This window comes from Myxocyprinus asiaticus, chromosome 13 (assembly GCF_019703515.2).
Source record: "Myxocyprinus asiaticus isolate MX2 ecotype Aquarium Trade chromosome 13, UBuf_Myxa_2, whole genome shotgun sequence".
Lineage (NCBI taxonomy): Eukaryota > Metazoa > Chordata > Actinopteri > Cypriniformes > Catostomidae > Myxocyprinus > Myxocyprinus asiaticus.
The window spans coordinates 21,322,111-21,466,289 of record NC_059356.1 but is presented as its reverse complement, the minus strand read 5'-3'; the positions used below and the strand labels follow the sequence as shown (position 1 = coordinate 21,466,289).

At 39.3% G+C, this 144,179-nt stretch overlaps 1 protein-coding gene across 3 annotated transcripts; it reads left to right on the top strand.

The window, feature by feature from the left end:
• The first annotated feature begins 34,352 nt into the window (after nucleotides 1-34,352).
• On the top strand, nucleotides 34,353-131,777 carry LOC127450156 (trinucleotide repeat-containing gene 18 protein-like). 3 transcript variants are annotated; one of them, XM_051714001.1, is made up of 30 exons: nucleotides 34,353-34,518; nucleotides 35,804-36,139; nucleotides 64,666-64,821; nucleotides 75,201-75,305; nucleotides 76,632-78,383; nucleotides 86,644-86,746; nucleotides 88,776-88,981; nucleotides 89,569-89,715; nucleotides 89,991-90,175; nucleotides 90,680-91,106; nucleotides 92,160-93,137; nucleotides 94,201-94,352; nucleotides 95,439-95,572; nucleotides 96,180-96,323; nucleotides 96,408-96,582; nucleotides 97,082-97,454; nucleotides 98,994-99,257; nucleotides 106,722-106,952; nucleotides 108,114-108,517; nucleotides 108,913-109,038; nucleotides 111,187-111,328; nucleotides 112,915-113,032; nucleotides 122,471-122,546; nucleotides 123,015-123,123; nucleotides 124,110-124,226; nucleotides 125,025-125,183; nucleotides 125,531-126,831; nucleotides 126,958-127,194; nucleotides 127,354-127,428; nucleotides 127,520-131,777. In XM_051714001.1, exons 2-30 carry the CDS (start codon nucleotides 35,929-35,931, stop codon nucleotides 127,724-127,726), a joined length of 8,814 nt encoding a protein of 2,937 aa, XP_051569961.1. In that variant the 5' UTR covers nucleotides 34,353-34,518; nucleotides 35,804-35,928; the 3' UTR covers nucleotides 127,727-131,777. The 3 variants fall into 3 exon arrangements, with proteins under 3 accessions (XP_051569961.1, XP_051569959.1, XP_051569960.1); XM_051713999.1 differs by having other exon boundaries at nucleotides 108,910-109,038; XM_051714000.1 differs by lacking the exon at nucleotides 34,353-34,518 and adding an exon at nucleotides 35,491-35,537 and having other exon boundaries at nucleotides 108,910-109,038.
• The last annotated feature ends 12,402 nt before the right edge of the window (nucleotides 131,778-144,179 follow it).

The window sequence follows — 144,179 nt, the reverse complement described above, 5'->3', positions numbered from 1 at the left end:
ACCTGGTAAAGTATAGTAGATATACTTCACACCTCCCTTGTGATTATAAACATGAACATTGACATAGGCTTGTTTTTAACACTGAACACAAGCTTTTATAGTGCATTTATTCTGAAAAGAGTCCCAGCTATATGCGAGTGGTGGTTCTTTTACAGAGCATATTCCGTAAGCCCTTCATTTTCAGTGAAACAAATGCAGAATCATGGTTTATAATCTAAAAGATTTATTTCGGTATATAAATGTCTGAGAAATTAATGAAAAATCACATAGACTTCCATTGAAAAGGTCTGTACACTTATATAGGAATCAGGATATAATAGAGATTTGGGGATGGTCTCTTTTGACTTGGGCTAGTAAGCAACCATCTTGCAAACATTTTGTAATGCACTAGTAACCCAAAACACACTGATATTGCATTAATATAAACAAGTATCATCAAAATGTAATACCATTTTTGTACTTATTCATTTATTCATTGTTGTAGAGAATCCAAAGCCATTTTAACCAAATGCAAGATTAAGGTTAGTTTTATTTACTCTTTTTTTAATAGTTCAAAAAAGATTCTAACATATCAGGAGCATTAATTCGTTTGTTTACTCAGAGATATTCTAGTGATTTACCCTGCGTTCATGTTTGCTGTATCTCACAGTGACTGAGGTAAACAGGACACACACTAGAGACATCATGCTGGTTCAGTTGCTCTTTCTTTTTTCCTCATTTTTTCTCACAAACCGTTACATCCTGCCTATCTACTTTTGGATTAGGAGATAAGCACAGACAAATGGTCCACTTTAAGCAGCAAATGCAGTCAGGATTATAATTGTGTTGTATGGCCCTGCATACAAATCAAGTGTCATGTGATTAAAAAAGTCCCATTCATGAATTTTGAAGCTAAACCTCTTGATGGGCTAAATGGTACAACCTTCAATTAGGATATCATTTATGGAATCTTTTTTGAAACACACAAGGCATTAGCTGCAGTTTACAGGATTTTGGTGAAAACCCAGGCTGATGTGGGATTATACATTTACTTTTGTAGGGCTCCAGTGGCAGGTTATGGATTGGATTATGATTTGACTGGAGGAGACAGAGTTACATATTAGAATGACCTACATTTTCACTCACACATGCACTCAATATGGGATTGAATTTCAGATCAGGTTGAGAGAGGATTGTGTTACGCTGGGGAGCTTTGGATATTTTTTTTTTTTTTTTTTTTTTGTAATCTGGGTCTGGGAGTGTCTGACGATGTTGAATGAAGGTACTTTTTTATCCACTATTAGCCTTTTTCATTTTTAAGAAATTTTTTTACAGATTTGTTTGTAGAGCCAGAACTACATGAAACATGTTCCCTAAAGAAGAAGAAAATTGGTTTCCCATCCGTTCTCAATATATGGCCGCTGGTATCCATTTTACAGCAACCCAGCACGGCTACACTGAAATGGCTGCTGGTAAAATTACTGCATTGTGTAGAAAAAGAGAGTGCATATAAACCTTGTGACGTCACCTTCAGTAAGCCAGCATTCATTGAAAGTAATTTGATGAATTGAAGCTGTGCTGTAACTCTTCTTGTGCCAGGCAGTTGAGCTCAAGAGTATTTTATTGTTCTATAAACCTGGTTTGTCAGGAAGACCACTGTTCTCCTCTCCCACTCACGTCTTTCACACTGCTAATGGTTTGAAACAACCTGCAACATTTATTGAAGGAAAACTCATGTTTAATTTCTATGGAATGTGTCAGTGAATTACTTCAGCAGCTGAAGTAACAATGAGCCAGTATTATTGTTAGAAAACGAAATTATTCTCAATACAAGAGGAAAGTGATCTGGTTTCTCTGAAATATTTGGAAAGTAATTTAAACACATACACTATATTGCCAAAAGTATTCGCTCATCTGCCTTTAGACGCATATGAACTTAAGTGACATCCCATTCTTAATCCATAGGGTTTAATATGACGTCGGCCCACCCTTTGCAGCTATAATAGCTTCAACTCTTCTGGGAAGGCTTTCCACAAGGTTTAGGAGTGTGTTTATGGGAATTTTTGACCATTCTTCCAGAAGCGCATTTGTAAGGTCAGACACTGATGTTGGACGAGAAGGCCTGGCTCGCAGTCTTCGCTCTAATTCATCCCAAAGGTGCTCTATCGGGTTGAGGTCAGGACTCTGTGCAGGCCAGTCAAGTTCTTCCACACCAAACTCGCTCATCCATGTCTTTATGGACTTTGCTTTGTGCACTGGTGCGCAGTCATGTTGGAACAGGAAGGGGCCATCCCCAAACTGTTCCCACAATGTTGGGAGCATGGAATTGTCCAAAATCTCTTGGTATGCTGAAGCATTCAGAGTTCCTTTCACTGGAACTAAGGGGCCAAGCCCAGCTCCTGAAAAACAACCCCACACCATAATCCCCCCACCACCAAACTTCACAGTTGGCACAATGCAGTCAGACAAGTACCGTTCTCCTGGCAACTGCCAAACCCAGACTCGTCCATCAGATTGCCAGATGGAGAAGAGTGATTCGTCACTCCAGAGAACATGTCTCCACTGCTCTAGAGCCGGCGTGCTTTACACAACTGCATCCGACGCTTTGCATTGCACTTGGTGATGTATGGCTTGGATGCAGCTGCTCGGCCATGGAAACCCATTCCATGTAGCTCTCTACGCACTGTTCTTGAGCTAATCTGAAGGCCACATGAACTTTGGAGGTCTGTAGCGATTGACTCTGCAGAAAGTTGGCGACCTCTGCGCACTATGCGCCTCAGCATCCGCTGACCCCGCTCTGTCATTTTACGTGGCCTACCACTTCATGGCTGAGTTGCTGTCATTCCCAATCAATTCCACTTTGTTATAATACCACTGACAGTTGACTGTGGAATATTTAGTAGCGAGGAAATTTCACGACTGGACTTGTTGCACAGGTGGCATCCTATCACAGTACCACGCTGGAATTCACTGAGCTCCTGAGAGCGGCCCATTCTTTCACAAATGTTTGTAGAAGCAGTCTGCATGCCTAGGTGCTTCATTTTATACACCTGTGGCCATGGAAGTGATTGGAACACCTGAATTCAATTATTTGGATGGGTGAGCGAATACTTTTGGCAATATAGTGTAGGTCTTAGAAAAAAATATGGTTCTGTTCCAAAACCCAGGAAGCTGCCTATACCAAAAAGTATTGATAAATAAATAGGCCATTCTAATTAAATTGAAAGCATGTTGTGCGAGCAACCTACAAGACAATGGTTGTGGTCCCATGGGAACTTTGGGTTATGGTTGTAACCTCAGTTCTCTGAGAGACATCTCACTATGGAACACGCCTCTTGCGTGGTCATTCATGAAGCCCTATGCAATCACACCTAACAGCAAGTGCATAACAGGGAAGCCCGACCCTTTCCTGTAGCACTGGCCCAAAATGACGTACGTTACAGCTCTTCCGAGCGGATGAATAATGGGCCCTCTGGTGAGATGTCTCACTTATCTCCTTCAGAGAACCGAGGTTACAACCATAACCCAAAGTTCTCTTTTGGTCGACTTATAGACCAACTCACGAATGTGTGCGGGGAAGCCCAATCAGCTGCCGCACAAACATCCTCTTTGGAGATTCCCTTGAATAAAGCCCAGCTGAATTATTTCCGTTGTCCATGGCCTCCCTGGCCATAATGGAACAATTAAAAGGATCATCCCCCTCTGTGATCTGATTTTGGACAGAGTGGAGAGGATCAGACTGACTGGTGGGAAAGCATACAGCAGAGTCTCTGGCCAGGGATGTGCCAGTGCATCTACACCAAATGGAGCATCCTGTACCTTCAGTGAGAAGAACAGTGGACAATGTGCATTTTCCCTTGAGGCTAACAGATCTATGGCCGCCTGGCCATATCTGTCCCATATCTGCTGTACCATGTCTGGATGGAGCCTCCATTCTTCTGGGTGAGGGTTTCTCCTTGACAACAGATCTTCCCCCGAAATTCAACAGGCCTGGATCATGTGTCGCTCTGAGAGATAGCAGGTGTTTCTTGTTCCATAAAAGCAATTTTTTTCACCAGGGCATGTAGATGCCTCGAGTGAGCGCCTCCCTGCCTGTTTATATACTGTATGCGACTACTGTGATCAACACATGACCTCGTATTTGTGGAAGGAAATGTCTAAGGGCCAAGGACACAGCAAGGAGTTCCAGACAGTTTATATGAATCAGTCTGACCGACCTCCTCCATATTCCATTCACAGAATGTCCCTCCAGGACTGCTCCCCAGCCATGGGAGGATGCGCTGGTGGTGACAACTTTGCGATCTGATATCATGCCCATTGTCACCCCCTCTTTCAGAAGGTTCTTGACTCGCCAGACGCGCAGTGCACTGAGACACTGGGCTGATAAACACCCTCATGTGTAGATGTCTGGTGGGATTCAATTTCAGAGAAGTCACCCATCTCTGAAAATCCCTCATGAACAACAGTCCCAATGGCACTACTGCTATAACAGATGCCATAAGACCTAACAGTCAGACACAGGTGAAAAGAAACTATTTTTCCCAGATGAAACTGACCCACAAAGTTTCACAGACTTACTCTTCTCTGTTCGGACAGGGGTGCCTGTTAAGTTACAGAGTTTAGATTCAACCCCAGGAACACAATCGACTGTACCAGGGTTAACAAGCTCTTCTGGTTCACCATGAAATGTGGCAATACGGTCGTCGTGTGCACTTCTGCCATTTCTCTCAACCTGGCACGAATTAACCAATCGTCGAGATAGGCTAAAATTCTCATGCCTTGTTGTCTTAATGGTGTTAGGGCTGCTTCCACACATTTTGTAAAAATGCAGGAAGCTAGAGAAAGGCCAAACGGAAGATCTTTGAACTCGTAAGTCGTGTCTTCGAATGCAAACCTCAGAAATAGTCTGTTTTGGTGATGGATCTGGATGTGAAAATATGCATACTTTAGATCGATTAAGGTGAACCAATCTTCACTCTGTACAGAATGAAGCAGGGATTTGTGTGTCAGCATTCTGAATCTGTACATCCTCAGGTATATGTTTAAAAATCTGAGGTCTAGACAGGGGGCCTGGGTAGCTCAGTGGTAAAGATGCAAATTCACATGGGGTAACCTCCTCATGATCGCTATAATGTGGTTCGTTCTCGGTGGGGCGCGTGGTGAGTTGAGCGTGGATGCCGTGGTGGATGGCATGAAGCCTCCACACGTGCTATGTCTCCGTGGCAACGCGCTCAACAAGCCATGTGATAAGATGCGCGGGTTGACGATCTCAGACGTGGAGGCAACTGGGATTCATCCTCCTCCGTCATCATCCACCCGGACTGAGGCGAATCACTACGAGTGACCACGAGGACTTAAAAGCACATTGGGAATTGGCCATTCCAAATTGGGAGAAAAAGGGGGAAAAAATCTAATAAAAAAAGAAATAATCTGAGGTCTAAAATAGGGCGAATACCTCCCCCTCTTGGGAATGAGAAAGTACCAGCTGAAAAAACTTTCTGTGTTTCCTCTGTCAGTACTACTCAAATAGCCTTTTTAAGGAATTTATTTGTTCTCTCAAAATGTTGGCATTTTCCCTCTGAACAGGTGTCTGCTTTATTCCGGAGAAATGCAGGGGTTTTCTCGCGAATTGCAGTCTGTACCACTTTTGTATTGTGTTGAAAACCCACTGGGAGTCTGTACACTTTGCCAGTTGTGCAGATGTGCTGAAAAATTACTTAGCTCACTCATTCGTAGACTTAGAGAGACCTCTAGTGGCGATAATTGGGAATATGCAGGGTTTTAACTGTATTTTGGGGGTTTTAGATGGATTTTTGTTCAAAATATTTTTACAGGGTGCTTGTGTATAACTGTAACACAGACTCCGAAGAACTGGCGTTTAGATCCATGTGCAGTTTATTAAGAAAGGTGCAAATCGTAAACAGACAGGCAGGGTAAATCTCCAGCAATAGAACAGCATAGACAGATGAGAGACGTGGTCATAAACAGGCAAGGTTCAGGGCAGGCAGCAAACAAAGTATAAATCCAGGTGAACAAGACATAATCAAAAGGCAGGGAGCAGAGAATCAAACGGTGGGTAAACAGGCAGAAGTCAAATACAGGCAGGCAATATCAACAGTATAAACGCTCAGAAATGTTAGCAATGGCAAAACAAGACTTCGCATAGACTCTAGTTAGAGTAGCGCTTAAATAGTCCTTGAAATTGGGAACAGGTATGAGTGTAATCAGTCCAGGTAGGCATGCTGAGAATTGTAGTTTATTTTTCCGGATGAGTCTTGTGGAACTCAGTGGTGAGTGTGGGGTCAAGAATATCACCTGCTTTGACCCAGGACCGCTCTTCTGGGCCATACCCCTCCCAGTCGACCAAGTACTGAAGAGAGTGTCCCCGACGTCTGGAGTCTAGAAGTTCTCGGACCAGATAAGCCTCCTCGCCATCCACGATTATGGGTGGGGGGTTTGGATCATCGTTCTCCCCCTCCTCCCTCAAGCCACCAGCGGGTTTGAGTAGTGAAACATGAAAGGTGGGAGAAATGCGATAGAAGGTAAATGAAGGCGATAAGATACCGGAGTGATTTGTCTTAGAATCTTGAAAGGTCCCACATACCTGGGGCTGAGTTTCTTGCATGGCAGACGGAGGCGTAGGCCACATGTGGAGAGTCAAACCCATTGACCTGGTGTGTAGTCGGGACTGGGGTGTCGATGACAATCGGCCTGTTCCCTCTGTCTCCTAATTGCCCTTTGGAGATGCACATCAGCTTGGTCCCACACTTCTTCGCTCCGCCGTAGCCAGTCGTTGATTGCCGGTAGCTCTGTGGGTTCTCCTGACCAGGGGAATAGAGGGGATTGAAATCCCAGCACACATTGAAAGGGGGTCATGCCTGTGGATGACTTCAGAAGGGAATTTTGAGCATACTCTGCCCACAGCAGGTACCGGATCCAGTCAGCTTGGTTCTGGTGACAGTACATTCTAAGAAAGCGTGTGATCTCCTGGTTTAAGCGTTCGGTCTGGCATTCATTTGTGGATGGTATCCTGAAGTGAGGCTTATGTTAACGTTGTGTTGTTGAAAGAACGCCTTCCAGACCCGAGATGTAAACTGTGGACCCCTGTCAGAGACAATGTCATCAGGTAGTCCATGGAAGCGAAATACCTGATGCAGCAGATATTCAGCAGTCTCGAAGGCTGTGGGCAGCTTGGGCAGAGGGAATAGTCGACATGCTTTGGAGAACCAATCAATAATAGTTAGAATAATCGTATTACCTTGGGAGACAGGGAGATCTGTGATAAAGTCGATGGCGATATGAGACCAAGGTCGATAAGGAATAGGCAAAGGTTGGAGGAGTCCTGCGGGAAGTTGCTTGGAGGACCTGTTTGCTGCACAGGTACGACAGTTGTTGACGTAAGATATGGTTTCAGCTTGCATAATGTTCCACCAGAAACGGTTCAACTGAGCAGTTGAAGTGTGGCTGCGATGTACCTGGGTGTCTGTAACTGGTAGAGGTATGGACCCATTGTAAGGTCTTTTCCCGAAGTAGCCGTGGTACGAAGGTCTTATCAGGAGGGCAGTCAAGGGGAGTTGGGTCCTGAATCTGAGCTTGGGCGATTTTGGTCATGATGTTCCATTGGACTGGAGCCAAGATTAATGACGTGGGAATGATGGGTTCCAATGTCTGGTTTTGGGTGTCAGACTCAAACTGACAAGAGAGTGCATCGGCTTTGGAATTCTTTGTACCAGGACGATATGTAATGGTGAAATTGAAATGGGTAAAGAACAAAGCCTACCTTGCCTGCCTCGGATTCAGTCTTTTAGCTGAGCATAAATATTCGATGGTCTGTTAGCATGAGGAAAGGATGTCTTGCCTCCTCCAGTCAATGTTGCCATTCCTAGAGAGCTGCTTTCATTGCCAGTAATTCTCGGTTGCCCACATCATAGTTTCGCCCTGCAGGAGATAGCTTTCGAGAGAAATAAGCGCAATGGTAGAGTTTCAGAGGTATACTATGTCATTGTGAAAGTACGGCTCCGATTCCCATGTTGGAGGCGTCTACTTCAACTGTGAATGGGGTATTAGGGTCAGGATGGTGCAGAATGGGGGTGGAGGTGAAATGGGACTTCAAGTTCTTGAAGGCCTGGAGGGTTGTTGTAGACCAACACAGTTTGGTGCCCCCTCCCCTTAACATAGATGTCAGTGGAGCACCGAATGAACTGAAACTCCTGATAAACCACCTGTAGAAATTGGCGAACCCCAGGAAGCATTGCAACTCCTTCACAGATGTGGGTTGAGGCCAGTTTAGTACTGCACGTACCTTGCTGTTGTCCATGGCACCCCCTTCTGAGCTGATGACGTAGCCTAGGAATGACACAAAAGTCTGATGGAATTAACATTTCTCTGCTTTAGCGTAGAGTTGGTGGTGGATTAAACGCTGAAGGACTGTTCTGACATGGATGATGTGTTCTTCCAGGGAGTTCGAGTAAATGAGGATATCGACGATTTATACAATTACCCACCGGTTTAGCATATCTCGGAATACATCATTTATGAATGACTGGAACACTGAAGGACTATTATCCAATCCGAAGGGCATGACCAGCTATTCGTAGTGGCCACTGCTGGTGGAGAATCCTGTCTTCCATTCGTCCCCCTCCCGGATGCGTATGAGATTGTATGCACTGCGAAGGTCAAATTTGGTGAAGTATTGTGTGGTACGTAACTGTTCAAGTACAGCTGGAACCAGAGGTAATGGGTAACGGAACTTTACTGTTATGTCATTGAGAGCACGGTAATCGATGCAAGGACGGAGTCCGCCATCCTTTTGCCAACGAAGAAGAACCCGGCTGCCGCGGGTGAGGTGGATGGTCGAATGAAATCTTTGACAGTTCCTCCTCAATGTAATTTCTCATAGCTTCAGCCTCAGGTTCAGACAAAGGAAAAATCCTCCCTTGTGGTAGTGTAGTGCCGGGCAAAAGTTCAATGGCACAGTCAACAGAATGGTGAGGAGGGAGTTGAGATGCTTTGGCCTTCCTAAAGGCTTCGACGAGGTCATCATACTCAGAGGGTAGGTTGAGCACTGATGTGAAGTCCTCCATGACAGTAGTGGTTTTGTCCTTCACAGCAAGAAATTTGAGGGTTGTGTTGTTGAAGCCACGGTAATTCAAGTATTACTGGGTTGTGTAGTGAATGAATAACATAGAGGCATGTTCTTTCTGTGTGAATCATGCCAACTTGGAGAGTGATGTCTGTAGTGGTGTAATGAACGTGGCCGGTCCCCAGAGGGCGTCCATCTAACGCTGCCACTGCCAAAGGAGATTCACAGGGTATTAGTGGTGTCTCAAACCTTTTAGCTAAAGCCTCATCAATAAAATTGCCTGCGGAACCTGAATTGATCATGGCTTGAGTGGTGATTATGTTCTGAAAACCAGTTATAGTGACAGGCATTTTAATACAGGAAGAAGTGAACAGTGGAATCATGACATTACTCACCGCCGGTTTAGATGATTGGGCTGGCCATAAGGGACAGGTTGCTTGTAGATGTCCGGCCTGACCGCAGTATAAACACAGACACGCGGCGTTCTCTCTCCTCTGTCATCAGATGAGCGTGCTCAATCTGGATAGGTTCTGTTTCACCTGTGCTGAATGTGGTTTGCGATGTGACCGTAGGGAAGTAGACTGGTCTTCGTGAGTGGATGAGATTATCTAGGCGAATGGCTAGGTCAATAAACTGGTCCAGGGTTCTCCCTTCATTGCGGCATGCCAGCTCAGATTGTAGATCCAGATTGAGTCCCCTTTGGAAAAGTAGTTTGAGTGTGTCCTCTACCCACACTGTCTGAGCGGCGAGAGTACGGAATGAGAGCGCATACCCGGCAGCGGAGTCTTTCCCCTGACCCAGTGAGAGTAACAGTTCACCAGCGTTCTTTCCTCCCTCGGGATGCTCGAACACTTCTCAGAAATGCTGGAGAAAATTATTGAAAGTGGTGAACCTTGACCCCTCATTAGACCATATAGTAGTTGCCCAGTCCAGAGACCTTCCAGTTAATAAGGAGCAAACAAAAGAGATGCGAATGTCCTCAGATGGATATAGCGTGGGTTGTTGATTCACAAACATTGAACACTGCATCAAAAATCCCTTGCACTTAGATGATGTTCCATCAAAATTCTCTGGGAAAGTAAGTCATGGGTTGGCAGTGAAGGTGTTTGGAGAGGGAGGGTTATTTACTGGAATGGGTTGAGATACCTGTGTTGGTTGCCCCGATGCAGGAATGAGGAGGTTTTTTAAGGTCTTTACTAATTCCTCCGTTAAAGCAGTCAGCCGAGTGAGTTGTTGTTGATGAACAACCAACACATTAGCTTGAGCGGAAACCTCTGTTGACAATTGAAGGAGCGCCGCTGGATCTGTAGTTGGCAAAGTCTTCTGTAACACAGACTCCGATGAACTGGGGTTTAGATCCATGTGCGGTTTATTAGGAAAGGTGCAAATCGTAAACAGACAGGCAGGGTAAATCTCCAGCAATAGAACAGTGTAGACAGATGGGAGACGTGGTCATAAACATGCAAGGTTCAGAGAAGGCAGCAAACAATCAAAGTATAAATCCAGGTGAACAAGACGTAATGAAAAGGCAGGCAGCAGAGAATCAAATGGTGGGTAAACAGCTAGAAGTCAACACAGGCAGGCAATATCAACAGTATAAACGCTCAGAAATGTTAGCAATGGCAAAACAATACTTTGCATAGACTCTAGTTAGAGCAGCGCTTAAATAGTCCTTGAAAATGGGAACAGTTGTGAGTGTAATCAGTCCAGGTAGGCATGCTGGAAATTGTAGTTCACAAGCTCTTAGAATTTGGGCGAGGGAGACCTCTGGTGGTGAGCAGGAGAAGTTCTTGAGTTCGTGACAATAACCATATTGTGAGGGAAAAAATCGTCTTTTATGGGAAGGATGAAAGAATTGTCTGGATTCAGAGAGGGGATTATGCAATGTATGTATGTGGAAACACTCTGTTTTATTTGACTTATCAACACAGGGGAAATAAGTGTTTGACAGTGTTTTGTGACTTTTTCTGATCAACTCCAGGGTATGCGTGGAGACTGATGCATAATTCTGTATCTCAGCATTGCTCTCCGGGGGATTTGCAGAGGCAAAGTGAGGTAAACATCGGCACATACTAAACCACATGCTTCTTTCTTCTACCCCCCCACCATAAGGGGAGGAGGGGGAGGGCCCACTGCCGCCTGAGCAAAAGACTTTCGCTGCCAGGAAAAAGGTTGTTTTCCCTGATCATGAGGAACCCTTTTCCGAGAGGATGAGTTAGCCATTCTTGGTCCCTGACACAAAGTTTGACCTCTAGCCAGCCCTGCCTGGGTAAAGGTGGGATGGCACATTACCTTTTGCTGCATCGGCATGGGAGCTCTGCGGGCATGAATGTCTTGAAAGCCTCTTGTTCCCTCCTTTTTGCTTTGAACCATTGTTGCATCGCTGCCACAGCCGGTCCAAACAGGCCCTTAGGGTCCACTGGCTGATCGAGAATATGTCCTTTATCTTTTTCGGCTATTGTGGACAAATTCAGCCATAGACTTCTCTGGCCCACCACCGCCAAACCCAGAGGGTTCAGGACTGAGCCAGGCAGTGTGAAGAATGCAAAATAAGGTCCGTTACTGTGAGAATTTCTTTCCAGAGCTCTGTGACATCTTTTCCCTGCATCAAAACTATAGACATATCCTCCTTTAACTCTGCAATGTAGGCCAAGAGCAGAGTGATTGAATTGGTAGCACTCCCCATCTGAGCTGCAGATTTGTAAATCTTTTCAAAATCAAGGCTGAGAAGTGCTCAGATCACACCTGGACTCTAGATGAAAGTGGTCTCTACCAATACTTCATCAGATCCTCCATGGAGTCCTGGAAAGGTGGGAGTGTCTGATGAGCTAACGGGGTGGTGGGAAGGAGGAATTTTCCATCTAGTCTTGAGCGTTTTGTGGCGGGGAGAGCCATTGGCCAGTCAACACCCAGTCTAATCACTGCCCATCGGCAAACATCATTCAGAGTTGCATACCCTTCTGCCAATGGTTGTTCCTCCGACCCTGTAAGGTATCCAGCTGAATTGGCTTGGGAGACAAACGGATCGTCCTTGCCATCACAATCGTCCTCATTTGACAGCCCTCCTGAAGCAGTGATGGAAATCATCATCCAGTAGGTCTTCCAGAAACGGTTCGATCTCCATTTCAACATTAGGTGCACTGAAAAAGGGCTCGTAGTTTGGGTGCCATGAGTAAAGAAATGTAGGATGCCATTTTAGGCCAGTGCTACTGATTATATAGGGAAGGGGCGGGGCTTCCCTGGTGCCCAGCAGCCTGTTAGGCGTGATTGCATAGGGCTTCATGGGTGAGCTCGCAAGAGGCGTGTCCCATAGTGAGATGTCGAACGAGTTGACCAAAAGAGAACCCGGAAGTAATTGCGTTTACAAAACAATGGTGAGTGTGATTCGGAGGTTGTATTTTTGCTCTAAAATAAAAGATTTTACTCCACTAATGGTAGGTTTAGGGTTGAGGTTTGGGTTAGGGAGTTAAAATACTTTTACATACTGTTCCCAAATTCAGAGTGTGATCAGACTGGCTAGAGCATTCTTAAGACGGCATCTCACTAGCCAATTTTTCCAATGATTTTCAGGTTTTAGCTTCATTAACATAATTGCCGACCAGGGAGAGGAAGACAGAGCGCATATTAGCATCTCAATGTGGGAGGTGTTAATCTTTTGACTGTCAAGACTGCCTAATGAGGTAATGGCTTCAAAGACTGTAAAAACACATCCGTTTTGTTTGAAAAAATAATTCGGTCACTGTGCTTTAATATACTTTTGAATAGTTCACTTTCTACCAAATGCCCAGCTTTTTGAACAATGTGACAATAAATGTGTGAAAGCTGTGAAAGTGTTCTCAAAGGACATGTCTTTAACAAACAACCAAACATGGCAGATGCTGCTGAAAATATATTGAAAAATACCTGTGTATTCAAAAGCTTCATGTTGTTTGGCTGTGAAAATGGGGCGTGTCAGTGAAGCGTTGAGAAAAGTCAAAGCAGTCTTTAAGTGTGACACCTTCCCTCTGTTTTTAATCGGTAAGTGTGACAGGCTCACCAACTAGGAAGGAATTATCAGCAAAACAGTAACTAAATGTGACACCCCCCACCCAAATCGAGTTGTTCTGAATCTGCTAGTGTAAAGCCAGCTTAATATAGTCTCTTAAGGGCTTACGTTTTAGTTAGGATACTGCCTTAGAAGGCAGCTCACTAGCTTTTGGAACAGAGACATTATCTTTACAGTGCTCTAGACTGATTTTGTTATATTTTAAACTATTTACATTAGCTACATTATCAAACCTTCTATTGCAAACAAGGATTGTAACACTAGCCAGGACTTGCAAATAAGGCCAGAATCCCTTAAATATTTACAAACACTGTGCAAAGGCCAGTTCAAAAGAAGACAGCCAAGACATTGGATTATTCAGATAATGCTGTTTTACTGAAAACAGCTATGAAACATGGCTTCACTGAGCAAATTGGAAAGATCTTGTCATGTGAAATTCAGGGTCCGTTTCAATATCCAAGCCACATTTACTGTCACTATAAAGCACCCCCAAGGATGTCTGGGTTGCCTGTAAAAAAATTGCATCCAGCAATGCATCCACTCAAGCAATCACAAATCCGGAAAAGTGGTTTGACAGCAAGGACATGGCACAGGTTTTTGTAATAAAACTTATTGATTGCATCTGTTCAAATGTATAAAAAAAAAATGTGTGCAAAATATTTTAAGGTCTTGCAGAAGATGGGATGGATTCAGTTCACCATGCTCACTGGGTTGTGCTCTGTTAAAGGCCATGAGGGCTGGGCTACTATGACCCAGATTTGCAGACAGCTGTTTCTATACACTGGACACACCCCAGAGAGCACAGGGAGATGGAGCTATTAGAAATGAAAGGGAAATAAAGTGTGATCATCAGCCTTGGGCTAAAATATCATACGTGTTTTACTACACTTCTCTGCACCAATCCTTATTTAGGTTTATCAGTAAACTCTCCAAACAGCTGGGTATATCTCGTTTTACATCAAGAATGCTGGTACAGTTTATTCGGTCTGAGAAAAAAAGCTCATAAGGCAACATGAGTAATGAAGGTTTCCGCCCACGCGGTTTGACTACTAACATTTTAGAGACATTACGTCCTGGCAGAAATAACACTATATGTATTATTCAGAGCACTGCATACATCTTTTTAAAGGGATAGTTCACCCAAGATAATTTACTGCCCCTCTTGTTGTTCTAAATCTGTATAACTTTCTTTCTTCTGTGGAACACAAAAGGAGATTTCAGGCAGAATGTTAGCCTCAGTCACTATGTACTGTCATTGTATGGAAAATAATTAGGACTATCAAATCAAATCAAATTAATTGCATATATGAATATTTGCTGAGAAAGACCCCCAAATAGAGATAATTCAATATTAATAATACATAAATAAATGTATATATACTGTATATGTATATATACTGTAATATATATATATATATACACTGCGTGCACAATTATTAGGCAAATTGTATTCCTCAGGATTAATTTTATTGTTGAACAAACACAATGCTCTCAGTCAATCCAAAATGTTATTGAACCTCAAACCTGAATGTTTAACAAAGGAAAAGTGAGTTTTGTGTTTCTCAGGGGAATATATATAAATTTGCACAATTATTAGGCAACTATTAGTGTGCACAATTATTAGCCAACTCAATTGTTTATTCTCAATTTTTTGAGTAAGTGCAACAAATAAGTAACACAAAATGACAATTAAATAACATTTTTGGCCTAAAAATATTCAGTGACCTATATAGCCACCCTTCTTTTCAATAACTGCCATGAGCCTTCCATCCATGGAGTCTGTCAGTTTCTTGATCTGTTCACCATCAACTTTCGCTGAAGCAGCAACCACAGCCTCCAAAATGCTGTCCAAAGAGGTGTATTGTCTTCCCTCACTGTAAATTTCACATTTGAGAAGGGCCCACAAGTTCTCAGTAGGATTTAAGTCAGGTGAGGAAGGGGGCCAAGTCATTATTTGGGCAACTTTGAGGCCCTTGCTGGCTAGCCAAGCAGTGGATTACTTGGATGCATGTGATGGAGCATTGTCCTGCATAAAGATCATGGCCTTCTTGAATGCTGAGGACTTCTTCCTGTACCACTGCTTGAAGAAAGTACTTTCCAAAAACTTTAAGTAGGTTTGAGAGTTGAGTTTCAGTCCATCTTCAACTCGAAAAGGTCCAACTACCTCATCCTTAATGATAGCAGCCCATACCAGTGCCCCTCCTCCACCTTTCTGGCACCTGACTCGAAGTGGTGCCCTGTATCCATTAGTGATCCAGCCACGGGCCCATCCATCTGGTCCATCAAGAGTCACTCTCATTTCATCTGTCCATAAAACCTTCATGTAAAAAGTCTTCATGTATTTCTTTTCCCAATTTTGACACTTCAACTTGTGAATCTTATTCAGTGGTGGTCGTGTTTCAGCCTTCTTGACCTTGGCCATGTCTCTGAGCACTTGACACCTTGTACTTCTGGACACTCCAGGTAGGTTGCAGTTCTGGAATATGGTGGCACTGGAGGATAATGGGTTCCTGGTAGCTTCATGTTTAATTCTTCTCAAGTCTTTTGCAGTTAATTTGCGCCTTTCTTCTCCATGCGTTTTTTGCGCCCCAGTTGACTATTCCCAACAAAATGTTTGACTGTCCGGTGGTCACGCATCAATAGCTTAGCTATTTCAAGAGTGTTGCATCTGTCTGAAAGGCATTTTACAATTTTTGACTTTTCAGTGCCCGTTAAATCTCTTTTTTGGCCCATTTTACATGAGGTAATGAAGCTGCCTAATAATTATGCACACCTTGATATAAGGTGTTAGTCACTTTTGCCACACCCTCCCTCATTACACAAATATATACCACCTGAAAATTATTGAATCCAATTAGCATTCAAGTTTATATGGTTTGGAGTTGGAAAATTTGCATGGAAATAATGATAAGATCAGAATACTCAATTGCCTAATAATTGTGCACACTGTGTGTGTGTGTGTGTGTATATATATATATATATATATATATATATATATATATATATATATATATATATATATATATATATATATATATATATACGCTACGGGTCAAAAGTTTTGAAACACTCATTCTTTATTATAATTTATAATTTTTTTTCACATTTTAGAATAATAGTAAAGCCATCTAAACTATGGAATAACATAAATGGAACTATGGGAATTATGTTGTGACTAAACAAAATCCAAAATTAATCAAAACTGTGTTATATTTTAGCATCTTCAGAGTAGTCACCCTTTGCCTAGAATTTGCAGACATGTACTCTTGACATTTTCTCAACCAGCTTCTTGAGGTTTCACCCTGGGATGCTTTTTAAACAGTATTGAAGGAGTTCCCATCTATGTTGGGCACTTATTGGTTGCTTTTCTTTATTATTTGGTCCAAATCATCAATTTAAAAAAAATAAAAATGTATTATTAAATTGTAGTTTTTACTACAATTATATTTTTGTCTACAAAACTAATTTCAAACATTTAAGCATACGCCTTTAGATCAAAAGATTTTTAAAGAATTGGAAAAGAAAGTCTTTCTATTCAACACTGGCACAACCTCATTATAGATTACATTCACTTAGAAAAAATTAACACATTCGACACACCCTCTGAACACCTCGATATCTGGGACCCCATTCTAGAGTATTTCAATATAAAATCTTCTTAAAAAACTGTTTATTCAAATATGTCATTGCACTACAGCTGATTAATGTATATAATGCTTTTCTCTCTTTCTCTTTCTCTCCTTCTTTCTCTCCTTCCTTCCCCTTTTTTTTCTCTCCCTCTCCTATCTAAAGTACAACCCCGATTCCTAAAAAGTTGGGACAGTATGATAAATGCTAATAAAAAAAAAAAAAAGAGTGATTTGTAAATTATATTCACCCTTTGCTATATTGAAAACACTACAACTACACACAATATGATGTTTTACCTTGTGAATTTCATTGGGGTTTTTTTATTTTTGTGAAAATGTACAGTAATTTCAAATCAGATGATTTCAATACGCTCCAAAAAAAAGTTGGGACAGTCAAGTGTTTACCACTGTGAAACATCACCATTTGTTCTAATAACACTTATTAAGCATTTGGGCACTGAAGTTTAAGTTTAGAAAGTTGAATTTCCCCCATTCATCCATTATGCAGGTTTTCAGCTGCACAATTGTACGGGGTCTTCGTTGCCGTATGGTGTGCTTCATAATGCACCACACATTCTCAATTGGAGACAGGTCAGAACTGCAGGCAGGCCAATCTAGCACCCACACTCTCTGCTTACACAGCCATGCACTTGTAATCTGGGCAGTATGTGGTTTGAAGTTGTCCTGCTGGAAAATGCAGGGATGTCCCTGGAAAAGACGGTGCTGGATGGCATATTTTTCTCCAAAATTTGTACACAACCGGTCAAAAGTTTTGAAACACTTACTCATTCTTTATTATACTTTTTTTTTTTTTTTTCACATTTTAGAATAATAGTAAAGTCATCAAAACTATGGAATAACATAAATGGAACTATGGGAATTATGTTGTGACTAAACAAAATCCAAAATAAATCAAAACTGTGTTTTATTTTAGCATCTTCAGAGTAGTCACCCTTTGCCTAGAATTTGCAGACATGTACTCTTGACATTTTCTCAACCAGCTTCTTGAGGTATCACCCTGGGATGCTTTTTAAACAGTATTGAAGGAGTTCCCATCTATGTTGGACACTTATTGGTTGCTTTTCTTTATTATTTGGTCCAAGTCATCAGTTTCAAAAACTTTTTTTTTAAATTACATTTTAGTTTTAGAATGAAATAAATTAATATGGTGGCACAATTATATTTTTGTCTACAAAACTAATTTCAAACATTTAAGCATACGCCTTCAGATCAAAAGATTTTTAAGATCATGAGAAACATTTCAGTCAAGTGTTTCAAAACTTTTGTGTTTGTTGAGTGTACATATCTGTCTGCATTCATGGTGTTCTCACAGATGTGCGAGTTACCCATGCTATGGGCACTGACACACCCCTGGCCCATACAGACACTGGTTTTGGACCTGACACTAATAACCGCTTGGATGGCCCTTTTCCTCTTTGGCCCAGGGAACATGGCTGTGTTTTTCAAAAACTATTTGAAATGTGGACTCTTCGGACCAAAAAAACACAGTTCCACTGTTCTACTTGCCATCTAAGATGAGACCGAGCCCAGAGAAGTCGGCAGCACTTCTGGACAGTGTTGATGTAGGGTTTCTGCTTTGCATAGTAAAGTCTACTAAAGACTAAGTTTACTAAAGTTATCCCAAGCCCATGTTCATGATATCCATTACAGACGAATTATGTTTTTTAAGTCAGTGACGTCTGAGGGATCAGAGATCACACGCATTCGTCTTGCCCTTTACGCACCGAGATTTGACCAGATTCCTTGGACCTTTTAACTATATTGTGCACCGTAGAGGGTGAAATGCCCAAAATCCTTCCAATTTGTCTTTGGGGTACTTTTTAACTATAACGTCATGACTTCCTTTCTTCTGTGGAACACAAAAGGAGGTGTAAGAATGTAAATCTTTGTCACCATTCACTTTCATTGCACATTTCTTTCCATACAATGTAAGTGAATGGTGACTGAGGCTGTTATTCTGCCTAACATCTAATTTTGTGTTTTCCAGATGTCGGCCTAACATCTTTTCCAAGGAAGAAAGAAAGCCAAAGGGTTTTAGGAAAACATGATTATAACAAAATTATTACAGAATTTTCATTTTTTGGTGAACTCTGCCTGTAAAGTCTTGTTAGCAACATGAACACATTTCCTGCACGTTAGCCTGACATCATCAGCTGGATATACTGTAGATCATCAACAATGACAGTTTCATTAAAGTCTTTGAAGCATTGTCTCTCAGTCTTGTAATATGAAGTTGCTTTTGTGCCAAAGCGGCACAGCTTCTTTCATCTGCGTGCACTTGTCTGCTTTATAGAGTGACATGAGCAGCTGCATCTGGGCGCCTTTTCAGAGGAGGAAGCCGATACTTATGATGTCATGATTAAAAGAATTCTGCAAAGACAGAGGTATTGTGAGGTATTGTTTGGCATGATAAGTCTTGGTTCCTGGGGTGAGTGAGCTATGGTTTTCATGCTCAGAAATGGCATGCATATTGTGGTTGAGAAAGGCTGACACTCTCGTACTCTAGAGGCTTCAGATTCACCGACTACGACAACCACACACGGGTAGATGAAATGCTGTGAGGTGCATTCAGAGCAAGTGGGTGCATATTAACGGGAGTTTGTTTTTTGCCATGCTGAGCTATTTTTGCACAATAGCTCGCAAACTTCAAAGCCACTTCACGCCGGGTTTTTTGTACACCGGTTCAATGCTCGTAGATTTTTGATAACATTCTCATACAGAACACTTTATGGAATTTAAGACCTAAATTCAACATCGGTGAAACTTCAAAATGAATATATGATTATTGGGTGAACTACCCCTGAAGAATGTGCTTTAGTTATGAGTATCTCATTTGATCTTCTGTTTTAGTAGATTTTAGAGGATTTGCAGGGCAATATATTTGCTCTCCACTCTTGTATAAAGCTATCGTTGTCTTTATGTATGTATGTCAACACATGTACCAAAATAAACACACCAAAACAAAAAACAGTAGCCTCACTCATGGTCAGAAACAATTAAATACTGAACCCGTGTAACCATATATCCCTAATGCATGCACTTCATATTTTTCAAAATCATGCAGGTTTACAGAAATTTAGCCATCCATCATCCTGGTCATAGCTTCCAAGAGATCAATAATGCAAAATGACACTTTTTATTCAGGCTCAAATTGAGAGCCTTCCATTTTCTGTGTAATTTATTTCTGTGCCAGAAGCGGTCACCTTCCATCACCATAGCTTTTATCACTAAATATAAAGCTGGGCTATAAATCGCTAGCATCGTGGGTCATTGTATCACAATGCAGTGGCGCTCACGCTGTGCCACAGCAATCCTCCTCTTCATCTGACCTATTTATTCAAAGCATCAGTCTTTTATTTAACCCCAGAGAGGTCAGATGACCTTCCAGGGTAGGTGCGCCAGGGTTAATGGCAAACAGCTGAAGCACATCACATCGTATTTCCCAGAATTCATGGCGAGCTATACTTACCAGCCAGCTCTGAGTCACCTTCATGCACATAAAAGCTATTTAGACCATGTTTTAAGATAAGCATCATGGTAGCTTTAAATCAATGTAATGTTTGTGTTGCTTTGTGGGTTTATGTCCTAGTTATGTCCTAAAACATCTCTATGCACCCTTTTCCTACTAACTGTGATATATGATGGCACATTACTGCCTCATTTAGCAGCATAAATCTTATGTAAATCTAGTAAACTTTTAATATATATATATATATATATATATATATATATATATATATATATATATATATATATATTTTTATTATTTTTTATTTTTTTTATTATTATTATTATTTAGTGTAAATTTACAATATTATTCTTAGTGCTATTTTACCCTGGCATTAATTTAAAAAAACAAGTCAACACTGCTGTGATGGGGTTTCAAATACAGCTGCTGAGGGAGTGATCAACACAGTCTCATGACAACTCATAATAATTTGTATGAGATGGCAAAATCTGAAGATTTCAAATGACTTGGCTCGGACGAAAGTATGCGACTTTTATTCCCATAATGACTGACCAATCAATCAACAAAAATAATTTCAAATCAATACAATAAAGGCATCAAATTTAGCTAGCCTCCTATCCAACACTATATTTTATGAAAGGAGCTTACTCATTCAATATTTATTTATACAATATATATGACTCATATATGTCAATAAACTGTAATACACTTGCGTTGTCTTGTTCCAAACCTAATGTTTTCTTTCTTCCATGGTACACAAAAGTTAATATCCTATTAAAATCATGGTTAGGTTTATGGTTTTGGTTAGGGGTTAAACTTTATGGTTAGGTTTAGGTTTAGGTTAGGCTTTCCACTTAGGAAAAGTCATAAGAACGCTTAGAAGAACTTGTGGGAGTAAAAAATAGGTTTCTGTAAAAGCCAACTCACACGATTTCTTATGATTTCGCCATCTCCTACAATAGTAATGACTTCTCATGAGACGGGATTGGCATAGTTCACCCAAAAATTAAAATGTTCTCATCGTTTACTAACCCTTATGCTGTCTCAAACTCCTAGGACTTTCTTTCTTCTGCGAAATGTAAAGAAAGATTTATTGAAGAATGTATGAAGTGGTTTTGTCCATACAGTGCAAGTCAATAGAGTCGAAACCTTTCAAGTTCCAAAAGGACATAAAAGCAGCATAAAAGTAATCCATGCATAGAAACACCACAATTTAACTCCTTATTCACTATAAATCTTGACATCCACAGACTTCCTGGCACATTCATGTAAAACTTCCCCAATGCTGTACATAAACCAGACACAGTGTTGCCAGGTTTGTTTGTTTTCATGGATTGCATGAGGGAGTAATGACGAGAATTTTTTGGACAGGATAATTTATGAAATTAAGTTATTATTTTGTCTTGTGGAATAGTGGCCTACTTAAATATCTGTTATGAAGCCTCTGCAGGGCAGTATATAAAAAATATTATAAAATGTAATCACAGATTCTGCAAGGGGTGTGCAAATTTATAAGAAAAAAGGGGTATGTTATCTTATGAGCACAACTGTATACACTCTCTCACACTGACACGGGTGTGAGACAGCTGCATCCTCCACCCCATTCCCTGCATGGGGGGAAATAAGGCTGTCATGCTACATACAAGTCTGGCCGCAGTGTTCACACCACCCACTGTTTCAAGAGGCTGTGACTTACATGACCACTCATTATTCACAATATAACATGGTGCATTTGCTACAAATCACTTGGAGAGCAAAATTATGCTTTGATTTAAGCTCTGTGATCATAAACTTATCACGATTGTTTCGTTTTCTAAACAGTTTCTTTTTCTCAAGAGCATGCTTGAGTTCTGAAGCTTAATCATTAGATTAAATGTTCTCTTGCCCTAATGATGTTATTTATGCAAGTTTTTGTTTTGTATATGCAAATTATACTCTGATCTCATGCACATCAGAGCTGCGATTAAACCTTAATATCAAAAGAGTCACACAGCCTTTATTTCTTTATTTCTTTATTTAACAAACTCTACAGAAAGACAGGGTGATTACACGCTTACTGATGTGGGTTATAGTTTGTAGAGTATAATCAGTGCATCTCCTTGTCTCATTGGTTCTGATTTAAATCCCTTTTATGTTGAAATGTTAAAGGGATAGCTCACCCAAAAATGAAAATTCTCTCATCATTTACTCACCCTCATGCCATTCCTGATGTGTATGACTTTCTTTCTTCTGCAGAACGCAAATAATGATTTTTAAAAGAATATTTCAGCTCTGTAGGTCCTCACAATGCAAGTGAATGGGTGCCAACATTATGACGCTCCAAAAAGCACACAAAGACATCATAAAAGCAATCCATAGGACTCCAGTGGAAACTTCAGAAGTGATATGATAGGTGTGGGTGAGAAACAAATCAATATTTAAAGGGATAGTTCACCCAAAAATGAAAATTCTCTCATTATTTACTCTCATGATATCCCAGGTGTGTATGACTTTCTTTCCTCAGCAGAACACATTTGAAGAAAAATAGAAAAATATCTTTGCTCAGTTGGTCCTTAAAATGCAAGTGAATGGAGGTTTCTCTTTTGAATCTTCAAAAATCACAGACAGTCAGTATAAACGTCATCAATACAACTCCAACAGTTAAAGTAACGTCTTTTAAAGTGATATGATCACTTTTGGTGCGAAAAAAGATATTTAAGTACTTTTTAACTATAATCCAACATGAGGGTAAGGTTCACGATAGGGTGGATTTAAGTCCTTTTTAACTTTTTATTATAAATCTCCAATTTTACATTCTTCTTGTGTTTTTAGCGATTCACATTCTTAGTGCATATCGCTACCTACTGGTTGGGGAGGAGAATTTATAGTAAAAAAAGGACTTAAATGTCTGTTTCTCAACCACACCTATCATATCATATCACTTCTAAAAATATGGATTAAAACACTGGAGTTATATGGATTACTTTTATGCCTTCTTTATGTGATTTTTGTAGCTTCAAATTTCTGGCTACCATTCAATCACTTTGTGAGGACCTACAGAGCTGAGATATTCTTCTAAAAATCTTCATTTGTGTTCTGCAGAATAAAGGAAGTTACACACCTGGGATGGCATGAGGGTGAGTAAATTATGAGAGAATTTTCATTTTTGGGTGAACTATCCCTTTAAATAGTGCAGACATACAGTTTTGTTTTGTGGTTAAAACCTTTTGCCATTAAACAGTCGTAGGAACAACAGAACAGACAGCAGACACACAATTCTGAAGAAAGAGGACAATTTCAAGGAAAAACTAGCTGCCCACATGATTTATCCTCTTAATACTGTCTGCTTGTTCTCACAACAACATGAGGTTTGCAATGTCTTGTTTTGGTTGACATTATGAGTTACATGTTTCTTCACCTTCTAGACCAGCTACATTTTGCAGTTCAACAAGAATCACAGCACGTACTTAACCTAAAATATTCCCAAATGTCATTGTTTGGTAAATGTCTTCACACACTAAACATTACAGAACTTGTAACTGTACTTGGAAAGAAATGATTGGCAACGCTGTGGTTGAATAAGGGAATACAATGAAAGTAGACCCTTAAATAAGGAGCATGGGATGCAAAGAAAGTGTGAATCATATTATGGCCAGGGGTGTGAAAAGTACTCAGAAGTTATACTTTAGGGAAAGTATGGATGCTGAGTGAAAATTTTACTCAATTAAAAGACCAAGTATTAAGACAAAAAAATACTTCAGTGAAAGTAAAAAGTATTCACATAAAATTGTACTTAAGTATTAAAAAAGTAAAAAGCAACTTTTTTCGTAGATAGAAGATATGATTCTTGAAGAGCATGCAAGTCGACTCATGAGCTGAAAGTGTTATAGAAGCACCACAAAATTATGTGGTTGCTTCAGAAATTGTGTTTTTCATCTCACATTTGCTTTTTATGACACTATTGGTTAAGTTTAGTCTTAAGGTTTAGGGTAGGGAGGTTGGTTTTGTTGATTTAAATCTCGATAGAACATTAACCTTAAAAACCTCATCTGTTCAGGAGAACATTTCACTCACTTTTACACACAGTGGACATTTAACTTCAGAACTGCACTGAGACTTGTAATGAACCACAAAGAGCACTCAGCCCCTTGAGACAAAAATAATAATAATAATAATAATAAAAATAATAATAATAATAAATCAAAATAAGCTTTGAAGAAAGTTGGTAATGTTGTTGGTTTTATGAAATGTTTTCTGAGGTTTGTTACCAAACCTGGGTGTTGAACAGATGGATGAATTCAATCAAATTCATAATTAATATTTACTCAGATTCCATTATTTTTATTATCATTATCATCATTATCATTACTGGTTTTATGGTTATTATTACAATTAATACTGTAGTTGCCTAACAACAACAACAACAAAAACAACAAAAATTCAGCAAATAGGGAGTAGAAATTCATAGATATGATTTAAATATAGGCAAGTGTACAAATAAATGGCATGTACACATTTAATTGCAAAAGCCTTTTGTTTTGTATATATATTTCCAATGTGAATGATTATTTTTGACTTCATAACTGTCATATCTGTAGAAGTAGCAGGTGTTTTGAATGAATGCATCATATTAAGTCAGGTGGTCACATACGGTCTAGTCGCACAAATATTTCAACGGATCTGAAGCTCAAATCAGATCCGAAATTCCGCCTCTGCAGATAGTCAGAACTCCACACCACCGCCGTGCGACATTCCATTTGAAATGACTGACCTCTGGTTTTTATTTGAATTACGGGAGCTGTGACGAACAAGTGGTGGAACAAACCCTCCTCTGACATTTTTAGCTTTCATTGTATGTTTGTTGATCCGAAGAAGAGTGACAAATAACAGTGATTTTCTGCTTTGTTACTGGACTCCATCAGTATTGCTCATTTGCTCTCGTTTTGTCATCAATCACATACATTAGAAATCATTTTGTTTGTTGTATTTGCTTTTTGTGTCAACTTCTAGATGAATGCATTGCAGATGTGCTGAACCTCATGAGAATCATTGTGTACAGTCAATATTACAGCAGAATGCTGTCAGTAATAACCACTTTATGAAAAATGACTAATCATGTGACTCATAAAATGAATAATTATTAATACAGATGGTTATAAATGCTATGAAAGAGCAAAGAGTTCACTAAATGGCAGACCACAGCAAATTATTTTTGCATTCCCATTTGCTCCAACAGCAAGAGAAAAAATTTGAAGGATGCCAAATTTACTGTCACTCCAACCCGGTCTCATAACAAGTCATAATAAACATTTAAAGCCTAACCCACACCTAACCATGAAGTGTAACCCCTTACCCAAACCCTACTTTTGTGTACAACAGCATATTATGACGTACATCATTTGTCATTTGTATTGCATAAATACATTTGGAATGAGCAACCAAATTTGTTCACAGGCGTTTCCTTTCCTAAAATAGTGTTGAAAAAGAGGCTAGCTAAAATGTAATGCCTGTATTGTATCAATTTAAAATGATTTTTGTTGAATGGCTGCACTGACGTACACAGAACGGGGGCTATAGAACAGGGGCTGCAGGGGCGCAAATGTAAAGGTGTCCTTTTAAGCGGAGGTGCCTTTAAGAGCGCGAAGATTTTAAGCGGAGCCCCCGCTTACATTTTGTCTTGTGGAATGTATGTATATCTGTTATGTCAAATACTGTATGTGATTTCTCTTATGTTTTAGAGAATCATAAACATCTTGTCACGGTCCTGTCACTCTGTCAGTCGGGATTTTTGTCTGACAGGACCGTGGCATTACTGTCCCATGTCTGTCTTGTGTTTCGTTGTCTGTCTTTGTGTGAGCGCACGGTTTTGGTTGCATTCCCTGCCGTGTGCTCTTCGGTCTGTCTTGTTTCATGTCGGGAGCACAGTGTCTGGATCCTGACTTCCTGTTTGGTTCGGTTTTGGTTTGTGTCAGGATCTGGACACTCATGCTCCATGTCTGTCTGTTATTGACGTGGGTGCATCGTGTTTATGTCATCTTGGCAGCATGCTCTCACGTCAATAATTTGTCTGTCCCTCGTGAACACGGATACGCCTCGCGTCACGCTTGCGTTGTGCGCCCTGGTCGCGAGCTATCTTCGTGTTGTGCTGAGGTTTGGTCACTTCTCTGGTGAGAATGCGTGGCATCACTTTGTTTGCCGTTGCTACACATTCTCTCATCTTGTTTGTTGGTTGGCATGGCCGTATATTGCCTCATTGTTTGGCGATGTGCGCTCATGCCATTCGGGTGTTTTGTTGTCATGTGAGAGCACGTGGCTTTGTTTTGTTTCTGTATCGCCACATGTCTCTCTGTCTTATGTCATACCCATACTCCATGTTTGCTTATTATTAGTTCATTTACCTCACCTGCCCTGTCTTGTTAACCCATTTGATTTCTCTCCTTATTTTAGTCTCCTCGTGTTTGCTGTCCAGTGCCAGTTCGTCTTGTTTCCAGTCTTGTGTGTGATCCAGTCGGTCTTGTGTAGTTGGTCAGTCTTGTTTGTTCCTCATCCCATCCCTGTCCGGTCCGGTTTATCCTGGTTCCCCGTCTCCCTCTGCCCCAGCCCTGGATTGTTCGTTTTCCCCTACGGGGATGTTTACATTTGTTTTCCCCCTTGTGGGAGTTTTGGTTGAGTTTTTTTCCCTTTATTTTGTATTTAATAAATTCTTGTTTTTTCAACTCTGCATTTGGTTCCTGTCTCCTGCATCTCTGACACATCTTCTAGATTCTGTGAGGGGTATAAAAACTTATGAGCGGAACTGCCAAAGCTCTTGGGAAGACGATGGACTTAAATTCTGCTCTGGCAACAAAATACTTTTCAGGCTGACACTTGAGGACCAGAAGTCAGTAGAAGCTGGCTAAAAAAAGAGCGAGAAAGTCAAAGAAGGTCAAGTGTGCTGGGTTAATGGGGAAGAGCTGATGATATAGCTGTATCTGAGCTGCCAAGTTCTTTAATGACTAAAATGTCTGCATCTCGAATACTGCGGTACTCTGCTGGTTTGTGATGAACCCAGGGCTACTACAAAGCCAGAGTTAATTAAAAATGTAAAATGCTGCCCCACCCGCACCGAATACCCCTTTAATATAGGCCCTGATTTGAACTGCGTTTAATTCTTCATAAGAAATAAGTTTAATTTCCTGAAAGCTCTCCTCCCTCTGAGGCTGATAGAATCTTTGTGTTAAGTCCCTGATTGGATTTCACTGGAAATGTTTGAGCCACAATAACAATTTTTATTCACAGTGTGCCTTTCCAGAGGCAGATTCAAATTTTACAAATGGATTTACGGTAGTCTAAAAACTGGAAAGTGGAAACTAAGGAATATTTTGAAGAAATTATGAATGAATATCTTTTCAGATGAATATCTTTCTGCTCTTAAAGAGTATGTTAAATATTTCTTTACAATCTTCATACGTATATGATTCTCAATACTATTTCTTACAAATATGACTGGATTATATTCTAACAAATAAGGGTACTAAGATTTATTTGTCTTTAGATGATAAGAATATTGTCAAATCTAGGCTTTTTTCTTTTTAGTGCTACAATGAGCAGTCTAGTCTGACAATTGTTCTCTTGTCACTCCCAGACAAATGCAGCACAGGGGAGAGAGCAGCCTAACAAAAGGCAAACAAACTCATGAATAAAGGACCAATGAATATTTGTGACCTTGTAACGCAGGCTGGGACAACTTGGCCGAAATATGAATATCCCGTGGTACATTTGATTAAACGCCCACAGCAGACAGTGCATGATGAATGGTGCCTGGAGAGAATTAAACCTGTGATGAGAGAGGACCACCACACTGAGATTAAGCCCCAGTAGGGCTCATCATCCTGGGAAGGTCTCTAAGCTCAGTGGCAGGTTGTCTCACCTGCCTGCCAAGTGCTGAGTTGTCAGTGCCTGTAAGACTGAAAGTGTGGGCAGGCAGAAAGCTAGATTCCTTTGGGATTTTTTACCAAGGATCCCTCAGAAATGGAGGTCTGTAAAGCTCAATGCCACCAGTGCTATTTCACGCAAATGCTGAAGATAAAAATTTAGTGTATTTAAAAGACGAGATGATTTGTTTACTGTTTAGTGAAATAGAAAAGGATTGTCCTGTTTCAGAACAGATCTTTAAGTTCGTGATTTACCTTTTGATGCACTGACGTATTTTTATTCCAGAAAGCACAGTCATGTCTCCATAAATGGTAGATAGAGCAGTAAGCAGATTACATCTGCCCCAGGGGAACAATGTAAAGTGCTTGTGTGACTGAAATTACAGATATAGGAAAACCATTTGAATTGAAAAGGCACGACTGAACTTAAGAGGGTCATCTTACTTGTACATGGTGATGAAAATTGACTGCTTTTTTAGGTTATTGTGGGTTTTGCTCAGCCAGATAATCATTGCAAAAGTTCCCACTGGCACTCCCTGTGCACTGCATAAATCACCAGCCCAAAATCTTGCTCTGTTGTACAGCTGTCAGCAAATCTGATTAATACATTTTAAAGAGTGGATTTTCATCACACACATAGAAATCATTGCCAATAATTTAAATAATAGGTTGCAGATGACTTCCGCATAATAATGAATTTTTCTTTTTAGAATGATTTTTACACTATTTCATGGCTTTATGTATGCAATACCAATGTATTATAGTCATAACATGTCTAGACATAATGTCAGAGGCAGAAATTAACTTTTCCATAATGGGGATTCCAATATTTGCCCCCTGGATATGATTTTCAGTGGCATTTTAGACCTTTATAGGGCATTTCTTTCTTATACAAAAAATAAATGAAAAAAGGAGGTCATCTATATACGTCGAATACTTAAATTGAATCAGTCAATTCACATACATTCTTAATATGAATAACTAGATTGAGAATGTATTACTTTTAGCCAATTAAATCAACAATATCAACTCATACTTTATACAATAATATGTATATTTAGGCCTTAAAAGGGGAATTATTTATGAGGGCATTTTTTGCCCCCTATACAGTATATAAACTTTTTTTTTTTTTTTTTTTTACACAGTATTATATATATTTTTAACAATCAGAAGTCTTCATTCTACTGTATCCAATACTACTGAACCCCAAGTGTGTCATAGGTCTTATAAAGTTGGCTAATGAACAAATTATTTCAAAAATGTCATGCATTTTTATGGCATTCTGTAGACAGAGCAATAATACGTAAAACCAATCCTTGCAAATGGTGAAGGTAAACACAACACTTCTATGTCAGTCTGTGAACAGCACTGGGGTTGCTATGCCCTTAACTGTAAGTTACATCTGTTGATAAACAATAATCTTTATTGCTGATAGAGTAGAAAAGACCAATGCACTGAGCTGTTTTGTCCACGTGCAACCTTAGTAATGTGAGCATTCGAAGCAGATGCAGGTGCTCTGGTTTGTATTTAATTTTTTGTCACTTTTATGAGGAGGGGTCACACCATTACTGAAACAGAGGTGAATTTCCTCTGCAGTATTATATGAAAATTACAGGGGAGCACGCTTTTCAAAAAAGCTTAGCCAGCTGATTAAATATCAAGGTTACATGCAAGCATGTTAAATTGCATGGGATGCTAAGGTTAGTCCCCTCCCTGTTTTTGGACCTTGAGAAATGAGGTCCACAGACATTAACTTTTGTGTGACTTTAACCTTTAGAGGGCGTCATTTCTCACTACACTGTATGTTTTTTTGTTGTTCTTTAAACACCAAATCACTATCTTTTCCTAGATAACAGACAGGGCTTTCACATTTTACCCAAAGCAGTTAACCCATAGTTAAAAACAAAGTCTCAGGTACATTATTTGTAAAGTATACAAAATTGAAATGTTAATATGGAATAGCAAAAAGTGCAGTAACATGTTAGAAGTTAGAATGGGTGCAGAAAAAATACTATTAATTTCATTCAACTATAAAGGCTTTTATTCCAGACCATATTTCAAGTCAGCTAAAGGATGTTTAAAGTCAGATGTCTCCAGTCTCTGGTATTCAATACTACAGAGACAAAATTGAGCCCAGAATTGTTTGCTAATCTACAAATATATTTTAAAGAGGGAGAAACTTAATATTGTAAAATAAAGACAACAGCTTGTGACTTCAGCAAACTTCGATGCTTTAACCCCATCATGAATTTGCATTATAATTACAAAAACATCTTAACTACTGCACCTTCCATGTAAATGGCATAGGTAAAGAGGATTTTACTTGTACATGGGAAGTTCAAGCTAATATTTCTTACACATTTTTGAGGCATTATATAGCACATATTTGGACATTTCAGGAAAAAGGCCTGTAATGCACACCAAGCAAAATCTGGTGTATGTGGGATTACATCTGCACTTTGCCTATTCAATTATTTTGTTCCCTTTTGGCCTAAATAAATGTACATATTGCACAGTTTTAAAGATCTTTTTAAGGCCTACAATTCTGCTGTTATGTTTGAATGGTCCTATAACTGTGAATGAAACCAACATCTGTGTGCTATTTTAACATGCTGACTGAACCTCAGGGGATGATGAAAGAGGATGAAACAGACACAAACACATTTCCTCATATAATTTTTCACTTTATTTTTAAGTGCACTTTCATATAATATATTTATATTATAAGTTTTGAGGTACATGTCTGAAGCATTTCTAAGACCTAAACATTTTCTTAGTCATGCAGCGTGCAAGTTGCAATGGGATATTTTGCCCTTTGCAAAGAATGTGTTTAAGTTATTATCTTTTTCAAATTTGCAATTAATTTTCTTTATATGGACTTCACATTTATTTTTCTTATGGTGGATGTGTAACACATCAACCATAAAACATTTCTGTTTTATATTATGACTATATCTGTGTTGTGCATGTATTATGCCAGAAATAATATGTTATGTTTATTATTATTATTATTATTATTGTTTTTAATTACAAGCCGTTTTCAGCACAAACGTTTTGTAGAAAATGCTGTTAAATGAAGGCAGTGTTTGGGCATCCTATGTAGGCTATTTAAACGATTTTCCTAAATAAAAAATAAATAAAAAATTCGTACTATTCAGTGAACATGGATGAATAAATCTAGCGTAATAAAATCCGTTTTTTACTCTTAAATTCTTTAGATTATAAGTACTTGTTTTATTTCATCACATTAATTCCATAGGAAAAATGCCGGATGGTGTACGCCATTTATTTCAGTAAACCTGAGCAGATGGATCACAAACATATAGGCTCTAATAAATGCAAAATGTTTATTTCCATAAGACGCATTCAACACCCACCTTAACAACCGAGATGATGGGTCACCATGAACAATGGTCGGGAGAAAGTACATTTCCAAGCATGCATCAAAAAATCCATGCAGATTTTTATTGGCGCGTCGCTGTATGTTATAACCAACAAATCCAGTACGAAAATTTGTAGTTTATCATAGTGCATTTAAAAATGGGCAACATGAACAAACCCGAATGCATCATCCTCAGATAGCCATGCGCCTTTAGGACTGCACTGATGGCCATGCATCGTCTCGATGAACCGTTTCCACAGCAAATCAGCGCTACTGTCCTCGCGAGTACTTGGAGAGAATGGGCACTCCAAAGCTCGGGGAGTTTTTTCCCCCCACAAAAGTGTTGTAATTTTTTATTTTTTTATTCAGACATTTCCTTTTAAACCCTGAGAATTCACATAGGTCTTTTCCTCTTGTCAGACCCGTTTGCACTGTATTGTGTCTTCACGAGGATTTCTTGAAACCGCCTCATTGAGAGGCGCGCGACATGGGTGGTTTGAAACCGCACCAGATTTTTTTGTACTCTTCTCCCCCCCCAGTGTGAAGAGGTCTGGTGAACTGATCGATGGATCACCGAGTTTGTAGTTCAAGTTCAGTGAAAATTCACGAGGTCACGCTTCAATGACTGTCAAATGCATTTGAAGTGAATGGTTATTCAGAAAAGTTACCAAATTAACTATTTTTTTCTTCTTGACTGTCTCAGAACATAGTCTATTTAGCCTGGATTTAGTCTAATTTAAAAGAATATTCAGGGTTCATTACAAATTAAGCTCAATTAACAGCATTTATGGCTTAATGTTGGTTTCCACAAAAAATATATTGACTTGTCTCTCATTTATTATTAAAAAAGGGAAAATTGTGGTTACAGTAAGGCACTTACAATGAAAGTGAATGGGGCCAGTCCATAAATGCTAAAATAAACATAGTGGCTGTTTCCCAGAGACTATTTAGCAGAGACGGGCCACTTCTATTAAAATTAATGGGAGAAATTGGAATGCCCAACCAAGAAGCTCTAGCACCCAGTGGTCAATGGATGTAGAAAGGGAGTCCCACCTTACAGGTAAAAGAGCCAATCACCTTTTAGATACAGACATCGCCTGTCAATCAACTCGAGAACGCGCATGCACATTAGCTAGACAAGCTGGGAAAATTGAGTTTATTAGCATAATATGAGGTAAAGAAGCACAATTTATGATACCAGATTTTACTTAAGCTTAGCAAGAAGTTTTTGAGATTTTGGTGTTCCCCCATTCAAGTAGGTAGGAGCTTCACAGGCTCCCAGGAGCGTTCCAAAGAACATGGACTGACTTGCTAGAAAGACTTTGCTGTTTCTCAGTGTGCGTTCTTACGTTCTCATGAACTTGTTCGCCGTCATCATCCACCGCCGAAATACTCAAGACAAGAACGCAAGTACAGAGAATGCACAAAATCACCCGAAGGTGTTTTTGATCAGGCCGAATATCAAGGGTGCATCGGATGGTGACTTTTGAGCAAGAACCCATTTGAAGTCCCAGAAGTCATAGCGGCAATACACTGGCACACGAAGGACATTTGTCGTTCTGTTTTCCCTCAAGAGTTTCTTGATGTAAGCTCGCAAAAGCCTGATGGCTCTTGAGAGTCATCATATTCCGTCAACATTTGTTGGGTTTTGTTTTAATAAAGTAATAAACACATGGAGGAAACGAGTGTTAACAGACTTTTTTCTTTCAACATGTGACTAGTCCTTCAAAACCGGTAATAGTGGTATCACTGGTGTGTGATAATAGACCTTATTCACGCTAGCGCCATCTTTGATTTTTGACGGGAATGACAACAAGGCAGTTAGGGATAGATGTACAGTCTCTTTAATGGGCTGTGCTGCAGTTTAAAGTGTTTTTGGATATATCAGTGACAAAACATTAAAATAAAATATTTCCAAAAACATTAAGCAGACAAAAAAAAAAAAAAAAAAAAAAAAAAACTCCAGACAACATGAGATGTGGGAAATCAGATGTGATCTAGGAGCTTTATACCGTGGGTGCCATTGAAGTGATGGTAAATATATCCCTCACAGCCTCGTTTTCATTCCTGTTAAAAATCAAAGATGGCGTTAGCTTGAATAGGGTCTATTGTAAGTCCCTAACTGTAACCGAGTGTAAATGATTTGTTATGGTAATAAACATTATGCCACAAATACCTTGAATTTAGCTTCACAGAATATTCATTGAACTCCAGTAGTCTAGGCATATTTTCCAGTTTCCTTTTATCACTTTATGTATAATTTCAGATCAGAATGATCCTTTTTATTAAATTGTAAGAAGGCAACAGTATACAGACATTATAATTTTTTTTGTTTTTAATTTGAAAAAAAAAAAAAAAAAAAAAAAGACGTGCAAAACCATACAATACGGTTGAATTATTACCATCAAGAAATGAAAAGCCTTTTGGTCAAATGGGTTAGAGAATTATATATGTTAAATCGCCTTCTTCCATCATATGTTGTCCAGTTCACAGTAGCGTAGTCGGCCTACAAACACCATGCCATGTTTTAGACGACACCGTAACACGAGATTGGACTCCACACTTGCAGCCTGTTCATAAATCCGCATCCGTCTTTTTAAATGAGTCGAGTTTGAGCGGCCTTGAAACTGCCCTCCAAAAATTCTTTGCTTGTTTTGATCGTCGAAGTCTTGAAGGAAGGGGGGCTTGAAACAGTTCAACCTCCTTGTTCCATAATTGGTTTTATAGAGCTGGCGAGGGTCCAACGTGTTTACACGGACTTGATGGACACTCCGAGAGACCAATCGAATGCTTCGCTGCAGAACGTGTCCGTGTGGGCGGAGCTTGTTTAACAATGCTCGTTTCATTGCAGAAGAGTTTACCGAGGGCTACGGCGGTTTGAACGCAGGGCCTTCCCTGTATTTGCTTTCGCTGTGCGTAACTACGGATGGTTTGTAAATGGAGTCTAAGACATTTTGCACCACACGTCTCGCGGATTTCTCGGAGAAACTGGATTTTATCAACTGAATCGCCATTTCAAGTAAGACGCTGATAGCAGTTGCTCTGCATATGATCCGTTTCCAGTAACGTGTTGTTTACGAAGCAAAAGCAAAACCGGAGACTATTTTTTTTTTAAAGAATGCGCTGCTTTTGAGATAAAAATGGGGGGATTGTTTTGTAAACGAGGTTAGATTTAGTAGTGCGTTATCCGTAAGCCACTCAACACCGAGTTTGAACGTTGAACGTTTGGGCGGAAAAGTTTCAGTGCTGGAAATGAAAACGGGAAAGTTTGAAACGTGGCTGTCGGTCGGGCTGATGTTGCCGTCGTGAAGCATGGCTGGTAAAACATGCACGAAAACGTAAAACATTTGATTCGGCAATATTTCCCTCAGCGTTTGGGATCTAATCGCCGTAATCGTAACATTTTCATAGCAACATTCAAGCTAATGGATGTTTCGGCGCAAGCCCTTCTGATAAACACGCAATGCTGTGTTTAACTCCTGCAATATTAGCTTTGGGCGATCTTAAAACGTGATGATACGACCGAACAAATCTTAAAAAGGAACAAGAAGTAAAACATGAGCAAATGAAAGTACACTAGCATCTATTTGAAGCTAATAATGCCCAAAACAACAACGAGGCTGCTGTGACAACCCGTTCAAACTGCATGTATATCGGCGTGTTGAACCCGAACGATGAGGTAATTCGTTGGAGAGGATATTATCTTCATTATTTGCTTGTTTAGAGATTAAAACAGACGTATGAGGAGAATGATATGAATAAACCTTGTTTGTTTGAGCCCTTTAAAAGGCACGAGAAGCCCAAACATAGAATATTGTTTTCTAATCAACATGGTTGTTATAGCTTTATCTTTGCATCACATCAAAATGTGGCGTTTTAAATAGCAACTATAGGAGGTCCCTCGCCTTTTACTTGTAATTAAACAATATTACGAACAATTATAATTCTGCTCGTAATCCGTTTGCACGAACGGTCACTCATCGCGCGACTGCTCGGTCTCTCCACCGAAACGCAGCTGGATTGTCGCATTAACCAGAGGTATTACCACCGCTGTTTATCCTAAAACGGACTTGTAGTATAATTTTAACGTTTCGATGTCAGTTTGTAATATCGTCCCTCGTTTGCATCCTCAGCACTTGCTCTGGAGAAGATTACTCTCTTTTTCCAGCGACCTGTTTGGGATTAAAACTGCGTCATTACATGACAGCACTGTTTGTGTTCATCTCCGAAATGATTTCGGACTTAGTTTAGCAGTCATCCGCATCTATGCAAGACTATTTTCTTGTTCTGTTTTGTTTTTATAGGTCGGCAGAATGCCGGATAAGGACACGGATTTGCCTAGAAATCTAGGGACATTATAGCCAACAAGACTGGCTCATTCGGAATTACCCGATCGGACTGTTTCTTTGATCAACTTTGGTCATTGTGGATGATGGATGGCCGAGACTTCGGACCCGCCAGATCCGTGCACGTACCGCCGCCCCTGCTCTCGGGTTTGGCCATGGAATCACACCGACTCGGCGCGGCCGCTGCAGCCGGTAGAATACCACCGTCTCCCGGTCACCTGGGCGCGGGGCACCCGGCGGCTCTACACACTGGAAAATTTCTGTCGCCGGCCATGAACATGCATTCTCACCACAGTAAGTGCATTTTCTTTTTGAACATATATTTATTTATTATTTGTTTTTAATTTTAATTTCACTCATTTAAACGGAAGAAAAACAACATTAAAACGCAAGTGACTTTCGAACTTCTGCTGCCTGGCTTCTCTGTTATGTTATTTGCAGCGCTGTTTAGATCTTCACACTTTTGACATTTGGCAGCACTTTACATACAGGTGGAAATTAGGTTTAATTGCACTAGTATTTTTATATTCTTTAATGCATCATTTTAAGGCTTTACGGATGACGTTACTACACGCGCTTGTGTATAAAATACGAGAAAATGTAATAATGCTGTCTCTTAATACACAGTATTCACAGAGCGAGCCATGCGTTCAATTCTAATCATGAACACATTTATGCGAACAGTTGCCGTAATCGTGCAGTGGCGCGTGACAGAGCAGAACTCGCCCGCATTATGTTCGTCATTGCTCGCTTGCGAACACTTGCAGCCTGCCGCAGCATTCAAGGAAAATGCTTAAAACACGGAAAGTATTGCATGTTGGAATATTCATCTATTTAAGGTAAAACACGAAGTTTATTTTGGGCAAAAGTCTTAACATTTTCACCCACCATCTATTGAAATCGACAGTACTCTAATTTCATGACTGAAATCGCCGCATTTGTTTTCCATCACTCCCCGACCCCTCCACAGGGCTAAGAGTTAAACTATTGCCTTCCCTGTTACTCCGTTAAGGTGCAGTGTCTTATACTTATGTTTAGAGGTGTTCACAAACTCTCCACTTATAATATGCTGCATGTCAAGGGAAAATTATGCTCGTCAAGAAGTCGCATTTCTAAAAGCTTAATTACGTAAATGCTGGTGTTGTTATGACTAAGGCTTTACACGCAAATGCAGTGTATCCTCATATGCAGCTAAATAACTAAATGGCTCATTAATGTTGTATGACTGTCATTGCACTATATTTTTGTATCATGGAAAAAAGACACAAGCAAAATATACCACGTAAGATTACCAAAGTACAACCTGAGAATTATTTTTTAAGTTGAAATGTTCAGTCTCCGGAAAAGAGAGAAATCTAGGAAATTTCAGGAAAAATCCATGAACGCTGCTTTTGTGCTACATATAGCTAGTGGGCCATAATTTACTGCGTGTAATTGAATGTTGATGAGAACATTGTGTTTTGATGTCCCTCTTGACTTTCAAGAATGCCAGAAAAGCTTTGAGGATATTGAGTTTGGAGGTTAAAAAAACAAAAAACACTGTTAGTTTACTATGCTTCTCTGTATTCACCGAAGCAGTCAGTAGATTATAGTATCTTTTGCCATCTCGGTCAATTATTGGGAAATTGTGGTTTCTGTCATGTGCAATAAGTGAAATGAATGTGTAGCAGTTTGATTATGTACTCAATTATGGCAGTAGTTGTAGCACTATTGTTGGGAAAAATTGTTAAATCTAAGTCCGTATTGATATAATTACTGCTATTGTGCATGTCCTGGGGCTGGACCCAATGCAAATAATTTGTAACAGATGTAAAACAGAATGCCGTTTATATAATGGATATGACAACAATGCTAAGATCCTGTTAAAAATCAAGATTGCACCATTGTAATTATTTGAACAGTTACATTAAAATATAATATAAAAATCCCAGTAATATGATGAAACTGTGAACTTGAACTAGGGAATCTCAGGTTTGTCTTAGTTTTTTGAAGCTTGGAATATTCATAAAATGTTAGTATCACAGACATATTGTTGATTTATTTAAAAAAAAAAAAAGAAAAGTGTTTTGTAGTTATAAATAATGAAATTGTTTCAAGCATTCTTCTGTTCCCCCCCATTCAACTGGAAGCTGTAATGCAGATGTCAAAGAGAGCCTTAGATCTCTGAAGAAAGGAGATTTAACTGCACTGGGGCATTTAGGTGTCAGCAGTTGACTGTGGATATTTGCCCTCTAACTAAGAGCTTGATATTCATTGTAGTTGCTCTAAACCTGGACTGATGTGACTTTTTTACCGTGTTATTGGATGCTTTATACTAATTAGATTTCAGTAGTATAATAAATTGTCACTGCATTCTGGCACCAGCTTACCCGTATCGGGTGATTAACTTTGATTACTTTATGATTATTGCCCAGAGCTTTGAGTCATCTAGATCTTTAAAGAATAAAAAATGCATTTTTGTTTAGAGCGTGTGCACAGATCTAATTATTTTAGCTACTTTCATGCAATTTCTTGGGTATAAAAAGCTCTCAAGCTTATGTGTTCTCTAAAGTTTTATTTGAATTGAATTATTAATTCCAACAACATTATATGAGAGCTTTTATTTTAAAGTGTTCCCCTTCAAAGTGGTCATCACACTGACTTCATTCTCACTGGTGTGTTTGTTTGTACTTTGACTTAATTTGTCATAAATGGCCTCATACATGGTAGTGAGCGGATCATACGTTTATGGAATGATTTAGTTTCCTGGGAACTGCCTGAACATTCCATTCTTTCCAATAATAACTGTTCAATAGCCAAATTTCCTCTGTTAGAAAAGGAAACCAGATTTTGGTCTGTTATTCGGCTAGTTCGCTATCAGAATGACAAGATTCTACAGAATATGTTGTTTGTTGTTGTTGTTTTTGAAAGGATACATTAGTGGCCAAATGGAATGGATGTAGTGTGCACAGAGGGTTTTAAAGTGTTAAGAGCAACAAATAACTATGTGTTATAATTCTAATTGGCTCACCGTTCATGCATAATGGCGGGAAGTGAGGTTGTTAAATTGTATTTCCAAAGCTTTTTGTACGTGAACATAGTAAAGGAAACCTGTTTTTGAACCCCATGCTGTCTCAGTGCCAGGTTAGGAGAGATGTTGGCTTCAGTTTTTTTGGATTTAAACCAAGTCACATGGTGAAAGACTTGAGGGGCATGTGATCATAACATTATGCCTTAAATATTATTTGGAGTAACATATGAAAATGTGTAATTTGAGTCTTGAATTGACATGGCTTTTACAGAACTTGTGGGGGTAGAAAAGAAAACAATCTCATTTGGTGCCATATGTGTGCTTCCCTATGGATTCTAAAGTATTTATATTACATTGTCTTTCACCCAGCTGTTTGTCATAGTGGATTCTTTATGGCACCATTTCATACTGTAATACCTTGTAGATTTGTCCAAAAGCAAGAACTGACTGGGCAAGAAATCTGGAAGGGTTAGAACCTTAGAAATTGACTTTCAGGTATTGTTTGTCTTTTATACTTGACAAAAGTAGCTGTTTGTACAAGCTAAATGAAGCGCAAGTATTGCTGTTTTTGGAATAGGGTGGGTGTACCTTTTGTAGTTTTTGCACCAGCTTGTGAAGCAAACATGTACAACACTGAACAGTCGTTCCAAAAATTTCACGCATGAATCCAACTTGCCAGATGGCTGTTATTCTTGGATATCAAAGTGACAGCATTCTGTCCCTTAACTTTACATTGCTGTTATGGAAATGTTTTTCAATAAAATGTGTTTGCAGAGTATTTCTATTGAAAATCAATGTGTTTTTGAGAGGTTACAGATTTTTCTCTGTAATAGAAAAGGTAAGAACCTTCAACAGTGTATGAACAATATATTTACTCAACAGTATATTAGAACTACAGGGGTTTGTTAATTGGTAGTTTCATTTTAGATCTCAAAAATGTAGGTTTAAATATGTATTGAATGGTGTTTCTAATGTGTGTGTGTGGTGTTTTTTTTTTTTGTTTTTGTTTTTGCTTTCACTTATTTGGAAAATGTAATTTGTTTTTACCCCCCCTTTTAATATTCCTTGTAAAAGTCATGTATCCTTGAGTAATTGCTATCTCATTAGTACTCTTTACATCTTTGAACATTTCACATCTATTTTCTGACTTGATTTCTGCTCAGCACTACTAAAGGTCTTTGGATGCTCCTTGATATTTATAGCTGAGGCAGTGCAGGGTTGAGCAATTTGAAACAGACCCGTAAACACTCCAGAAATCACATGAATCATCACCCAAGGGGCCAAGGTTTTGGGAATCTAGTGGAAAATGGCAATGGATGTTGAGAGCTTAAAGAAAGGGTTTGAGAAACATGAATCGGGGGCATTTTATAGGTGCATATAACCTGCCCATCTGCTGGTTAACAGATTAATCCATTCTTCCCACTGAAAAAGGAATGTTTGTTCCGATGTGATGGGAGGGAATTGCCATGCTGTTCATGTTGCAAAGCATTACTCCTAAAAGTACGTCTCTACAACATTACTTTGGAGACTCCTTGATTTTTAACAGCAGGCTATAGCTTAAATGGAAATGTGATTTATGCATTTTAAAGTGGTGGCAAAGGCACAATGGATCTTAGTAGTATTTTGTGGCATGTGCTCACTTTTATGATACTGTAGATTAGGGACAGTGGCATTAGAATGGCATGTTTTTGGTTAGGTTAATGAAGGAGAGCAAGTATAAATTGTGTAATACACAATTTCTGGGTAATGGCTTACATGTTTAGCATCTGTTAAAGGACATTAATCTACCTGAAGATTTATATGGCTCTCTCACTAAATTAGTTTGTCCTGCATTGTCTGGTTGATGTTTTGCCTCTCTTTTTGGCTTTGTCAATGGTTGTCTATTGTTGTGACTGCACAAGTTTTGAACAAGACACCATTATTTTTGCTTCCTTGTCTTGCTTTAGCATTGCTGGCCTTGTTAATAGTAAAAGCCTTGCTAAAAGCAGGACATAATGTTTGCTGAACGCATTTAAGATGTAAAGCATGGAATATGGTGTTTTACTCCAAAGCACACTCGTTTCTGTGAAACTTTGATCTACCAAAGCATCATGGGAAAATGCAAATCGTTGCTTGATATGCCTTTTGAAGTGCAGTGCTTTTTAGAACTTATGATTGATCGATTTTCATATGGCGCATCAGAGGAACCTGGGGTTGCAGCACTGCTGGTGGTTTATGGGCTGTTTTTAATCGAGGACCCTGGTGTTTGGCCTCAAGATAGGACTGACTGCCTCCACATGGTTCACTCCCCTGTAGTATTTTTTTTTTTTTATTGATTCCATTTGAGTACCCTCTCTTTGCAAACCCTCAGTGTCAGCTCAGTTTTATGATCTTGTTCCTCTGAATATTTTTTTTTATTTTTTTCTGACTTGAGTATTGTTTGGCTGTAAAAGAGTCCAAGGGTTTCTAAGCTCATAGGAAGGCACGGTTCAGGGCTCCAATATCCCGTGTTGATTCCACTCTATGGTATGAATTGGTCGTAGTAGGAATGGTTGACTTATGTAGATTTTTATTTTTATGTTTGATTATTTTAGCGCCAGCGCTTTAATTAGCTTGTTTATGGCGTGCTGCACTTTTGGCTGTTGAGGATATGGTATACTTTTGTTTTTCAGTTTGCCGTTAAATCTTGAGCTTGTTCGAGCGATCAGCCTTTCAAAGTAAGTTTCTAAGTATGTTTACGGGACATGTTCAGTGCATGCACATTATGACTGCTTTGTGATATTCTTGTATAGTAAGCGGCAGGCGCATGTGCAGAAGATGCGCAAAGACGTGGATATTCTCTTCCAATCTTTTATGCTTCCATCTTGCTGTTTTTGAATAATAATAATAATAATAATAATAATAAAATAAAAAAAAGACAAGAACCAGGTCCTGTCTGGGTCACCCTAATAATACAGGGATTCTTATAGACTGATTAGTGAAAATGTTTTTAAGATGGAAGTTTTGTATATCTCTGCAATGCAGCATTTTCATGTTCAGAGCTTGGGAATGAAGGTTCTGCTATTACATTATTTCAGCTTTTTTTTTTCTTTTAAGAAGCTGTATATTATACCATGTTTTGATGGCTTCTCCAGAAGTGGCTGTATTGCCTTATCCGGTTTAACCCATCAGGAAGGGAACAAGCCCTCATTTATACCCTGAAGTGTGTTCGAGGGGGAAAACCGCTTGTAAAAAATGGCCTTTGCCATCCAGGTGTTATACTTCCTCGTCTCTGTATACTGAGGTTTCAAGGTTATAGGAACATTCCTAGAATGTAAAGTGCAGAGGGAGGAAGGTGCTAAACCAATGATTTGTTGCAGTTTATTTAGCAACAGGATGCGGCAAGAGCCCAATTAATTTGCACCCGTCCTCAGTGCTGTCTGGTTCCATCATGGAAGTGGAACTTTCTCTGTGATCTGCCCACAGCATGGGACAAGAGCTGGCTGTTATAGACAGTATGAGACCTGTCCCTTATTGTGATTTAGTGTGACAGGCGAGGAGCTTGGCTGAAAGGGTGAATGGTAAAATGAAGGAGTACACCCCCCGGTGGGAACCGGGGGGGAGGAAAAGTGTAAACGTCCTGCAGCCTTGACTTTCCTCTGAATTAAACAAAGTGTTTAGTGTCCTGGTGCGTACACCCATTTGCTCATCCTACATGGGTTATGCACTGTGCACATTTGAATTAAAATGCCCCGGCTGTTAGACACGTTCACATGAATGTGTTTTATGAGCATGGGTCTCACTGCAGGGCATTTGCAGCTTTCTTTTTCTGTTTTTAGTGGTCGGATGATTCACTGTTTTTATTGAAAAAGGGAGAGGATGTAAACAGGTTTTCTTCTCTTTTTTTTTTAAAGCTTTTCAGCTGTTTTTTCTCAGTGTTTTAGCCTCTCAAAAAATCCTAGAATTGCCATTTAACTAATTCTAAATTGCTTTTAAAATGATTCTGTTTTACTGCAAAGGTGGGGAAAGGGAACAAAAAATCCTTGATTCAACATCTGTTTGAAGTGGCAGTGGAAAAAACGTTATTAAAATGTAATTTGACGGTAAGTGATTGGAAGGCTGATTAGATCAGTTTTCTATGTTGTAGAGCCTCCTGGCCTAGAAAAAAACTGCAGCATTTCTGTGCTGTTTAATTTGGGTCCCAGTGCTAAAGGACAGAGCAGAAATAGCTTGCTGATTTATGCCACATTTACGTTTGTTAAATATATATATATATATTTTTTTTTTAGACGATAATTTTGTCTAATTTTGCACCTATTGTTTGGAGAAAAAAGGCAGGCTTCCAATGGCAATAAAGTCTGAAAATATCTGGTAATTTTAAATTGTCATGGAAATTAATAAAATCGTTAAAGGCTTGTAAGTAAATATATATACACATACATACATACTGATTAGCCACAACATTAAACCACCTGCCTAATATTGTGTAGGTCCCCCTCGTTGCCGGCAAAACAGCGCCAACCCGCATCTCAGAATAGCATTCTGAGACTATATTCTTCTCACCACAATTGTACAGAGCGGTTATCTGAGTTACCGTAGACATTGACCAGTCTGACCATTCACTGTTGATCTCTCTCATCAACAAGGTGTTTCCATCCGCAGAACTGCCCCTCACTGGATGTTTTTTTGTTTTCGGCACCATTCGGAGTAAATTCTAGAGACTGTTGTGTGTGAAAATCCCAGGAGATCAGCAGTTACAGAAATACTCAGACCGGCCCGTCTGGCACCAACAATCATCCATACGATTATCTAATCAGCCAATCATGTGGCAGCAGTGCTTAAAATCATGTAGATACTAGTCAGGAGCTTCAGTTAATGTTCACATCAACCATCAGAATAGGGAAAAAAATGTGGTCTCGGTGATTTAGACCATGGCATGATTGGTGCCAGATGGGATGGTTTGAGTATATCTGTAACTGCTGATCTCCTGGGATTTTCACGCACAACAGTCTTTAGAACAGGGGTCTCCAAAATTTTTTACTCTGAGCAACTTTCAAAAAAATAAAGGTGGCTGAGAGCTACTTGTGTAGTAATTTTTTTTTTTTGTATATATATATATAAAATTAGTTTTTTTGCATATATTTATAGCACGGGTCTGTTGAATGCTTGATTCTGATTGGTTCATGGACGTTCTAAGGTGTGCAGTTATTTTTCAAGGAAACGCACGGCTATGAAGTAGATCCAGGTCTTGACTGCGTAACGATTCCATATCACTTTGCCAAATTATTTCAGTTATTTCAAAGAGCCCTACAGGTTACCTCAACAAAATAACAAATTAAAACAAAGCCACTGGTTAAAGTAAATCGGTTAAGAATGTCAAAACTATGTCTAAAATATCCTACATTTATTCAATTTCGGTTAAAAAGAGAATGTCAGAACTGACATTGAACAGTTCAGCCATCTGCTCTGAAATCTCACTAATGCCTACTTCCATGAAAGGGTTTGCAATGAATGCCTCACAGAGCTCAAGTTTGTCAAAATCACTGAACCTTTCTTCAAACTCTTGCCCAAGCCTGGACAGGAGGTCACAATTCTTGTCTACATCCAAAACCTCAGTTGCATCAGCGTGGGTCTCTAACATCTTTGCCACTGAAGGGAAGTGTTGCAGTCTTTTGTTTTTCAATTGATGAAGGTAAAATAAAAGTTTTGCTTTAAATGCCTTCACAACACTGATCATATCACATACGGTTTTGTCTTTACCTTGTAACTGAATATTGCGCTGATTCAGTTTCTCTGTCACATCAGCCAAGAATGCGAGATCAAGCAGCCGCCCAGCGTCATACAACAGGGTAGTGTCCTCCCCCTTGATTCCAGAAAAGCCTTAATTTCACTCTGCAAGGAAAGAAAGCAGTGAAGTACTTTACCACTGCTCAGCCATCTGACCTTCGTGTGAAGGAGATCACCATAGTCTGCAGAAAGTTCATCAAGAAACACTTGAAAAAAACACTTTTTTTTTTAAACAGTAGTTCTTTAAAACATTGTAGATATTGACTCCTGTTTGTGGTTTTCAGAGGAAGCAATGTCAAAAACTCCTCTTTGGTGGAAAAGTGATCAAAAACCATCTGAATGAAAACAGGCAACTGAGCCATGTCACTTGCGTCAACTGATTCATCACATTTAATTGAAAACCACTTGCATGTTGCCATGTCCCCTTCTAGCTGTCCCATTGCATCAGAAGAAAGCAAGGACACTCTCCTTGCCACTGTGTTGGCACTGAGCTGGACATCGGCGATCGCTGACATAATCTCTGTCTTTTATGGTCCCTGAACAAAGTTTTAGCCGTTGCAGTCTCGCTTCTTTCACCATGGCGCCATCGGTGAACGATTTCTTGTTTCATCAATATGCGCACCACTTTAATTGATGCCTCAGTTACTGCATTTCCTTTTTTGACCGGTTTAGTGAATAAAGATTGCTGTCTTTGTAGGGTTGCTTTAAACTGGTTCACCTTTTCAGTTCGTAGCGCACTACTGGCAGGGAAGTCCTGTGCGAAGTTGCCGTGAACTTGAGTTTAATGTTGCTCGACATTGCATCTTTTCCCGACAGCAACGCTGGCACCGCAGATGAGGCACACACATCTTTTGCTTACATTTGTGAAGAAAAACTCACTCTCCCATTCTTCATTGAAATAGTATGTTTTCTACCTTTGGTTTGGTTGAACGGTGTGTTTATTCATCTTGAAGCAAGCTAAAATGATGCAAACTCAATTTCTGGACTCAACAGTAATGAGTCTCGTAGTCATTAGCGAGAAGACATGCTATATTTTGGCTGATATTGCAAATACTGCATTTTCATTGGAGGGGGCGGGATATTTGTATATTGGATTGTACCCTGATTGAATTAAATGAAAGTTTTCAGAATCCCTTGGCGAGCTACCTACAATCAGGTCTCAAGCTACTAGTAGCTTGCGAGTGACGTGTTGGAGACCCCTGCTCTATAATTTACTTCGAAAGATGCCAAAAACAAAAAAACATCCAGTGAGGGGCAGTTCTGTGGATGGAAACGCCTTGTTGATGAGTGAGGTCAACAGAGGATGGCCAAACTGGTTTGAACTGACAAAGTCTACGGTAATTCAGATAACTGCTCTGTAAAATTGTGGTGAGAAGAAGAACATCTCAGAATTCTGTGTGTGTGTATGTGTGTGTATATGTGTGTGTGTGTATATGTGTGTGTGTGTGTGTGTGTATATATATATATATATATATACTGTACATTTTCTAGTTATGCTCTGGTTTAAAATATTTCATTCTCTTGATATTGCTGTTGTGGAGAGTAAAACTGCTTGCAAACCAAGGTGACTACTTTCATTCAAACCAATTCACAAGTTGATCTAAGTCAGTCTGAATTTGAATCATTTTTAATAACTATTATCCAGTAATTATAAACACCTGGAAAGGTCATGGAAATTCACTGGTCAAATAGTGTCTGTGTCAACTGGACTCTTTTTACTTTTTCTTTTTAAGTGCTTAAAGTTGTTATTTAAAAACTGCTGATAATGACATTTTACAGTACACTGAGTCACTAGCAGTAATAATTAGTGTTCTCATCAGAAGTTGCTGTGCATGTGCATGTTCACACATGAGCCTGAAGGACGGGCCAAAGGGCAGTGAGGGAGGTGTCTGGACCGGCCCATGCGGGGGTGGGGTAGTTTGCGTCCGTGTCCACACAGGGGAGTGGTGACCTGACCTGGGATTAGGCCATGCCTCTGAAAAGCTAACAAAGGATTTGAAATGAAAGCCAGCACTGCAGTCCTGCTCTCATATCACTTACTCCTGTTACAGTGCCTGCAAAGTGATGAAGACACTAAGGCGATTTTAGCCTGCCCGGCTGTTCCAAACACTTTAACACGTGCATACTGTTTCCTTTAGTTTTGTTCACCTGGGATGTTAAAGAAATGTATTTGTTTGGTTTTGAGCAGATTTAGGTTAAGTAACTGCTATTAAACCAAGAGCAATCTTGGTAAAGCAATCCATTTATTGGAGTTGTCATAAACAAAATTGCTGTGTTTCTGAACAGCTGCCTTATGAAGTTCGAGAAGGGAAAAAGGAGTGCAGTTCGAATGTGTGCAGCTGCAGTTGGCAAACATGTTCTGTTTTCCATTTACTAATTTGGTGATAATGCTCATTTTATTTTTTAGACCTTATGAAGCTCACATGGATATTTTCTTTGTTCTTTTTTTATTTTTTATTACACGTTCCATATTGGCTTGATTGTACCCTTTAATATATGTACCCTTTAATTTTTTTGAAGTATATATTTTTTCTCCTTTTCTTTCTTATCCTGAGGCATTTGTCATCATGTGCTAATTTGTCTGAGGAAAGATGAAAGGTTGAGGTGAAATCACAGTTCCCTGTGTAATACTTGAAATGGTTGGGTCTTGAAGTTAGGCACAGAGGGTGGGTTGCACCAATAAGGATTAAATTAAGCAGAGTTTAAAGCTAATCCAGGGTTTGTTGGTACAACTTTTATTTAATTTGAGTTGTTGCACCACTTAATTTTAAATACAGTTTAACAAATCAGAGAATAAACCTTTACTCCTAATTAAAACGGTCACCTGCGATTAATTTTGTCCGCCATGATGGATTCTCAACTAAGCTGTAGATCGTTAGTATGCAGGGTTGATCAAGGAGGTTAAGAAAATATCGCAATAGCATGTACAATGTCACAAGCTTTAAAATATGGGATCATAATTTAAGAAAAAAAGGACCACACGGGTCTCGGATCGACCGCCTACCCTCGTCAGCGCCACTATTGTGGCCAGAAATGAACAGCCCATGCTGCCAACTGAAATGAGTATAGGAGAGGAGGGGACCAATAACGAACACCTGTCGCTTGTAACCGTTTTCGTTAAATGCTGAAATTTCACTGTCCAGTGTCTCCGCATGTAAAGGATGGGGAAGCGGGTAACTGCGCCGCCACCGAGACGAGCCGCCACACTTGCACACCGAATTTGAAAATACACATTGTGGCCAATGGCCCAACATTTCGGACCATAATAAACATAAATAATATGACAAATGTCTCGAAGTTCAAAGTCCACTGTTCATTTGCCTAGTCATTCATGTTTAACTGTAGGTCTGTTTTTTTTTTTTTTTTTTATTTAAATCACCTTAGCAGCAAGTTTAAAGTTAACCCCTAACTGAGATTTAAATAAGAGTTTAAAGTATTGGAGCAACAGGATTAAAGTAAATTCAGATTTACTGTAAAATTTTAATCAGGATCAAATCGATCGTTAAAATGTAACCCTGATTATTTTTAAATAAGGTTTAAAGTTTGTTGTAACAAAATAATCAGATAAACCTTGATTTAATCTAAATGTAAGATTAATACTTGTCAGTGCAACCCACCCAGATTCTTATTTTCCATGTCGCTGAAGTACAATGTTGTTCTTGTGTAATGAAAAGGTGATGAGCAGCTTTTATATTATGAGAAAGCTGTAGCATGCTACACATCTGCCAGCATGAGTTAATTTAGTGCAACATTATTAATATATCATTGTGGGCTATTAATTAAAAATAATTTGTTAAATTTGACTGGCTTGCTCATGTTGTTCCATGGCAACAAGGCTACAGCTATGGGCTTTCAGCACCTTAAAAAGACACCCTGTGAACAAATGCTACTTTTGTAAAATGAACAGTGTTCTGTCTTGTAAAGAAGGCTTGAATACGTGAACATGGTAACAGATGTGCTTGACCTTTCTAGTGCTGGCTCATGTTGTTGCCTCCTCTGGTAACTAGGGTCCTAATGAAATCAGTATTATTTTTTTTTCAGAATTTTGTTTTCAGTTTTATTTTTTCTAAATGTTTTGTTTTCTAAAGTTTAATTACATTTTAGAAAACTCAATTAAATCAGAAAAACTGTCTAATCAAATGAATTCATAAAACACAACATTGGAGTTATTTATTTGTGAGTACAAACTAGGGATGTGTCTTTTAATCGGAAGTTTTGTAACCGACTAGTCTAAAGAGAAACCAACCTTCAGAAAACAGTAAAAATAAATAAATAATAAAAAAAATGTTTTAATGCGACCCATTTAAAATACTTAATCTATTCCAAAGCCTGTTCTAAACGGAAATCACCAAGTAAAAGTTACTTAACATATTAAAACAGTCAGGACATTGTTGAAAATAATTAACAGGTAGACTAAGCCAAATCTATGAGAGAGAAAAAAAGTTGCAACGTGCAGTCGTGCATTAACCATTGATCTAATATGACAGCTGTTCGGTAAAGAACGTTAAACAATAACAGTTACGATGTAAAAAAAAAAAAAGTAGCTATAGGATAATAAGAAAATAAACTAATAAAAGATAGTTTAACCTGTTAAGCAGTCGGCACCTCGTTGAAAATAGCCTTCTTAATCAGCAGATTAAAAAAAATGGCATACCTAGTCTAAAACGGTTATTGTCTAGGCTACTTACTTAAAAGCATACTTTTTTTGATGAGTAAAATTAACACGTCTACATGGTCTGGTGAAAGACGGGACTTGACTCACCTGAGGTGGCTATCCTGTGCTTGAAAAAGCCCGCTCAGTGGAAAAATAACGTACAAGCATGCACAGATGTAAAGAAGACTCAAATGTGAAATTTTTTTTCAAACATTTGGAAAGCCGATTCCCGCACCACTGAAGTGATTTCATTACTTTGCTGAGTTTGCTTGTCTAGCTAGAGGACATTTTCCTGCGCGCGCTACGAATGAGAGCGAACACGCACGCGCAGCCTGAGGTGAAATGAAACTCTGTATCTGCTCCAGAAATCCTCTTTTTAAAATAATATTTGTATTATTAATTATATTTAAAATATGTAACATTAATATGACAGTAATTTAAGTGCAGCCTCTGTAAAAAAAAAAAATATAAAGCCAAAAGTAAATGTGTAACATTATTATCAGTTTAATGGGGGGAAATATTAACCTCGGACTAGTAATCCTAGTGTCAACTAGCAGCATCAGAACCGTTTATTTGACTAGTCGACTAGTCTCGCACATCCCTACTACAAACAACACCCTAGTATTAATGAAATAATTGATGTAAACTTTATTCAGTACAAAATTACCCTTGCTTGTGAGATATTGCTTAAATACAATGTAATTATTATTGATATACTTATTTATTACTAAATTTAATATTAAATTTTACTATTCATTAGAAATATATTTCTGTCGCAGTTTCTTGAATTTCATGTATCTATTTAAATTAAGCTTTTATTTTGGCGGAAAACCGAACAAAGCACATTTAGTTTGTATGTTTCGAACTTGCCTCCGGTTAAGCAGTTTGCTATATGCCTTAATGTGCTTATTAAACCGCCAAAGGCTGCAATTTGATTAAATTTATATTCTGCATGTGCTGCATGCTTCAAGGTTAATCAGCACTCTGCTTTCTGTTACCTACTAGGGTGTAACGATCCATAGATCTGGATCAATGCATCGATCCAGTGATATCGATACAACATGTAAATATCGATGTAGACATTTTTTTTTAAGATGTACCTTTATTTTAATACTCTCACCTCAGCCATGTCTGTACGCATTTCCGTCAGGCACTGAAGCAACCTTATTACATTCATTTGACTTTATGTATGCTAAATATGCTTTTCATGTGGGACACGGATGTGCGCGGGGTCTGTGAAGCCAAATTGTGCTCTGCTCTCTGTGCAGTGTGCGCACGCGTCAACCGGGCTTCCTGCGAAATGCGAGCTCCGTTGACACTATCCATGCGAGCACATCAACCAGGCACTCCTTAATATGTGAGCTCTCGTGACAAAAGCAGAGCCCATTTGAATTTTACATGAGAATTTTAAAGTACCATGGAGTAGTTCAACCATGTGAAACATTTTGACAACACCGACATTCTGAACAACACTAACAAGGGAAAGAGAAACACCTGCTGAGCTCCAGCATCAGTTATAAGACTTTAAACATCTACACATCAACACCCTTACTAACATTTATCCCAGTTAACTGTAACAGAATTTTTCATTACAACTGTGGAAGTTGTAGCCAAGAAAACCACGTCATGGGTATGTAATAGTGCCCGACCGATATATTGGTCAGCCGATATTAGCCTTTCACCGATATATCGGTATCGGCGTGTATTTTACCGATATGTGCCGATATGAAAACTTTTTTCAGAACATATAATGCAGAAAACAATGCTTTAGAATTGGTGTCATAGCGTAGTTTGTCCAGCAAAGCGTGCTCCGACTCCATTGTTTACAGAGTTGACTCTGAGCTGACGGTGGCTCTGCAGACAGGGCGGAGTTCAGCGGTGTCTTCTCTGTAAATTGCTAACTAGTTTGTGAAATACATACTGGAAAGTTAATAAAAAATGACCCCATCATTTTATATAACTAATGTAACGTTAACCCTGTCCCTGACAACCATGTCACTCATGTTTATCACATCTGTTTGCTGTTAGCCAGCTATAGTTTGTCAGAGCAGTCAGTAATGTAGCAGATTGAAAGGTAAACATCAGAGCATCTTTTTGCAGCTCAGCAGACAACGGTGCGGTGGTGGATTGTGTGCGGTGAGTGTTGATTTCACGCTTCGCTGTTACCTAGTTGGTGAGACACAATGCTGGAAAGTAAATAAAGTCCATCTTTTACTCTCCGTGGCAACGAGCTTATAGCTAACTAGCTAATCACATAGCTACTTTCATACCTTGTCAGCATGTAAATGTATTCACCAAACTGTTTTGTTCAGGATTCACAGTTTGGTACCCCCTTCAACTGAACAATTCCTGTCGTTGCATTTATAAAATGTAATATTTAAAAGTCTGGTTTTCCAGACATTAAAATAGGATACGTAATAAAAGTAGATTTAATAAATAGTATATTTGCCCTGTGTAAATAATAATATATAGGAACTGTATCTAAAATAAATGAGGGGTGATAAATACTAATACAACAGGCTGGTAAAATAGACATTTATTCATTTTAATATCATATATATATATATATATATATATATATATATATATATATATATATATATATATATAGAATGTGTTGAAACTTGACATTGGGCGACGCACCATAAAAACTGCACCGTTAGATCGGTTTCATGCTGAAGAGCCGCTTAAAAGTAATTTATTTTTTTTCCTTCTCTCTCGTAAATGTTAACGAGTGTAAATGACAACACCATCATATATGTCGAAAGGACTTATGCCTGTCAACAAAAACATGAGCTCATTGATGTCATTAAATGAGTCTGCTTTTTTATTCCATCAGTTACTCCTGGTCGGAGGCTGCCGTAAATATTTAGTTTATACGTAGGGTTACGTCCTACATAAATATAAAGGTGCAATGCTCAAATATTTAGTAGAGCGTAAATTGTGACTTAGTGCCCATTTACGCCACAACTAGGCTAAGTTGTAACGTATGTATAGCTGGTGCAACCGGCCCCTGATGTTTATTTAGCTATAAAATAAATAGCTAAATAAACATCAGTAGTACTGTTTAGTATCAGTCAGTTGCTGACCATTTAAATAAAGAATAAATAAAAATAAAATAAATTATTTATTCTTTATTTAAATAGTCAGCAACTGACTGATACTAAACAGTACTACTGATGTTTATTTAGCTATTTATTTTATTTGAATTTATTCTTTATTTTAATGGTCAGCATTTGACTGATACTAAACATACAGTACTGATGTTTATTTAGCTATTTATTGTATTTTTATTTATTTATTTAAATGGTCAGCAACTGACATACTAAACATACAGTACTGATTTTTATTTTATTCTTTATTTAAATGGTCAGCAATTGACTTATACTAACAGTACTGATGTTTATTAAGCTATTTATTGTGTTTTTATTTATTTTCTCAGTGTTCATTTCTAGAATTTGTTGACAATGTATAATAACAATATCAAATATTCTTTGATAAAAATATTTGTTTAAAAAGCAGCCTTCTGAGTACCTTTGCATAGTCATCGGTGCAAAATCGGTGTACAATCCACATAGAAAAGGTCTGTTTTCATTCCAGCTCAAAAATTAGCTATATCTGTCACCATATCGGTAATCGGTGAATTTCCCCCCTCTAAAATCGGTATCGGTCTCAAAAATCCCATATTGGTCGGGCTCTAGTATGGAAGTACTTTGAATTGAACAAAACTGAAAAATTAGCTGTCATTAAATGAGTGGTTCATTGTGACTATATTTTTTTATATTATTTATCTGTATAATTTTTTTCAGCATCTGAAGTACCTTATTTTGTTGTGGTTCCCAATGTTTATACAGAGAGCTGAATAAAATAATAAAATTATATTTTGGCGCATTTGAGAGCAAAAAAAATAAAATAAATTTAATTGTGTAAAATAGGCACATAATATCGGAATATCGATTGCAGGCCCCTGAATCGAATCGTACCACGGCAAACTTTGAAGTAACAGCAAATATTGGATCGCAGGCCATGAGAATCGATTCAAGATCGTATCATGATGAAACGTCTGATTTGCACCCCAATTACCTACTACACATGCGGTGATGAAGTGTTGTCTGTGTATCAGCGGCCGGCTTTACACAATCGCTGTGTCCGAAAATCCTTACTTCCCTACAATGTTGTGTGTGAAAAACAGTAGTATGTCAGAATCCTTAGTATTCAGAAGAGTAAGCTGAGAAATAGCTGTATAGCCTAGTATTTCCTTTCCGAAGATACCAAAATACAGATCGACTGGACACTTTACCTCGGTAGCTTTGGATAAAAAAAATAAAAATAAAAATAACGGCCAAAAACTACAAGTCGCACGGCTCTTCTCAACTGTAAGTGATATACTATATAAATCAAGAAAGTTCCTTGTGCTTAAATGGCAATTGTTTAACAAAACCAGAGTAGACTATTTTCGCTGTTGTTATCACAGCCTCGTGATGTGAATGTATAAATCTATTCATTCTAACATCCATACCTTAAGAATGTACTGATTTACCGGCTGAGAAGTGTGTCCTTAAAAACATTACATATTCTTGACTGTACACAATTTTGGACACGGCAAATAACTTTGAAGCACACAGTACATGCAGACTTTATAATTATATCGTAGCCTTTTGTGGTTAAATCATCACATTAGGACATATCAAGATTTTAATAAGATTTAATTTGCATTCATACATTTTATCCCAAATATGTGAAATTCTGTGACATGTAGGAGGGTTGGCACTCCTAAGAACATGTAAAATTGAATTTTTATTAATTGTTCTTTTCACATAAATGGGGGGGAAACCATTGTTACTGACATGACATCTCTTCGTTACGAATGTCACAGTTACATGTTGAGCCTCATGTATTCAGATAGAAGACAAAGGCAGGCGTAACAGTCGTAAAACCTAACTCAGGCCCCCACATACCAGGTCATAAATCTTACTGATAAAAACCGCACCAAAATCAAACAAAAGGAGTCCAAAACAGACTACAAATCCCATGAAGCCTTGCTCACTAAAGGATCGAACTCTCAACTCCTCTTGGATGAGGCACACGACACAACGCACCTCAACCATGACATCATCAGGAGTAGAAATACCTCTGAAATGCTTCTGGTATTTGCTTCCAGCAACTTTGCATCGCTCCTCTCAGGTGCAGCCTCGTGGCACAAGGAAGTAACGTCCGACTTGAAACTGTAGTCATACAATCTCCATCTCGCTGGACAAGTTGAGATTACTCTGTGTTCCACCGAACACTCTAACGGATCCGAAGGAGACTGCCGAGCAATCTGCATCTTCATCCATTTGCCTGCAGAAGTGAAGAGAAAAGATTTCTCTTCCCTCTTCAATCAAGTCAACGTCGCTGATTTCTCCACCAGCCCGCCGAGAATCAGCAGCCGTACCGACCACCGACAGAGTGAGGAAACGGCCTCCCGTCATCACCCAAGCCTCAAGGAACCGAGTCTGAGTTAAAGGACGGATGAACACACATTCTGCATCCTCATGCGATTCAAGTAAGAGGTTTACGTCTGGGCAGAGATAGAATATTATAGTGTGTTATTCTTGTGTATCAAGGTTATTGCTTGTACAGTTTACAGACTGCCATGTCTGCTCATTATTAATACTCGGTATTAATTATGAATTTGATTTGCTGTATTGTAGTCCAACCACATTGGGCTGTTGTGCATTTCCGCCATCGTGGGTGAGACCGGCAAACTGAGTTTATCCATTAAAGAATCAAAGAATGCGGGAAGGTTTACGAGCCGTCCACCGCGTCTCTGAGTGATTAACTAACAGCTGCTTTCTCTCCCACGATTGCGAAATCGGCTTTGGGGGCGTCACTTAATTCTCTCTCTCTCGTACTAAACGCACACACGCGCACGAGACCCCTTACAAACATTCTGGCACACATTTTTGGCTAGTAGATAGCTTCGTGATAAAGCTCAGCTTTGTCCCTAAGCTACCATTGACTGGTTTCTCTCCGCCCACATTCGCGGCCATATTCCCTGGCCGGAAGTCTCTCGTGACATACTCTCGACGAGAGTCACGTCCGCCATTTTGTGCACGTTCCTCCTTACACACACACACACTCTCACACACACACACACACCTTATGTGTTATAGGATTATTTTAGTTTCCATATCTAATATCACTGTTTAGTTTGTAGTTGTAAGTCGGAAGTTTATTGACTGCATTGTATTAATTATTAATTGATATCACTGCATAAATAAACTTTGTTATATTACAAAGAGAAGTGTTTTGGTTTGTTTTGCATACACCTGTGTCATGATGACGGGATGTCAGTGCTCCGATTCAAGCCTTCGTTCATTGTTTTTTTTCCCCGAAAATCGATATTCTTTGGGTGTCGATTTTCCTAAGAAAACAATCTAATATTGAGACTGTTATACTATCTGGTTATTAGTCCCTGATTCCAGGGTGGTGCCCCATCAGTGTTGATCCTTATTAATATTCTATTGATTTTTGATAATTGATAATTATCTCTGATGATTGTTGAATTTGAATGATCAATAAGCTAGTGTTCATTTTAATTAACGTTTCATCGATGTTAATGATTAGTGATTTATCTTTGATAATTGTTGATTTAAAGGATTAAAAAATGCTAACATTGATTCTCATCAATGTTCTATTGATTTTAATAATGATTTTTCTTTGATAATTATTGATTATTGCTAATAACCAAACTTGCTCCTAAACATAGCGCACTACATTTACTGGAGCCCCATATGAGGTTTTAATGAGTTAGATTCAATTAATTAATTTAAATATTAATAATGTGACTTTTAAATAATTATTAATTATTTCTGATAGTAACACTGATCTAAACAACCAGTAAAGCCCTACAAGGGGAAAACCATCCAAAATGCTAACACTTGTAGACTTTGAACTCTTGAGACATCTGTTTGATATACGTCTAGGTTGTCTAATAGATTGTAATAAGACTGAAATCGCAATATGGCTTTGCACTACTACTAAGTAGTCACGAGTCTTCGTGAGCAGCTGTAAACACTACTGTAACTATGGTAACAGTGCCATCGGTTTTTGCCGTACCAGCTCTAGCCTGAGTCCAATAATGAAAGTTTGGAAGAACAAGCTGATCGACATGAACCACATTCGCAAGCACGACTTGAGCAGGACGTTTCACAGTGGTAAGTTTTAATTTTGTAGCTTTCTTACAAGTACACTGTTGATTATTGTGAACCTAACAAAGCTTCAATTAAAAGACACGTAGTGCATCTAAGTTAAGTCATCTTTTGCTGGAATGGGTGTAGCTGAATTTTTTTTTTGCCCGAGATATGAACAGAGGCTTACTCCCGGTTGGACATTATTGGTATTAGAGAGTTAGTGAGCAAGTTATCTGAGCACTACCGATAGCGGCCGAAACATTACAGCTTGTAATTATATAAGACTCTTGAGATCGACCATTTTGTTACACAGTTTTAGGTAAAAGCCGGCCCACAGCTGAATAGGAAACCCTGATTGCAGATGTAAAATTACGTTTGTAAAAATAAATCCATTTCCACACTTGATCACTATTCATGATAGTAAGAACGACAAACAATCTGCATAATTCTACACAATTGTAGGTAAAAGTGGACCCGCAGTGGACCCGTGGCTGATTAGCAAAACTATTTCAACACAGTAACACACAGGTTGTGAGCCTGAAGCGCAGAAGAAACCGTCTTGAAAATCCGGCATTGGTTGAGGTTGTACTGCTGAATAATTAAAATAAATTTGAACCACTGATTCTTCAATTCATCTGCCTTTGGAAGTCCAAACAAAGAGGTTTTACTTTCGCAGTGAAGAAAACGGCATCCTCTTGACATGTCGACAACACTAACCCAACTCATCCTGGCCTTGGCTATAACTATGTTTGTTTGAGGGCGGGCCAAAGTAGCCCTTAGGTGGGCATTATGCAAATGTTTTACATAGTGACGTGGATACTTAACGGATGAAATGGCTGGACTACAAACAGCCCATTTCTTGTAGTTCTTGAGCAGTGTTGTCTGTGGGAGAGAATAACTCCCTTTTGCGTGGACTTTGTGCTTTGTAACTTTGCAGACCTTTTACATGCACAAACAGCTATATTACACACTAAAGGAAAGGTAAAATCCCAAAAAGCATAATAGGGCCTCTCTAAAATCTAGTCGCCATTGGCGACAGTCGGGTTGTGTGCGTTCATGTGCGGTTTCGTCAGATATCATCTTGTGAGTTATTGAATATATTTCTAGAACGCGCACAACCAGTGAGTCTCGCACCGCTTTTCACCCGTTCTGTTTCTGACGAGCTCGCTGCACCGCACGCAACAACAAACCCAGTGTGAGAGAGTTGTGAACAAATTACTCTTTTGAACCGGATCTTTTTCATGAATCACATGAAGAGCTGAGGGTTTGAACTCAGGAGCTCAGGTTAGCAGTTTGAATCAGATTCACTTTCTCAGTGAATCAGCCTTCAGTGAGCTCACAACTGGGAGCGCAGACATTTCAAAATAAGAGTCCCATATGTATTTCGGGCTTCTTTATAATTAAAAGTCCCGTGTTGTGTACCAATTCTTTTTCTTCTGGTAATTATTGATTGGGATTGGAGTAGCACAATAAACTGCATCTGGAATTTCATTCAAATTGTACTCTCTGCCTTCAAGCATTGGGTGGAGTGCAAAGGAAAAAGCTCTGACTGCAATAGAGCACATACCTTTTTTTAGATAACTTAGAGACTTTTTTAACTAAGTCCTGTTTAAATAAAAAATGGTACCTGTTGTTCCTCTCAATCATATTTACTGGCAAGTATTCTTCTGCTCAAACTAAAGGAAAAACTGCACGTTAAACTAAACATTCACTATAGTATGCTACAAAGGCCCATGTATAATCTTTGCCATTTTCTAGGCTGAATTGCAGCCCGGACAAATTGTTCCAAACAGTAGGCTTCATAGCTGAATAGGAAGCGGTGCCTAAACTTGACGCTTAGAAGCTTGTTTATTAGGCAAAGTTTGCCTCAGTGTGTTAGATTTACCACTATATGCAGCAATTATTTTGTCACTCAGAACATCTGAACAAAAGTTTCAGTTTGAGCCCTGCAGTGCTAGTGGGGAGCAGGAATTCAAGTTATTGTATTAGATTCTGGTTGACTTGTTAGAATTGGAACGTTCTGACATTTGTTTTTGTCTCTTTGCAGGTGAAACATTGAGCTGAGATAGATCCTAAAATTACTTGTTTTCCATTTGGCTTTAATACTAGCAAAAGTAAAAATGCTGAGATCTGCTGGCAGAACTTAATGGATAGGAATGGTTACCAAATTAACTTGGAGATTTGCAAAATTATAAAATTAAAATAAATGTATGTTATTCTCAATTGAATGTTGCTTTGCTCAACAAGGGTGGTGTTTAATTCTTAATGGTAGGCTTGCAGTAAAAGTAAAAGAACAGCTGTTTTCTGGCATAATCTTTGGGCTACCAGTAGTGCAAGTTAAAAGTAACTGGCACTAAAAGTATTCCTCTTAATGGTAGAAACTTGCTAAGAGAACTTTGCAGCTGGCTGAGCTGATTCTGTACAAGGTTTGTGAGATATGTTTCTCTTGCATATTTAGCTACAAGAAAATATGAGCAAAGAGATAATTCCCTGACTATGTGTAAAGGCAAAAGTATACTTTGGTTCTCTGTGTGCCGTTATGTCTTGCACACAGTTTGCGTAACTCAAACTTCATCATTAGTACAATGCATGTATAAAATGAGAAAAGAAACATTTCAATAGATGGTTCTTTGTTAACGTGGTGCTGCACAGTAGCCTATACCGGTGCTATTGTTCTGCCACGGACTCTTCATAAGGACTCGTCATAATAAGCTTCATAAGGGCTGTACCACAGTGTTTTTCATTTAATACAGTTATATGTATGTACTTATTGCTTATGCAGCGAGACGCTGATAAGAGAGTAGAGCATAGTCGAGAGGCAACCTTCAAAGACGTCCAACTCTGGGGGCCATTCACTCCAAACTTGTCTGCCTTTTTTTTTATATAATCAAGTGCTAGACGGACTACTTTGACTACTGCGTCATGGCTCATTGTTTTTTCAGCATCTCGTGCAGTAACGATGTAGACACTGTCATTTTCAAAGGAAATTCAACCTTTAAAACTCATCTGCAGTGCTTGGCACACATCCAAAATTCAAATGCTAATTTTAGCAGTCGAATGTGCATTTTTGGTGCATTTCTGAATGTACATTTGACAGCCTTACAAAGCAGTTATAGTCCATAGGGGCTCGTGGAAAAAAAAAAAAGAGTATCTTTTGACCAGACTGATACCTAAGATTTTGAACGTGCTGAACGCTTGACTGTGCACGATACGGAATAGCACGTGACAAAATTAAAAAATACCCTAGCCTTAAAAGAGGCTCTATTATGCTTTTTAGGATTTTACCTTTAGTGTGTAATATAGCTGTTTGTGCATGTAAAAGGTCTGCAAAGTTACAAAGCACAAAGTCCACGCCAAAGGGAGTTACTCTCTCCCACAGAAAACACTGCTCCTGAAATGCCTGGTTTACAGTCCAGCCATAACTTCCGTGACTTAGCTATGCCATTATGTAATACATTTGCATAATGCCCACCTAAGGGCTACTTCGGTTATTGTAAGGGGTTACATTTCCGACACATGCGCTAAGCGGTTGACCAATCACAACAGACTAGGCCAGCTGACCAGTCAGAGCAGACTGGGCTTTTTGGAAAGGGGGGCTTTAAAGAGACAGGAGCTAAAACAGAGCGTTTCAGACAGAGAGGGTGAAAAGAGGTGCTGCAGCAATGTACAGTTTGAGAAAAATGTGTTTTTTGAACATTAAAGCATGTAAACCTATTCTAGTAGACCCCCAAAATAAAATGATGAACCTGTAAATGAGCATAATATGGGCTCTTTAAGATGATATTATAAGATGACATCAGGGTTGAGCAGACTTGAAATATTTGTTAATTTACAATGTATTGCGTTCTTGTGTAATTCTGTCCTGCTCATTTACATTAAATGTAAATCTGCTGTGTTTTTTTTCCTTTTTATTTGTGAATTTGTCAGCTGAGCATGGGTTACGTCTGCACTGCATTGTAATGTCTATTATAATGCCACCTTTTGTTGTGTAGGAGTACTCTGTTTTCCAGAGCAGGTGGTGGGCTTTGAAGGACCAGTTAAGATTGCCTCCGAGTATTTTAATGGTCCCGGTTTCTTTGCCTCAGTTTAAGACATTATCTAATTAGTGTCTCTTTTCTCTAATTTACAAGAGTCTGTTCTGAATTGTTTTTAAGGGGCTGGCTTTAATTATAAGAGGTGTTGTTCTGGGAATTGCAAAAGCTCACCGCAAAGCCTTGGGTTCCAGCTGAGTTGAGCAACATGAACAATTACGAAATTCCTCTGTCCTGTTCAGTAGGGATGGACGATATGGCAAAAAAAATCAAATCTATCAAACTTTATCAAACTTAAATCAAATCACAATTTTTCAAATTTTCAGCTTTTAAATGTACTCCAACATGATTCAAATTGCATGTTCTTTATTAAAATGCAAGGCAATCTGGTTAGAGAAATTCGAGTTCTTCTCATTATAGGAAACAAAGGTGTGCAAGAAAAATTTACAAATGCACCACAGGGGGTTAGTTGTTAACAGAGTATAAATGTAAAATAAATGAAAATCTAATAAACCCAGATGTTCATAAATAATAGAATAAAATAAGAAAACTACAAAATACTACTTAGCCAGTGTAGGTATTAATTTGAGCTAAACCAAGTCTGTTTAGAAAGTTATCTAGAAATCAATATCTATAAATTATCACGTTTATCGAGAAAGTACTCATTGTATATCAAACAATTTGTGTGTATATCCATAAACCCCTGCAGATAGAGACGCACCTTCTAGCGGTTCACACTGAGCAGTGCAGCAATATGAAATAATTTAACATTACAATTCAACTCGCAAAGTTTGTCAAAATGATCGCTTGCCAAATGTTGGCTATAGAAGCAGTGTACTTGAAACACATCACAGAACAAAGCAATAATTAGTGATCTATCTGAATCATCATGGTAAAAGGAGTGGTGGATGTTTGATTCTCCCAAATATAGCCTATCTAAATTATTTGATAGTATTTTATACTTTTTATGGGTCAAAGAAAGGAGACCGTTCATCAACATGCACACTTCGAGGCAAGTTATGGTTTTAAGCCATTGTATACATGCATGATGGACAAAGTTGGGCTACAATCACACTGTGTACAATCGTACTGCGAATATTACCACTGTCTTTAATATCAGTCTCCGTGTTAACCTGTCATGTTCATTTGGGGCGTGCCACACACGTGCAGCTGATCAGATCGGGAGTGCCGTTAAGACAAGCGCTATGAATAATTTTTGTCTTCCTTATTCAGCCTTTGGTTGATTTACAACATATTTAACTACAGCGTTCGCAATGCAAAATCTTGATTTCTCGATTTCGGATCAAATTCGAATTAATTGGAAAAAACGGGAAAACCGCACAGCCCTACTGTTAAGCGTGTCTTTGACAGTGCCTTTTACATTGGAGGAGGAAATTATTCAACCCTTCTGAAAAGCCCTTATGTTAAGGAACTGAATTATTTGTGACCCACTGAACTGCATTTTCCCACATGCATCCAAAAGGACAACTGTGTTTGTTTAATGCTGAGTGATTGGAAACCATTAACATACCCTGCAAACTCTGGGTTCAGGTGAGATTGTATGGCAGTGATAAATGTTGTGCAGATGGGATAATGTGAAACAATTGACTTCTTGGACATACTCCTTGGTAAGCGTTAATCAAGGCAACAGTTTTTGGTTTCTGTTGAGTGCTGTGGTTCTCTCAAAGCTTTCTGAGTGCAGATGTAATGTTAGCTTTGAGGTTTTGATTTGTTTATTTGAAAAGAGCTCCTGCTTGCTTTCCATTCAGTGGAGCAGACATCCCTGTGGTACCTTTAGAGTGGAGCATTCAGCCTGCAGATATTGTAGAAGGATACAACTGCTGAAATGGTTTTGAGCTTTATTGATTCAGTAATGTGGAAGAATGTATACTACAAGACCAAGGTGTGGACAGAATTTCGGAATTGTCATTCATACAGTTCAGCTACACCCAGCACTAACATTTGTATAAATTTGAGTTCACAGCCATTGGCAAACATTGGCAGTAAATTGACCATATTAAGAAGCTTTGGGACGCACCTCTCTAAAAAGTTAGTTCATTAAATTTTTGTGGGTAATCATGATTCACCATCCAGAATAATGATCCATCTGAAACAGTTTTATATCATTTAACACCGTGTCCTAACCAGACACGACGCAGCGACATGCGATAAAAGGTATCTTTTCCATGTTAATCAGAGTTTTTGTCCTAATCAGCTGCAACACACAACGAGCGACAGTGACAGGGCTTTCTATGTTTGGAATGGTTTCTAATTCTCAATTCATAAAGATGTTCTATACTATTCTTAGCTTCCAACATTTTGACACAAGTTTAGGAAAGGCACTTCCCTGTTTTAATGTGACAATAGTTACATGCACAAACCAAGGCCAGCATGAAGCAAGGACAGTACAGAAATAGTAAATTAAGATGACTGACCTCCACAAAGCCTTGAACTCAACTACCCAATAGAAATGCCTGACTTTATTATTGGTGCTGAATGGAACCAAATCCCTCCAGCAATATTCTAACAACTAGTGAATAACAATCTCCCAGAGTATGGCCTTCCTGACTGCTATCTCTTTCCAATTCCAACCCATCCAGAGGTGTAATCTGTCCTGTGGTTAATGTTTAGATGTAGTCCAAAGGGTTCGCATCTGCCGTTAGCGATGTGGAATACAATGGCCCAATGGTTCATCAGCAGAGCAAGACTGCTTCCCTCCTAGGTTAATCGCATGCTAACCCCTGCTACAAAAGACTTATGTTGCCACTGATGCCTTGTTGTTCCTCCTCCTCTTGTCATGCTAATGCACTATTTACACATGCAAAAAATGGACCCATTGTGCTAAGGTGTCTGTGGCACAGAAGGAAGTGCTGTGTGTGTGTGTGTGTGTGTGTGTGTGTGTGTGTGTGTGTGTGTGTGTGTGTGTGTGTGTGTGTGTGTATCTGTGAAAGTGTGTCTGAGTCCATCTCTGGTTTGAGTAATAAGTGTGAAGCTCTCCTCCTACGCTGGATTGAGGAAAGACATGTGGGATCTGAGAAAGAGGTTGTATCGAAGGAACCGGGGGAAGGGCTCATTAATTTAGACTGTCTCCCCTGTTTTACATCATGCTTGAATAGATAGTGTGGCGTGTGGACCTGAGGGTTTATTTCACTGATTTAAATGCAAACAATGTGCTATAGTATAGTTGGACACTGACGGACGGATCTAGTAGGGGTTGGCGATGCAATATTACATCGATACCCGAGTAATGATAAGATCATATTATGATACTTTATGCGCTGTGTATTGTGACTTAAATATTCTGGGATTGCAGTCTTTATCATCTGTTTATCATTCATCTACATTGGACTTCTGTGTTTTGCGCAGTTATTTTCTTAGCTCGTTCTGAGTGTTGTAGTATGTTGCGCCTTCTCAAACACTTGCTCTGAATGATGCTCAATCTTTTGTTTTTCTTTTTTTTTTTTCTTTTCTTTTTTTTTTCTAAAACATTGCAGTGAGTTTAGTTAGAAAGCATTGTGAGGTAAAATATTGCAATACTTCCATTTGATTATAAGTTGCATTTAGCCTATACCAAATGTTTACCCCCATCTCTAGTCTCCAGTTTTGGGAAAACATGTTCTAATCAGTACAAGTGACCCATCCCACTTCTCTATGTACCCCACCAGCATTTGTAAACGTTTGTACCGATCACTGTGGATGAACTGCTTGTGCCATCAATGTTGTTTTTATCCATTAGACTTTAAAAGCTCTGGGGAGTCTGTGAACCGAATTCCATACACCTCTCTGCGTTGTCTGTAGCTCCAATGACAAAGCCGGCAAATGAAAACAGTTTTATTTAGACGTTCCTGCTCTAAGCTGCACATCTGGTGGCTATTGTAATGACAGTTAACATAACATTTAGGATGACTAATAATTATTCATGACATTTGTTTACAAGCAAAGGCTATTCGTGTTTGTGTTCTTTCTGTGCCTCTCGGTAAACATTTCTTCTTTAAAGGGAATTAAAAGCCTGTCTGGCTGTGGAAACAGGTTTGCGGCTGCGGTTGCTGAATTTCAAAAGGTTTAGAGTAATCATTCCATTTTTGCCAAGGCTATTCTTCTGAGTGGAATGTCATCATATCAGATGACCGTGCTTGTGGTCTTTATTTTTCATTTCATTCAGTCACTTCAAAAGCAAACGTTTGATCCTCTGCTCTTTTTCTCAGGTGATTCCTTCCCAGGTGCCTCAAGCCCATTCCTAAGCGGATACTCCTCCAGCGCTCATGGGGGGCCAAGCCCTCTGTCCTCGGATCCAGCCTTCCGAGCCCCCAACCCAGCCAGCCTACAAATGGCCCAGCTCTGGGCGTCTCACCCTCATGAAGGTAAGAACCATTGCCTTTCTATTTGCAGCAGAAAAGATCACGTCACTGTTTAAAACAAAGCGGGACCAGCCTTTGTGCAAGGCCGCTTGAACGTATTGAGTTTAACAATTAGGTTTGTTGGCAGATCAGTGAACTCAGACAAAAGCTGAGTGACTGGCAGGTCTGGGTGGACGGGCTAATGAAAAAAAAAAAAACCCCGCCCTCTATGGTACGACCCATGGGGACTTTTAGGCGGCTTTATATTTGAAGTTAATGGAAATTGACTTGGGATTGGAAGGGCAAGAATGTGGTGTGGGCTGTGCTTGAGCAGATAAAAGCGCAGCATTGTTTTTGATAAGCGAATGTGTGGCTGATTAAGGCTGCGGACTGGTGATGTGTAATATGCAGTCATGTCTGATGTCTGCGATGAATTACCCTCTCTCTATTTTGAAGTCAATTAACTAGATTCGTGTGAATGGTGTGCAATGGCTATAGAAAAGGCAATAAAAAATCTATTTCATCCCTGCAATCCTAATGTAGAATAGGCCTCATCTGACTGCTGCAATGTAATTTCAACCAATTCTTTTCATGAAATAGCTGGTGGTGTTGGTCAATAGTCAGTATCCGAGAGCTATGACAGAGGTTGAGAGATATCACTGCTGCAGTTCTTTGTATAACTGTACTACCTTTATAGCCTATGTTATATCACATTGCTGTCTTATCATGACGATATAGAGGCTCTCTTCCAAAACCTAGTGAGCTACCTAAGAAGGCAGCGTTTTAAAGTGGTAGATCACCCAAAAATGAAAATTCTTTCATTTACTCACCCTCATGCCATCCCAGATGTGTATGACTTTTTTTTTTTTTGCTGAACGCAAATGAAGATTTTTAGAACAATATTTCAGCTCTGTAGGTCCATTCAATGCAAGTGAATGGTGACCAAATCTTTGAAGCTCCAAAAAGGACATAATGGCAGCATACAGTAAAAGTAATCCATAAGGTTCCAGTGTGAAATCCATATATTCTGAAAGATAGATGTGGGTGAGAAAAAGATCAATATTCAAGTCCTTTTTTACTGTAAATCCACACTTTCACGTACACATTCTGGTGTGGAAGTGACGTTTACGTTCACATTCAGCCACCTACTGGTTGGGGCTGGTAAAAGGTGGTGAACTAGTGCTGCAACAACTAATTGATAAAATTGATAAATATCAGTAATGGAAATCATCGACAATGAATTTGTTTATCGATTAGTTGGGTATTTGCGGCAAGCTTGGAGAAGTTCTGTCAGTGATGTCACTTTTCAGCCCAGTGAAAATGTATTGCATGATGAGACTCGTTTGAAAAATGACTGCGACAAAGTGAAGCGGAAAAAAAAAAACATGACCTAAGTTGTCCAGCACATGAGAGCACTTTATAAACACTTCAGAGAAGATAATACACGCGTATTTCCATCTCGCTAAACTATTTGTCTTTACCACAAACGAGTCTCCATCAAACTTCACTGAGCAAGTGAGCGCATGCTTATCCATGTCAATCAAACTGATCGCAATGGAGAAAGGGAGCACAATCCTTTTGATTAATCTGTGCTTTGTGGTTTAGTCACCGTGCAACATCATTCCTCTATTTCCTTTTCGAAGTAATCAGTTGTGCTGCTTTCATGGATGTCTCTGAGGTCCAAGTGTGCCATCCACGTGAAAGCGCATGTAATACCTTGAGCTACGTTGAGACTTTTCAGCGCAAGAGTGAATCTGCACTGCATTACAGATTGTTACTGATATTACACTGTATATAGTGCTGAATATATTATATAATAATGCTAAGGGTCCTGATATTTTATAGTCCTGAATGTGCCAAATGTAATGTCTGATTTCACTAGTAAATGTATACTATGGCAAATATTATTTTACTGGATAAGCATACACTACCATTAAAAATTTATTTTTGAAAATAATACTTTAGAAACATGTAATCAGTGACAATACTATTTTTAAAACTTACAATATTAATTAAAATACTTCAAATGTAAATAATCAGTGACCGTACATGCATATTTTGTTAACAGTTATGTATTTATCTGGGCACAATTATTAATTCTATTGTGGTGTCACCAATGCCCTCTGCTGGGCAAATTTTTAGTCTTACTCCATCACCAATAGAAGTTTTCAAGTAAAGGAAAGGAGCTGTTTTCCATATGTCCTGAAAGTAATAATAAGAATAAAAACAATTAAACTTATCTTTTCATGATTCAGGCTTTTGCTTTGTTTTTTTATCCGATTAATCGAAGAACTAATCGAAGATTAATTGATTATCTAAATAATTGTTGGTTGCATTTCATCATCTGCACAGTACGCGCAAAGATTTTGCCTAAAAAAAAAACTTGCGCTTAACGTGGACAATCCGTGTCTTTTGCATGCCATTGAGACAGAATGGCATTTGAAAAACAGTATACCATAGACTTTAGAAGGCAGCTGCCTATTTAGACAGTAGGCAGCAAGGCACCTTGCAAGGTTTTGTAACCGCGATTAAATGTTTGCAAGCAGCAATAGAATTCTGAGATTCCATTTTGTGCTTAACAGATGCATTACATGTTTCCTTCCTATTCAAATTTTCATGTCTTATAGTGTGTAAAGTCAAGCCCTCATCTGCACTCCAACTTCAAACTTGTGTGCTTAAGCAAGATGATTCATTTGGCACTGAAGCCGTTCCAGCCCCTGCCATTTTGAGAAGATAGAGATTTCAGTTCTCAAAATGGTTCACGTGTGTACCAAACAACTGAAAGAAAAGCAATGTTAGCTCTGTAAAAGGGCATGGACGGATTATTAACAAGGTTTGTTGAAGGGTCTTGTTACCAATAAGGCCTTTGTTTCATGTCCCTGCAGAGAAAGTACAGATGAATTGTCTAAAAACTTGGCACAGATCATAGCACGCCTGCTTCACTCTGCCTGCTCAGAAATGTGATGAATAGCTGACATTGAAGTGTGTGAAACAATCAGGCATACTGCACTGGCTCCTCTGCGGATTGCAAGTAATCATAGGGAAAAACTGCTGCAGTACTGTTGGATTTAACTTTGAAGTGCAATTAATAAGCATAAATTGCAGCAAACTGTGAAACGTTTCAATTTTTTTTGCCGTGATTTTCTGCTATACGTGCAGTGTCTTCATGCAATAACTCCTAGAGCTGTGGTTAACTTTAAAATACACAATCTTTATGAATGCAGTAATGAGATTCTGCAAGGATGAGGCGTTCCACAACAATGGAGCCCTGTGCGGCTGGTGCATGCACTGATGACGATTTGAAACACATCGCTGTTTGTATTAGACAAGAATGCATCCCTGGAATGTGCCCTCCCAAGTCTTAATTCAAAGGTCGATGTGGCTTCACAGCTGTGGTGTGGGATTCTTTCATTTTGTCCTTAATTATGAGCATGTGTTGGTGCCTGTTATCTGCACTGGTCTGCGGTTCATCAGCACTGTAATCAGATGCGTGGCCGTTGAGGGCATCTCACCTTTGGACCATGCAGGAGATGATGGTGACTGCAGAGTGGTGCTCTGTGATTGATAGAGTTTCCATGCCTGCTGCTGCTGCTGCTGTCACACGTTGGACTACGCTCAGAGAGCAAGGCCCCTCTTTGGCTATGATGATGGATCTGCTGGCGCAGGTAGCGCTTTGATGTTTTGCTGTGCTTCCTGTGGCGTCCCCGGAGTCCAGATGATGGTTTTGAATACTAATGTGTTTGTGAAATTGGAGATGTATAATAAAGATAATGAAAAGAGGGAGAGCAGAGGTAGATGCCGATTGGGAGGTTGTGTCTTTCTGGCACAGATAAGGTGGCAACGGACAAGTCAGTTTTTATTTTTTTTCTGTTTTTCTTTTTTCATTTCTTTTTTTACCTTTCTCTGCCTAAAGGAAAGGGGTGGGTCAGGATGATCAACTAGTCCAAAAACTGACTAGTCGATCAATTCATTAGGTCGAGTAGTTTATTTAGGTGGTGTTTTTTTAGGTGGCACAAAGGACGAAAGTGCAAAAACACATTCTGTGTGAACAGCCCCTGTAGGCGGCTGATTTTTCCAATGATTTTCAGGTGTTAGCTTCATTGACGATCACTGGCCAGGCAGAGCGCGTATAAGCATCTCTCAGTGGGAAGTGTTAATCACTTAACTGTCGGGACTCCCTGCTGAGTTAATGGCTTCAAAGACTGAAAAAACACATCCGTTTTGTTTGAAAAAGTAATTCTGTCACTGAGGTGGGATCTTGTGTTCTCGTCAAGTGACCAATGAGGAGCTGCTTTTACTGAAGACGTCAAGCTGATGTGAATGTTTTCATCACACTCAGATTCTTTCACCAAGCTTTTTTCTTGCACTAAAATGAGCCACATCAGTCTGTTTTAATTGGATGCATTTCTTTACTCACTGAAAGCTTCATGTGGACATGCGTTCTACGACAAGCCTCGATTGGATAAATAAACAGTCACGCACTTTCACAAGGAAAAATTACTCCATCTTCACAATCACTTCTTTTGGATTGCGGCAGAACAGACACAGGAAGAGAGAGAATGAGCTCCGTGATAATGAGAACAGGTACTTTTCAATGCAGAAATAATGCAAAAGCAACTAATGACGGATATAAATAACCACAACGGAAATTTTCCAGTTTTGGTCCATTTTAAAATATAACCTTGCGAAAGCCGACCGAACCTGCATTTGGATGAGAAGCTTATTGCTCTTAATAGTCAACAAGTACTGTATGTTTGTATGACATATCTAATGTGTCATATCATGGCAGACTATTAAAAGAAAACATTTCTGCTGCCCAGATCTTTGCACAACATGACTATAAATGTGTAAAACCCTTTACATTTAATATTTGGGTCTTATATTATTTTAATACAAGTTATTAATAATTTATTATTTAAGATTACTGGTGTTTGTGTATGTGGTAATGTTGAATTATGTTGTAAATCTCATTACTGTGAACCACTTTGGTCAACTCTGTTGTTTTAAATGCTAAATAAAGATGAGTTGAGATTAAATCGCAAATGTTGTGATTTAATTAAATAAATATGCAGTTTACATGTACTGCGTGGTTCACAGTGGGTTGGTGTCCTGCTTTGTCATCTCCTATAACGTGAATGATTGTCAATGTCTGCGGAGTTTATAGTGGATGAGCGGTCGGGTTTAAAGTACGCAGCTCATCCAGAGTCAGATTGCAGCGTTTAGCGGTTTAATAAATCACACTAAGACGTCACAATGTTAATTTGATTCATTTTACACTGAAATGGACAAGGAGTAACAGAACACGTGTTTAAAATAAGCCTGTGAGCATTTTAAAGCAGTCGTGTGTCAGTCATACTGAGCACTGGTACCGGATAGAGTCGGTGCTCATTACTACCGGTACTGCAGAAACACTGGTATCGTTACATCTTTTTTATTTTAGTATCGACTTAGTACTGAAGTACCGGTACTTTTGACAACACTACTTTCTACCAAATGACACGTTTGTTGCCCAACTCTGTGTACAATGTGACAATAAATGTGTGAAAGAAAAGGATGCAATTTTTATTTATTTTTTTGCTATGTATTCTCAATTGGACATGTCTTTAACAAACAACCAAACATAGCAGATGATGCAGACTCATGGAGAAATATTGAAAAATACCAGTGTATTCAAAAGCTTCAAGTTGATTGGCTGTGAAAATGGGGTGTGACAGTGAAGCGTTGAGAATATTCAAATGAAAAATAATCTCCACAACACCTCACAAATAAGCCTGTGGATTATGCATAATAACAGGAACATTGATCACAGCAGAGGATTGGATGTCTGGCAGTGAACAAGCGGTGCTTTAATGGCTGTAGCAGTGGTGGGTTAAAGGGCTGAACCGTCCATCCTTCCTTCCTTCCGCATATTAAGCTAAACATTTTTTAATGAAATAAAAAATCTATTTTTCATCAGTTAGGCGATTTAAAATCGTTTGTCTCTAAAATCTCATAACAGAATTGCCCCTCACTCCTGCCTAATGCAGGCCTTGAATCGCCTCCTTTCTAGACACTTTGAAGCCCTTTTTATTACTTTTATACAGTACGTACCTCATGTCAGCAAGGGTATGCCATATTCGTTGCATCAATGCTTTTGAACATTAATGGCCTCCTTTTATTGACGTTCCATTTTGAGCCAAATTCCCCTCTACGTGTAGCCTATTTATACGTAACCTTCCACTGCCCTTATTAATAGAGCCCTGAAGAATGAGCCAGGTTAAATGATTCCTATGCTCCAAAAAAAACATATATCTTCAGTTTCATAATCACACTGGCCTAAACCTTAAAACTTTTGGGTGGATTACAATGTTTTTTTTCCCCCCTTCTCTCTCATTTTTAGTCTTGGGAGGTGCTCTATCTAACTGCCTGGCTAGTCAGGCAGTTCCTCTGCATAAGGCACATTGTGGTGCAGAATGGCAGCACTTCGGGAAAAAGCAGTAGCAGTCAAAACAAATAATCTTGCAAGATGTCATGGAGGCTGAGATTTGCTCACCGTTTCGCATTAACTGAAAGGAAGATTAAAGCTGATTTGATTTGGATCTCATTGAAAGCATGCTTGTCTCTGTCCTACCTCTGTTGAGGCATGCAGAAGAACACAGAAATAAATTGCTGCTGTTCTAGCCCTGTTGCTAAAAGCAGGATGTCTTCAGTGATCTCTTAGCATGGTGTCAGAATGCAATGTGCAGCATAGTACTGCCATCGTGTCACTTGAGGTGTACTAAATAAAGTGGCAGCCTTTGAACCACCAAACATTTTAGAGGGCTATTAGTAGTAGTGGTAGTAAGAGAGATAGAAGTGTATTTAAGTAACGTTTCCATCTAGGACTGGGTGAGATGGAATATTCACAAAATATATTCAGTATGGTTTTGCTGGCGATATAATAGTAAGCAGCATTGTAAATAGCTTAATTATTTTAATGTGCTAATTTTGTGGGGGCCTGGGTAGCTCAGCGAGTATTGACGCTGACTACCACCCCTGGAGTTGCGAGTTTGAATCCAGGGAGTGCTGAGGGACTCCAGCCAGGTCTCCTAAGCAACCAAATTGGCCTGGTTGCTAGGGAGGGTAGAGTCACATGGGGTAACCTCCTCATGGTCGCAATTTTAGTGGTTCTCGCTCTCAATGGGGCACGTGGTAAGTTGTGCGTAGATCGCGGAGAGTAGCATGAGTCTCCACATGCTGTGAGTCTCCGCAGTGTCATGCACAGTGAGCTACGTGATGAGATGCATGGATTGACGGTCTCAGAAGCAACTGAGGCAATTGAGACTTGTCCTCCGCTACCCGGATTGAGGTGAGTAACCGCGCCACAACGAGGACCTACTAAGTTGTGGGAATTGGGCATTCCAAACTGGGGAGAAAAGGGATAAAAAAAAAAAAAAAATTAATTTTTTTTTGCTAATTTTGTGATGATGAGAACGTTAAGACAAGATGATATTTTAAAGTTCAACATATTGGTAATTAAGCTGGCATGTTTCAGTTCAAACTATTAGTTTCAATAAATTTCAGATTCAGCTATTTGTTTGCACCATTACTAAAATGTTTAAAACTAGTAAAACTTTTGTAAAAATTTTGATATTGCTGTTTACGCCTATTACTATGGAATTTAATTTGTGCAAATAAATTAAAATGAATCAATATTCCTCCTTGTGCACATTTAATTAAAAACAGTATAAAAACATGCATTAATTATTTTAGGCTAGTTCTTAAACATTATGAATCTGCTTGACAGTGATTGTTTGGTTGAAATAAAAAAAAAAATAAAATAAAAAAAAAAACTTTTTAGCCATTTCAGACCAAATACATAAACATCAATGTATAGTTTGAATATGGTCAAAAGGCTGTAAAATGTTGAATTTGTTAGGATATTTTAGCGTTACTGCCCATCCTTTTTTTCCACACAGTATTTAAGTCAATACATGGCTGTGCAACTTCTAAATGAAGCAAGGTTGTGTGCACACATTTTTAGACATTTCTTTATTTTTTGACCTTTTATAACAATTAACGTGTACATGTCACATCACTAATTATGAAGACTTTGTTTTGACTGTGGAGCTGTGATTGTAGCTAAGTTTTGAGTAACCCTGGAGTTTTATGTTGAATGTTTTGTCACCGACTCCCAATTAAAATAAAAAAGCGAATGCAGTATTTCCTGTAAATGTGGCTGATAAAAATTTCTTGGTAATTTTGGAAAAGAAAAAGGCAGTTGAATTTCTTTGCCTCCAATACAGTACATAAACAGCTCAACCAATGCCATTTTGGAAGTCGTATGACTTAGTAATATTACCACACTTAGTATGTGGGCTGACTCAGTCCTTTATATAGCTCACTGTTGACAATAGAACATGTTTTAATCAGCATGGCCTGGTCTGACTGAGGAATTTAATCTACAGAATATAAGACTCAAAGTGAGATACGCAGAGAATGAAGACCATTTCATTCTCGGAGGCTTTGATACTGTTTCCATGTGGCTCCAATAAACCTTCGTTCAGAGCTCTGGCAACACTCATTGAAATGGGCTGACCTTTGACCCTGCCCCTCCAGGGCCCTGTATCTGCTATCTCTCTACACATTGTTTTGGAGAAGTGACTGCTCTGGGCATACATGAGTCAGTCCATAACAGTTGGTGTGACCTGATTTAATTGCTTTGGTGGTAAGAACTAACCCATTAAACGTAAGACACTCCTGCTATTGTTTATATACCAAAGTTGTCAATATTCACACTGAGGAGACTGGTTCGTTTGGACTGTTTAAACAGCAGCATGAATTTGAATGCCTAGTGTGAGATGCAGAGCTGGGCAATAGAGATCAAACAATATTGGTTTTTAATGACCGATATGATATACATTATTTTTGTGTTTAGGTCTCTGATTAAACCAAATGCATAACTGGTTTATATATATATATATATATATATATATATATTAGAATTAATTTGACTAATTTTAGTTGAAATATAAACTTGTTCAATGTCTGTCAATTAATATATAAAATGTGAAGTCATTTGTGTCCAACCTTATTGGTAAACCCGCTCAATCTCTACTAAATCAAGTTCTCAGGATAGATTTGTGATTTACTTGGCTGGTGATATAAATGAAAGGACCATAGTAAATATTGTGATTGATTTTATGTGCTTTCTTGCAGCCTCAGTGAGGAGTTTATGCATAGGCAGGCAGCCGTGTTGTAGATATTCCCTCTTAATCTCTGTTTATTAGAAAATGAGTTCTAACACCTTGTTCTCGGGTCGTCTTCACTTTCGATAATTTGTTGTAAAATCTTAAAAAGTGGTTCAGCAGCCCCTTTAACTTAGCTATATATCCAGTTTAATGCCTGCTTGACCTTTCTTTAGTAAACCCTGTCTGATTGTGTTGCAATTTTGCCATAGGGTAGGGAAAAGTGTACATTCCAGCATTATTTCACTCCATTCATTTGCTGCCGAGTCTAATCAAAGCTGCTCTCATCTCTTTACAGCAACTAGTGTTCAGCACGAGCACAACGTTTACTGTGAGCTCTTTGATTTAGTGGTTACTCATCTTTTCAGGATGTTCGTATGAGTCATCCTGACGCCTGCTGACCTCTCGCCAAACTGCCATGACTGTGTGATGCAGACGCTAGCGCGCTGAATAATTACATGCTCTAAGACGTGGCCGTCCGAAAACAAAAATTTCATTTGTCTCTCTACGTGCTGTTCCGAGATCTCATAGTCACTGTCAGATCAGCATGTGCCAGGGGCCAGGGTGGTACGAGCCTGCTCTGTATTGCCAAGTTGCTCCATAAAAGCTGCAACAGGTCTAGAATGTGCCTTGGGTGTCGCTGGCTTTAAATGCGAGCCTGCCCCACCCACAATGAACCTCTTGCAGTGGAGTGTCTGAGTGAAGGATCAGATTCACCCAATTAGAATTGATCTACTACAGCCAGGACCTTTATGACTCTATATTCTGGAGGATTATGCTCCAAGCATTTTGTCATCCTTTTTGAATGTCAAGTATGTCTGTCTTTAGAGAGCTTTTTGTTTTTAGCTCTTGACAACCCTTCTTGTCTTTTAATTTAACCTTTCTTCTTAAGGAGTAATGTTGTGTGTCAGCACTATTTGTGAGTGCTTTTTGTTCTTTATGGCTGTTTGTATTGTTTGAGGTTATGAATGTGCAATTATGTGTTTATGGACTTGTGTGTCTTTGTCCTTGGTGAAATCTTACATGAAATTTATTACTTTGCATGTGTTAATGGCCTCTCCCCAGTGACCAGATGTCAGACGTGAGAAAAATATTTTGTCCTTTGCTTTGGGTGCTCATAAGTCAGTTTTATGATTAGACACTCCCTTATTTTCTTGAATAATAAGACCTCTAAAATCTCTGTACTCTCTCTTACAGGTTTCCCTCACTTGCCAAGCAGTCTTTACCCCAGCCCTTACATTCCCTTGGGCCACCTTGAGCATCCCCAGTTCAGCCAGCATGCACTCTTTGACTCCCAAAAAGGTCTGTTTGTGTGTGATATCACATTTTAGCAGTATCACAATAATTTATTCAACTAGTAGTAAACATTTACATATTGGAGGGAATCTCACAAACTGTCAAATGTAAAAAGGTCATACAGTATTTGTATAATATTATAATATAATACTGTATACGGTATATTATTTAGAATTTTTTTGCATAAATAAATCCTATTTTTGGATTAAGAATTTTTCCATTGTTTATTTTTTTAAGTAGCATATTTTAATGTGAAAAAAATATTTATTATGCACCATTACAGTAGTTATTGTAGTGGAAAATAATTTAAAATGTATGGATGGGATGATTTTCATAACTATTACAGTAATTAGAATGGTATTTATTTATTTTATTTTTTTTCACTACAGTAATGGCAATTTGCATTGGTATTTTGTATAATTCAAAATGTAATTGATTATTTTACTTATTTTTTGGGTGAAATGTGTTTCAGATATTTATTTTTATGTTGTCCACCTATCAAAGTTGTCTATTTGAAAATATGAATCCGGCGTTACGTATGCTTTTATTTGTTTATTCTCATAGTATTAAAATGGTGTATAATACTATACTGTACTATAAATGGTGTATATATAATGTTATCAAATGAAAAACAGGACTAAAGTGTCTTTGGGGTAGTATGATGGATTGCTATGCTATATGTGTTGGATTACTTGGAGCAAAATTGTAATTTTTTTACCCGTACAATTTTTGCAATGGCTTTATATCCATAACCCAGTGTATTTGACCTGTGTCACAGTTAAATATTACATTGTAAAACTTTAGACCTTATTCTGCCTTAGCAGACCCAAGGCAAAAGGGCAGCACTTTATTTTTGTTAGCATTCACCCACTAGCGCTTGAACTTTTAAGAGTCATTTCTGCACTGCTGTACTCCAAGTTTTTTTTTTATTGATTTATTTATCCTTTATTTAGCCAGGAAAGTCCCATTGAGATACAAGATCTTTTCTTCCAGGGAGCCTGGTCAAGACGCCAGCACAAACAGTTTTACATAAAAAAACAATTTCACATGGTAGCACATACACAAAACATTAAAGCAACATAAGAGAAATAGTAAAAGAAAAAAGGCATACGGGCCATACCAGCAATATTCATAACACATTCCACATCAGGTCAATGATTATGTAAAACAGCAGCATGTTTCCTTCAGGACATTTGTAAAAGACCTTTAAGGGTATTCAAAGAAGATATTGCCTAATTTAAGTGTTTAACAAGTTAAATACATATGACCTATTTTTTTATATACTTTCTGCACTTTTACACCAGATTCTTTTTTTTTTTCTAATTCTCTCAGAGGGGTTTTACCTGCCAGGTTCAGTGCACTCCCAGTCTGCAATGGCTAGGAGCCCAGTGGCTCACATGCCTGGCTCCCTCTCCAGGGAAAAGGAGGCCCTACCTTCTCACAAAAGCTCTAAAGACTCAAGCAGGGAACTTGGTAAAGAGAAGCCCTGTAAAAGTGACCTAGGCCACTCCCTCCAGAGAAAGGAACGAGAGAGGCCAAAAGAGGAGTCACGGCCCCACAGTGTGGTGGACCTCACCCAGGATATCAAGGCAGAAGATGAACGCAGAGCAGGCAACACAGAAAGGCCTGCAAAGACTACAGAGCACACTCGGCCTTTCTTTCACCAGCACTCGCCTGCTCTGAGCACCACGGACACTAAACCCAAACAACCTCACCAGAACTTACTCGGTAACTGCGGGACCAGCAGCAGCATGCCAGATCGACACCCAAGTACAGAACAGGAGAGGAGGGACAGAGAACGGGATGAAGAAAACAGCCGAACAGGGGGCCAAGTTTTCACCGACAAACAGAAAAGATGTGATTCAGTTGCTACATCAGTTGGCACTCTGCATGTGTCGTATGGCAGTCCCTCTTCCCTGCAGTCCAACCAGTCCCATCTCCCGCCCAGGCTGGTGTCCTCTGGTACCTACCCTCCCCCTCACCACATGCCACCCAGCATGTACCCGCTCTACTCTACAACTAAAGAGCCAGGCAAAGAACACAGAGTGATAGCTCCTACTTATGTGCCTTCTGTTGAGGTTTACGACGAGCGAAAAGGGCCAATTCAAATTGCCTCCCAAGCTCGAGATAATAAAAATGACAAGAGCAGGGAGAGGGACTCGCACAGATCATCCCTGCTGTTGGGTAATGAGAGAACACATATGGACCATAGTCGGTCCTCTGTTAGAAGTGAGTCACCCCCTCACGGGGACGTCAAGAGAGATGTTTTACGAGAGGAAGGGTCGGTAATTAGGTCAAATGGTTTGGCCATGAAGAAGCCCCTGTATTTAGAAGGTTCCACAAATAAATCTGGAAACAGCCCAGATGCCAGGGACTTAACCAACACTACATCTAAACACATGATCCAATCGAGACTTGAGGCTGAATCCCGCAGCCAAGAGCGAGACAGGTTACAAAGGTCTGCCCATCCATTCTCTGGAATGGATCCAGGTGCACTTCATTCAGAGCAACGCCCGATGAGGGGCTTGGTTTCTGCTGAACCAAAATGGAAACCTTTCGAGATGGGGAATTATGCTACAAGCCACATTGCCGCATTGGCTGCCCAGCACACCCATGGCACTAGAGGTGAGGAAGAGGGCAAGCGGATGTACCTGGACACTACAGGCTTGCACAGGCCAGTGGGCAGCGGTGGAAGCCCTGAGGGACATGGGGAAGTGTCAGCAATGCAAAGCCTCATCAAGTACAGCGGCAACTTCTCTAGCGAGTCTGGCTCCAGGCATGGTTCTGACAGCCGCAGTCCATTTGGAGGGCTGGGCAGCATGAAACTGGAGGCCAGTTATCCCGGAGTGTCCAGAATTCAGCATCTTCTGCCCCAACAGCCTGGAAAACAGTTAAAGAAAGAACCTGAGAGACCAGAGAGTGCCAAATCCTTTGGCCGAGATGGAAGCTCTTCTCAGGGGGAAGCGGAGGTTCGGCATCCCCCAGTGGGCATCGCAGTGGCGGTTGCTCGTCAGAGGGACAACAGCAGCAAGCTCAGCTCTGTATCAGACAGGGACCGTCCTCTTCTTGGAGGAACCATCAAAGGTTAGCTGCTTTTTTTTAATTTTTTTTATCCATTCTCAGCATTGTTCTTAAAGGTGAAGTAAGTAATTTGTTTGTTAAAATACTTGCTCCTAATCCCAGTTTAACATGCATAGACAACCAAGAATGTTGTGAATGCCATGTTCTTATTTCTCTGAAAAGTGTAGACACAGTATATTTACATGCACTTTAAAAGTTCGATTTCAGTCTAAAACAATTTGTCTTTTTAAAATGTCATGTAAACACTTTAGTGAGCCCTAGATAATGCGATTGTACCTTGACTTCATCCAGCATCTATACGTTAATTAGACAACAGATGGCCTTAGAGTTCACGCCTGTATGCGCCGAAATTCAGGTGACTCATTTAACCAGCTGTGTTTGATGTCTTTCCTGCAAATATTAAATTTCACATTGTGTCATGTGTACTTGGATAGACACTTGAAGACTATAGCTCAAAAACCCACTGTATCACGATTATATTTGCGCATGTAAACGTAGTGACTGTGGTTCTGTCAAAACATTTGCTCTGTTTGAGCATCCTGACCAGCCCACCAGAGCAACCAATATGGGGTAGTGTTCTGGCATTATTTTTATAATCCCGTTTGATGACGCAAGTAGCAAATTAATTACTTCACCGGGAATGTAAATTGTTAATTTCCAGCCTCTTTTAGTACACATATTCACATTTTGGAACTGAAGATAAACATTTTGATATCATCTCACTTTGTCCCTGGTTTTAGCCCATTTATGTGGATGTGCTGTGTTTGGGAGGAGGGCTGGTGCACTTTCATTTCTTAAGCAGCATGAGCTTTGCAATTGCTTTGGTCCAGTGTTTTCCTGTTAGCAAAGGGTGTGTGTTAAACCTTTCACTCAGACATCACACGCTCGCCTGCATTATAAACATAATTTACAGAGCACAACTTAAGGTGGCAAACAAGCAGCGCATTCTAATATGACTTTAGGTTTGTTGCTTAGCAATCAAATCAGCCTTGGAAAGGGACAGAAAGAGAGGTGGGGAGAGTCATTAATTTATGTCCTCCTGTGAGCAAGAAAATTGCAGTAAAACATTAGTCCCCTCACACAGAAAGACTGTTTGAATTTACATTTAAAAAAGTGTTAGGGACAGAGCTTTGCTTGTCTAATTTGCCCTCTTTTTGATGCAAACGGATAGCATGTCGGACAGGCTTTTGGTAACCTTGGAAACAGACTGAAACCTTTTCCCTGGAGCATGACAGAGATCGTCCCCCTCCTCGGTTTAGAAGAAGACAATCTCTTTGCCACTGCCTGTCAATACTGAAAGGTTCAATACACTCCTAACTGAATCCCTCTCAGAAACATTATCTAGGTTTATCTTTTGGTAAAAAATGCTGTGCACCTTCATGTTTGTTATTTTGGTATTTTGAATACAAATTTGAAATCTTTTTAGTTTAGTTGCAATTGTGAAATGTTGTTTATGTCTGTAGCATCTCGTTTGTGGGTACATGAAAGAGCAGTATGACCTATGCATGATGCTGCTGTGGTGTTGAAACATTAAGTGGTTGATGGGTCTCAATAGGTTCTTGTAAAAGTGATATGCTAGTCCGCATAGGTTCTTTGTGGTTTTCCCTCTGCATAGTTTGTAAAGGGTCTGTCTGTAATCTCATACATGTGTTAAGACACTCCTTATGACTGGTGTGGAGTGTTAAGACTAATAAACACCCTTAGAGTTAGGGTTATTTCTGGAGCTGTGTATTTATAAAAGAGGTTCAGAAACTCGTAACACGAGTTTTTCCAGACTGGCAGACTCTTAAATCAATGCCTTTGCAAAGGGATATTTCACCAAAAATTAACATTCTGTCATGATTTACTCACCTTTTGTTGTTTCAAATCCGAATGAGTTCTGTGAAGCACAAAAGGAGCTGTTAAGCAAAATGTTAGCCTCAGTCAACATTCACAGTGAGTAAATTATGCAAATTGTAGTTTTTGGGTGGACTATCTTTTTAAGAGTGGCCGAGTAATGTATCGAGTGGTGAGCATTTTAAAGTTTCTGAGAGTTTTCAGAAATTTGAAATTATGAAAATTAAATGGGTCGAAGATGATGGATCGATCTATACACCGATCAGCCACAACATTAAAACCACCTGCCTATTATTGTGTAGGTCCCCCTCGTGCTGCCAAAACAGAGATCAGCAGTTACAGAAATACTCAAACCAGCCCATCTGGCACCAACAATCATCCATGCGATTATCTAATCAGCCAATCGTGTGTCAGCAGTGCATAAAATCATGCAGATTCAGGTAAGGAGCTTAAGTTAGTGTTCACATCAACCATCAGAATGGGGAAACATTTTTATCTCAGTGATTTGGACCGTGGCATGATTGTTGGTGCCAGATGGGCTTGTTTGAGTATTTCTGTAACTGCTGATGTCCTGGGATTTTCATACACAACAGTCTCTAGAATTTACTCAGAATGGTGCCAAAAACAAAAAACATCCATTGAACGGCAGTTCTGTGGATGGAAATGCCTTGAGAGATTGGCCAGACTGGTTTGAACTGACAAAGTCTACGATAACTCAGATAACCACTCTGTACAATTGTGGTGAGAAGAATATAATCTCAGAATGTTATTCTGAGATCCGGGTTGATGCTGTTTTGGTGGCATAAGGGGGACCTACACAATATTAGGCAGGTGGTTTTAATGTTGTGGCTGATCTGTGTGTGTGTGTGTGTGTGTGTGTGTGTGTGTGTGTGTGTGTGTGTGTGTGTATATATATATATAAAATTTATTTATTAGGGGTGTAATGGTTCGAATTTCTCACGGTTCGGTTTGTATCATGGTTTAAGGGTCACAGTTTCTGTACGGTTCAGTATTTGCTTTGTTCAGTTAAAAAAAAAATATATATATATATATTACTGCCAAATCCAAAGAATAATCTATTTGGTAAACACTTCAACAGGTTTTCCCTTAAAAAAAAAAATCATTGTTTTACAACAGTAACCATAGTTTAACCATGTGATTTTGTAGTAATATCATAGTAACCACAATATAAACATGGTTACTGTCATGGTTACTATATATTGTAAAATCATGTTTACTGTATAGAAACTGCAGTATTACTGTTATAAATCCATTGTTAATTGTATCAAAACCAGATACAATCTGCTCAGAAAACAGCGGTCATGGTTACTACAATATTACTATAGTAAAACCATGGTTAATTTTCGTCAGGGTCCTTAACTAAAAAAACATTTTCTTTAATTACTAAATCAACATTTTAACTTAAAGGTGCACTCAGTAATTCTAATCCAATACACTTTTTGTCAAATTCTAAAAATATCTCCTCACAATCTGCTAGCTGTCTGTTCTGTGGGTGGACTGAAAAAAAAAATCTAGTATTTGTACACGGCCTTGGCCCTGTAAATGGGACAAAAACAAAGTGGATAGGACCAATCCACACAACACTACTCCAGCCAATCAGCAACAGGGGGGTGGGGGCAGAGCGAGAGGGAAATTCATTAGAAGAGCGACGGCAAATCTGGCTGATGCAAACTTTCTAACCTCCAAGGAGGACAAATGGCTGAGAAACAGACCAAGAGAAAAAGGTCAGACAAATATAAGCTAAAAAAAAGGATTATGATAAGTCGAGAGCTAGGAGCTGTGTCAACATCGGCGAGGCTTTTCATCGGTGGAGAGACCTCCGAGAGGTAAAAGGCTTGAAGATGGATGCAGAAGTTAGGGGGCGGAGCTTCCAAAGGAGCACTGAAGGGAGGGGTGTGTTTCTTTTGGCAGTTGAGTTTGAATATCAACAGTGTTTCTCAGGAATCATAGAGTGCACCTTTAATACTTGCACTAATAGGCTACATGCATCAACATAAAGTGCACTTCAAACTCATCTAAACATATTCAATATTCGGAAGCTGTACATCATTTTAGAAAGAATAACCTTGCTATTAAAATGCATACGAGAAGGGAAGTTGTGATTAATGCTGCTTGAGTATGCTGCTGTAATAATATGTGGAAATCCCACATGAACACCCCAAGCGCTTTAGTTATTGTTTCATGTCTGTCCGAATTAGCACTGGAAGGGAGTGTGTTTCGGCTCACATGTGGCTCTTTCCCTGGGTGATATCGGTGTAAATTATTAATCATGTATCAATGTGTTACTATAAAGGCATCTTAATGCCATTAATCAAAGCACGTTATTGATGCTCACGATAAGATTACAGCCACGCGAGGAAACAAGAAGAACTTGTGTGCACTTTTTAAATAAACCCTTCACGTGCATTATTGACGTGTATTACCAGTATACAGCACTCATGTCGAGCGATGTCTGCAAACAGTGCCTGTTTTTTTTAAACACCTTTTGACCATTGCTGTTGTAATTGACTGCAAAAAGAAAATATTCCCAGAAAGGAGAAATGCAAGGGGCTTCTCTATCAGCGTTTTGTTTTCTCCACTTGCCATTTTCAACTACACACAACGCTTGCAGAACAGGGATGTCATCAAGTTGACCCACGTGAAACACAGGTGGAGCGTATCCATTTACAGATCCATTCAGGTGCATTAGCAGAGGTTGTAACTGTGCCTGTCTGTTTGACAATTTGTTTTCTTGACCAAAACTTGTGCTCCAGATGCGTCATTAAACTTGAGGTGAACTGACCGCTGTGCCAATGCTTCCCGAACCATGGGTGGCGAACCGTACGGTTAGAACTGTTACACCCCTTGTGTGTGTGGGTGGGTGGTGTGTGTGTGTGTGTGTGTGTGTGTATGTGTATATTTATATATATATATATATATATATATATATATATATATATATATATGTGTATATGTGTGTGTGTGTGTGTATATTTATATATACACTATATTGCCAAAAGTATTCGCTCACCCATCCAAATAATTGAATTCAGGTGTTCCAATCACTTCCATGGCCACAGGTGTATAAAATGAAGCACCTAGGCATGCAGACTGCTTCTACAAACATTTGTGAAAGAATGGGCCGCTCTCAGGAGCTCAGTGAATTCCAGCGTAGTACTGTGATAGGATGCCACCTGTGCAACAAGTCCAGTCATGAAATTTTCTCGCTACTAAATATTCCAAAGTCAACTGTCAGTGGTATTATAACAAAGTGGAAGTGATTGGGAATGACAGCAACTCAGCCACGAAGTGGTAGGCCACGTAAATGACAGAGCGGGGTCAGTGGATGCTGAGGTGCATAGTGCGCAGACGTCGCCAACTTTCTGCAGAGTCGATCACTACAGACCTCCAAAGTTCATGTGGCCTTCAGATTAGCTCAAGAACAGTACGTAGAGAGCTTCATGGAATGGGTTTCCATGGCCGAGCAGCTGCATCCAAGCCATACATCACCAAGTGCAATGCAAAGCGTCGGATGCAGTGGTGTAAAGCACGCCGCCACTGGACTCTAGAGCAGTGGAGACGCGTTCTCTGGAGTGACGAATCACGCTTCTCCATCTGGCAATCTGATGGACGAGTCTGTGTTTGGCGGTTGCCAGGAGAACGGTACTTGTCTGACTGCATTGTGCCAACTGTGAAGTTTGGTGGAGGGGGGATTATGGTGTGGGGTTGTTTTTCAGGAGCTGGGCTTGGCCCCTTAGTTCCAGTGAAAGGAACTCTGAATGCTTCAGCATACCAAGAGATTTTGGACAATTCCATGCTCCCAACTTTGTGGGAACAGTTTGGGGATGGCCCCTTCCTGTTCCAACATGACTGCGCACCAGTGCACAAAGCAAGGTCCATAAAGACATGGATGAGCGAGTTTGGTGTGGAAGAACTTGACTGGCCTGCACAGAGTCCTGACCTCAACCCGATAGAGCACCTTTGGGATGAATTAGAGCGAAGACTGCGAGCCAGGCCTTCTCGTCCAACATCAGTGTCTGACCTCACAAATGCGCTTCTGGAAGAATGGTCAAAAATTCCCATAAACACACTCCTAAACCTTGTGGAAAGCCTTCCCAGAAGAGTTGAAGCTGTTATAGCTGCAAAGGGTGGGCCGACGTCATATTAAACCCTATGGATTAAGAATGGGATGTCACTTAAGTTCATATGCGTCTAAAGGCAGATGAGCGAATACTTTTGGCAATATAGTGTATGTCTGTGTGTGTTATTTATATATATATATATATATATATATATATATATATAAAACACACACACATATACATTAGGGGTGTGTATATATATGTGTGTGTATATATACAGTTGTGTTCAAAAGTTTGCATACCCTTATAGAATTGGTAATATATGTACCATTTTTAAAGAAAACATGAGTGAGCAGGCAAAACACATTTCTTTTATTTCTTATGGGATTCATATTCAACTGTAGGTTATAACAGAATGGCACAATCATAAAACAAAACATGGCAACAAAGAAAAAAATGAAATGACCCCTGTTCAAAAGTCTGCATACCCTTAGTTCTTAATATTGTGTATTGCCCACTTTAGCATCAATGACAGCATGCAGTCTTTTGTAATAGTTGTCTATGAGGCCCCAAATTCTTGCAGGTGGTATAGCTGCCCATTCCTCTTGGCAAAATGCCTCCAGGTCATGCAAAGTCCTTGGTCGTCTTGCATGAACCACACGTTTGAGATCTCCCCAGAGTGGCTCGATAATATTAAGGTCAGGAGACTGTGATGGCCACTCTAGAACCTTCACCTTTTTCTGCTGTAACCACTGGAAGGTCAACTTGGCCTTGTGCTTAGGGTCATTGTCATGCTGGAAAGTCCAAGAGTGTCCCATGCGCAGCTTTCGTGCAGAAAAATCCAAATTGTCTGCCAGTATTTTCTGATAACATGCTGCATTCATCTTGCCATCAATTTTCACAAGATTCCCTGTGCCTTTAGAACTCACACACCCCCAAAACATCAGCGAGCCACCACCATGCTTCACAGTGGGGATGGTATTCTTTTCACTATAGGCCTTGTTGACCCCTCTCCAAACATAGTGCTTATGGTTGTGACCATAAAGCTCTATTTTGGTCTCGTCACTCCAAATTACAGTGTGCCAGAAGCTGTGAGGCGTGTCAAGGTGTTGTCGGGCATATTGTAACCAGGCTTTTTTGCGGCATTGGCGCAGTAAAGGCTTCTTTTTGGCAACTCGACCATGCAGCTCATTTTTGTTCAAATATCGTTGTATTGTGCTCCTTGAAACAACCACACCGTCTTTTTCCAGAACAGCCTGTATTTCTCCTGAGGTTACCTGTGAGTTTTTCTTTGTATCCTGAACAATTCTTCTGGCAGTTGTGGCTGAAATCTTTCTTGGTCTACCTGACCTTGGCTTGGTATCAAGAGATCCCCGAATTTTCCACTTCTTAAGTGATTGAACAGTACTGACTGGCATTTTCAAGGCTTTGGATATCTTTTTATACCCTTTTCCATCTTTATAAAGTTCCTTTTTACAGTTCTTTTCTGCTCCCCATGGCTCAGTATCTAGCCTGCTCAGTGCATCCACATGAGAGCTAACAAAGTCATTGACTATTTATACACAGACTCTAATTGCAATTTAAAAAGCCACAGGTGTGGGAAATTAACCTATAATTGCCATTTAAACCTGTGTGTGTCACCTTGTGTCTGTAACAAGGCCAAACATTCAAGGGTATGTAAACTTTTGATCAGGGCCATTTGGGTGATTTCTGTTATCATTATGATTTAAAAAGGAGCCAAACAACTATGTGATAATAAATGGCTTCATATGATCACTATCCTTAAATAAAAGACAGTTTTTTTGCATGATTGGTCATATTTTCAAAATCAATGTCAATTTCACAATTTCTGCCAGGGTATGCAAACTTTTGAGCACAACTGTGTGTATATGTGTGTGTGTGTGTGTATATTTGTATGTGTTTTTATGTATATATATATTTTTTTATTATTATTTTGGGGTAGAATCTCAGAATGTAAGGTATGTTGTATATCTTGGGTCCTGTGACTTAGGACCATTTCTTTTAAGTTTTTCACAGTTTTAATCACCTTTTTTGCCTTCACTAGTTCACTTCAAATGGTCCTCCAGTGTCACAAATGAATTTTAAAGACAAGTACAAATGTTCCATGTAGCCTTTCAGTTAATGGGGCCTTAAAATCTGCATGCATAATAATTATAAAATAATTAGCAAAATGCAGTCCAGCATGTCACACCGCAGGACATGTCAGCTTCCCAAAAATATTTCTTGTCAACTACCCATATGTCATTAGCAAAATAAAATTGACACTGAAAAAAATACATTGTAGAAATGTATACAACCTCTTTTGGTCTGTCTTAACCGTACAGGCCCAATTCATGTAGACGAGGAACAAGGAGACGAGAGGGTGCGTCACCGCAGCGAGCGTCTACTGTCGGGACGTGTGGAGCGAGAGCAGGAGAAAGTGTTAAGGTAAGATGAGAGTTCATAACTGCTGGAGCAAGCACTCAGAGAAGCCTAGAACTGAGAATAGGTTGTTTAGCTGCAAATTCAATCCTGAATTTTAGGGAGCCATTACCTCAGTAGTGTGAACACTGGAACTATCCCTTTTTTAGTTTTTCTACAGTTTTAGGTCATAATTCATTTCTTAGGTTAACTTGGGTTGCCAAGGGTTTGTGTTTCATTGGCTATATATTTTAACAGTGTGGTGACAGCTGCAAAGATGCTTTATAGGAGACCAGGGCCTTAAATCACATTGACTTTGGTCATTTGTGTGGTAAGCCAGACACTCAGACATGTGGAAAGTATGGCATATCTGAGATATTACTGGTCAAAAAGTACAAAAATTAACTTATGTTTTTTTTTATTTATTTTTTTTTTATTAAAAATTTGTAATTTAAAAAAAAAAAAATTAGGAGCTCCAGCATATCCATACATAAATGTACAATTGCATTTACAGTTATGCATTTGACACAGACACTTTTGTATAAAAGTGACTATTTGCATTTTATTAATGGTATACTATTTACCAGCATGTGAATTCCCTGGGAATCGAACCTATGACCATGCCATTTCTTGCACCATGGTCTAGCAGTTGAGCTACCGGAGCAGAACAGCAGAGTATGAAAGTAGTGCAAAGGGGCCGTGTTTGCCATCCAACACTGCAAAAAAAGTAGAAAAGGAAGCTTTTACAGTTTTCTCCAAAAAGCACAAAATTGAGCTTAGAGGCAAAAAAAAAAAAAAAAAGCGAGCTGGTGATGTATATAATTTTATTTATTTATTTATTTATTTATTTGCACCCTGATGTTCTGTGGAAGCTGGTGATATGGGCAACTGTTGCCATATCACCAGCCATAGGATAGATATGACAGCTTGAATGTGTGGGTCTTTAAAGATATGCTCTTTGTTGCTTGGGCTGAAGCTAGTTTGAAATCTCAGCAGACATTTTAGAGCTGAGTGATAATGTGTGCCAAAAAGGACATTTCTATATTCAAGTAGCCCTAAAAAGGTTTTAGAAGCCTGGATATAAGTCTGTTAATTAAAAGCACCCTTTTATTCAAATAATTTAGGTCTACTTTGTAGCACGGCTTTAGCATATCCAGAAAATTGATTTGTGTTTCTTTGATACTACCATTGGCGAAACGTAACAACATTTTACTCTCATTGGTCACACTCTCAGTGTGGTTTTCTAAGAGTGGATGGATTTATGGCAAAAGGTCTCAGCAAATACGAGCCTATTTTCGATGTGTGGCTCTCATTTCTAGGAACAGAAAACGCCAGTCTTCCCCACTGGGGAAATTGGTGCTTATAAAAGTGACTGGCACTCTCAGCAGGATTCTGCTCTCAGTGTCTGTCCTAAAGTGTAAAGGCAGAATAGAAGTTATAGACTGGTGATTTAGGGTCTCAATCAGCTAAATGGCTGACAGTCCTCCTATTGGACTTGAATAAGGAAGAATTTTGGAACGTAAAAGCATCTGACTTTTTATGACAATTGCCTGATTATACAATGTAGGCATCTGGACATTGAGCACTTGGCAGTCTTTTAAGGAATTTAATATATAGTATATCTATGATGCTACGTTTTGTCAGATAAAGCAATAATCTGGTATTTTGCTGAAAAGATTTTAAATTTATCTCAAAAAGGTCTCAAATCGCTTTTGTCAGCAATGTCCGTCATACGTATTTGTCCAAAAGTTATGATCATATGCAAGGCATATTGCAAGGCATATTAATCATGATGTTTAGACATGTTGAGATTGCCTGCTTTGTTTATTAACAGAAGTGATCAAATCTACTGACTTCCTTGTGAATGGAAAATTTACATTTCCTGTTTTCAAATGTTTTTGAAAGTAAATAATTGTTCATTTATTTCCAGCATTTTTTTTTTCATATATTGGTGTTATATTGAACTTTGGTTGCCATGCTTTCTAGATATTGGCACAGGCCATTGAAAAATCCGTATTGGTTTACCACTAACCTGAATGTCTCTTCTAATTCATAGAGAGAGCAAAGAGTTAGCTGACTATACCCAGTTGCATCCACCAATGGTGTCTGCTAGCGGACTGAACCCCAACCTAATGGTGACTGGAGGGCCGACTCTGGCTGGTGCCGGCCGCTGGCCTGCTGACCCCGCCTCCCACCTGGCCTCCCACCCCTGGCTGCCCCGCCCTGGAGCCCCCTCCATGTGGCTGTCTGGCTCTCCATATGGTACCCACCTTTTCTTGTTTGTGTTATGTAAAACTGATGTGATCTGAGAACTAGTAATTGCCATGCACTTTATTATTTAATGAGAAATAAATGATTGTGGGTCACAATGAGTTTGGAATGTGGTAGAACTGTGTTCAAATCTCCAAAGAGTTTTGGACTCTGAATTATTTCCTCAAGGCAATCTGTTGGCCTGCCAGACGGTTCAAACATTTTGTCTGGGCTGAGTGTTTTAGGCACTCTTAGAAACGATCAGTCTCCCTCTATTACTTTCCGTCCAAGAATAACAGCAAACAGTACGGTCAGTTCACAGCTCTCTGTCGTACAAATTTCTGTCTAGACTTTACTTAAAACAAGAATGTCCCCTAAGAAAATTGCTGCAGTTAAAGTGCTGTGACTCTTGGCTGGAATTCAAGGAGATCCATGCTCCGCACACAGGGGTGAGATTATGGTGGGAATGGTGTTTCTCCTGGGAATTAACTCTTCAGTGTGTGTGCAAAGCTGCCAGAAAGCAGCGCAAATGGGCCAAATATGATGAAGTAAAGGACCCCAGTTAATACAACCAATGCTCTTCCCTCTGTTATGTACAGGACTGGGACCCCCCTCCCTTCATCAGGCCCTGCCTCCAGGATATTCTCCTGCCTTAACGGGCTCCATCCCCCCACCGTACCAGTTTGCTCGAGACCCACAAACCGGACAGCTGGTTGTTGTTCCCACAGAGCATCTGCCGCACTATGGTACATCCCACACGTTGTCCATAATTTCTGCATTTATAATTTTCTGTATTGTCTCGCATGTATGTGGTGAATGTGAGCGTGCTATATTTGAACGTCACATACTTCATATGTGATGCTTCAGTCTTCCACATGTTCTTTCAAAACATATTCACTCTGTTTAAAAATTTTGTGAGTGCCTACTTAAATGGCATTTTAAGAGTCATGGGGATGCTGCCATGTATCGGAATAAAGATACTTGATATGCGATGCTCAAGTCTTCCCCGTTCTCTGAAAAGCTGATATGTTAGAGCGAGGCCCCCCGCTGTGGTCAGCCATGTACCCGTCGGCAGGAAGTTCTCTGCAGCATGCCCATCAGCTGCAGCTCCTGTCCCACCAGCAGCTCCTGCGCCAACAGGAGCTCTACATGATCCAGCACCAGACCGCACAGGTCATGGAACTGCAGAGGAACGCACAGTTAGTGGTATGAGACTTGTCTGTCAATGTTGTTATAATATGGGGAGGTACTCTTGTATTTTTCTCATTTAGTAATGCTTAAGGCCTTTTCACACCAGGTTTGATTTTTTTTTATTATTATTAATTTTTATTATTTTATTTTTTGGAATGAAAAACATGCATGACTACGATTTAAAATAAAACGATGCATCTCTATACCCTCCTTCACATTGAGTCCAAATTATTGTACTGTGATCTGTCGGTTTTATCATTTATTTGAAGAATCTAGGTTTATTTATTTATTTGTAATCCAGTATTTATTGAAACCACAAGCGACCTTTGTCAGGCAATTCAAACATTCAGTTGTGCAAGGGGTGTTTATTTTTTTTATTTTTTTGCTGGAGAAAACCAACTGAAATTACATGTGAATGATGTAAATTTGGCATCAGACCTGGTGTGGAGACTTTTACATAAAAACAAATAAAATAAAATTAAGATGTGTTTAACTATGGATAATTTTTTGCTTGTGCAGGAGAGGCTTAATGCAAGTCACCCGAGGGCAGATTTGGAGGACAAACCAGACAAGAGAGGAACCGAGGGGACCAAAGCCAGTCTGTCCGGCATCCCCGCTCCATCCCTGCACTCACGCAAGCCTCCCTTACGCTCCCCAACCCCCTCCACCTCTTACAGCAAAGTGCTGACTCCCCTGCCTGTCACGCCGCTGCCTTCACCTGTCACTGCACTGAAGTCTGAGGAGAGACGCAAGGTGGAGAAGTCCCTTTCTCAGCAGACCTACTCGCACCAGTTATCTCCTGCTCCACACCCAGTCAGCTCTGCTTCTGCCTCACCCCATCCTACCTCCCCCATCCGGCCTAAAGAGGAGACTGTGGAAGTGCCTGAGAAAGAATCACTTAGTCTACAGAAGCAAGCATCTTCTCCCTTCCCATCCATGTACCCTGGTAAGTGGGAAGCATCTTCTTTCTCAAAATAAATGTCCAGGTTTGAGCCTGCTTTTAAGGAATGGTTCACCCAAAAAAAATCTACTCATGTCGTTCCAAACATCTATGTCTGTCTGTCTCTGTCCTCTGTGGGGGAAAAAAAAAAAAAAGGAAAAAGTTTGAACACTGTTCTGGTTGCTGTTTTCCATGCAATTATGATGAATGGGGATTGGACAAAAAAGCACCATAAAAGTAATCCATAGCACTCATGTGCTATATTTCAAGTCCCCTGAAGCTATACAATAGCATTTTTTGAGGAAGAGACAAATTTATGCTGTGAGTCTTTAAAATTTCTCCTTTTATGTTCCACGGAAGAAAGTCATACAGGTTTGAAACATCATGAGGGTGAGTAAATGATGATGAGTTTCTATTTTTGTGTAAAATAATTCCTGTAATTGCTGCATCTATGGATTTGCATGGTCACATAATGTAATTAGAGTTTATTTGCAAATTGTACAATAAATTAGAAAGATACTAATCAAAAAATGAAAGGAAAGCCGTTCAATCACACATTTTTTTAAGGAAATATGTTTGGGCGGGGACCAAGAATCCACACAGGACAGTAATCAAAGGCAGTGCACTATTCTTCATGTCAGAATGTGCAGGGTAGTGCAGTCTTAATGAGCAGTCTGCAAATATCCTCACATATGGGATTACCAGCTGCCACTTCACTGGAATGGAAACTTCTTATGATAGCAGCCCTTTTGTACCCATATCCCCTGGCGGTTTCCCTTTAAAAATGTTCAATGCTCAGAATAAATAGATTTTCTGCTCATGGTGCATTCTGAATGTATGAGTATGCACGAGCGTGTTGCTCTATGTGTATATAAGGGCTTTTGGGATGCTTGTGCTGAGGCCATTTGGTTCATGAAAGTTTCATAAAGGCCCTGTGCTGAAGAACGTGTGGGGTGATTAATCACATTGTCACTCTGTCACAGGGATCTAAAGCCCCTCTACTAATTGCATAAGCACCCCAAGCCCCTCAAACTGCTCTTGCTTCTGTTTCCTTGGCAGAAATTCCTCCCGGCTACCCGTACCAATCCATAACGGCTCCGTTCGGTAGCCATTACCCATACCTCCTCCAACCGGCTGCTGCCGCAGATGCTGACGGCCTGGCACCAGATGTGCCATTGCCGGCGGAGACCTCAAAGCACTTGGAAAGCGCTGCAGATGTCAAACCCCGGCACTTGTGTTCTCCAGTGGTGGTGGAACCACTGCAGGCTTCCAGAGATCCAGAGTCCATGGAGGAGAGCAGCCCACAATTGAAAAAAGAGCCAAGCTTGGAGGAAAACAAAGACACTCTGACACAGGATGTCCTGAGGCCCCTCCACTCGGTCAGCGGTGCTGCATCGATTACGCCCCAAGACTCTAGCACCACTATAGAGGCTGAGGCCCACCCTAGATCCACAGCTACACCTGAGAATGAAGAAAACCAGGATGGAAAAGAGGCCATCAAAGTCGAAGTGTCCTCCTCAAGCCATCCAGGGTTGTACAACACATCAAGAACAGACTCTGAAAGAATCACCACAGCAGAAGCTGCAGAAAGCTCAGTCGGTCTTGAAGACCAAGCCTACAAACCCTCATCGAGTCACACCGATGTGTCTTGTGACGTCCAGCTAGAATACCCACCCTTAGATCTTTCTGATAGACTAAAACCGGTAGAGCTCCAGGAGCCTGCCCCTGATGCTCTAGACCTGGTGTTCAAACATGACGATCTATTCCTCCCTTACAACAGTCCTCCTCACCTTCAGCCCTCTTCCGCACCAGTGCCCATCCTACCTGAAGACCCCATGGCGGGAATGATCGCCCTGGTCACGGCCAGCGAGCTCCCGCAGGCTGGAGCCGTGTCCATCCTCACAGAGGCGTGTAGCTCTAGATCTGAACTCTGCCTGGGCGTCAGTTCCCTAGAGTCCACTGCTCTGGAGGGCATGGCCCTGCTCAGTCAGATTGCAGAGCTGGAGATACAGAGGCAACCCAGAGATAACACACAGGGTGAGTCTAATTTCAGTTACAGGATGGGATATGGAAAGATGAAGGAAATGAGTTGTGATCTAGTGTATTCCAGCAGTGTGGGGTGGTTTAGGATAGATATAAGCTCCGTTTCAAAACCTGACTACTGCCTACATAGGCAGCGGCCTTCTAAGGCAGTATCCTAATGGTCATGGAAACTCATGCATGACTAGTTTGGAGCAGTCTGTATAGGCAGCAACTTTACGTGCCATACAAATAGCGCTCCTAACTTGAATAACACAAGAGTCTCGACTCGACTGTTTTAAATAGAGCTTTCCATTAAACTGTTACGATACTCTTATAAGCATAAAAATATATAGCGTACAAATAATGGGTAAAATAGTCAGTTTAATTATTTTAAACTATTTTATCAATGCTTTTCATTATTTAATAAATTAGAGGTACGTTTATAACCAACATCTCTCTTCCTTTGTCTGCAGTCTTTTAAGCATACACTACTGTTCAAAAGTTTGGGGTCACTTGCCTGAAATGTTTCTCGTGATCTTAAAAACCTTTTGATCTGAAGGCGTATGCTTAAATGTTTGAAATTAGTTTTGTTGACAAAAATATAATTGTGCCAACATATTTATTTAATTACAAAACTAACATTTTATAAAAAATTAAAAAACGTTTTTGAAATGGATGACTCGGACCGAATAATAAAGAAAAGCAGCCACTAAGTGCCTCTGTAGGCAGCTCACTATGTTTTGGAGCAGAGAAATAAAAAAATTTCACAAGCGTGTTGTAATGTAAAAATGTTGAGTGCAAGACTTCAGCTCTACTGAGTATCTCCACCGGAATGATGAATGGTGTGCCAGCGCTGCTTGTTGTTTCTATCACCTAGAATATATTATGCAGAGCATAAGTACATTAAAGAAGAAATAAATGCACAGCTATCTGGTCTTTTTCCCACATAATGTGTCAAATCCATTAAGGCGCTCTGACACAAAAACGCCCATATTTACGGATGTATTGGAGAAAATTGGGCTACCCTGTGCTGCCTGAAGATAATTAATGTTGGTATCGATCATGTGTTTGTGTGCAGGCGTAATGCTCTGTGGGCTGGAGAGTCTGCTGGAAGCTGGCAGGCAGGTCCTTCTGGAGGCCATTGAATGTCAACCTGAGGTTATCATCTGCCTCCCACGAGAGCTCAATCCTAACAAGAAATACAGCTGGAGACAGAAGAAAGATGAACCTGTATGCATGCCTTTTTCTGACTCATTTCCTCTCCCTCTTTTAAACCTTTGCGTTAGAGGTTAAGCTCTCTGTTGTTGCATTGAATTTGCATGTTTTTTGCATGCTGAATAATAATTCTAATGAGTTTCTAGTTTGAAATATGTTTACATTCTAGTAGTGTTTTAAGGATAGGGTAGTACTTATATTATCCCCTTGGGGAAATTTAGTAATTTTTTTATTATTGAGAATAAATGTAAAATCCTAACTATGTTCAAATGTTCATGTTAAACAATGTTTAAAATTCTACTTGTGTTAGACTTTTTACATTTAGAAATCTTTTCAATTTTGACTGCGTTAGAATTTGCAGTGGTTGCAATTCTAGCTTTGTTAGAATTTTTATGTTTAACAGTGTTTACATATTCTAGCTATGTACAAATTTTTATGTTCGGCAGTGTATCCAAATTCTGGCCATGTTTGAATTGTAAAGCAATGTTTAAAATTCTGGTTGTTAGAATTTGTACATTTTAGCAATGTTAACAAATTCTAGCTATATTAGAATTTTAATATTTTGCTGTATTAACAAATTCTTGCTATGTTTGAATTTATACTTTTGCAGTGTTTAAAAATTCTAGCTGCTCAAATGTTTAAATGTAAACAATACAAAAAAAAAAGTTGGAATTCTTACGTTAAGCAATTTAAAATTTTAGCTACGTTAGACTTTAAGCAGCGTTTACAAATCCTAACTGATAGAATTTTACTTTGGTTACAAATTCTATAGTTTCACGTTTATCAGTGTTTACAAATTCTAGCCTGTGTTTGAATGGTTAGTTTCAGCAGATAAGTTGTTAGTTTTTTTACATAGCAGTTTTTACAAATTGAAGCATTGTTTGCCATTGTGCACAGGGATTTTGGCAAAGCCAATCCAGTCTAAGCTATATATCACAGCAAGCTTTTGTGGAATAGTATATTAAGCTTTCTAATACTTAAACACTGGGGTGCTTGGTCACCTGATCTAACCCTGATGACTAACCCACAGCCCCTATTTCAGCTGCTGACTAAACTGGCTAGGAGTCAAAGCTTAGGTAATCTTGTTCTCTCTTTTTTTAGATGTTCTCCAGGTCTTCTTTGAAGGGAATGGATGCTGTGGAAGTGGACTACCGCGTGAAACTCACCAAGCTGCAGCAGCGTTACAAGGAAAAGCAACGAGAGCTGGGCAAACTGCAGAGACGGAGAGATAAAGAGTGAGTCTCCCAATTTCTTTACCCTATCTCCCTTTATGCCAGTGCTTCTCAACTGGTTTTGCTTTTGGACCCAGATTTTAATTGAACATCAAGTGTCAACCTAACACGTTAACGGATTTGATTAAGTAAACAAAAAAAAGTCCTTAAAATTGCTTTTTTTTTTTTTATATTACCATGAACTGCATAGGGCCAACAATATTTGAAAATATTTACATGACAAGTTAAATATGAAAATTAAATGCATAAATGACAGCAGAAGGGTGATTGATCAGCCTAACACATGAACAAACACTGGCTCAAATATTGTATTGGTATTAGATATATTACCAAGTGACCAGTGAATTGAATATCCTATGAGTTTCATAGGATACACAGCCTTTAAGATCAACAATAAATGATATGGGAACCATTTTGTCTTCCCTTTTAAAAGTTCATAAGCCTATTTATTTTGCTCTCTTTACCGTGCTCGATTATATGGTTAGTTGCATTTTAATATTTCCATTTAGCATTGTATTTTCCCTCTGTCCGTTTACTCCAGTAATATCAGCCTCTTTGATTCCCACTAAATATCAAGCAATCTGTCATTTATGATCCCTGTGATTTATAGAGAGAAACGTCAGCAGCATCAACAGCTCCAGCAGGAGAGGAACAGGAGTTTGGCCCGCAGGGGCCCGGGACGTCCCCGAAAAAGGAAACACGGCTTGTGCGCACTCTCTCCACCCTCTGGCAAGCTGGACTCGAAGTGTGCAAAGTGAGTGTGTAGCTCAGGCCCGATAGAGCCCAGCTGTGCTCCACAAAGCCTCGCCCTGAAGCTGAAGGCTGTGTTGTTTTGCAGGTTGGGTAGAAGTGTGCTGTACTCTGAGGACTCTGAGAGTGGTGAGGTGCTGAGGAAGCGCTTTCGGCCCTTTAGTAGAAATGGGGAGGAAGAGGAAGATAGCAGTGCTCTGAGATTGAAGAAGAAGAAAAAGAGCTGGAGTGAGCAAGAGGCATCTTCAAGCTACTCTCACGAGGTAGGTCTCTTGCTATACTGGAATTCTTCAAAGCATTTCTAGCTCCTATATTTCTAACAATTGGGTTTTTGATGAGCAAACCTTTTGTATACAGTCAGAGCTGTGGTGCAGTAGTAAGCGCACATGCTCCAGACACATTGAGCTGTGGCGCTCATCCGGGTGATGCAGGTTCAAGTCTGGCCCACACAGTGTTCTCATGCAAAAAGTCTGTATAATAGAGGCAAATGCCTAAATCAGGGTTCCCGTGGTCCTGAAAATATCAGGAAATTTTAAAATGGTAAATTTCAAGCTGGGAAAATTTATGGAAATGTATTAAATCTTAAAAGTTGTGCCCAGTTTTAAAATATTTAATTAATACAAATTGCTCTTTTCAACTGGGAGAGTCTTGGAAATTCATTGGTCAAAAGTTGTGAGAACCCTGCCCAAAATGTGCTCCCATTCTGTCGATGCATTTGTAATTGACAGGACTCCTAAATGTAGCATTGTGCTCTTTTAACAGTTGACTAAAATGGGCATGAAGAAGAGCCGAGTGAGCGAGCAGGAGCAGTTGGCATCCAAACTTGACAAGGCCTTGTCTCTCACTAAGCTGGTTAAACTTGGCAAGCCCTCTTGTAAGTTTGCGGACGGTTCCTCAGGGAAGTCCAGGGTGAGCTCTGGAAGCAGGATCCCCTCGCTCACTGACATAGACTTGAGAGTCAAGACTGGGAAGTCAAGCCTGTCGAAAAATTTCGACATCTTTCACAAGTCCTCCAAAGGAGGTAAAAGTAAAATTGCCACCAAAACCAAGTCTTCAGATCCATGCCTTAAGGGGAAATGCCAGCGGAAAGTACCTTATTCTCCACTGAGGTCAGAAATCAGCAGCTATTCTAACAGTAAGTCAAAAATTTGTAGTTTCAGTTCTGACTTCTGTGAATGTGTGCCAAGGAATTTTTGTTTGTGCTGATGCACTTAAAACAGGGACTTTTTTGCTAAATATATTTGTGCTGTTTTTCGAAAGCATTATGACCTTGGTGATGGTGTACCGCTGTCTATTTTTTTTTTTTTATACTAGTGCTGTGGTGCTGCATATGTAAAAGAGGTTGGCCAATAGTGGGTTTTGCTGATACCGATAACGAAGATGGTGGAAAAGGCCGATAACCCATTAATTGGCTGATAGTTTTACAAATCTGTTTAGAGAATGTTAAAACAAATTATTATTCTTACTATGATGGGCACAGACATGCTACAAGAGTCCAAAATGAATAAAATCCCAGATGCAGTTTATTGTTCAACCAAAATCCCAGTTATAACCAGAAAAATAAAGGTTTGGTGCATAGTGGAAATGGAGACTTGGCTGTTACAATGCTCTATATGAAAACATTTACAAAGCCTATATATTCATCAGATGTTTCACCAGAGAAGGTTTAATGAAAAACAAGGTTTATTATTATTCATAAGATATGAAGTTGGAGACTAGTTGCGTAGATTTGTGCAGAGAACGGATAGTTACAAAAAGCAACTATTGGCATTGATTAATCGGTAAAACGGATATATCGGTCCACCTCTAATGTGAAAACAAATTTTTGTTTAAAAAAAGGTTTAAATTAGATGTGGATTTGACATCCTGCAGAGTGGCTTGCAATACTAAAATCATTGTACAGCAATGATTACATCTCTTAAATAGTATTTTGCTAGTTTATAATTGTCATGCATGCAGCTTTTATGACCTCAGATTATTTGAGAAACTACATGGAATATTTGTACATTTAAAAGGACCACAGGGGGCCTGGGTAGCTCAGTGAGTATTGACGCTGACTACCACCCCTGGAGTCATGAGTTCGAATCCAGGGTGTGCTGAGTGACTCCAGCCAGGTCTCCTAAGCAACCAAATTGGCCTGGTTGCTAGGGAGGTTAGAGTCACATGGGGTAACCTCCTCGTGGTCGCGATTTAAGTGGTTCTCGCTCTCAATGGGGCGCATGGTAATTTGTGCATGGATCGCAGAGTTTAGCATGAGCCTCCACATGCTGTGAGTCTCCGCGTGTCATGCACAACGGGCCACGTGATAAGATGCGCGGATTGACGGTCTCAGAAGTGGAGGCAACTGAGACTTGTCCTCCGCCACCCGGATTGAGGTGAGTAACCGCGCCACCACGAGGACCTACTAAGTAGTGGGAACTGGGCATTCCAACATTGGGAGAAAAGGGGATAAAAAAAAGGACCACAGGATCATTTCAAATAAGCTTGTGAAATAAAAAGGGTGATTTAAAGTGGTGAAAATTTTATCTAAATCTAAAATCTTGATGTTGATTTAAAAAAAAATAAAAATCCATGAACATGTTTTGCATCAACTACCCAAGTGAAATTGTTCCTCAGGTTTGAGTTCAATACTTTTAAACTCGTAGACCTCTGAAGCCTTTGTGATTCGCTCCAGTCACAGATTCAGAAGACGACGAATCGCTGAAGGATGGCTGGCCTCCCAGCTCGATGCTGGGGAGAACAGTCCCACGTCCACAGCTCCCCAGCCTGTGCAGCACTCCATCCAAGAAAAACTGCTCTTCGTCCAAGAGAGCCTCTTCGTCATCATCATCATCATCACTCAAGTCCAAGCAGGCGGCCAAAGAGAGGAAACATAAGCACTTTGCTTTATTGCTACAGGAGGCAGGAGTCAGCTCCTCCGAGGACTCATTTGATCAAGGTTAATAAAGCATACTTCACTATACACAGAAATGAGAGGGCAGTCCCCTCGGTTTTACCTTTTTTTTTTTTTTTTTTTTTTTTTTTGGGGCCTGTCTTGTATTTTTAACCGTGACCCACTGGTCATGATAAAAATGTTTCCTGAGAAGCCATTTTAAGATGCTTGCGTCAGAATTTGCTACCTCACATCCTGTATATAATATAATTGGCTCTTGTTAGAGTCCCTATTAAATGCTTACTTTTATAGAAATGTCTTGCCATTGTGCATTAATATGTGTGTGGCTGTATGAAAAGTTCTTTCTCAATTGTATTGCAGTTTGGTACCCAAGCTTTATTAAACATGCTGAGATCATTTTTACTGAAAGTAAACAAACGCAGTGTTCTGTCTTTCTCGCTACATCTCTTGCTGTAGAGTATTAGACTGCAACACTCCACACTCCTGATTTTCCTGTTGTTCAAATATCCCTTTCATCAGTGAAAAGCTGTCACAAGGACATCTCTGCATATAACCAGCACTCATGAACAGTGCTGATGAGATTCATTAGGCCAATGAGTTTGAGAAGTATAACTAATTGGTTCTTAAGGTCTCTAAAGAGATCAGATATTTACCAGATGAGAAAATTGGGAAATTGGGATTAGATTGATGTAGGGCTAATGTTACTCTGCATTCAAAGATAAGCGTATACTGTATATTATAGTACCTAAATTTGGGCCATAAGTCCTCCATTAAAATGTATAAAAGTTGTAATGAAATTACACTCACTAAATCAACACACACACAAAATAATTAAAATCATTATTTACTTACCATCAGTTCTTTCATACCTATATGAATTTCTTTCTTGTGTGGAACACAAAAGGATTAGGACCACATTAAGGTTAATAAATTATGACATTATTTTAGATGCACTAGCCCTTTAAAACAAAATGTACACCATAACATGAGATCATAAATCCTTTACAGTTCCAGACATTTGTGTTTCACTATTTTAACTTCCAGTGTGTGAACATCGAAAAGTAATATGGGATATTTGGAAAATGGGTTCTCCCTGGTTTACTAAAAATAAACAACCTAGCTTCTCTAGACTGCTCGCTCTCTCCCTGCAGCTGCTTGGCCACCCCTCCACCTCTGACCCCTTCTCCTACCCATGATGTTTTTTAATGTCTATCGGTCTGTGCATTTGCTTTTCCTGCCGCAACAAAATAAGAAGCAAAGTGCTGGACTGCTGGGAGTAGGGCAGCCAGCTGTTCAGCGTGAGGTCACTGTCCATGTCACCTGAGCCATGAGCATTGTTCTGTAAGTAGGCCACCACCCTCTTTTGCTGTGACTTCTCAATAATTTCTACTAATTTGTGCTTGCACTGTTACAGAACCAAAACACACACACACAAAAAAAAAAAAAAAAAAAGACTGGATTAAATAAGAGGTGTTGAAAATGCCCTTTTTTTAACATACTCACCTCCTGTTTCAAGCCCAGAAGCCATGGTTATGTCTGGATTTGGCTGACTTGACTCCCAAGTTTAGGAGAAATGCTTTTTGTTTGTTTTGTCATTTATGTTATGATGATGATTTATTTATTTATTTTAATTTTTTTCAAGAACCCAGATGCAGGTGTGTTATAACCACTTCATTTTATTCAGGGTATTTATTTATTTCTTTTTCCATTAGAAGCCAGTACATAATGCAATAGTGTTTTGTGTTAAGAAACTGGTCATACTTAAGATTGTGTTAAAGGAATGGTTCACCCAAAAATGAAAATTCTCTCATCATTTACTCACCCTCATGCCATCCTAGATGTGTATGACTTTCTGTCATCTGCTGAACACAAACGAAGATTTTTAGAAGAATATTTCAGCTCTGTAGGTCCATACAATGCAAGTGAATGGGTGCCAAATTTTTGCAGCTCCAAAATCCACATAACGGCAACATAAAAGTATTCCAGGCGACTCTGGTGGTTAAATCTATAACTTCAGAAGTGATATGATAGGTGTGAGTGAGAAACAGATCAATATTTATGTATTTCTTTTACTATAAATTCTCCCTCCTGCTCAGTCAATATCCACTTTCTCATTCTTCTTTTGTTTATAGTGATTCACATTCTTTGTGCATATCTCCCCCTACTGGGCAGGGAGGAGGAATTATGATTAAAAGACTACTTAAATATTGATCTGTTTCTCACCCACACCTATCATATCACTTCTGAAGATATAGATTTAACCACTGGATGTGCTGTTTGGAGCTTCAAAATTTTGCCACCCTTTCACTTGCATTGTATGGACCTACAGAGCTGAAATATTCTTCTAAATATCTTCATTTCTGTTCTGCAGAATAAAGAAAGTCATACACATCCGGGATGCCAGGAGGGTGAGTAAATCATGAGAGAATTATAATTTTTAGGTGAACTTTCCCTTTAAGATAGGATGATAGGGAAGAGAGATGTTTTGCATCCCCCCCCCTCAAAGCTGAAGTGTGTAATTTTGTAATGTTAATAATGTTAAAATATTTTCACCTATCCCAGTTTTACGTGCAGAGACAGCTACAGTATAAAAAAGCCATTTGTTGGTTTTTCATGCTTGGTTTGTTCTGGCATCCCAAACCTGTTTAAAATGTCGCTATTTTTGCAATTCTTTTTGATGACACTAGTAGCGTAGAAATTACACACTTCCTCTTTAATAAAGGCAGGTTATGTCTGTTTTTAACTTTTTAACATTTCTGCTTAAACTTATACACACATCATTATCTCCTCTGAGAAATGGTAGGGTTGAGTTAAAGAAAGGAGAACATAACCATGGCTGAAGTGCTTGATGGCCTGAGTTCTACCCAGAGCAGACCTACAATCTCAGGAGCCATGGAGGACTGTCCTCACAGAGCCTGCTTTGTGTTCCTCCGCTTTCTTCTTACTGTGCACATCCTTTGCTTGCTGTCATACATGCTTCAAATTTTATCCCTGTTGTCAGAAACTGTGGCGTCTATAAACTTATGTGCACAACATAACAAATCAAAGTCCTTGTCTGCTACAAAAACCCTGTACCTCTCATGTCTTTAACAAACTCACCACTGGCTTTGGCAACTCACAACTGCACTCGAACATCCTGTGTGTCTGTGTCTGTTTCCATCTAACGTGTCCCTCGCCCTCAATAGAATGGAGAGAAAAGGGGGAGTTGCTAAAAGTGGGTACCAACTGTCTTGCAGTTAGTCCTTCAGAATTTTTCTGCCCTTTTATCAGTTCAGACAAGCACTGTGCCGAACAGCCTGTTAATAATTGATGACTTTCTTAGTCAGGGATTCTGCAAGCAACCTTAGCTTTCTGCAGTGCTTGTGGCTTATTTCTATTCCCATTTTTCCCTGAGCGATTCGGCTCATTCAGCACAATGGTCAAGGCCACTTTACTGGCTTCTGTTATTTGGTCTGGGCTTTTGCGTTCCCTTCCCCTCTCAATTTGGAGCAAGCCAGCAGCCGTGCTGATTTTAAATCCTGCCCTAAAGCTCTGTGGGTATGAAAGCTGTGCTTGCAAGATCCTGCCTACCCAGCTTAGTATATGCTGCCCACATAAAACGAGGCTTTGTCCCCCACCGGTAATCTTGTGTAGTGGTGGGTGGGCCTTAGTATTTGAGCAAGAGCACATTAATCTAGAGAAAGTCGGCTTCCGTGATGCTAGATTACAATGGATGATGGGAAATGTGCTATCCTGAGCGCCAGAGTGAGAGGAACACTGCAGCTGGCAGATAGTTCCATTAGGGGTTGTGATCTAGTATTCATAGCGATGCAGATTTAATTCAATGGTTTGCTCCACACCACAATTCTAGAACTTACAGAGAAGATGGTTATTACATGTCAAATATATTTTATTTAATTGCATGGGATTAAAGACCCCATGAAATTGCGCAGTTTACTTTCCTTTTGATGCATTTCTTATTAGAACTGGAAGTTTAGGCAGGACATATCAAAAGGATCATCCCCTTTTTTTATAAATAGCCAATAGGCTGTAGTTACATTAAAGCCATGAATTAGGACTTGCAAGTCAGAGCCAGATGTTATTACGGGGAGGGACATGGTCATTCTAGTGCAGGGTTCGGCAACCTTTTTGACATGGAGTGCCATTTTATATTTTCCTGGTCAATGGCTGTGCTGTGCCATCATTTATTTATATGATGTTTTTCTCAGCTGCATTCCAATCCACATCTTGATGTAATCGTTCCTCATGATCACGCAGCGTGTTTTCATCAGCTGAATGGGAGGTTAAACACTATTAAAGTGTGACGAGACTCGCGCTGCGTGTGCAAGCCATTCGCGCAACACAAGCCAATCAACTACAGTATTTAGCCCTTTTCGGTAAATTGCACCTGCAAAATCCTAACTTTATTTCCAGGTTTAATTTATATTTTGAATAGATTTTTGAACCCCACGATGTGGGTTTGTTTTCTATTAATCTTTTAATGTAATTTTGAGTGTGACCATAGTTTAAGGAGGGTGTACCTGTATGCTGGCTTGGAAATCTCAAGCATTAATAGTGGTGTTTTCCTTATTACATCACGTGTTGTTCTGAAAGCAAAAAGAAACAAATGAAACAGAATGTAGGCTGTTATCCGTGCAGCCTAACCGCAGCAAAGCGGGCGCGTTTATTCGCACGATTAACCGAAAGTGAAGCGCTGCCGGCTCATGATGCGCGAATGGCTTGCATGAGCTGCACGAGTCTGTTGGGTATACTGCAGTCTCCTCACATTTTAACTTTTTGTTTAGCCTCACAATCAGCTCATGAAAAAACGCTGCGTGATCATGAGGAAGGATTATATCAAGATGTAGATTGGAATGCGGGTGTGGAATTTCGTATGAATAAAATAATCTATTCCTCTCTTGCGTTGCTGGCGTGCCAGTGATTATTACCCCTCCGCGTGCCATAGGTTGCCGAACCCTGTTCTAGAGAGCATTTGATTGGACAAAAATGTGTGAGGTGCAGCATGAGCCATCCGATAGTTTGTCAGTTTTCCCAGAAGAGAGAGACTGTACATTTTAAATGTGTATATACCTGCTAAAAGTGAATTTTCAACTTTTGGTGTGCACCAGCATATCGATGGCTTCAAAGCTAATAGACATGGACTAAAAGCCACAAAACTCCAATTTTGGTTTCATCCGGTCCTAAAATGGGATAATTCACCCAAAAATTTAAATTCTCTTATCATTTACTCACCCTCATGCCATCCCAGATGTTTATGATTTTTTTTTCTCTTTTTTTCTGCTGAACAAATAGGGCTGCATCTAATGATTATTTTGATAATTGACTAATTTAACAATTATTAGAACAGTTATTTGACTATTCAGCGATTATTGCAATGATTAATCATTAGCTGTTAAACGATTATTCAGCTTGTGCCCCGACTTGAACGGTTGTATTAAACGTGCTTACTAACAATATAGAGGACAAAAATCATCTTTTAAAAATACCTCTAAATGACATTCACTGAATTAAAGGGAAAAGAATATACTTTTTATTAAGTTTAATTCAGTAAAGATATTCACTGCAAAAAATTATATTATCCAGTGTTTTTAATCTTGTTTTCCATTTAAAATTGTCTAAAAATCCTTAAAACACGATACATTTACTTAAGAAGCAACATTTAAGATATTTAGACTTGCTTTAAGAGAATGGATCTTAAATATAAGTGTATTTTTTTCACTTGGTTATACTTCTGCGAGTGCATTAAAGACAAAATATACTTATATTCAAGATCTGTTCTCTAACAACAAGTCGAAATATCTTATATGCTGCTTCACAGGTGAATGCATCTTTTTAAAGGATTTTTAGATATTTTAAAATATTTATATTTTTAATTTTATTTTCAACATTCTCAAATATTTTTTTTTTTCTTCTGCAGTATAGCTGCTAAAGAAAATGTACATTGTTTTAAAGGAGTTTTAGATATTTGGAGCCAAAACAAAAATCAAAAATGTATTTTTTTGCAGTGTATAATGGGGCGAAGACTACCTCTCTCACCTTTCTGTTCACTTCAATCCATCTTTAACTCACAAAAAAACAAACTCTCTCTTATTAATAAAGCTGCGTATTGCCAATTTTCTTCACTGAAAGAAATGCACAGTGACACATATATTATGATTCAATAAGTCACGAGCCATCACATTATAATCTAGCTGCATTAAAGGTGCACGCTCGAGGGACGAGCGTCCCCGCGACAGATTGTGCCTCAGCCAGGTGCCGTTTTAATCTCTCCCCCTTAGTTCGGGACATTCACGCAACTCATTGAAGAGGCGCTGACCGCACAGAGAAATGCCAGTTTCGGAGTTTGTAGTTATTTACATGATCTGCTTCTGTATTATTTCAACTTGAATAAAGCTATAATGCATTAAATATAACTGCATTTAAGATGTAACGCTGGGGAGGTTCCTTTAAAGATGCTCCTCATGCAAGTTTTGCTTCAGCGGAACTGCAGCTCCAGCTCCACTTATTCCACAACGAGAGTGCTTCTGTATTTACTTTTGTATTTTTGCATTAGAATTCCCTCATACTTTGTGATCTACATCACCTGAAGCTGTGAAAGTTTAGAGTGCATCTGGACTGTGAGCTGTGTTTTCTTCCTCTCCTCAGTCAGGTGTGAACTGCAGTGCTGCTCTCACGTGTCATCATTAGAGTTTAATGTGATGTCACGTTACGTTAAATGAGATCAGATGGCTATTCGACAACGAACATTTTTGTCAACGATTTTTTATTGTCGATGTTGTCGATAACGTAGACTAATTGTTTCAGCCCTAAACACAAAGATTTTAAGAAAAAAATATCTCGGCTCTGTAGCTCCTTACAATGCAAGTCCAAAGGGTCCAAAACTTTGAAGATCAAAAAGCACACAAAGGCAGACTCCAGTGGTTAAATCCATGTCAATAGAAGCGGTTTGTAGGTATGGGTGAGAAACAATATTTAAGTCTATTTTTACTAAAAATCTCCACATTCAAACAGCTTTTTAAGAGTTCCTCTTTTTTCGTTTTTGATTTGTGATTTGCATTCTTCGTGCATATCTCCATCTACTGGGCAGTAAAAAGGACTTAATTGTTGATCTGTTTCTAGCCACGCCTATCATATCGCTTCTGAAGATATAGATTTAACTACTGGAGTAGGATGGATTACTTTTATGCTACCTTTATGTGTTTTTTTTTTTTTGAGCTTCAAAGTTTTGAACCCTGTTGACTTGCATTGTGAGGACCCGCAGAGCTGAGATATTCTTATAAAAATCTTAATTTATGTTCAGCAGAGGAAAAAGTCACACATCTGGATTGGCATGAAGGTAAGTAAATGATGAGAGTATTTTCATTTTTGATTGAACTATCCCTTTAAGTGCTTAATAACAGATTATTAAAATAATGGGTTGTGTCATAGGGGAAATTCATGCTCATTCAGTTTTTAAACCTCAAATGTTTTAGCGTACGTGTTAAATGTTGTCCTTTCCATCGTTAACAGAGTATCTCACCGAGCGAGATGATTACGAGGATGATGATGACAATGATGATGATTACGAGCTTGATGAGAGTGACGGTCTGTGTTCATCCATAGAAGAGAGTGGGCTTGGTCTACTGGCCCGCTTTGCCGCGAGCGCCATCCCGAGCCCCATTGTCCCCAATCCGCTCTCCATTGTCCAACTGGAGGCCAAACAGAAAGCCAAGAAAAAAGAGGAAAGGCAGAGCCTTCTCGGTAGGAAAGTACTCTTCCTGCACGGATTGTATGTGGCATGTATTTTTTCTACACTTTTACGTTTATCTGTTATCTATCTAATGTAAGAGCAGCTTTTTCAAGCCCATGGGACTTGAATTCCCAGGTGACAAGGTGATGCATTGTTATTGGCTGTCTTTTGTCATGCGTGTGTGTGTCTGTCTGAGTGTGTGGGGAAATTGAAAGGTACTGGCAGAGGAAAACACATTGTGCTTGGAGCAGTCACTCAGTAGGGGTGTTATTCAATGTAGACACCCATCAGTTGTGCCCCACCTTGAGAATAGAGTGTCATTATCCTCTCATGTTGTGTTTGCTGTGCTGAATGCGCTCGCTGCGAATATGACGCTGAAAGGCATTGCTTTGATGAGGTGGGGCTGTGATCCTGAGCGGGTACCCAGCAGTGCACGCAGTAGAAGCCAATAGCCCCCTTTATTAACTATTTCCATGACCCAGCCACAGCGCCCAAGCAACAACATTTTGCTCCCACATCTGGCCCTGTTTGTTTCTCACGTGCGCATTTATACTGTCGTTCTCAGTTCAAAAATGACGAGTGACCAGATTTAGATGGGTTTAAATTCTAGTCGAGGGCGCAATATTTACATTAATAGTATGCGTTTCATAAAAGGCACATTCTGCCCTACAAATGCAAAATGCAGTAACACCGTAACACTCGGTACATTTAAATGCACCGTTATAATCTAAAGCTAAAGCTAGTTTTTGCATAGCTGAGCAACAGTCTTCATCTGTCTGTCCTAGTAAACTTGACAATGCATAATTGAATATTTGAAAGACGGACATCAACTGAGGAACTATTAAATACAAATCTCTGTCTTTTGCAGCAAACGACAAGGCCAATTGTGGTCCGATTAATGTGCATACCCACTGGACAAAGTCGAGCTACATCACATTATCTTATTCTGTTAGTCCAACTTTGCAAAAATCAGACTGGTACAATTTCATTCGGACTAAAGTGTTTGTGATATTAAGAAAAAAGACAGAATTATTGTTTTTGTCTGGCTGAAGTGCATGTGACCATACTGACTCAAACATGCTTTGCATATTGCTTTTATGTGTGAGTGCATTTAGTACGCAAGACTATGCATGCTTTATTAATAACCAAAGGTTATATATTCTGGATTGTAGGTACAGAATTCAAGTTCACTGATTCTGAGAGTGATGTTAAGGCAAGAAAGAAGTTCCCATCTCTTTTGCACGGTAAGCGGTCGGCTCCCGAGCTCCCCCTCCTACCACCGGCGAGTGTCATGCGTGAAGAGTTCAGCCCCAGCAAGCGTGGGTGCAAGCCGAAGAAACCCAAGTCCCTGCGGGAGTTCACTTTCGACCTTACTGCAGACGGAAGCGAAGATGAACAATGGACACGCCGGAGAAGTGAACGCATCTTCCTCCATGATGCCGCCCAGGCCAATCCTATCTCGCCGTCCAACAAAACTCCTCTTCCGTTCACTCCCAAACCTGCCCGGGGCCCCAAACCATCCCAGCAGAGCCCTAAGGAGCTGGCCAAAGCCAAGGAGGGGAAAGACCCCAACAAGGTAAGTCCTTGTTTTATTGATGTAGATTGAGTCCCGTGTGCCAACCGCATTGAAACAGCCTGAGCGCTCGATATCAGCAGGTGTCCTGCTACATTTGTCGGACAAGAAAGCCTTCTGCTGTGAGTGTCATGTTGTTGAACACAAAAGGATGACTGCCGCTTGCCAGGCTACAATTTCTAGCCATCACTGTTCCTCCCTCCGCATCCTCCCTCAATCTTTTTTTAGTGCTTTACTACATGAATGCCTATTAATGTTTACTTGCCCATCCAGTGTTGTTGAATGGCTGTAATGTCTGGGAGAACTAGGCCTGATTCAGTTTTGCATTTGTATGAGTCTTTTCACTCATGTCTGTACTGATGGTTTGCCTTTTGTCTCTTGTGTGAATGTTCTAGAAGAAAAGGATTAAGGAGACCCCCCTGTGTCTGCCCCCAACACAGCTCTCTAGTATACCCACTGAGAACGCAGGAGCACTCCCAGTCTGTCCAGGGCACAAGAGCAAGGTGAAGCCCAAAGCTAGAGAGGTAACTATCGCTTGACATTTTGAGATTATCATCAGACATAAACCCTATCTGCTTGGCTGTTTAAGTGGTGGTCCCCCCTTGCATCAACTCCAAAATCTACCTGCAGACATCAATGGATAGAAAACATTTTATGTTTTGTAAATGTAGTGAATAAATAAATAAAATAAGAGAAGAATTTTAATCAATTATATATATTTTTTTTTCTCGCCCATTTGGCATCACTACATTGTATTATGTATTTTAGTAGCTGAAATTATGAAACAAGAAATCATTTTTTGGGATGTTGACACCCTGTGGAGTGACATGCTATACTGTATAGTGTTGGGAACCGAATTGGTTTGTTCAGGCATTCGTTTAAAAAAACTTTTAAACACTTGACAACTCAGTCATCACTAAAAAAGTGTTCCTGCGTGGCATTTTACATTTGGTTTTTGTTGTAAAATTGCTGTTTATCACCATATTGTAAATTTTAAGTTTATAGATTGTGTCAAATGTTGTTTATTGTTTCAAAATTATTAAGAACATCACAAATAATACTGTTGCCAATAATAAGAATGTTAGTATTAATTGTTCCCATTTTGTTATCAACATTGTTGCCATTTCACAGTTTTACTCCTAAGCCAAGTCATCCCTTATGGTTGGGTGATCTACCAAAGCTTTGTGAAACAGTTCAATCGGTTCATTAAAAATAAGTGGTTCAAAAGAACAATTCATTCACAAATCGTACATCACAAATTTTCTATCTTAAACTTGAACAGCATTTTGCAAATTCTTATTTAATTAATATACATGCAGCTTTTTTGACATTATATTGACAGACTAATGAATTTACTAGTGAAACTCAAAATATATGGCAACCAGTTACAGTACCCAAGAGATATGCTTATACTTTTATACATTTGAATCTAAAATCATGATGTTGATGTGTAAAAGTCCATGGACATGTTAGATGCACCTCACTGCTTTCTAGATATCTGCCATTGAAAAAAACAGTTGGTGACTCCAGTCAGGTCTCCTAATCAACCAATTGCTAGGGTGGGTAGAGTCACATTCGGTTAACCTTGTGGTCGCTATAATGTGGTTCTCGGTGGGGCGCACAGTGAGTTGTGCGTGGATCCTGCGGAGAATAGGGTGAGCCTCCACACGCGCTAGGTCTCCGCGGTAACCCGCTCAACAAGCCACGTGATAAGATGCGCGGATTGACTGTCTCAGACGCGGAGGCAACTGAGATTCCTCCACCACCCACATTGAGGTGAGTCACTACGCCACCATGAGGACTTAGAGCGCATTGGGAATTGGGTATTCCAAATTGGGGAGAAATGGAAAAACCCAGTCAGTTTTTCACTAGTGCTAATGATGATGTTTGTTGATCTCCCCTAACTCTGCTGCCTGTTATTACACGCAGCAAATACATGAAATAATATCACTGCGCATGAACTCACATTCTTAGCATGCCAAATGAATATTTGAAACCGACTAGCAACCATTTTGTGATGCTGAATGTCCTGTGAATCTGCATGTAGCAGAAGCAGCGAAAGGGATTAGAATAATTTTACCTGGCAGCCTCAAGGCCCCTCTTCCCTGTTGGGAAAAGCATTTAAATGAGACATCCCTTCCTGCCCCCAGTCCCACTCTGTATGGGCCTGCCCTCCATACACACCATAACCAAAGGGAGGGAGGTGAGATGGGAAAGCAGAAAGGGAGAGGAAAGGGAGAGTGCAGTGGAGAGCTAATTAGACTGCACACTCAACGGGAAAGCAGTGAAATTAGCAAAACGCCATCTCCCTCCATCCATTTTTCCACCTCCCCTACCAGATTTGTTTATTTCTTTGGACATTATTTCATCTCAAGATAAATCTTCACTGCATTTTAAAACTCTCCACTGCTGCTAGTTTTTCATCTTATGTATAAATCACGTCTTGTAACGCACAGCGGAAGCTCCTCTGGGTATTTGCCGCATTTGAAATCAAGAAACCCTACATCTCGCAAGCTGAGCTTGTCACTCATATAAATAGGTTTTTCTGAATCAATTCTACTCTAGTAAGCACATGGGTCTCATCTTTAGAACTGAACCAACAATGGCTCCATGTTCAAGATTTCATATTGTCACAGGAATTGGGGCAAATTGTGCTTGAATTCCTCCCGCAGGCTCGAGGGAAAGGCGGCGCTGTCAGTAAACTGATGGAAAGTATGGCTGCTGATGAGGACTTTGAGCCTAACCAGGACAGCAGCTTCTCAGAGGACGAGAATCCCCCTGTGAACGCTCAGCCTGAAAGACCCTGCACCCCTGGTGAGAAACACTCAGGTCTTTCCTGTAGAATGCTGCTTTTGCAGTGGGAGTGCATTATTTATACATACATACATATACACCCACACACATAATTCTATAAAACTATTTTAATGTTTTTATTGAAATTAAAGTATAATTTATTGTAAAAAGTGTTGCAAATGTGTATCTTTTTTTACTACTGTCATACGAACAAGTGTAATAACTGACACATTTCATAAATCTTCCAAGTACACAAAATGAATCTCATTTAATTTTAAAGGAATATTCTGGGTTCAATACAAGTTCAATCGACAGCATTCATGGCTAAATGTTGATTACCACAAACATTTATTTTGACTCGCCCCTCCTTTTCTTAAAAAGAAAAAGCAGAAATCTGGGTTTCAGTGATGCACTTACAGTGGAAGTGAATGGGGCCAGTTTTTACGTTAAAATACTCTTTCAAAAGTATAGCCACAAGACATAAAGGATATGCACGTAAACATGATTTTAGTGTGATAAAATCACTCCCTAACCTTTTCTGTGTAAAGTTATAGCCAATTTTACATCTTCGTTTTCATGACGATGTAATGTCAACAAACCCTAAAATGACAATTTAAACAACTTTACAGCTCAAATAGTACATGTTTTAACAGAAGAATTAATGCAAGTATTTTTATAAGATTATAAGCTTCACTTTTCTGCTTTTAAACCCTCAAAAATTGGCCCCATTCACTTCCATTGTAAGTGATTCACTGTAACCTTGATTTTTGCGTTTTTAAAGAAAAGGTGGAACGAGTCGAAATAATTTTTTTTGGTAATCAACATTATGCCACAAATGCTGTCGACTGAGCTTAACTTGTATTGAACCTGATTATTCCTTTTAAGTCAGTCATGAGTCTTGACTGAAAATAAAAACTTGCGGTTCAGTAAGGGAGTCAGATGTAACCATTCTGATTTAGTTTGTTAATTCAGTGAAGGATTCATCAGACTGATTTGAACAGTCATTTGGATTGATTCATTAATAGAAGCGGCTTATAAGGGTCATTTGTTCGGACTGCACTAACAGCATGACTAATGTAAACAAATCAATAGAAAGACGTGGTGTGTTTTGCCGTTATTTCGCGGTACACAGGATTTTTATCTCATCGCATTCAATTGTGACTGCAAGCTCACAACTATAAAATATCTGGAGATAGCGGTGCAGGAAACACTGAAACGCATACATACTCCATTCACATTCCCTCATGTCAGCAAGACAGCTGAGCTCTTTTCCCTATTGCTCTCCCATTTTTAATTGCTGTTTTACGACTAAATTTAGACTTCATTTTCTTGGCCATGCATGCAATTAAAAGTGAATGTCTTTTGAATGACGTGAGGGAGAGGTAATTTCACAGCTTATTTTATCTTAATCCGCCATTTAAAATCAGAAAATCAATTCGGCCTGATTGCATTCGTACATTATTGGGATGAGCTCACACATACGTTTTCTGCAACATTTAGAGCTTTCAGGCGACAATGAGATGTACAAGTATGAGATGCGAGAGGCACAAGTTTGGACACACCTCTATATCTCTAGCCTTGCTTACCTCCCTCCATTTCCCCCTCAGCCCCCCGGAACTGTGTCATTAACAAAGATGAACTGCAGGATGGACTACGGGTCCTCATCCCTATGGATGACAAACTCTTGTACGCCGGACATGTCAGCACCGTTCACTCTCCTGACATGTAAGAAACCCCACCCAAGCTGTTTTTCTTATGTTCTCTGTCTCCTGACCTGTTTACCTATTTAAGCTTATTTATAGACCACAAAAGTGGACCAGAAGTAAAAATCCCATCCAGAGTGGTCAAGTAATTGTGTATACTTTGTATAGACAATAAGTGTGATTAATTGACCCTTCGCTAAGCCCTGCCTTAAAAGCGTTTCTGACTAATCCTATCATTGCAACTGTTGCTGTGCAACATTTTTCTTACAAGTGACATGAGGTACCCAGAGAGGATACACGCAGTGTTTTTTCTTTCTTTTTAAAAATCTTTAATATCAAGAAGAGCATACTATGAATTAAACTGTCATTCCTCATTCCCAAATTAACACGTGTAACATCAGCAAGGATACCTACATTTGCTCCAAGGTAAATTAAAGCTAATATGTTAACATTAATACATTTACGTATTAATTCAGATCTTAGTAAAGAAAATAGTAAATAGAGTTAACAGCATTATAGTGAGTGTGATATGAGATGTTATTAGCAATTTTGTTCATGCACACTAATGTTATCAGGTGTGTAATATCCATCAAATGACGCTTTTCTCTTTTCATAATCATTTGCCTCGATTCTGATTCACACGGTTTTCAATCGAATTACTGTGTAATTTAACGGTTTATTTGACAAAAACTGTCAGATAAATATGCTTTACAATGTCTTTCTAGCCCATGTAAGAATATTGTCAATTCTGTTTCTGAGAATATTTGAAAAAAAAAACTCGCTGTTCATGGCAATCTCATTTATTCCTATGGGAAGTTCTGCAAAGCTTGTCAGAGCGAGCAACGGTAGCCAAGGGGGTCGGGGCTTAGCGAAAGGTCAGTTGCCAATTTTCAGGCAAAGTGCTACACTATTGATAACTCTAAAGCAAAATCCACCAATCAAAGAACTCAGTAGCTGGGTTACCATCCACACATTTGTTTTAAATACTGAATGGATACACTAAGATGCAAATAAAGGGTCCAAAATGCACTCAAAAAAACATATATGCTCGCAACATGGATGGACACATAGCTAATATTTCCATGAAAATGAGAAACGCAGCATATATGGTTTTTGCAGGTTAGTTAAGATTAGTTAGATTTTCACAATTTTGATTTGAATCAAATGTTGTCATTCATTTCAAAGCTGGTTAGTTTGGTTCAAGGCTTAGAAGTCTTTATTTAAGACCTTTTTGAAATGGCAATGGAGAAAATGAGTGGGGGAAAACAAACTTCTGGAACCAAGACTGCAAAACAAGCGGACAGTCACTGTTGTAGTCTATTTAGCTGTAGATCTCTGGCCATTAACAGGTTCATTTTATTACTGAACTTCTTACTAGAACCAGTTACTTTTAGAGGAAATTAAATATTGCCAGTTTTCACATTGTAAGTACAGGACCTTACAATGTGAAAACTGGCAATATTTCACTATTTCACCATGGAAAAATTAGGAAGTCCATCATTTTGCATGGTCAGTAAACAGAAGGGGTGTGAAGTGTCTTGAGGGAAAAGAAAACTGAAATGGGCAGTTTTGCTTTGTTTGGGTTTTGATTGCCTTCTGTAGTCTCCAATGGCCTATCCACTTGGATGAACAAGTTTTAGTCTATTTAGGGGTAAGAGACTTCCTTTCTAAGTCATTTCTATAAAGGCTAATCTCATTTGCTGAAAAAATGTCAAACGGTTGCAGCATCTGGCCCAGGGAACTTTAATGAGAGGGGATATTTGGACGCTAGTTCCTGTAACACACTAAATTCTTAAAGCTGAAGTGTGTAATTTTTTTTCTGTGTTAAAATACTGTCTCATCATGACCCAGTTTAAAATGCAGAGACATCTGTAAGTAAGCCACTTGTAGGACGAAATGTGTAACACTGGGTCTGTTGCGCTGTTTGTTTGGGCATTTCAACATTGGTTAAAGGTGCACTCAGTAAGTTTTTAATTGGCTCTGCATCTTACCAGAGACTATTTATTTATGAGAGACGGGTCACTTCAATTAAAATTAATGGGAGAAATTGGAACGCCAACCAAGGAGTACTTGCGCCCAACAGTCAACGGATGTAGAAAGGTAGTCCTGCCTTAGTTAAAAGAGCCAATCACCTTTTAGATACAGACATCGCCTATCAATCAACTAGAGAACGCACATGTGCATTAGCTATACAAGCCTGGAAATTTGCACTTTTTAGCATAATATGTGGCAAAGAAGCACAATTTATGATACCAGTGTTGTCAGATTTTACTGCTGATGTGAAATATCTACGTACGTTAAATGTAAGCTTGACAAGCAGTTTATGAGAGTTTGGTGTTCCCCCATTCAAGTAGATAGGAGCTGCACTGGGGCATTCCATAGATTGCCGACAGTGGACTGACTTGCTAGAAAGACTTTGATCCCATCGGTTCGAGTAGGACTTGTGGTTTTGGACTATACTGACACCCATCGTCCTGTATACTGAAAGTTTGTTTGCTGCCGCTTCACATCAAACATGTTTGTTTGTCTTCTGTTTTGTTATTTTTAGTCTGTGTTTTTCTCCGTCTCATACTACATACATCTCTATTATGTACATTCTTGGATTTAATCCAAATGAAATTTCACGCATTGTTGCGTGCTGGACTGTGACCGGAGGCCCGCGTCTCTCCAGCTCTCTCCCAGCTGTAGACCACTGTGTACTCACGATTGCCATTTGATGTTGCGCCGTTTATCCGTGATAAAGTAAACATGTTGTGTTATTATTATTGTCATTATTAGTGGTAGTAACTCAGTCAGTTGCATGACACAGTGTCATGTGCTGTAAACATGGCAGCACCCATGAGGGGGCAACCCGCTCTATGTAAAATTAAACAATTGGGTTTCTGATATGACTGAAACTGAAATCTTCATCTCATGTAAGTGTATTCAACATATTTTCAATATATTTCTAAAAATGCTATTCATGTCTTTGTTTAAAAAAAAAAAAAATTTAATAACCAAAAATTTACTTAAACCAATGGTGTGAGTTTGTTGGGTAAACATGTTTGAAAACAGTCATTATTTTTGCAATTCTGTTTGATTAATTTAGCGGCATAAAATCATACACTTAAATGGGTTATTTAGAAAGCAGTAATTCAATGCTTTATCTGTTAATTTACTGTAAGTTTGCGTGGAATAATTAGTGATTTGTCATAAGGCAGTGAAATATCACTCGCTCTCTCACTCTCAATGTGTGCGTATGTCTCGTACTAAAAATAGCTTGTTCCAGCTAAGGAAGGTGCCTTTTGTGCAGGACTGTGTCTCTTAGGCCTTTACTGCAGATCTTCAAAGCGGTGTTTTGGTGTGATGGTGAGAACTGGTAGTGAGAGGATTTAATATGACTAGAGCAAGAGTAAGAGTCAGGCACTAGCACGGAGGGCTCAACTGGAACAGATCGTTTGTTGTCTGCCTCTGCCCTGCCCTCTGGAAATTTAATTCTTAAACACCTTAAACGCATCTAGAGATTGAAAATCCATTTTTGGCCACTCAGATGTTTATATGCCACCTCTTCTGCTGCTGTTTATGAGCCTCACCTGTCTTCATTAACGGTGCCTGTTGTGGAGAGCCTGGGCTTCTGTGGGCATAAACGTGCTTGCAGTTCATGACAGTGGACTGCTTAATTGTGCAGTCAATAATTCACACAACTAATGTTGAATTGGAACTGAAATCCAGGGAAAGGAAACGTGTCTGATCTCTGCCTTTGCTTCAGCTTCCGTGAAGCCTGTGTTTTCTGCTCTGAAAAGTTCTTTGGCAAAGCCATTGTCACACTTTTAAGCGTGAAGACCATGCTAATAGCACAGGCCCATTATTATGGGTAATGGGGAACTAATTGAAGCTTTCACTCCATCCTTCACTGACTCTCCGTTTTTATTTTTGTAATTTCTATAATTTCATTTTAGAACAGTGGCTCTGTATAAAGAGAATTTTCACCACTAAAGTTCCAACTGTCTCTGTTCTAACAATAATCAAAGGTACCTGAATGTCATCTTAGAGAGGAAATTCATGTTGCAAATAGCATTGTGTGCTGGTATATATTCACTCTCAGGGTGATCAGGACCCTGATGTGGCTACTTGTCCAATAAATGGACATGAATTATTGTTTTGAATTCAAATTATTTTATTATGTGAGAAGACCACAAGAGACAATAAACTAGCATAGCTAGTGTTGGAATTATAGGTCGAGCGATAGTGGATTTTGCTGATACTATTAACTAATGTGGTGGGAAAGGCAGATAACCAATTAATCGGTTGAGTTTTTAAAATCGATGCATAGAATGTAAAAAAAAAAAAAAAAATGTTCTTAGTCTCTCCGTACGAAAACGGGCACAGACATGGAGGCTAAAATTAATAAAACCCCAGATGCAGGTTGTTCAATGAAATTCCCAATAATAACCAGAAGAACAAAAAAAATGAAGATTTGGTACACAGCGTGGGACTTTTAACTAAAAACAAGCCCAAAAAACACAACGGACTCTTATTTTGAGATGATAGAGACTTGGCTTCGTTACAATGCTCTATAATAAACTGTTTACCACATTAAGCTTTATATTCACCAAATTTGAATGAGGAATAAGGTTTGTTATTATTCACAAGATATTAAGTTGGAGACACTATGTATGTGCTGACAGGGCATGTTTCTATATAGTCACATTTTTCTTTGCATGCATTGAATAATCAAAATAACAAAATATGCATTGAAGTGAGGGAAAAAAATATGGATAGTCAATAACTACGTTTCCTTCCAATGTTTTTTTTGTGAAAAAGTTTTAGCGCATCAAAATTAAGCTGATGGAAACACAAATTATCGCTAAAATTTCACAAGTGTCGACATAATATTTTTCCGTTTAACACTAGCGCATAAACTCTATGTTGATACATCAGATGTCACGAAAAACTGGTTTGGAAACACTTCTTGTTGAGAAAATTGGCATTAACGCAAAAATATAGTGTCACATGACAGAATTTGCCCCAATCGTTAGCCTGTGTTAATCATGACGACAAGGAATAGGATCCTTGAAAGCCAATTTATTGTACGTGATTATGGATTGATCTGAATGGCATAAAGATCCGATCACTGCAAACATGACACTTCCAGGTGTACCAACACAAATATCTCGTATCAAGACATGCACATTGACAAGTACACAGAGAACAAATTAATGAAAACTCTTTGCGATTAATTTAATCACGGTAGACATCCGTTTATTTATTAAAGTTTCTTTTACACACCATTCAAAATAATAGACAGCAGTCAAGGAATTAGCCCACAATACAAATAACATAATTTCTGTGCACAAAGATGTTTTAAATTAAAAATAAATACACAATACTAGAAGAAAAGCTTCAGTGTGCTTTTTTTTTTAACACTAACATATAGCCCAATTCTATTAAATTGTTTAGCTTTTGAAAAAATGCTGGCAAAATTCCCTGTATTAAATTAAATAAATTACCAAACGAAAAACGCATTAAATTAAAAAAATAAATTACCAAACGAAAAAAATATATATTTTTAGACCTATATATGCCTTTTTTCACACAAACTTAAAATTAGCCGTACCCTGTTCTGTAGACGAATAAAGTCAGCTGAATGACATTTTCTACACTTCAAGACTATAAACTATCAGAACTATTTGTCCAATGCGGAGTTCACTTTCAGAAAACGAGCTTTTGAACCTTTTAAAACTTTTCAATATTTTAAATCTAACCCTCTTTACCTCGGATTGCATTTGCTGGTCTTCTTCAGAAAATGTAAACTGCATTATGATGCTAAAATTAATTTTAGATGATAATCAAGTTCAGTTGGTCGTTAAAAGTTGTGGGACAAATATACAGGACATAATGTAATTGTGATGGCAATGCTTTAGATTAGATGATTGTTCAAAATAGCCTATTGAATATCAGGAATGTATCATATATGTAAACCCTGATATTACATTGCATCAGTTTGTCTTTAATAGCTGTGCACACAGTATATACACATCGATGGATGATCCTTATACTAAGACTGAAAGTTCCCCCACTACTTGGTGCAGGTTTCCAGCTTGAACAGGGCCGTAACTGTTCGTTTTCAGGTCAGAACCGGTGGCGACCTGTGATTAGACACAACATCAGGACCAATATTACAGTCCTATCAGAAGGGCAACAGCTCCCTTTTGATTGCAATTCCTCATCTTCTGATTGCATTTATTTGTGAATTAAAGTGACAGTTAGCTGGTTAATTTCAATGAATTGTCTCAATACTCTCCCCATTTTACCAAAACTTCGGAGGAAAACAATTAGGGACATCTGGGAGGTGAATTAGCGATAAAAACACATTTCTGAATGGAAACGGCTTCAGGGCAGATTTCTTTTGCGATAAACCAAAACTTATGCGACAAAGTGTTTTTTTAGGCATGACATCATCACGCACACCATTTTTATCGATAAAAGGCCATTTGAATGGAAACAGGCAGAAGACGGCATTTTTTTATGCATTTTCACTTTGTCGATAACAAAATAGCGTGAAAAGTGGATGGAAACTAGGCTAATGATGAAAGATTTGGATACAGAAAATCCCCACATGATTGTTTTAATTTCACTTCTTAAGCCCGCTGATATACTGTAGAACCAAGCCAAAGAGAAACAGATGAATAATAATAATACAAATAAAAAAAAGCATACATTTTTGCGGATAACTGCTAGTTCCAAAAAGCATTTATCAGCACCAATTAATCGGTAAAACCAATATATCGGAAAACCTCTTGTAGGAATCTGTTGCCACGGACAACGATCAGTTATTCAGTTTGCCAAAATAGAAGATATTTAACCCTGGAATGTTGCAGTTGACCAATCAGAATCAAATATTCCAAAGAGCCGTTTAAAAAATGTACAGCACTTCGAACTTGATAGGGCCAATGTAGCTAAATAAAAGTAGATTAACTTTTCCATAAGAACATTTATTACCATTAGAAATGACTCCATACTGACCATTACAAAATACCTTCCATTCCACTTGTGAACAAAAACAAATTTTAAGGTGAACATTCCCATATTGTGAACCTATATCAGGCGAGCCATCCACAACATCCACAGAGAGATATTTAACCCTGTGCATGTGGTCTGAGCCTGGTCAATCTTTCTCCCCCATGAGGCAGCTGGTGTGAATTTATCCCAGGCTTTGCAGACACAACCAATCAGGTTTGGCTGGCAGAGTCCTCCCCCTCAGGCCAGCTCCAGGAGGAAGTGTTCTGGGGAGGCTGTCCCACATCACCTCCCAGGTCCGTGTCACAGTAATAAGGCTGCCAGTCGGTGATGGACACCTCTGAAAGCTAGCTCTGAGTCCATGCTTGAACTGCAGGCACCCTCATGAATCCAAATGAAAAAAGGCCAAACATCCAACTGTCAGGATTTTTTTTTTTTTTTTTTTGTAATCAGAAGTGGCTAAGAATCTTGGCTGTCACATATGCAGCTGTATGCATGCGCCCATGCTGATTTATAGAAGCCATGTGCTCACACCCTTTTACATGATACAGAGTGACCTGCGCCTTTAAGGGCCACTCACTGTGTTCTCTCTTTTTCCAACAACCCATAAGACTCTTAAAGAAATAGTTCACCCAAAATTGAAAATGCTTGTATGTAATGTTGACTACTTTAATGATGCTTTTGCGTCCTTTTAGAAGCTTGAAAGCTCCAGTCCCCATTCTTTGTATTTGCATGGGGTGAAAAATGGCCAGCTCATTCTTTCAAAATTTCTCCTTTTGTATTCTACAAAAGAAAGTCCTACAGGCTTGGAACAAAATGAGGGTGAGTAAATGATGACAGAATTTTCATTTTTGGGTGAACTAATCCTTTAAAGTTTTCTTTTTATTGAACAATATTGATATATTTGCTTGGTGGTTCACTTTGGCAGTGGAAACTGTAATTTATCTTGAGCTAGAAGTGAACTTCCTGGAATAATGTTCCAATAATATTCCAAATCAGGAGCTAGAAGCCTGTGTTTGGATTCTGTTCTGCCTACGCACTAACCTACCCTAGCCTGCCTGCCTTTTATTCCTTTTTTCCATTTGCGTCAGAGACCATTTTGGCTCTCACTTGCGATGTGTCAAGAAACTGTTTGACTTATCAGGCATATCCCCACAGCGCTGACTTCTTGACAATAAAAGAGCCGCAAAAGGATGAAATTTATCGGGCAAGGAATGCACGGCCCTCCAAATTTCGTCCCTGAAGTCAAGCGTGAATAAAGGGGAGGGTGATTAGAGAGAAAGCCAGGCTCCGATGGGTATTGTGAATAAAGGCTGGTTCAAAGCTCTGTGTAGTTCTCAGAGGAGCCCTGTCTGCATGTTAAAAGTGCCTCAGCTTTTGGGCTGCTGAGACTTTTGATTTAGCCCCTCTGCATCTCTCCTCTACAGCCCGCTTGATATATTCTTAGACAAAACCATTATGCACTGAGCACAGTTTCCAAATCTGTCAAAATAGAAAAATAGCTCAGTTGGTCCTTAAAATGCAAGTGGATGGTGATCCAAAAAGAACAGACAGTCAGCATAAACGTCATCCATACGACTCCAGCAGTTAAATGAATGTCTTATAAAGCGATTCAATCACTTTTGTTGTGGAAAAAGATTGATAATGATGTAACTATAATTTAACTATAATCCATCAATTCAGGTAAGCTTCACAAAAGGGCTAAGATCACGCGGTCTCTCGTGTGACGTATTCGCGTTGGCATGTTACGAATGTAACCTCACATTCTTATCTCAGTTGAGACATCCAGGATAAGCACACAAACGCACCATTGTGAGTAAACAAACAGATAAATACAGATCTAAACCAAAACCAACCAAGCATCTGAACAGCATTCCTCCTAATCACTTGTAAACAGCGCTGCTCTTCCGGGTATGTTGCACGTGCATCAGTTCTCACGTGTCTCACATGCCAACGCAATTATGTCACGCGCATACAGCTGCTGATAGGAAGCGATCGATTATAGTTAAAAAGTACTTCAATATTGATCATTTTTGCCCCAAAAGTGATCGTATCGCTTTAGAAGACATTAATTTAACTGCTTGAGTCGTATGGATGACGTTTATGCTGACTGTCTGTGATTTTTTTTGGAGCTTCAAAAGTCGGATCACCATCCACTTGCATTTTAAGGACCTACTTAGCTGAAATATTTTTCTATATTTCTTCAAATGTGTTCTGGTGAAAAAAGAAATTCATACACACCTGGGATATCATGAGGGTGAGTAAATGATGAGAGAATTTGACTCAGAAATATGTTAAATTACGGAAGTAATATAGGTTGCGAATGCTGTTTTATGTTTACTTTAATATTTCCAGGACAACGGTATATTTATATCTCTGTGTTTGAGCCTTTCAGATTTAGTCTTTTTTTTTTTTTTTTTTAAGGTTTGTTTTGGGCTCATGATGCTGTCCTGTCTTACAGATACAGTGTGGTGGTGGAGGGCGAGAGGGGGAACAGGCCACATATCTACTGTCTGGAGCAGCTGCTACAGGAGGCGGTCAGTACACAACAATGCCCTGCACTAGTCACTGACCCACATACGTGTTACGGCTCACCACAACGGGCCTGTGTTTTACTCCAGGCACACTCCTCGGCTTCCTCTCTCTCTCTGCTAACATGCCCGGGGCATGCTGTAATATAGAAACGGTTTAGCACCTTCCCCTGATATTAAGCTAAGGGCATGTTTTGCTCTAGTACCTCTGTCTGTTGATTTAGGCACACACACTCTTGACTACTTCCTCTCCTTCCTAATGTACCATTGGAAGCAGACCACTGCCAAAAGCAACCTTAGCCATAACAGCCTCTCTAAGATGGATTATACACAACAACAAAAACAATACATTTCCTCACTAGAAAATTATTCATTAGTTATTCATCTTACCAGATAGATGGTCGCAAAGTGTCACATGGTTAATGCAGGCAGGTGTTGATTTAATATTTCTCTCTCACTGCCTCTGTCCTACAGATAATTGATGTGAAGCCCCCCTCTGTCAGATACCTTCCCCAAGGGACCAGGATTGCAGCCTACTGGAGCCAGCAGTACCGTTGCCTCTACCCTGGCACGGTCGTAAGAGGTAGCGCTTGCCTGTTCCTCTTAATTTAGCACCTTTCACAGGCTAATACAGGCTATTAAAGGGATAGTTCACTCAAAAATTAAAATTCTGTCATTTACCTTAATGTTGCTCCAAACATGTATAACTTTCTTTCTTCCTTGAAACACATAAGGTGAATTATTTAAAAGGCTTCACTGGGATTTTTCGTCATAACGTAAGTAACTCTGGTCTGCAAATTTGGAAAAAGGACAAAGAAAACACCATAAAATCACAGTAAAAGTAATTGATACGACTCATGCAGTATATTCGAAGTCTTCTGAACCAATACAATCATTTTGTGCGAATGAAATGTAATTCATCGTTCACTCTTAAATCAGTCATATTAATAAAGTTATGTGCTTAAATCAAATATTGCAGCCACGACGACAACAGCCAACCTCATTGGCTCTCATCGCTAAAGAGAATGAATAAAGAAATGAGATGAGAACCAATAAGGTGCGAAGACTTGAATTTTATACAAAGGCAGTGTTTTACTGTATCTGTGTTTCTGGAGTGGAAAATTACGTACAAATGTCCACTGTGCTCCGAACAGAGACACAGTAAGAAAACTTTTCAGAGCACAGGCTTGTTTCATTTCCTTTAATCTAAATCTTTTAGCCAAGCAAGCCTATAAGCACTGCCAGATAAACTGAGCCAGGGAATGAAGGATGATGTGGTTAGCTACATGCGGAGCTCTGCTCTATTATTATTTATTTTCCCTCCTGCTAAGGAAGGGAGGGAGCTGGAGACTTGTCAAGAAACTCTTAAAGGGAGGTCGCTGCTACTGCTGCTGTCAACCAATGAGAATGAAAAGGCCCTGTATGAATCCCTGCAGCCTCTACTGCACCGCTGAGAAATATGTGGCTGCTTTTTGCGCTGCAGTATTTGCTGTTTCACTCAGTGGAAACATAAATTGAGGTGATGCGCATTCCTTTGCGTCAGTCTTCAATCCTGTTACGTGTCCCCAGGGAGCCCAGACATGGAAGAAGCGGACGACTTGATCACAGTGGAGTTTGATGACGGAGACACTGGGCGGATCCCAATCTCGCATATTAGGTTGCTGCCGCCGGACTACAAGATTCAGTGTGAGTATTCAGCAAAGTAGGGAGTAAACGCCAAGGCACGAAATAGTGCCTAAAACATTACCTGAACGTCCAAGTTATATAAACACCCCATATGTGCTCTGTTTGATTTGGAGAATATGCAGCCACTGATTTTGTTTGGTTTTGCACTTGAAGCTTGATGTATTGAGTAAAAGAGTAAAAGCTGCCAGTGGATTGCGTTTGATTGAGTGAAACTGAGAGGTTTGAATTTGTGTGCAGTATTAAAGAGCACTGGGTTTAAATATTAATATCTCTGTATTTGTCTGTGAATTTTGTGTATGATAACTTTCAAAATATATCAAAGGAAAACATTTGGACATTTGCAAATAGTTTGGTTACTAAGGCAATTTATTTTGATTTGATTCATTTTTACAGTTTTCAACTGGCAAATAGGCTTTGAAATATTACAAATGTTCTAAACTATTTTGGTGTCTATTAATGAGCATGTTTACATGCACAATATGTTGATAACTATAATAAAACTATTTCAAAACTTATTCCAAAAAAAAGTTATCTGTTTTTTCTCTGATATTGATGTCAAATCAAAAACAGTCATGTACTTGTCTACACGCACATTGGATAAGCTGGTAAGAATGCCTGTAAACGTGTTTAGATGCAGAGCAACATCAGGGTAATCTATGTGTGCTCATTGTTTTTTGCAATGAAAGAAAACCATTTAAGGCATGTACATGACCTTTCACGCTTATTAAGCATAATCGATGTAAGACGCATGCAAATGCATTCAGTGATATTTTCTAAACTGAATGTGTGTCTGAACAGGTGCAGAACCATCCCCTGCCCTCCTTGTGGCCAGCACTAGAAGACGAGGAAGGAAATGCAGTAAGGATGTTCATGAGGGCAAAGAGACGCCTCCCAAAAGCACTGAGGAGTCTGTCCCAAAAAGTAGGGGTCGAGGGAGAAAACCCAAACCAAAGCCTGGTAATTTCCACTCCTTAAACCAAACACTTGCCTTCATTCAAATTTAAGCATGTACAAAAAGCACAACATAATTACTATTATTATTATTATTATTATTATTATTATTATTCGTAAAGGTGATTATTACATTGCTTTAAACATTAAGCAGTCAGAACTAGAATTACTGAAATGAGAAATGTAGTGAACTTGCAAAAGTGTATTGGTGGTTTTTACAGATTTTAAATCATTTTCTTATGGTTGGAAAAAAGCTTTCTGCCAGAACAGGAACAGCTTTCAGCCTCCCAGCGTTCTGTGTGAGTGTTTTTGGTCTGGCATATTAAACCCTTCCCTCCTGTTCTGCTTTCCAGAGCCTGAAGTCACTCCAAAGGAGCATGAAAAGACTGACACACCAGCCCCAACGCAGGTCCCCGAGAGGCCCCTGTCCAGCCAAAAAAGCGTCCCACAGCCAGGTAGAAAAATTAAGCAAGCCGGCCCCTCCATCTCCGTATCAAATGAAAGCCAGAAGAAAACCACAGGAATCAAGCCCCCAGCCAAAGTGCGTTCCCAGCCTCAGTCTGTCTATTCTCCACCACTCTATGGAAAAGTTCTGTCTGTGGATCTCTATAATGAGCCCTCCACTTCTCTGGCCTCCTTTATGTCCAACAATGGGACTGCGAGTCCCGCAGGGAAAGGAAAGCCAGTGAAGCGCTTGCGAAAGGCAGAGGAGGAGACATCAGCGTTTGGTGTAAAAATGCAACGCAAGCAACCTCAAACTGAAATCCTGATCAAACTCGACCATGAAGGAGTCATGTCACCCAAAACCAAGAAGACCAAAGCCTTGATGATGATGGAGGGCCAGAACCTCTCCAAACATGAGAATAAGTCAGTAATGGGTGTCAGCTACATGACGGTATCCACCACCACTGAAAAAACATTCAAAGCAAAGACCAAGCCAGTTGAGGCAGAGCCCCCTAATGCTGAGAGCGTGTCCACCTACAGCGTTCGTAAACTGGGATGTGGCAGTGATGGTCTGATGAATGTGAGCAACTCTGGGGATAAGGAAAAGAGGGAGCAAGAGTGTCCCAACTGCAGTAGTAGTAGCAGTAGCAGCTCTGAATCCGATGGAGAAGAGCAAGGGGCCTCCCAGGACAAGAAGCCCAAACAAGACTCCACCAGCTCCAACAGCTCACGGGCATCAAGCCCCACCTCGTCCAGCACTTCAACCAGCAGCTCCTCATCCTCAGCCGGATCCCACTCTTCCTCCTCTTCATCATCATCCTCCTCCACCACAAGTGATGAAGAATCCTCCTGCAGCTCAGATGAAGAACATGTCACTGTTTCTCAACCATCTCCTGTGGAGCAGGTGCCACCTCAAGAGGAGGAAGAGAAGACAAAGGCAAAAGCAGGGCTTTCAGCCAACATCCATAAGATCCAGAAGCAACATTCTTCTACCACCCAACAGGAACAGTGTCCCCAGCAACAAAAGCCCCAGAAGCAGCAGAAGGTGAAGCAGGGTGTTGGTCGCCCTAAAAGACGTGAGGGAATCCACCTTCCAACAACTAAGGAGTTGGCAAAAAGACAAAGACTACCCTCTGTAGAGAACAGACCTAAGATCTCAGCTTTCCTTCCTGCCAGACAGCTATGGAAGTGGTTTGGAAAGCCTACTCAGGTGAGTCAGATTTGAGGGATTTTAGGGTTGTGTAAAAGCCAACCACAGTGGGTGCCACTCTGGGATCACATGTCTTTGCTTTGTTAAATTCCACTAGAAAACAATTTTTCCTTCAACTTTTAACAGAGGCGGGGAATGAAAGGGAAGGCAAAGAAGCTTTTCTACAAGGCCATAATGCGTGGGAAGGAAATGATCTGTATTGGAGACTGTGCGGTGTTCCTGTCTGCTGGACGACCCAACCTCCCCTTCATTGGACACATCCAGAGCATGTGGGAGTCCTGGGGAAGCAACATGGTGGTCCGGGTCAAATGGTTCTATCATCCAGAGGAGACAAACCCTGGAAAGAAACTTCATGACAAAAAGGTTTCTTGGTGCTCAGTAAACAAACATAATATGTGTTGCAGACTTAAATGCTCAAAGGCTTTTTTTTTTTCTTTTTTTTTTATGCTAGCACTGGATTTTTACTTTATCCAAATCTTTCCTTAATCTGGGTTTGTAACTTCTAAAAAAATTTTTTTATAGAACTGGGATCAAATGTCTGGCCAAAGTCTTCCTGCTGTTCTGCAAGCTTCCAACCAGAGGAAAGACTTCATGGAGGTAAGGTAATCAATGCAATAAATCATTTAATCGTCTTGGTTTTTGTGGAAAAAAGATTGATTGATCTCCATTTGCCTGTTACTTTTTCTAGCGAGCGCTGTACCAGTCCTCTCACATTGATGAGAATGACGTTCAAACCATTTCTCATAAATGTCTGGTGGTCAGTCTAGAGCAATATGAGCAGATGATTAAAACAAAGAAGTACCAGGACAGTGAAGACCTTTACTACCTAGCAGGCACTTATGAACCCACCACTGGAATGATATTCAACACAGATGGGGTTCCAGTCATCTGCTGAGGAGCAACAAATGAGACATATGGACATAAGGAATGAGATACCAGACACAAGGGCTTGACAGATTTGGTGGTTTTACTCAAAGTCCAACTAATCCAACAAGTATGGAAAATGTTCTGACAAAGACACACACAAGTGGCTGAGATTACAGTCACTACCTGACTTAAGACTGCTTTAAGAGATGTCATACCTGTGACATTCATTTGATGCTTAATGTTTTCATTCAACGGTAACTTGGTATTGTAGAACTCAGTATTGTAGAAATTATGTAGTACAGATTCGGAATTTGACATAAAACATCTTGCCCGTTTATGGAGCACCTTGTGTTGGTCACTCTTGCTTGATCTGGTGATGTGAATGTGGTGGACAAATTATTTCTTTGGACTTCTGCAGTTAAAGAATCTCTGTTCAAGAAAGTAGAGAGGAAAATGTGTCAAAGAAAGCGGAAACGTGTCAAACGCATCTACACAGCTGAGCCCTTTCGTCTCACCCATCACCAGTGCAGCTGGAATGGATGTGACTCCACTTCTACGGGACTCAGTCTCCAGGGTGAGAGGGCCTGCTTGAAACCAGCTTCCTTGGCCCTGGGACCAATGCATGGGAAGAGTAATTTAAGCTGACAGGGCATGTCACACTTGCAGTTCCTATCTGCCCAGAGAGCCATCTTCACCACACGCTCCGCAGTCCAGTGTACTACTTCTAGACCCCTGCAAGTACTCAAAGGGACAAGGTCTGGCTAATGAATTTGGACAGGTAAAATAATACCAGACTTCTAGCTGCGGCCCACGTGAGGAGCACTTAAATAAAAAGTCTCCCCCTTCCTCACAACCCAAGGACTGAACTGTGGTTTGCGCAAGTCTGCAAGAACGGTTTATTCAGTGGATAAAGTGAGTCACTTTTCCAACCAAGCAGCCCGAAAGATCTATCTGAATATTTATATGATCATTTCCCTCAGCCACGGAGGCCAAAAAGGTTTCTTTTAACGAGTCAAGGGCTCTACAGGGACGGTTGATTCAGAGAAATCATGCAGATGACCCCGTTTGTAAATACAGACAAGCTACAGTATATACGATATGGACAAATATATTTTATTTTCGTGTATCAGGTTTATGTGACAGTACTTTTTTTAAAGCAGTAAAAAATTAAAAAAGCTTTAATAAACTGTGAATAAAATTTAAAACATAAATATCAGGAACTAGTTTTAGCAAAAAGATCTTGAAGTTGTTACTGGAACTGATCTCAGATGCCCACTATGACGACGTATGTAATGTAATCGTGATATCAAAACTACTATTACAGGACAAATGGTTTGTGGGATTTGACCATGTTCAGAGCCAGTTGTCCCATAATGCAGTTTTACAACAGAAAGCACTTAAATTCTGCCCTTGGTCTTACACAGGACAGACTTCCCTTGACAATCCCCCACGCAGGTGGGCTGGACAAAAAAATGTTGTTCTCTCATTGCTTCTCAGGGTCAGTGAGAGATAGTGAGATGGAGAATGACAGTTTCAAAACACCATGTAATCAAGCTATGCTCGCTTTTCGTATCTGTTGTACTTGGCTTTCCTTTTTTTGTAGAAATATCCCCAATCTTCCCCACAGAAAGCAATTACATGTCATGCATGAAAGCACTTTTTTAGAATTAACAAATAGTTGAGCAGGTCAGAGCAAAGGCACACGGCGACGTTATCTGTTAGCGAAAGCTGAGGTATTTTCGCCTCTCTAAATCTGTTTCTTTCTGGTTCATGGCCTTAATAGCCTTAACCTTGGTCCCTAAAGGCTGCCGCATGCTGGTAGAATCAAAGTCTGAATGTTGTCTTTGAAAATAGGTCCCACTGATTTATATTGTGTTCCAAAGAAAGTGCCATCAGTCATCAGAGGCTCTGGTGTGCTGTTAGGACCAGGCTACGGATTTGCTGCTTCTTTAATCAAGACCAGTCAAATGTATTTGATTTATTTGGCTTCATTATATGCTGAGCTGGCTGAAGACACTGTTTTTCAGCCTTGCTTTTATTTCTTAATTATGATTATGGTTCTTTATTTGTGCCTCATTTTTATGGTTCAACGGAGGTATGAATTTTTTTTTTTTTTTTTTTTTTTTTTTTTTTTAGTTTGAATGTGTTTGTTGAAAAAATGTTTTGTTAGATGCTGGCAAGGAAAGTGTTCTTGTGCATTTCACATGGTTTTAGGCTGTAATGTAGAAATAACAGTTATGCTATCTGCATTGATTTTTTTTTAAACATGTATGGTTACCAGGATATATTCAAAACACAAGGTTAGAAGCCTCATTTGATTCAATATTTCTGCAGTTGCCTTCTTGTTCAGTCTACGTCTTTTTTTCTCTCCATTATATCCAACCACATTTTTTAACTTTGTATTTCTTTCTACCTCCCACCTTGGTTTAATTTTTTTATTTTATATTTTCTCTTAGTGGTATTTTTACACTCATGAAACGTCACCAGGCGTGGGCTTTTTAAATCATTGTCTGTTTTTACGTTTGTCATGAATACCCCAATGACTCTGAATGATGTTTATTTGACTCTTCCTGATTCTTTGTTGTTTTGTTTTTATTTTCCCCCTGTTTTTGTGGGAGTATAGAGAGATCAAGAAGGGTATGGACACTAAATAATTCCAGTCTTAGTGATTGGAAAAATATTTGGCCTACCCAGTATTTCAGAATTTCTTCTACATCTTAGAAATGTGTTAACACTATTACAGATAGTATAACGGTAATGATTGAAATATGTCTTATGTCTGAATTTTTATGTACATTTCATAACATTGCCCAATCTCTCTTAAAGAGATGATATCTTGTTGATATTCAATAGTTTGTATTTCTTAACATGTTTTATCATTGTGTATGGTGTCTTGAGGTTTTGAACAATATTCAGCCTATTCCGATTCAGGCCGTTTTTGTTTTTTTAGTCACATAATTTGGTTGAGGATTTTACACATACCCAAAGCCTATTCAAATGCCAAATAATCTTAAAATGCACAGAGAATCTGACGCAACATTACACAAGCTGATTTGATTTGACATGATCTTTGAATACAAAATGTATTTTGTGTTGAATATTTGCCTGTTTATTGAACTGTACAATTTAAGTGCCCCTGAAAACAAACGTTTACTCTGAGCTTGAGTCAAGCTGTAAAGCACTTTTTAGAGTATTTTTGTCTGCATGTTTTAGAAATCGCATATATGCTTCTAGGAATAATATTAGAGCAATCACAAAAAATATATATTTTGCTTATTGTGACGTAGTGTAAAGTGAATGGAGATCAGAGTCCATCCCTTTCCCCTTCAGGTCACTGTATGAGACGGTGGCCTCTTCTTATAGCAGTCATGTGGGATGAATTGATGATGTCCTCTGCTACTTGTCCAGGGTCCGTTTGAGTGTCTTTTATGATGTATAAGGTTTAACTGGCATATTAGAGAAAATGGTGTATAGCCGAGTAGAAGCTTAATAGAGTTCACTGTTTGCATGATTCTGTTAAACTTTTTTCTTTTTGTTTTCTAAATCATTGTTTTATTTCTTTATGACATTCCCCCTCTCAGAACAATCGTCCTCCATGCTTAATGTGCAATACTGCTGAATTTGGATTCTGTGAGGTAGCTGCTAGTGAGGGAAGGAACGTGTTCATGAATGTTGGAGATGAGAGAGAAAGTTATCTGCTGTTCTGCTGTTACTTCAGCATTGGTAAGGTCCTGTTACAAAAAAAATTTGTTTTTTTTAGAAAGCTATAGTTTTTAAATTTATTATTTGAAATTTTAAATGCATCAAGGTTTTGTAAATGATCCTTTTATGAGAGGGGGAGATCAGTATGAATATACTTTGTACACACATTTAATCTTGTAAAAAAAAAAATAAAGTAAAAAAAAAAAAACTGAAACCGATATTGAAGATTGCTGTTGACTTGTGCGTAAAGTTTAATGGAATTAGATTTTTTTTTTCTTTTCTTTTTTTTACAGATGCAACCAGCATTCAGTGTTTTTCGATTCTTTAGTATCTCAGTATTTTCTAGTTGATCAATAAATGTCATGAAATGGAATAGAGTTTGTCTCCTTTTGTTTTGTGTATCTTTCCAATAGCTGCATGTCAAAGGAATAGTTCACCCTAAAAAGAGAAATTCTGTCATAATTTACTCACCCTAATGTTATTCCAAACCTGTGACTTTCTTATACCGAACACAAAAGAAGAACACTTAATGATTATTGATAGTAAAGAGAGAGATAATTGATAGAGATTATATTGATAGAGAAGAATTTAATGATGGAGCTTATTCACAGTGGCTCACGTTCACATGAGAAGTGGCGTTTTTGTAACATACAAGCCACTGAACATGTTTTTATTGAAAAAGTACTTTTACTTAATTTTCTTATGTTTGTAAGTTACAGTGCATTCAGAAAGTATTCAGACCCCTTAATTTTCACATTTTGTTATGTTGCAGCCTTATGCTAAAATGCTTTAAATAAAAAAAATTACACATCAATCTACACTCCATGCCCCATAATGACAAAGCAAAAACCAGATTTTTGATAACTTTCCAAATGTGTAAATAAGAAAATACTGAAATATCACATTGACATAAGTATTCAGACCCTTTGCTATGACCCTTGAAATTTAGCTCAGGTGCATCCTATTTCTCTGGATCATCTTTGAGATGTTTCTACACTTTGATTGGAGTCCACCTGTGGCAAATTCAATTGATAGGGCATGATTTGGAAAGGCCACACACCTGTCTATATAAGATCTCGCAGCTGAAAATGCATATTAGAGCAAAAACCAAACCATGAGGTCAAAGAAACTGCCTGCGGAGCTCAGAGACAGGATTATGTTGAGGCACAGATCTGGGGAAGGCTACAAAAAAAATTTTGGTTGCATTGAAGGTTCCCAAGCACAGTGGCCTCCATAATTCTTAAATGGAAGAAGTTTGGAACAACCAGGATGGCTGTCTGGCCAAACAGAGCAATCAGAGGAGAAGGGCCTTGGTAAGAGAGGTGACCAAGAACCTGATGGTTACTCTGGTTGAGCTCCAGAGATCATGTGTGGAGATAGGAGAAACTTGCAGAAGGACAACCATCACTGCAACGCTCCACTGATCTGGGCTTTATGACAGAATGGCCAGACACATGAAAGCCCTTTTGGAATTTTCAAAAAAGCACCTAAAGGACTCTCAGACTGTGAAAAACAAGATTCTCTGGTCTGATGAAACGAAGACTGAACTATCTGGCCTCCATTCCAAGCATCATGTCTGGAGAAAACCAGGCACCACTCATCACCTGCGCAATACTATCCCAACAGTGAAGCATGGTGGTGGTAGCATTATGCTGTGGGGGTGTTTTTCTGCTGCAGGGACTGGGGGACTGGTCAGGGTTGAAGGAAAGCTGAACGCAGCAAAATACAGAGATATCCTTAATGAAAACATGATCCAGAGTGATCAGGACCTCAGACTGGGCTGAAGGTTCACCTTACAACAGGACAATGACCCTAAGCACACAGCCAAGACAACACAAGAGTGGCTTACAGACAACTCTGTTAATGTCCTTGAGTGGCCCAGCGAAAGCCAGGACTTGAACCCAATCGAACATCTTCAGAGTCCTGCCAAAGGTGCTTCAGCTAAGTACTGAGTTAAGGGTCTGAATACTTATGTCAATGTGATATTTCAGTTTTTTCTTTTTAATAAATCTGCAAAGTTATGAAAAATCTGTTTTTTGCTTTGCCATTAGAGTGTAGATTGATGTGGGGGGCTAATAATTTAAAGCATTGTAGCATAAGGCTGCAACATAAAATGTGAAAAAAAAAAAAAAAAAAAAAATGAAGGGGTCTGAATACTTTCTGAATGCACTACAAGTAATTAAGTAATTTTTAAAGTATTTTAAATTAAGTAATGTTTCTCACCAAAACCTATCTTATGGCTTCAGAAGACATGGAATATGATTCACAAGCCACATGGACTACTTTTGATTCTTTTGTGTGCTTTTTCAAGCTTTAAAGTGAGTCACCATCAACAGTCATTGTATTGAAAATTGGGGCTTGGAAATTTAACACGTTAATTTCTGCGATTTAATGTTTTTTGTTTAACAAGTTTAAAAAAAAAATTAATGCAGTATCCTTTTTACTTCCTGAAATGGCAAGTGATATGTGAAAGGTGCCCCGAAGAAAGAAAGTCATACACATCTGGGATGGCATCAGGGTAAGTAAATTATGAGAGAATTTTCATTTTTGGGTGAACTATCCCTTTAACTCTACCCACAAAAAACCCCACACAAAAACGTAAAAAAATAAATAAATAATGACTAACCAATTTCTTGCATGTTCTTTGAAACCATTTTAAGTAAATATGTTTATGAAGATTTGTTGTAATGTATCGTGTACCATAATTTAATCGCGATTAACCACAGAAAAATGTGTGATTTAATTAGTTTACAATTTTTTTTTATATATATTTTTTTTATATATAGATTCACAGCCCTATTGAAAATATATTCATTGAAATACAAAGATAATGTTCTCCTTGAGTTCCACATAAAGTCAGACAGGTTTAGAATGACATGAGGGTGAGTAAATTACGACAGTATTTTCATTTTTGGGTGCTTCACAACCTGTGGTACTGAATTGCATCTGTAACCCACATTGTACTTGTATCTGCATTACTTCAGCTGAACAAGTGAGTGGCTTTTATTACAACCTGATGAGCTTCTCACAGCTCCTTTCATTTACGGCGAAAGTGCTTCTCACAGGCTGTTTTTATTGAGGTGGGCTGTGCTTTGAAATGGCTGTGCAAAAAGACTTATAACTCCATCCTCCATATGATGATCATCATACTTAAATCCACCATCATGGGCTAATTGGTTATCTTTCTGTCATATGACAGCAAGGTGCTTTTATGTGGATTCATCCTACAACATGTTCTGTACTCTGCGAGGGAGTTGCATATTGATGGTCCACATAGAGGAAAATTAATGTTGTCCTTTGTGAAAATATTGTGGTACTTTATTGAATAAATGTTGTTTGTGTTATGGTTGTCCTTGAGCCATTTAGCCAGCAATGGAATGTTTTTTTCCCCTCCTTTAAAAAAAAAAAAAAAAAAAAAAATCCATTTCTGAAAGGCTGTATTTCAGCATGTGTGATGATTCATTGTACACTATTAACAGAGGTACAATAGACCGAAAAGGTCACCAGGGTGTTTGTTAGGCAAGAGGTGGTTTCTGAATCTCCCTTGTGAGCAATCATATTCATCAGTATACCATTTCAGCACTTCCTGTAACAATTTACAATTTATAGCGGCTGTAGTTGCATTGAACTGAAGCTGAGCTTGTTTCATCAAGGACACGATGAAACAATAGTACGATGTTTAGCTCGCACTTCGTGAATTCTCCACTCACAGCCTGTGAAGCTTACATTCATCAAAATTTTGGATTGGTGGCATTAGTCCATGTCTATTATAGCTTTGATGCCATCTATATGCTAGTGTACTATTTTTTTTTTTGTTGTTTTTTTTGTTTTTTTTGGAATGCCCAATTCCCAATGCGCTCTAAGTCCTTGTGGTGGTGTAGTAACTCGCCTCAATCCGGGTGGTGGAGGACGTATCTCAGTTGCCTCCGCATCTGAGACCGTCAATCTGCGCATTTTATCACGTGGCTTGAGCTCGTTACCGTGGAGACATAGCACGTGTGGAGGCTTCACGCTATTCTATGCAGCATCCACACACAACTCACCACGTACCCCACCGAGAGTGAGAGCCACATTATAGCGGAGGTTACATGTGACTCTACCCACCCTAGCAACCGGGCCAATTGGTTGCTTAGGAGACCTGGCTGGAGTCACTCAGCACACCCTGGATTATGCTAGTATACTATTAAACAAATGAACTTACACATTTAAAATTTTCTGTCTCTATTCTAGCAAAACAGACCACCAATAATGATGACTCAATGCTCTGGCATATGCTTCATTTGAAAGCGAAGAACAAACGGGTGTGACATCATTTAGAACAAAAACTGGCCAAAATGAAGGCATTTTTGATTTGAGCAAGTGTAATTTTTTTCCCTTCAGGAATGTCATTCAACTAAAGACTTACAAATGGTGGAAATCACAGTGGGGTAATGACATATGGAGTTCACATGGCACTAGTTTGGGTCACTTTCTTTTGTTGGTGATTTCATTGAATCAACAAATAGTAATTCTGGGCAGACTAGATGAAAAACATACAAATTGGTCGAATAAATTCCTTGATGCATCTATTATCCTAGGAGATTTTAATGTAACTATTGACAATTCTTTGGATCGATATCCATCCAAGAGAACCGCTTGTTCTAGCTCAGCACTATTAGCCCTAATAGATAAATCTGACTTGGTGGACATTTGGAGAGAAAGATTCCCTAACATTTTTTACCTGAGTTTACCTGGGCCAACAAGAGTGGGTCAAGCCAGTCTCATATTGATTATTAGCTCATATTAAAATGTCCAATTATGACTGTTGGCGTTCAATGTATTCCCTTAACAGATCACAAAACGATCTTTATTAATACGTCTTTCACAGCAGATTATGCTCCAGGCCATAGCAAAGCCTCTTTGTGGAAGCTTAACAGTTCACTTTTAGAATTACCAGAAGTTAAGGAAAAAATTAACGAGTTAATCACTAATTATTGGGAATCAGCCACAATTCAGAATTCCTACTGTACTAATTGAGAGTTACTTAAATTTGAGATTGGAGTATGAGTAGGGGCGAATTTGGCCAAAACAAGAAGCGCTTTAAAAGATAGCCTGATCCTGAAGGGAGTCATGTGTGCTGTGTTGACCATCCATAAACTATTACTTCAAGTGGAAATGAGGCACCTCCCTTCCAAAAAAAAGCCAAACGAGCTTTACGTACACACTGATCTTTAATCCACCATGGCGACACACAGACTAAAGTGCTCTATTTGGAGAAAACTTCTGTTATTAGTGGGCTGTTCTGACTGACTTTACTGTTTGAAACCATTTCAGCTGCTTTTAAACTGTTCCACCATCTTAGTCCACATAAGAAAGTGATTGCATTTTAAGTGCTTGTGAAATCAGAAAAAATGCTTGCGTTGTCTTGCCACAAATCATGTTGAATTTAAGCCCCTTCCTTGGCATATTTCTTCTCCATCAAAAGGGCAACTTCTCAATTTCCATTAACAGTGCAGATGAGATTTGAAAATGCATCTCTTTGATTTCGCTTGTAGTGGCATAAAATTAGCATAATGTAATCTGATGGAAGTGCTTTTTAATTTTATTAGTGACAAAATGCATCTGCATATTCAGCTACACATCATCAATTCTCCTATATTTTAATGTACTTAATAAGCAAAAACAATGTTTGTGATTAACAGACATGACTGCAAAACAATTTTAATATCAAACATTTCTCCCTTAGCTCTGAGATTTGAGTTATATAAGACCATTCAGCGGGTTTTGTGATCCTTCACTTTCATGGCTCACTTTCATAAAGACAAAGGGAAACAAATCCCTCCCTATCTCCAGAGTGAGAACACATTCACCTATGCAAAGGCTGCAGAGTTTAACTAAAGAGGTGTTGCAAATCCATTCACGGATTCAGATTTGTTTGAACCCACTGCTTTGATGTCATTTCGCAACTCTCAAGTCAACGCATCAGAATGCAGGCAGGTTTTGTGTCAACCACTTATTTATGCCAAGGCATCACGTAAGAAAAGCTGTTGTGTAGAGACCTCTGCTTGTCTTTGAGCCCACAATAATTTGCAACAAAGTGCAATCTGCTTCAAAATTTGCCTAATGCCTGTGACATTATTCAGTAACGTTCATCATGTCTTTTTTTTTTTTTTGTGCTGAATCCAATCCTGACAGAAATTCTGAATATTTGGCATGAATGTTTGGCATAAAAAAAAAAATTAATCAAAACAATGCATTCTTTTGGAAAACCAATTTATCTCATTGTCCAGCAATGAAAATGTGCTGGCCAATAAGATTTGAGCTTTTCCTCATGTGTCCTAACTTAGCCACTGCTGTTACACCATCCCTCGCAGTGGTGCCACTAATACACCAAAAGCTGTGTGGAAAAGCCTTTCACAAAGGACACATCCTTGTGTTCATCTGAACTATTTTTAAACTGTTGGTCTGTGTAGATATCCACTAGATTAATTTGTTTTATTTTCGCACAGTGTTATGCTGCTTTTTCTGCATTTTGAGCCATGAGCGCTGTTTTGAATATGCTGGGTTAAGGGACCGTTCACACATGTATTTTTGCATCTGTCTGCGCTGTTTTTTTAATTGTCTTCCTATGTAACACATGCTAGATGGACGTCTTTGACTCTTTTCCACGTCTCACTGTTTTCCAGTGTCTCGCACAGGAGCACCAAAAAGTCTTGAGGCACCTACTTTCTGCTTTATTCATGCCCCTGTGTCTAGTTTTTTTTAGCACAAGGACACAGGCGGTGTGAACGGCCCCTAAATAGTTCATCTTTTGAAAAAACTTCTTGCAACCCCTGCATTCTTTTCCATTCTGCTGCACTGCATATAGCTGTTTTTGAATGCAAGAATGCATTCTGTGTGAATGGCCCCTTACTCTAATGATTTTGCCTTCTCTGCTTGTGCTTTTTGCACACATGGTGCTCTCACACGTGATTCAAAAAATTATTCAGAGGTGTATCACCTCTGAGATGAGAGAACGAAAGCTCTAGGGCAAACACAACCCCAGCTCAATAATGTGCCCTGAGTAATTGGTGGCTCCCACTTTTGCAAAAATGACAACAGCCAAAAGAGATGCATTTGCTCACAGTGAGCATATATTTATACTTCGTGGCAGGGCAAAAGAGTGAAATGTCATGGTGTGTATTTTTAAGAACAACGCTGCAGCCTTGCGGGAGTCAACCACTGCTGTCAAAGCTCATAAAAAGCAATTAAACCCTCCAGTAAACCACCAAAGGCCAAAGTCTTTCAGTCCCTAGACTAACCATGATCCTCTGTCAGAGGGAGCCACAGCGCAAAACAGAATCATTATGCTAATAAGACCAAAAAAAAACAAAGCAGCCATGCAATATTCATACCCTCCATCATGATAAACTATTCAGGAGTCATTTAGCCAGAATGCTCATTTAACGAACTGAGGCGTGGAACAATTAATGTGTACAGTACGATGCAAGCATACCATGATGGAGAGTACGATGTCATCTCAATCTCTATCCAGGGATGCCATTTGAAGTTCTACGTTCTAATGGTTGAGTTCTCTCTTGCACTTTTTCCTCAATAGCTAGGGTCCATTTTGTGTCTTCCATCACTAAGGTCACCATAAAATGGCATCCAAATGGAGCAATGGGTGATTTTCACTGTTACCTATCACTGGTTAACATGGGTTGCATTGGACTGGAGATATGACTGAGTATTTGTTTTAGGATTCAACATTAAGATCCTCGAAGCAAGCATTTTACCATTTATGACCCATTAAAATGATTGCAGTATAAAAACAAACATTTACTGGCAGGCTAGCTCCATCAGTATAAAAGGCAAAGTGGAATTCAGAAGTGATTTCAGGGTGGAAAATGGCTTCATTTCACTGAAGCAGTGCTTTGACCCTCTGGGCTCTGTGTGTATGGGGAGGAGGGCTGTTATAACATTCACAGAGTGCTGTGCAGTGGACTCGCTTACTTGCTCTCAGCAGTGCTTGTCTCAGTCCAGAGCTTTTACCCTGCTTTATTACTCTGTGTGCTGACAGCAAGCAAGCCGATCAGCATTGCTCTGGGCCGTAAGGCCTTTGTCACAGCATTGAGGCCCAGGACCTTGTCCTGTCACAGCCCATATTGCTCTACCTACCAGATTGCTTCCCTTCAACAGAAACAGGATTTATTGCAGCATGCAAGTGCAGAGGAATAGATGCATATCTGACTGCACTCACCACCGGACAAACTGCTTCAGGGAGGGCCCTGTTCACATTGTAATCTCAAGGGAATAGCAATCACCGCCTTGGCATTAAGACCAAATGAGTGTGTGTGTGTGTGTGTGTGTGTGTGTGTGTGTGTGTGTGTATGTGCATGTGTTAGAAACTAACCAAGAAAATGTGTGCAATGGAGCACAGCTCCTCACAGGAGAGCCATTTGCCTTGTTGTTCCAATATCCTGCTGTGTGGATACATTAGTGGCCAACTCCCCCATTCCCACTGTCACTGAATCTCTGAGATCCCATAGTAAAGAAAGAGAGAGAGACCCACCCATATCTCTGATAATATTGCACTATGTCATTTTGCCTGGTAATCTGTTTCGGGGGGAACCTTCCATAACCAAAAGCTATAAATGACAGTTGTATTGTGTTTTCAAACATTAAAAGCTGTCTTGGAAGGGCCTGTTTGAAATTGCACATGGTTTTTATAGTATAATTAAAGAGGGAAATCGCATTATGGTAGCAAATCATAACATCTGTGTGTTATTCAGCCCTCACAGGATTGAACTTATTATCAGACTTCATAATGAAATCTGCAGTCAAGTGGTTCCAATTTGTTTCGTGTTCTTTATCAGAGATGAGCATTTGTTTGGCTACATATTGACATACTGAGATGTGTTTACTCTGATAGCATGCCTTTGACTTTATGTTGGCTATCTAGTGGTGGTATATGCTTTACAGCAATTTAAACGGGAATGTAAATGTAAAGCAAAATACAGCTCATAAAATGAAATTGGTTTCCCTACTTGCTTTTCTGTTACGTGGCAGGCTGTGGCCAACTTTCTCATGGCCATGTCTGTTTTCATAGTTGTATATTGTATGATTAATGCTGCATGCAACTCACATCAATGATTTCACCACCTAGTTGCATATGCTTTGCTATTGACTGCACCACCAACAACATCAACAGCACTGGCAATAAACAGCAGGTGTGCCAAGGCTGACTTATGGAGGGGAAAATACAAGGTGAAAAGCCAAGCTCCAGCTCAGCATTTTCTTTCAGGGCGACCATGTGTGAGCGAGCCAGACAGCCTGAAATCAAAGTGAGCATGAGGCAGTGTAGAGGAAAGGGGGGTGATTGCAGTGGTTGGATCAAGAGCCATTATGTTCTCCAAAATGGGGCCTTCAAACCCTGCAGAGCACTCTTCCCCAAGATTGCCAAAGTAAACATTCTCAAGGGAGGGAAGATGGGGAAAAACATACAGTAGAACAATCACCGGGAGGTTTGCTTTTCTCACATCTTTCCTAATACTTCCTATCAAGTCACCATTAACAAATTACTGCCGATCTATTCTAAATTAGTAGTTGGGTCCCTGACTGTGAGGGTGATAGACGGAGGCGTTAATAAGAGTTCCTCTCCTCTAGCTGTGGCAAGTGTGAAGGAGGGAGCTGTACAGTAATCAGTGATAGGCCACCTACACACCGGGAGCAGAGCGAATTCAGTGGCCACAGGATCAGCAAACGTGACACACACCTGGGAGGCCTGTCTTTTGAAGAGGGCCATTTAACTGTAATTCTGGGTCTGCCTTGCGGAGAATGGTTTGACATCAGCAGGGGAGAAGTCTACAACACCCCTTCAGTTTAGGAGGAAATCGGTTGGAGAAGAATCGTTACCTTGTGTCTCAAGAGTCCACAACCCATGCAAGCAAGGGCTAGTTTCTCAAACATCTATTAAGGCTTGTCTCAGAATTAAGTGTTTTACACAGGGAATCACTTCAACTCAGATTATCTCCAGCAATTCGGCATTTTGTCTGTTTTAAAAGAAAGAATGTAATGAAGCTCTGCTCAATTGCCAGCATACACTGGTGGTTGTCCTGAAAAAGAACTTTCACAAATTAGACTAGATGCCATTACTTTCTGCCTTAAAGCAATGTCAGGGTTAATTTAGCAGCTATGAGGCTGTGGGTTCAAAGCAGTGATTTCCAGATGGTAAACCTTGTGAGATACTTATTTGGTTAGGATTAAGAGAAGGGTTGCTGATTCTTGTGAAACTTTTTGCGGTATGAATTTTACCATTTGGACAACCTTTCAGTCCTTACAATCAGCATTGATGTCAAGGGATCATTTTCCTGCTGCTCCAAAGTGATTAGTCACATGGCATTTATGGCTCAGGTGATTGTATATACAAGTTGAGAGCCACCAAAAAGACATAATTACCAGTGAGAAACTCTATTTTCTTTAAGCTCAACACTCCAAGTTGGGGGTGTGTCTATTAAAGAATCATGGTGGAAGCAAATTGGTATTGGTCATAATTGTTTTACTTGTGGATTTTGACTGTACAGTTTAGTTTGTACTGTTTGTGAAGGATGAAATAGATAAAGCATTAATTACACACTTGATGTGCTGCTTTGCTTTTCCTTTTCTTGCATTGGTGCTAAAAAAAGCTTCCTGCCTTTGTTACTAAGTGGAAAAAGGGGACAAAACATATTAAATGGTTAAAAAATCAAGAAATTCATAATAATAAAAATACCGGAAAAGTTCAATCTAAAAGAAAATGTGTATACTCAGGGCATTTACCACTTATATTTTTAAATAATTTCATTAGATTTTTTTCTATACTTGGAAGCACATGTAACTTAACCTGTCCTCAGCATGAGGTCACAATGTTAAACTGCCAAACAAAGTGTTTAAAAATACAACAAATTCATAAATATAAATATCAAATGAAAGGTAGGGATTTGTAAGATATCAAACAATACATAGTTTATATTTTCCATTGAAAAATGTCTATAAAAGTAGTGTCAGATTTTTTTTATAATCCTGAATAAATCAGACAAATTCATGGTCAGCTATAACTCTGAGTACCCCTTTCACACTTCCTGCTCATGGTGGATGCAACAGTAGGACACGTGGTCTGGTAAGTTTTATATATTTTTTACATATTTAAGTCTCTGCAGTCACAGCTTCAACATTTCAACTCCGTCATTCCCATTATGATCATTTCTGTTAAGAATTGTGGAATAGTTTTGGCAGTTTAGTGTAGGATATTGAGGTAGCTTCAGCTGAGGAAAAAACACACAAAATGGCTCTAGTGTACAACACATGGTAAAGATGGAAAAATATTAAGTTTTGTCAACTACATCAGAATTTTCGAAATAGTGTGAAAATAGAAAAAAAAATTCTAGAATTTTGTATTGTATTGAATGTATTTTATCACTTTACTGAAGACCATTATTATATAATTAAAGACTTTACACTCTTGTTGGATGGATCAAATTAAAATAGCATGCTTTTTAGTGTGTCTGACAGAGTTGACACAAATGACAGCAAGATGTAAGTTATGAAGTGAATAAATGTCATTTTCAGAGAAAAGCATTTTTATAAAAATCTGTTCCTTTGTCTACACATATCCATTTCAAATTAATTTAGTATTAAAAAATAAATACTCAGATTTTAAACATGTTTTGTCACTTATCTCAAGAATTGGTGAAATTTGATGTTGCAAAATGGATCCATTCTTTTTTACTAAAATCACTTGAGTCACTGATCACATCGTATTTACGACTTACGACCTCATAAGTATGAACTTCCCAGGAGGACTTGAATGCAGCATAAAGACTTCGGTATACTTTGTATTTCTGGGAGCTGGATTGTCTTGCACAAGGCTGGGTGCTCAGACTTTCAAAGTATACTCTTTTGCCTGCAAGCGCTCTATGACAGTTTCACGTTACTTTTTATTACAGTCCACAGCAGGCACATGCGCCAATGATGCGCACAGACTGCCCATGCAGATTGTGCTGATGACTAAATTTTTGCACACTGTGCAAAATGCTGTGTAAGCCAATACGGAACATGGACAACCGAAGTATGATTTGGGCTTGAGTGTTGCATACTTTTGTTGAGCATGCTCTTGCCAAGAAACTGTCATTAAGTTCAGTCACGGATAGCTTTTTCAAGGGATTATAAACCCACTTTTGTACAAACAACTCTCAGTGACTAAGGTGTGTTTGTGTTTAGCATTAGCTTACAGCATATCTACCGTATTTAAAATTAGCACATTAAATTAAATTATTCTCAATTAATAGCCCTAGACTCTGAATTGGGAATGATGTAAATGTTTTTCCATTTTTATTCCATCTAAAATCTTTTTTTTTCACCCCCTTTTTCTCATTTCCATCATGTGCCTTTAATTGTTTTGATTGTATGACACATTTTCTTTTTACTGCTGAAGACTGCTGGCTCACTATCTAGTTATTAATCTGACAAAAGTATCTCCAGCAAGACCAACTGAAAAAGTACTTGCAGTACAGCTCCTTTGCCAGTAATAACAAAGAGCACATTTTTAATATGCAGACTGAGTGCATAAGCAGTTCGCACTCAGGAAATGGTGAGATGGTTTTGAATTTTAATCATATCTAGGCTATCTAAAAGAGAGCATGTGACATGAATGGTCTGAAGTTCTGACATACCGAGGTTCTGAGTGCTCTCACTGCATGCTAACATGCCATGCATTCATCTGCTCAAAGAGGGGCAGAGGAGGTCATTGATCCATGTTGCCTGAAGGGGGTTTGAGTCTCCTG

What these genes read in the sequence shown, in the direction of transcription:
- LOC127450156 (XM_051713999.1), top strand. Translation starts at nt 35,929, where the DNA reads ATGATGGATGGCCGAGACTTCGGACCCGCCAGATCCGTGCACGTACCG. An exon ending in AGGGGAAAGACCCCAACAAG is followed by an intron (nt 108,518 to 108,909) that starts GTAAGTCCTTGT and finishes TGAATGTTCTAG; the next exon opens with AAGAAAAGGATTAAGGAGAC. An exon ending in GGTTTGGAAAGCCTACTCAG is followed by an intron (nt 126,832 to 126,957) that starts GTGAGTCAGATT and finishes AACTTTTAACAG; the next exon opens with AGGCGGGGAATGAAAGGGAA.